This window comes from Phyllostomus hastatus, unplaced genomic scaffold, assembly GCF_019186645.2.
Source record: "Phyllostomus hastatus isolate PE091 unplaced genomic scaffold, TTU_PhHast_1.1 phas_scaffold_21, whole genome shotgun sequence".
Taxonomy (NCBI): Eukaryota; Metazoa; Chordata; class Mammalia; order Chiroptera; family Phyllostomidae; genus Phyllostomus; species Phyllostomus hastatus.
The window spans coordinates 24,466,946-24,588,531 of NW_025334017.1; the positions used below are offsets into that span (position 1 = coordinate 24,466,946).

At 46.7% G+C, this 121,586-nt stretch overlaps 1 protein-coding gene across 1 annotated transcript; it reads left to right on the top strand.

The window, feature by feature from the left end:
* The first annotated feature begins 6,647 nt into the window (after positions 1–6,647).
* Positions 6,648–83,375, top strand: BAALC (BAALC binder of MAP3K1 and KLF4). The gene is made up of 3 exons (XM_045860723.1): positions 6,648–6,926; positions 69,511–69,677; positions 82,026–83,375. Exons 1-3 carry the CDS (start codon positions 6,767–6,769, stop codon positions 82,134–82,136), a joined length of 438 nt encoding a protein of 145 aa, XP_045716679.1. The 5' UTR covers positions 6,648–6,766; the 3' UTR covers positions 82,137–83,375.
* Positions 83,376–121,586: the final 38,211 nt, after the last annotated feature.

Genomic DNA, 121,586 nt, shown 5'->3' on the forward strand with positions numbered 1-121,586 from the left:
CTCTCTGTCTTGCTCTGAGGATGCCAGGACTTCAAGGACATCATGAGGCAGCAAGTAAGGACAGTCATGCAATGTGAAAAGCAGGACAGACATTACACCTGGCTATCCCAGTCAGTCAAGGAATAACAATGACAAGAATAAAACATTTTAAAAGATGAAAATATTAGCATGTTCAGAACTTACCTTGCCCTGCCCTGACTTCCTGACGACTCAGTGAAGCAGGTACCGTGCTCACTGCCATTTCACAGATGAGACCGAGAGACAGAACAGTGCTTATGGCCTCACGGCTGGTGAGCATCAGAGCCAGAATTTGAACACAGGTTTGTGTGAGGGGGAAAAAAACAATGCAAAAAAACATCTCAATCCTTGCTTTAATTACCCCCCTACACAGGCAGCATCAGGTCAACCCTCCACCGGTCAGTGGCCTGGGCGCTCAGAACACGTGGCTGGCACCTGCCTTCCCAGTGTGCTGCGGGGGCCTGGTCTTCCTTTCCCTCCACCCGGAGCTGCCAGCCCCCTCTGGGAGTGGCACTGTCACCAGGTAATTACAAATGAAAGACCTGGTTGTCTGCTCTGCTCATGTTTTTTCCTTCCCCCTATTTACTATAATCAGGACATCATGTTTTTCATTTAGAATAAGGCAATTACTTTTCTGTTGACTGACGACTAGCAGAAAGCAGACTGAGCCTCGTTTCCACAGGAATTTACGGGGACAGGACTGAGAGAGAGTCTGGCTCCCAGCGTCTCCACCCCTCTCCTTATATCTATACCTTACCTGAGGACGGCATCAGTCAAACAGCAACGGCCAAATGGCATCTACTGCGCACATGGCTGTGCTCCTCTCCCCCTTATCTGGAAAACGGTGAATAAAAGTCACCATCAGTTCCTCTGAGCTTCACTGTAGTGTGGCCTAACTCTATACCTATGCACAGTTAACAGCCAGCCCCTCCCTAGGAGCTGTATAATAAACATGAGAATAGCCATGTATTTTTTCCACTTGCCTGGTACTCATTTTTATATGCAAAACAACTCTTTGCAAAAGGAAATTAATAAGATGTATCACATCTCTTTAATGAATGGATGTTCAGGTTAACTGTCGTATAATGAAGCAAACAGCAAATAAAAATGGTCTGAAAGTGCTTTCTTCCCTTTCTGAGAAAGAATTTCAATTACCTGGCCTACTTTGTGCTATGCGAACATTTCTAAGAACCATCAGAAGCCCCAGGAAACAGACTGTCTCCATGCACGCTGTCAGAGGCAAGAACGTTCTGTTCCACAGCTTGAGCTTTGCCTTAGAAACCCAAGCCTGGGCTCCTGGCATTGTAAACTAGCGGTCTTCTGCCAAAAGTGTCAGCCCGAATCTATGCCATCTATTTCAGTTCTTTTTATCAGAATATATTCTTATAGGTGCCTGCTGGTTCTCAAACTACTCTTCAGCTTCATGTGTTGTCAAAATCTTCATGGGTTCAAGGTGAAAGTGTACCCAGAGAAAGCAGATGCAGGGGAATGGGACCATTGGTCATAATATAATAGAAGGCATTATTCAAATCTATAGAAAACCCTCTTCCTCCAAACTTGGGAAGAAGTAACAATCTGCCCTTCCCTTTTTTTCCAAATAGAAGTAAGGCTCCATGCATGCAGAGTAAGAGATCTAGGCTTTAATCATTCTCTCCCTGACATTTAGAGTAACCTTTGGCAAATTTCTCAACCTTTCCTTGTTCCAGGTGAGAAGGAAGTGCAGAGGACTTCACCCAGTGCAAAGACAGAAGACATGCAATGAATGGCTCTGAAGATCTTTAAGAGTATGTAATGCTATGTGGGATGTTTTATCAAAATTTCTCTGGGTTTTCAGAATTTTTTTTGGAATTAGTCCTGTGGGAATACGGCTTTCTGTTCTCACCTCTAATTCAGTCCCCTTTTCTCATGTTACTATCCACAACCTGAAACTGTTCTGTCATTTTAAAAAATTACCCATCCACCTCATCAACACCGGAGACTTTTCTCTCCAGACCCTTTCCGGTAGAACGTGGCTCGTATTCCCTTGTGAGAGACCAAACCAGTTACTCACTACGCCGTGTCAATGAAAGGAACTGTCATGAAGTCAGAAACTTGGAAACAGCAGCAGCTGCTTTGTCCTGGGTCCCATCGGGGGCAGGATGAAGTGCCACAGGACATTAATGCAGGCACCGAGACAAGTTCTGAGGACATTGAAAACACTTGCTGAGTCTCTTTAGAATCAACCCAAAGGAACAGACCTCTCTTCTCAGGAGAATTATTTGGTTGAAGGATTAGTGGAGGGAGAATTTGTAGTGTTTAGTTTCACATTTAAATTTCATTTCCTATGTAAATATTATGTGGTAACGTATCCAATGACTTTTTTATTATAAATTTTCTTTCACCTTTTCTACCTTCTTAAACCAAGTCAAAACCCATTCAACCTGTTTCTATTTTAATATTTCAGTTTCCCTTGTGTACCCCGTCTGCCTGCAACACCTGAATTCCAGGTGCACCATGCGATTCCCCCCCTCAGGGGATGGAGTCTTTCTTCAAAGGCCAGAGATGCATGAACGGACCTGTGTCAAATGACACTTGCTGGCTTTCTTACCCAGGTGTGGGGAGTGGAATCACATTTTATGCTTTAGGGTGCAAACTTCGGGCTCTCATTCTTTACCACAAAAGTACAATTTGTAGATCAACAAGGATGTGCCAGCTAGCCAGGACTGGGGACTGAGGCGGTGGCGGGGTGCTCAGTGGAAACTACATGAGTTATGTGTGTATGTGTGTGGGGGGGTACTTGCAGAGGTGTGGCATTCAGGACTAGAGAGACTTACCTGGGGTCTGCACCTGTTGGCCAGAATTATTGCTGCTGCTGCTTATTTGTATTACTTTTTCACTTGGAAAAATATAGTGAATCTATATTTACTCTTTTTCAGATACTGATCCTGACAGGTTTAGGGTCCTGCGGGGCTTCTGTTTTGTCCTGGACCCCGACTGCCTCACTGAAGGGCTCCTTTCTCAGCTTACCACAGCTGGGCAGAGACACAGAAATAAGACCTGGAGGTGGAATGGCTTCAGGGCCCTAGCCCACTGCTTCGGTTTCCATAGCAATGAGCCAGGGGTGGTACTCACCACAAAGCATCTTAAAGTCACAGATACATAATTTTGGGACTCCTATCAGGTGAGAAATACCACTCAACAATCACTTTGAAAGACATAATCTACTGTATTGCTCTGGTGGCTTTGGCTGAGGCTTTTCAATTCCCTGTTATGACCTTCCCCCCTTTAGAATAATTCCTTTTTTTTGGGTTGCTTTAAAAATTGATGGAAAAAGATGACCAATTCATGCCAGTCGAGATACAGAGTCTGAAGAGATGGTTTAAGATAATTTATTAAATTTATCCCTGAAGTTTTGGGAGAAAATGCAACACTAAAAGTTGTAATTAAAAGAATGCTGAGCCATCAGCCAGAGGCTCCGTGACTTTGGGTGAGTCCACAGGCCTCTCTGAGCTGTGATCTCCTACCTGGTAAAATCAAAGGACTGGGTCAGCTGATCTCTGAGTTTTCTGGGGCTCAAAATTTCACTGAATTTATGGTGTTATCACTGAATTTATGGTGTTATGTGATAGCAAGAAGAGATTCCATGAAAAAAAAAAAAACACCAGAGGGTTGTTCCGTCGATAATGATTATGTAGCAATGGCAGTGAGAAATTTGTTTGCAGAAAGGCTGTCAGTCGTAACATCATAAAGGCAGGAAAAAGGAAGGAGGGAAAAGGAAAAAGACTACCGTTTACCAGATGTCTGCTGTGTGCTAAGCAAATCCACAGACATGCGACAATGCTAAGTTCAGATATTTCTTCCTTAAGAGAGGCAGATGCCGTGGTGGCTCCTTGCTCCAAAAGTGCAGCAACAGCTGATCCTGATGGAGGCTTTCTGTGCGCCAGCCCCTCTTCCAACTCTTTACACATCCTCACACAAATCATTATCCCCATTCACAGACGAGAAAACGGAGGCAGGGGGACCTGGAGGATCCTTCAGAGCTGAGTGTGGACGATACTTCATCCATGGAGTCTTTGGTGTACCCGAAGAAAGTGCTACGCAGTGATTGGAGTATCAAACTGGGAGTTAGACACTGGACAGAGAATAGCTGCCTTTCCTAAGAAAGGGGGCCAGACTGAGGGCAGGAGAGACTGAGCTGGAAATGGGGCACCAGGAATTGGGGAGATTGAGCTCTAGGAGACCAAATAGGAAAGGCCAAGATATTTGCAAAAAGAGATATTTCTTCACATATCTTTCATACGCTGATGCCTCCCAAATGTATTTTTCTAGCTGCGACCTCTCTCTTGAGTTCTGGATTTGGAGCCATGTGATCATGAAAACTAGCCTTTATAAAGCTACTTTTGCTGTGTTCTGGTAACAAAGTTAATTGCTTTACAAATGTAAACTCAGACTTCACAGGCATCTCAAATTCAATCAGAACAGTGTTCCTCATTGCCCTGTCATCGCCAGACCTCTCCATGCTGTTACAATACCGGTTTGCCTCTAGCATTCCTCTCCTCATAATTGGCAACCCCATCAACCCAGCTCCTCGAATCCCCCACCATCATTGCCTTTCTTTCCCAGAACCTGCCCACCCGTTCTGCACCTGCCCCCAATGTGACAGTTTGCTAAAGCAGAGCTGACAGTTGCAGTGTGTGACTTAAAGCCCTCCTGTGTTTCCCACTGCTCTCAGGACAAAGTCCAAACCCCTTGTTATGGTTGTTTCCAGGCAGGGGCTGGCCCAGCCTCCTCTCCCACCTCCTCTCAAGCTCACCTCATTTCCCTTGCTCACCAGCTCCGGGGGCCTTCTTTCACATCCTAGAACTGCCTGGCACCTCCCGACTCAGGCTCTCCTTCTGTCTGGACTACACTGCAGGTGGTGACATCATAAAGTAGCTGGTTATGAAAGGAGCACTTCACCCTAAAACCAAGAGAAGCAGAGGCTCCTCTAGAAATCTTGAGAATGCTCTGTCCCAGACAGCTGGTTCTTCTTAAACCAAAATATTCAGGCAGAAAGAAAAAAAGGCCCAGGACACCTGAATTCCACTGGGCTGGGCAACAAGGACATCCTGGATGACCGCACCGCCACCAGCTCACACAGCCCAGCAGAGGTTAGGACTCTCAGGCTGGGAGTCATCTTCAAAGGAGAGGCAGAGCCTGCTGGGCCTTCGGAGCAGGGTCCCTGAGCCTCGACTCACTTCTGCCGCACGGATACTGATCAGTGCCTGCCAGAGGGACCTCTGACAGCTCTGCCCTAAACGGGATTGGGATCTTCTTTAGCTTAAATGGTAATAATTGAAGTGAACTGAGTCACTACAAAAGATTATTTATTCAGTGGACATTTTTTCAAGGGCCTACTATGTACCAGGCAATGCCCTAGGCGTGGCCTATCTACTGGATGCTACATGCTGAATGTTACAGATGACGTGTTTTAGTCTGAATTCTGTAATTATATAGGATATAATGAATAGTACACCTATATTTTGTGTCTTTTATAAGATGCGTTAAACACGACACACTGCAGTCTATAGACAATGGGTAATGCACACAATATACTATGTGGGTGTTATATCTCCTATCAGTGGTTTGCCATAATAGGTATTTACTAAGTGTTGAATGGGGAAAACATTCAGCACCATGTACTCTGGCAGTGCCTGGCCATTGGGGATTGATTCTTCTAACCCTTCTCCTTTCTTAGCTCTCTCCTTTGGTGCGTGAATGCCTTTGCCCGCCCGAGTCTGGGCCGGTGTGCACCAGGGGACAAGAGGCTGCGAGCCCAGGGGCCCTGTGCCCTGGAAGGACCGACGGCGGCACAGCCAGCTCTGCCTCCCAGCCCCGTCCAGGGAGGGTGTCCGGATGTCACAGATCCCTGGTCCTTTGCTTCCCCGAGAACAGAGTTCGGACCAGGAAGCGGCGGACCTGGAAGGGGCCTTCGTGACAGAGTCTGGTCCAACTCTTTCATTAGTCCTTGGTCCCACTCCCCAGTCCCCAGACCAGCTAAGACAACGGGGGCGCACGCCTGAGTTCTTAGCGGCAATAATTCCCCCCAGTTGTCCCGGAGGGAAACCAGCTCCGGGGGCCTTCTTTCGTTTTCTGGGTACCTCCCGACCCAGGCTCTCTTTCTGTCTGAACTAGGAAATGAGGCGAGCAATAGGCTCTGCTATGGAAACAAGTGGCAGAAAGCTCGGGGTCCCTTCCTAAGTACTTCCACTCACCCCAGGATGGACGAATGGACAAAAGAAGGAAAAAAGGGAGGGAAGGAGGGAGAGCGGATGGGTGGGTGGGTGGGTGGATGGGCAAATGGGCGAATGCGCAAGAGCCTGAGAGACCTAACTCCGGCCCGCGGGTCGAACCCCGGGTGGACTCCCTCACTCACTCGCCCACACCCCACCCCGGGCCGCTGCGTCTCCCCCGCCCCCCCCCCCACCCCAACAGCGCCCCCCCCCCCGCGCCCCCGCTCTGGCGGAGCGAAAGAGGGTGCGGGGAGAGGGGCGTAGGGGTGGGGGGAGCGGCAAGGAGGAGGGGAGGTGGGGAAGGGGAGGGCCTTGGCGGTGGAGGGGAGGGGCGCACGGGGAGAGGGCGCGGCGGGCGCCTGTCTGCGGTGCGGGAGGGCTGGGGACGCGATGCCACCGCCGCCGCTGTCTCTCCAGCCCGGGCTGCGCCGCGGGGGCTGAGCCGCAGCCCCAGCCGCGAGCCCAGCCGCTGCCGGGTGAGCCCGCCGCCCGGGAGGATGGGCTGCGGCGGGAGCAGGGCCGATGCCATTGAGCCCCGCTACTACGAGAGCTGGACACGAGAGACCGAGTCCACCTGGCTCACCTACACCGACTCGGACACGCCGCCCAGCAACGCCGCCCCGGACAGCGGCCCCGAGGCGGGAGGCCTGCACGCGGGTGAGTGAGCCCTGCTCCTGCAGACCCCCGGGCGCCGAGAGGCCGGGGCACCGGCAGGAAGCGGGTAGGGGCCAGGGGAGGAGGGAGACAGACAGACGGACGGACGGACGGACGGACGGACAGAGAGTAAGCGCCCGCACAGGCTGACGGCCCCAGGCCCGGGGAGCAGGGTCAGAGAGGGACCCTTACAGAAGCTGGGAAACCAGCACTTCTCGGCTCCGCCGGGGCAGGCTCCCTGCTGGGGCTGGTTGGGGTGGGAGGACCGCCCCCCTGGCACGCCCAGCTGCCCCTCAGTCCACCCACGCTCCGGCCCACCCGGTTCGCCTCCTCCCGCACTTCGGTCCATGCCCCGTCTGGCCTCCTGCGTGCCCAGCAGGGTCACTTCTCCATGCATTGGCCACCTGGCCCCTCTCTCCCCGGACTTAGAGACGCTGCTCGGACCCAGATTGTCTGGGCTCAGTCCTCCTGGTCGCCTCCCCTTCTCTCCCTGCTGGGACGGTGTCCCCTCGACAGCTTCCGAACCCAGAACCCTAGGTCAGGGCGAAATAAACACCCTCTGGCTCCATCACTTCTGCACTGAGCTCACTTTTCAGGCAGTTGTGTCACCGGGAAGGACTTCCTTCTCTACCCAGGTGCCTCGGCGCCTTGCCCGAGGCAGGGCCGGGACGTGGTGAGGACCGTAAGTTCCATCCTCCTACCTTGGTCCTTCCGCTCGGCCGAGTTCCAAGGGGAGACTGTGCAAAGAGCTTTCTGACCCAGTCACGATATCAGGTTTATTAATTATTATTATTATTATTATTATTATTATTATTATTAATGTCTTGGCAGACACTGATAATTGCAGGATAGAGATGAAAATAGACTGATGTTTCCACAGGCTGGCCTTTGGTGGTGTGAGACCTGTTAGTGATGCGAAAAGGCAAAATCTCATTACTTATTACAGGGATGCTGTCAAAAACCAGATCACCATTTGGATGAAAATGTTTCCAACCCTTTTCTGACTCCTTAATGTTATTGGCATTTTTGAATCATGAAATCTAAAATAGAAAACAAGGTTAATTTGAAGTATACTGTATAGTGTAAGGAGGAAAGAAGTGTGAACTACTCTTGAAAAATCAATACTCCTCAATCAATGCCTCCTAAATGCGAGTTGTCCCTTTAATCTTGAGAATCGGTCTCTCCATCTTTTAGGACCAAAGCTGCTTCCCTTTTGCATGAGCTTTGTGATTCCTTTTTTAAAAAAGCGAGAACCATCAGTGAGAGCGGTTCGAGGCATAACACCATGTTCGTCTCTAATTTTTCTGACTCACAGTAGCAATCAAAGCGGTGATTTTGTGTCGCTGATGCTTTCAGCAACTTTCCAAATGAGGTGTTGCCTGAATTCAGTGTCAGAGTGAAGATAAGACATAAGCCTCTAAAGTGGACCTGGTTAGTGTTGTACGTAACAGCCTCTCCTCTGCAGAGTCAAAGGCCAGAGCTGCACTCAGAGGAAAGAAGGTTAAAAGGATCTAGTGTGAAAAAGAACGGAGTACAGCATCAGGGAGTGGTTGCCTAGGTGACTGGGAGTCTATAGTGTGTGTGTGTGTTGTCTGTGTTCATATTTATGGGTGTGAGAGTTATTATGTGCTGGCTAAATATGTACATATTTATTAATTTCCAAAGCTTATTATTTATTACTCTGCCATCCTGAGTCAGATCCCATCAGCCATATGAGATCTGGTCCCTGCAAACAGGTGGGGCCTGGGACAAGCCCGCTCACTTGTGGTACCCTGCCAGGGTACCAGACGTGGGCAGCCCTGCCAGGCAGGTGCTCCTGAAGATCTGCGTCCCTCACAGGAAGAGCTCCACTCCAGTCCCAGGACAGCGAGTAGCTTTGCAATTGGCAAGACTCTTAGGTGGGCAGGGTCACTTCAATTCCCTAGAAATTTTCGTCAGCCTCAGGGGAGAGCGAGATTTCTGAAATCGAGGTGGGATCAGGCCCCCCTGGAGGGGCACTGGCAGTCCCTTGGCCTTTTGGAAAAGTGGCCTGATTCCCGTGAATATTTCAGACTGGGAACTGGACATCTTTAGTTAGCATGGTCATTGGAGAAAACTACAAATCTCCTGGGTTTCAGCCACCACGGGGGATTAGCCAGGGTTCTTTTTTCCTTTCTTCTTCCCTGTTCCCTTGTCTCACCCACCCCCACCAGCGCCCACCTAGGAACTCAGTCCCAGGCTTCAGGGGGCACCTACCGCCCACAGTGAATGTGCTGAGGTAGGAAGCCGGAATGCCATTTCCCCCGTTTCCATCAACCCTTTTCCGACGGGGGACAAAAAGAAGGGCTGGATTCGGGAGAGTCCAGATGGTAAAAATCACAAACATGGCTTCATCACTAGAGTTCTAAAGCTAGAGAGGGTCTTGGGAGGTTGTCTATTCAAAGTAGACGGGACTCAGTTAAATTGCCCTGGTCTACACATTCTCTCAGCCTGTTCATAGTTCTTACTTATCCCCCAGTTCCCTCTGCCTCCAAAGGTCCTTTCTTTCTGAGCCAGCTGGTCACTCCTTTAGTGTCAAATTGTAGTTACTTTCTGCTGTCCCCCTCCCCAACCTCAGGAGCTATGCAGGAGTGGACTCATCATCTCTGCGTGCTCTGTGCTGGCACCGTGGGGGGCATGTCTTACAGTGGAGGGCGTGTCACCTATAGGTGTTCAGTAAGTATGGGGGGGCATGTTTTCCTGTCAGTCCCACCGAGGAAAGAGCTTCCTGCCTCCTCCTCACTCAAAAAGGGATTCTGAGGTTCCCATTTTCTGGAGATCATTTCCACTAGCCAGCAGAATTCAATTAAGTTTTTAGATTCAGCTATTATGTAGACTGGAATTAAAGACTTAGCTGAAGCCAACAGTATCTGGTATCCATTGCTTCTTCTCCATGTCGCCGAAGCCTGTCTCTCTGTCACAGGAGGAAATTAAATTGGCCTGGCAGGATTTAGTCCTCATAAAGTCAGTTTGCTGGATTGATTTTTGCTTCCGCCGTCTGATGGGGGTCTCCCAAAGAAGAAGGGAGACAGGTCGTCATGCCCCAGACTCGCTCAGCTATTCCATACGTTCAGAGCTTCCCAGCTTCCCTTTGATTTGATCACAAGTCCCCTTAATTACATCCTTAAACATCCCCTTTTGTGCTGCTATTTTTCTGATTTCTCTAGAGAATAAAACATTTCAAATTTCTCTAAAGTGCTTCTACTTTATAGTTTTAAATTGCTATAATAATTGATTTAGTAGATGTGACATAAAAGATTGCAAAATTAGAGACTCACAGCAAAATGATTTCCCTAAATAAATGGAAATGTCAAATAAAATGCAGGCACTCAACATCACCGATAGCTACCACGTGTTGAAGACTTGCCCAGGGCCAGGTGCTGTATCAGCGGCACTTACATAAATCACCAGGGTTCATCCTCCTGGCTGGAATATTCCTATCCCTCTTTTACAAGCGAGGGAATGAGGTTTAGACTGTGCAGTGATCTGCCCCAGTCTAGGACCAGAATCCAAAGCCTATTCTCCTAACCACTGCCTTCCTGACTAATGGGGGATTAACTAGAATTCTTGACTTTACCGGTGATAGGACTCGAACACTAGTCTGATCTCTTAATATTCTAGTTTGGTCTTAGCACAGTTTTTTCCTGCAGCAGGTCTGAGCATGGGACACCTCTCCCTAGGAACCCAGGCTGCCGCATACCTTCGTGGAGCAGTTTCCCTTGTGAGAAACTATTCTTGCTGCCTGGTAATCTCTCCCTGGGGAGCCCTGGGCCCTCGGGATCAAGGATGCACAGACAACTCTCTCAATATTTCAAAATTGCTATTGTGTCTCCTCTCACCGTCGGTCCTCCAGTCAGTTCTCAGACCTACGTGGGCTTCACCATATGTCTCCAAACACTGCTTGGTTTGTCAAAGTCCTCTATACAAGGGCACCCAGGGCCAGCTCCACATTACATACCAAAGACTCACGTGGGATAAGTTAAAGCCCTTAGATCTTTCTTTCCAGTCAAATTTGAGTTCTGTGACATCAGGGACATTGTTTTCACTGCTATACACCCAGCTCCTGGCACAGTGACTGGAATACAGATGGCATTTAATAAGTGTTTGTTGAATGAATTGCCGCCCACCCCTCATGAATCCTGCATTTATACTACTGATTGCAGTAACCCACATTTGGGGTTTTGATATTTATTCTTGTTAAAATTATTTTTGTTGGTTTCAGTTTAATGTTTAAACTTGTTGACCTTGATTCATTTTGATAAAAATGCCATGAAAAAAAAAGTTCCAGGTCTTAATTACCCTGTGTTGACAGACTGAAAATAAAAGACAATTATTTGCTTTTGTCCATTCATTACACACTTGGTGCGAAGACGAGTAAGTTGGTCATACAGGGGAGACACAAAGGCACAGCAGGGGGGCAGGACGCAGGGGCCGTGCAGGGACCCAGCGGTGTGTGTCCTCGGAGTGTGTGTACAGGCCCCCGCAGGCAGCAGCCCGAGGGAGCCACACGGTTCCTGCGGTGCCCCCGAAGAAGCAGAGGAAAGTCATCTGGATCCCCTCCCTGAGATGAGGGTGCCTGCGGAGAACCAGCTGGGGCTCCCTGATGGCAAAGTCTTCTCCTTCTCCCCAGCTCTCCGTACACACCTCTTCCACTTGTGGTTACAGTTCCAGGTAATTATTGACGAATGTCTGCGCCCCCCACCCCAGGAAGGACCAGCCCTGTTAGGTAAGGGGTCTTTCTGCTCACCACTGGATCCCTATCCTGATGCTGTGCCAGTTACAGCAGGATGTCACATGCTGCCTCTCGTGTAAATAAATCTCCTAAAACTTCTGTGCGTGTGTTATTGTCTTCCTGTGGTCCCCAGAGGTGACATTGTCTTTCCTCAGAAGTTCTACTTGTACAGAAGAAGTTCCATTTGCTTCTCCTTTTTGGGTTCTTGTCTGCCCGATGGGCTGCAGGGTGAGAAAACATGCCCGCCTCTCTGCAGCCCGCTTTGTCGAACGCAAGCCTCTTTGTTGGAAGGGTTTTGCAAAACTCACTACAGAAATAGGTGGTAGCAAACCTAGGCTGTTTATAAAGTTCAGGAAGTCTCATGTTCTCATGACCCTTGTCTCCTGGACAGACAAGGGCCACGTCCTGCCGCAGGCTCACTACTGGCTACGTGGTGTTGCTGGGGCTCGTCCATGCCTCTTGCTTTCCAGCCAGTCTGTGAGCCCTGTGGCACTGGGGACACGTACTTGACAGCCACATGCCTGCCATCTACCACACGTTTGTCCAATGGCTGTAAAAATGAAGAAGTGGGTGAATGGCCCAGCTATGCAAATGCAGTTCTCTATGTCTGTCTTGCACCCTCTTTCCCAAGTCTTATCTTAGACCTCAGTCCACTGAACCACTGTTTGTTGGACACCAGATAAAGGTATTCTGACTCTAACCAGGCTGTCAGATGAATTTGGGGTTCCAGGCTTGGTTCCCTCTCAGTCAGCGAGAAGTGTGTTTTCCTGGCTTATCCTGTACTCAGCAATCCATCCAGCTTGGACCCTGGGAGACCGCTCTTTCACCTTTGACCTGTGCACCTACATCCACAGGGCCTTCCTGCGGAGAAGGCTGTGCTGTGAAGTTTGGTGTCTGAACCCGTTGGTCCAGGCCAGTCAGTAGTACCTGGGCTTTTCCATGGCCTCTAGCCACTCTCGGAAGACCATTTGGCTTCTGTTGAAAATCCTATTCCGACGGGATTCCTACAGAGGTTCTCTGGCCAGTCTGAGTGCCATTTTTGCTTCCATCTGTGGAGGAGGCCAGAGGGGAGGGCCCTGAGCCACGTGGTGGTCTAGCTCCGTCTACCTTAGCTACTAACGGAATTCACTTCCTCACATGCTCTCCTGCCACACTCCCCTGCCCAACCCCTCCGTCTCTCTGGAGATAAAACTTTTTAAAATTATTGTTGTGAGATGAACTGTGTCCCCTCCAAATTTATGTGTCGAAGTCCTAACACTCAGTATATCAGAATGAGACCTTATTTGGAGAGAGAGGGTCTTTTCAGAGATAATCAATTCAATGTGGTCATTCGAGCAAGCTGGTGTCCTCATAAAAAAGGAAGTCTGGACACAGACACACAGGGAGAATGCTGCCTGAAGACTAAAGCGGAGACCAGGAGATCGGGATGCGGGATGCTTCTACGAGCCGAGGAAGGCCAGAGGTTGCCACCAGGAGCTGGGAGAGAGGCCTGGGACAGATCCTCCCTCGCAGCTCTCTGAACCCGCTCTGCCGACCCCCTGACCTCTGACTTCTGCCTCCAGAACTGCGGGACAGTACATTGCTGTTGTTCGAGCTCCCCAGTGTCTGGTGGTTTGTTCCAGCAGCCTAGAAAACAAATACAAACACGTTTATGAGCACAAACACCATGAACGCTTGGAAATAATGAGAGGATTTCTGTGGTCACTGCCTCACCCTTTTTTCTGAGACTCGGTCTGTTTATCATTTGAATTCAAACAGCACTTATTGAGCATCTGCTATGGGTGACGGTTCTTTTTTTCTTTTGGACATTAGTTTACATAACTGTAAAATAACCTCAAAAATCATTATTATCACCACATACCAGGTGAAGAAACACGTGCAGTGAGGGGAAGCGCTGGGGCAAGGCCGCTCAGCTGAGCGGTGAAGAGCCTGCCTCAGAATTCAGATCTCTGGTTTCTACACCCCAGGCAGTGTGCACTTACTTTACCGTACCTGCTGAGCACGAGCGTGGTGCCCCCTCCACCCCACCCACCTTACGCTTTCTTGAAAATTTGAGCCACTCGGAGTGGGGGCCTCCGGCCAGCATTTACAAGGCTGAGGACTCAGTCCTCGAGGAGACACCCCTGGGCTCACGCGGCCCCTCCCTGTGCCGGGTGCCTGAGCAGCGCTGCAGGGGGTGCTCGGCACGTCACCTGCGTCCCAGGCACCTGATGGTGGACTTAAAGGTGAACTGCGTTTGAGCAGAGTAATGCTGTGTTCTGGCCTCCAAGGTCATGCATGTTGGTTACAGAAAATTTAGAGTGTGTGAAGAAACACACGGGGGAAAACCACGCCTCTGTGAGCACTTACGTCCTTCCCCTGGGTCCCATCTAGGGTGCGTGTCGCATCTTCACTGGGGGCCCTGTTTAGGTGTGGAGGGGTCTGGGAGACACACTTTAACTGCCTGGAAGTTCAAGGCTAAAGGAGAAAACTTTTTTGTTTCTCTTTGTGTTTAGGAAAATATTTGGAGGCTGTGAAAGCTAAAGTCTGGTTTGAATGGAGGAAGAATGAGGGAAGGGCCATGCGAAGTAAAGGGTTTTTGTCCCTTTCCTCTTTCAGTACTGAACAATTGTTAGTTGGGTGCAAGTAAATTACATACCAGGTAAATGCACGTTGTGGCTCCACTGCATATAATAATTTCCCTGTGACCCCCTCTTACCACCTCCCACCCTCCACAACTGGCTCAGCTGAGTATGCTATTTATTGTATATCCTGCCCAGCTGTTTTCTGGCATTTACAGTCCCTTTATGGATATAGAAACCTGGCCTGTGGTATGTGTGAGTACCTGTGAATGTGTGGTGTGAGTGTGAGTGTTGTATGTGTGTTGGGTGTGAGTGTGTGGTGATGTGACTATAGTGTGAATGTGTATGAGTGTGATGTGTGTAGGGTCGTGTGAGTGTGTGTGAATTGAGTGTGATATCTGTGGTACATGAGTGTGTGTACGGGATGCGAATGTGTGTGGTGTCCGTGTGTCTGTGTATTTGGGGACCAGCTCTCTGTCCGAGTCTCAGCTGCCCTCGAGGTCATGCTGGATGACCGCCCAGTGTTCTCAGCCCCACGTGCTTCCAGCTCTGGGTCTGTGTCACATGGGGTAAGTACAGAGTGTCTGCCTACATCTTGCCATGTGGTTTCTGAGTAATGAGACAAAGTCAGAAGCCTGGGTAGGTTTTTCTTAATCTAGATCCATCTGCTTCACAAGTGGTGCCAGTTTCTCCCAGAATCTGGGACTAGGTTGTCTATTAATAAGTCTTTGTTTTAGGTGATGTTGTGGGTCTTGGTCTTCTGAGTTCATGGGCATTTTAGTGGGCAGCTGGACAAGGCCAAGGCAGTAGCTGCTAGCTGTGGTGGGGGTCTCGGCCTGCAAGGCCCCACAGGCCGCCACAGATGAGAGTAAGTCTACCAAGACCTGATCTGTTTGGGGAAGAAATGTGGCCAGTCTCTCAAAGGAGAAGGGCAAACAGCCTGTTCCTCAATGGGCTTTTATTGGGTTTAATTTGCATAGGAATACAGGGCTTATATGTAAAGCTCATCAATCATTGTCAGGCAGTAATTATCAAACAATAGATAACATTCAAAGAACTCTGAAGGCTTATTCTGTGTCAGGGTCAGATAGCTAAAGGGCCATAAAACTTTGGGGAACAAACTCATTTCATGCTTGGAACCTTATCATTTAAACTGAGGGTATTAGCAAAGCAGGTTTCATAGGATTTTATGCATTCTTTCTTAGGCCTGGTCGCCCCAAGGAACCCACCCTTTCCAGCACAGGGCCACACCGACCTACGGCATTGTTGCAAGTTTAAGTCAGGCAGGGGAAGTAAGGCAGCCAAGAGATTAGGAGACTTCTGGCAGGCAGAATGAGGACTCAGGCTATGTCAAAGCTGAAGGGCAAGGGTCCATCATCCCCTTTTTCTATAGCCCCCAAGTCCTTCCCTGGGGGGCCCCCTTGGTGACTGTGCCTGTCTTAGGTTATCCCTCCTTTGAGCAACCTTACCCATCATTGGCTAATCAGTCATCCACTCAGGGCCAAGCAGGGTGAGGTGAAAGGGGGCAGAGGTGGTGCCCCTACAAGGAAGATAAGCTTTGTCTCCTAAGTGGTTTATGGTCCCAAGGTCTTTTTTACTCAGCCTTAGCCACAGGAGATTACAGCTTCTGAAGCCAGGCAGGGTGGTTCCCAACAGCTAGCCCCAAGCCCTTCAGCCCAGAAGTTCAACTTAGAGCCTTGCAACCTTCTCCAAGCCACTCAGCACCCTGTGGTACAGCCACACTAGGGGGCCACCTGGCCAGATCTGGGCTCTCAGTTCACACCTTCATACACTTCCTACAGCGGGTCAGCTTTGTAACCGTAGAACCAGTTCAAATAGTCCTATGCTGTTTCTAACAAGGTCCAGAACCAAAGTTTATGAATAACACTTGTGACCACCACTCACAAGTAGTACTTGTGGATTCTTAACTGCTCTCCTCCGTGGGACCAAGGGACTGGGATTACAACCAATACCCGGGTGCTGGGATTCTTTCACAAGAGAAGAGTCTATTGTCCTAGATGATCTGGTGCTGAAATCCCTTAAACCTCACCTTGAACCCAGGATTGGGGGGGAGCAGATTTGAGCCTTGACTTCTGTCTCTTTGCTGGGTGACCTCGCAGCAAAACCTTTTTTTCCCCTTTCAAAAGCCAGTGCTGTATTATATTGGCTTCTACGTGCATCAGGCAGTGAGACCTTCCTCAGCAATAGATTTTCACGTGCATCTTGACCTCCAGTCCCTAGGCATTTTCCTGCTCTGTCCAGCATCATCTTCCTTGTTATTTTGCTTGGAGATGGCATAGGTCAGTGGTTAAGGAATTAAACTTTAACAACAGACATGTATGTACCTTCTGTGTGAAAGTGAGCAAGTTTTGTAGCTCTTCTGGGTTTCAGTTGCTGCAGTATAGAATGGCAATCATAGAAGAATTGGTGTATTCACAAATGTGAAGGGTTTCAATGCTGCCCAGCACACACCCAGGACACCGCCCGGCCCCCGACCCCTCAGTCTTGCACTGAGATCGTCATTCCGATCACAAGCCTAGGTCACCTTCGCCCCCTGCTCCTTACATCCTGTTTCTCAGCTGCCTGGCATTGCTGGGGAAAGTCATGATGTCGGTGATCTAGGACCTCAGTGTTCTTACCACCTCTTGGAAATTCTATTAATTCTCATTAATATGCTGTGACAGTCCCCATGTAATAGCTCCCGACACTATCCTGTTCTTTCCCTCTGAATACTAAAAACGTCAAAACATTCACTGTGAATCTGTCCATCTTTTCTTCCAATTACCTTATAATTGTATTTCCTTCCTGCCACCTCAGCATTCTAAGAACACCTCTCTCCATCCCTCTGCACATCAGCCTGTTTGGAGTCTAAGTGCGCTGACCAAGTTGCTCCTTGTCACCCCAGGTGAGGACAACACAGGCAGTTCCATTGGGGGGCTGATCTGCTCTGCATCTCCACTGGCCCGCCTGAGCCCAGGCCACCCTTGTCTTCACGGGGACTTCTGCAGTGGCCTGCCTTCGTTCTTGTCCTGACAAGTCATTTATCATGTCACAGGGGGAATAATTTTTTAAAAACATATATGAGGTCCTGTCACTCTCTTGTTTAATGCTTCTGGTAGCTTTCCATTCTGTTATGCATAGAATAAAATTCCAATCTTAACCCAGTACCTTCCTCCCTCCCTTCCTCGTTTCCTCCCTTCTTCTCTTTCTTTTTCTGTGTCCCAGCCACACTGGCTTCCTCTCTGTTCTTTGAACGCCCCCCCCCCCCCCACCGTCCTGTCACCAGGGTTCTGCATTTGCTGGAATGTTGCTCTCCTTCTTCCCATTCATTACAGCGTTGACTCCACCTCACCCTTCAGCTGTCGGGTCAGATGTCATCTCCTTAGAGAAACCAACCTTCCCCTGTTACTGCCTGGTTATTTCCTTCCTAATACCACAGCCTGTCCTTGTCTTGTTCATTCATTGGTTATCTCCTTATTCAGCACGGTGCCCAGCACTGAGTAAGTACTCAGGGGATATTTGTTGAATGAAGGGAACCCTCCTCACCTGTTGCTTCAGGTAGGAATTGTGTTTGGTGGCAATGGACAGAAAGCAGACATAGGTGGCTTAGCAATCCAGGGTTTATTTTTGCACTTAACGGAAAGTCTGGAGGTAGGCAGCTGCACTGCTCAAGGATGCTCTCAAGGGTCCAGGCTCTTCGAGTGTATTGCTTTCCATCCTTGGTATGTAGATTTCTTCCTCACAGCTGCAAGATGCTGCAGCATCTTTTAACTTTATTTTTAAAATTTATTTATTGATTTGAGAGAGAGAGAGAAACATCGATTTGTTGTTCCACTTATCTATGCATTCATTGATTGCTTCCAGTATACACCTTGACTGGGGATTGAACACGGCCTTGGCCTATCAGGGCAACACTCTAACCAACTAAGCTACCTGGCCAGGGCTGCAGCATCTTATTGTAGATAGGAAGATGAGGAAATGTGGAAAAGAGCAATCTACCTGTCTTTTAATTTTTTTTTAATCTGTAAAACAATAGCTTTCCCAAATTCAGCAAGCTTTGCTTGAGTCTTCTTGGTCAGAACTATGTTATATGGCTGTCTGGCTGCAAGAGTGAAGGACACCGCCACATTAGGGGGACACATACTGGCCTTACACTATTGAGTCCTTTTGGCAGGGGGGAAAAAAGAGATCTCACCTTTAACTGGAACATAATCAACAAAAGAAAAAAAAGCAAACAAAATATAACCAGAGACATTGAAATTAAGAACAATCTAACAATGGCGGGGTGGGGGGCAAGAGGGGGGAGGGTTTTCAGGAACTACTATGAAAGACACAAAGACAAAACCATGGGGGAGGGTGGAAGTAAGGGAGGGAGCTGGGTTTGGCTGGGGTTGGGGGGAGTGATGGGGAGAAAATGCAGACAACTAATTGAACAACAATAAAATAGTTTAAAAAGAGAGACAAAGCAGATATTGGATAAGCTGCCAGCAGGGTGACTGCACCTTTCACCCCAGAGGAAGTAGGTGAGTGAGGAGGGAGAGACGATCTGCCAGAAACCACAGGGACATAATGACTGGTGTTAAGATTTTGCAACATTAATGACAATAACTGTGTTTCTAACATTCCCGTGTGTTAAGTGACTTCATAAAGGTGACTGTTTGCTAGAAAACGCATGTACTAGGATTGAACTCATTTAAGGAATAATGCAGCCATTCCTAAACTTAAATCTTTCAGAATGGCCTGTTGACGTCAGACTCTGACACAAGATACAGGGTACACGTTCCATTGTTTTCTGCTTCATTTTCCCGCATAGTGAACGTCCGTGGGAACGTCAGTGACAGCTGATACACTGTGGCACCAATTTGCAAGTAGTAGGAATATTTATGGGGTTCCCTGTGCAGGGTCGCGCTGATGCTCAGGCCGGCGCCTTTGCTGGAGAAGCAGCAGATAGCCAATCAGCTAATTTAAAGAGTTGACAGTATTTCCCGTGGAAGCTCGAAAATATCACCATGCTATTGTCTCAAGGGCTTATGGACTTTGGGGCATGAGGAATCCTGGAGGGTTTGTTGAACATGCAGGGCCGTTTGGGAAACCGGTCGTCATAACAACAGGGCAGGCAGCCGTTGCAGTGGAAGTGGAGATCGCCCCCGCACCCGAGAGGGACGATTCAGGTTTAAGCACCTCAATAAACAACTGGCGCGTTGGAAATGGAGGCCTCATTAAATCATTATATCCAAAAATAATCACTTTTCAAGGGCAGTCTTCAGAGCAGCCAGGCTCAGATTTGCCCGCTGGGGTGATGAGTGATGTGTGTGCGGATGCAAATGAGCGCAGCCACGGCCTCTGACAGTGGTTCGTTCATTGCATGCCCAGCACGTGCCAGGTATTACAAATTCAGTACCTGATTCTGTTACCCCATTTTAGCTGGGGGAAGTTGGAAAGGTGAGGTGCTTGCCCAAGCGCATGCCAGTTGGAAGTGGCTGAGTGGCGTTCGAAAGGCAGGTCTGGATTATTCTGAGACCCGTGGTCTTTATTCTAAGTGAGCCCCTGAGAATATCATTAGCTCCTGTCCTCACTGCCTTTGCCCTAGTCACTTGCAACAGCTTTCTGATGGGTCCCCTACCTCCGGTCATTGCCACTCCAATCCCTTTCAAACCATTGCCAGGAAGATTCCTGAGGCACAGCTGGTGTCATTATCGTGTTATTCTGCTCAGCACCTTTCATGATTTCCCTTTGCCCACTGAATGCAAATGTCTTAGCCTGGCATTTAAGGCTTTCTCTCTAGCCTTGTCTTCCACCAGCTGCCTGCAAGTCTGCTCCGCTCAGCCTGACTGGGGCTGCCCTTCGTCTGAAGCGCCTTATCCCACTGTCCCACTGCCTGCTCCCCCACCTCTGAGAGTCCTGCAGCTCCTGCACATCCATCTCAGTTACCTGTTCCCCTCCAGTGCTCACCTTCTAGGAAGCTGATTGTGTTTTGAATTTTCTTGTTTATGGCCACAGCTTATCTCTGCCATAACACTCTATACTCCTAAAGGCAGTGTCAGGGAAGACTCTGAGATGGACTGTTATTGGGGAGAGGTTTAGGGGACACCTGTGAGGGGTGAGGGAGGCAGGAGAGGGCAGAGGAAGAAGTTGAATTGCTGCTGCAAAGGGTCTCAGCTGATCACCTGGGGAGCTCTGGAGCTATTGCATTGAGAGGCTTTTTTCCCCAAATCAACCAGGTGTGAGATGCAGGCTGCCTCTGGCCAGGGGAAGTGACTTTGGGTGGGGCCACTCCTTCCAGAGATGGCAATTCCCAGAGTGGTGCCCCCCTCTCCTAGCAACTGGAGGATCTGCTGTCAGCCTTGCAGGGAGATCCCAAGAGGCACCACAGCAACCTTGGCAGGCTGGGCCCTTGCCCCTTATTCATCTGTCAGATGCACTCGGGGAACATAAAGGCCCCTCTCTGGCTCCTCTGATGGTAGTGTGGGGTGAGTCCGAAAAACCTGCCTGTTTAACAGGTCCTTGAGGTCAGAGTGGAATTCCATAGATCTAGGAAAGGGCGCAGGAGTCTGCTCTTCTAATGGGCTCCTAAGGGATGCTGATGCTGCTGGCCCGGAGACCCTAGATCAGAGGCTGGTGAAGCTTTTCTGCAAAGGGCCAGACAGAAGGAGTTCGAGGCTCTGTGGGCCACATGCTCCTTGTTGCAACTGCTTCACTTTGCTGTCGTTTGCTCCAAGGCAGCCACAGGCGATACAGCAATGAATGAGTGTGGTTGTGTGCCAGTGCTTGCTCCTGGCCTCGGCGATTCTACAGGACAGGCAGGTTTAGGAGCCACTGTCTTCAACCGGGACAGAAGTGTAGAGGAGAGGAAAGCCCAGGACGTGCAGTTACTAGTCCCAGCCCTCAAACACACCTGTAAATAGCTCAGCACACAGAGCCCTCAAACAATGTTAAAATATTGAATAACAAATAAATGGGGTTAAGCACATTTCTCATTTTGAAGGCAATCTTTAAGGTTCTTAAAGCATTGCTGACTACATTAGGTCACAAAGGCATTAGATATTTTATTATGCAAATCATGCCCTTGAGCTGAGTGGGATTTGAGAAGAAAGCAGTATCGCAGCACCACCCAGAGTGAGGTGGGGGCTTCCTGGCTTCCTCATTTTGCAAGTCTGCACGAACTGATTAAAGTCAAACCATCTGGGAAAACTGCAAGGCCAGGCAAGGATGGTACTGTGAAGTCTGCACTCAGGTTCTAAGAATTACAGGCATTCCTGGCTTTGCACAGCAGGGCAAGACTGTACTGTGCCAAACACTTTGCAGGATTGGGGTGGAATGCGCGTGGAGTTACAGAAGAGGTAGCTGGCCGTGGAAATGTGGACACTGCCTCTGTTCCAGAAGTGGCTTTGGGTGCACAGCCAGCAGAACTTAGTGAAGGCAAACATATATATATGTAGTTGTAAGTGGTTGTGCTGTGAAGGATGACCGTGTTGCAGAGGAAGTGATGCAGGTGACCAATGTCACGTCAGAGGAACTCTCAGAGATACTTCCTGCCATTGAAAACACAAAGGATACAGGTCGGAAGCTGGTCCACACTTGAAAGGAGTATGATGATTTTCCAGATAGAAAAGGTGCTTACTCCATATGGTAAATTATGTTATGAGAAGAAAGCAGGCACTGTTCAAACTGCTTTTTATATATTTTTATAAAGAAATCACACACTATAATTGTTAATGTTTAAAAGAGAGAGAGAGAGGCAGGACAGAGCCCTGCCTCCCCAAACTGTTATTTCTGCCGCCCCCCCCGCTCAATAATACTTCCTGTGTTGCCAGGGACCTCCTTAAACCAGGGCTTGAACGTGAACATATGTGCAGGTAGGGAGAGGGTGGGGCTTGAGGGCAGGTACCATTTTTTGGAATGGGCCAGGACTCTGGTAAGGAGGTTCTCCCATAGCCAGCATACTGGGGAGAGGGAGTGTGACTTCCCGTCATCCTGGAAGACCTGATTCTGTTTAAAACAAAACAAAACAACAAAACAAATCTCCAGAGTGCTTAAATAAATATGTTTGAGTGTGATTCTGGGCTGTTGAATTTGTTCAAACCCAACGAACACATTAACAATTAATGAGGTGCTTGTGCCTCTTTGAAAGCCTGGTAATAATCCTCTTAAAAGGAAATCTTACCTATTCAATCTTTCTTTGTGTGTAATGCTAAGTACAGCATGGAAACTGGATGTTTACTCCACAATGCCCACAGAGACTTAGCTTGCCAGAGTCACAGGACACATCAGGATGTTTTCAATCTAAATGGACTCTGAAAATATACGTTTCACAGATTATTTCTAATGATTGAGAATCTATCTCTATGAGTAGTAATTGAGGTGAAATGTGATCCTTTTGCCTTTATAAGCCACTTAACTCCACTATTATACCCCAAACAGTGCCATGAGTATTTATGTATTGTGTTACCTAACTTTTAATTTTCCTTAATGCAGGCTTTACTCTTGGGATGACAGAGAAATAGATGTTATTAAAAGGCTTGAGACTGAGAGAAACCAAATGTTAGTCCCCTCCCATTCGGGGGAGTGACCTTACTTTTTACCCTAAACCAGTGATTTTTCAACCTTTTTCATCTCATGGCACACATAAACTAATCAGTAAAATTCTACAGTACACCATATATATATATATTTTGCCAATCTGACAAACAATAGGTATAATTTTGATTTATTCACACCAGATGGCTATGGTGTTGACTGTTGTCATTTTTTAAAGGGAAAGGAGGTCAGTGCCCCTGACTAAATAGTCAAGTATTGGATGTTTTAAAATTTCTTGTGGCACGCTGGTTGAAAATTACTGCCCTAAATGAATGAATGGATTTATTTATTCAATAGTTATTTAGGGAGCACTTACAAAGTGGAAAACATAGTCAAAGACAGCCAATGTGGTTGGAGCATTTTGAGAGCAGAAGTGAAAGGGGGCAGCATTGGGTGGGGGGGGGGGGCAGAGGCTGGATCCCACAGGACCCTACAAGCAATGCTAAGGATCTTTAGACATTATCCTAATGACAAAGGGAGGCCTTGGAAGGTTTTTGAGCAGGAAAGTAACTTGATCCAATTACATTAAAAATATGTAAGTATTTTTCAGTTACACATACACAGACTTTAGAGTCAAATACAAGTATTTTCTAAAAGGCTTCCTATGCAAATCAACAGTCCTCTGTTATGCCTCCTACTTTTTCAGTTCCTTAGAGGTAACTACTTTCAACTCTTCCAGCTGATTCTCCCGGTCTTTATGTCCATGTTTCTAAATAATATGCAACTCTTACTCCCTCTTGATGTTCCAAGTTGAAGGCCTAACCTATTGCTGACTCACATGGAAGGCGGTGATTTGACTCCCAATGTGGTTGCATCATAATTTGGTTAGATCAGTGTTCATGTTTGTATTATGATGACTTTGAAACACTATTCACAGCGGAACCATATGATACACCATTATAACTTTTATCTTTGCTACACTAAGAATTTTTTAAAAATTTGAACTCACTAATTCACATTAAACGATGCTGTGGTTGTGTAATCCTCCTTTCAACATGTTTAAGCACATTAGGCATTGTATCAGTTTTTCTCTTTGAAGAATTGCCCAGGGGCTTTCTGACCCGCTACTGTCCAGGCCAGTCGCCCCCAGGCTGGCTCCACAGCTGTTTGCCACAACATCTGTCTTCACCATCAGCCCGGAGACCCCTTGGCCTCTCTCTCATGTTGAATTGATCCCGTATTTCCTGATTCTTGTGTATTCCACTTGCTTGGTTGTTCCTTTTATTTGGTCAAGAACCAGAAGCCTCCAGTGGCTTCCTGTGTGGGAAGTGACATTTTTTTTGAGTCTTTGACTTTCAAAAATGTCTCTATGCCTTCTCTATTTAATTGATAGTTTGGCTGGATGTAAAAGTCTGGGACGGAAACCACATTGTCTTAGAGTTGTGAAGATATTGCTCTGTGTCTCCTAAATTCCAGTGTTGCTGTCTAGAAAGTTGATGTCATCGTGATTCGTGATCCTTTGTGTGAAATCCACCCCCTTCCACACCCCAACCCCTGCCTCTCACCCTAACTTCCTTCCTCCCTCCCGTGGGCCTTTCTTCATCTGCGACCTAAGAGCCTTCAATTATGCAAACATTTTCTCAAAAGTTTGTTTTTCTCTTAGACTGGTCCTCTATAATTTTGTCTTTTCTCTCCTGATTTCCACCTCTTTGGTTTTTTGCTCTACTTTTTGGGAGGCTTCCTCAACATTACCTTCCAACTTTTCTGCTGGATTTTTTAAATTTCTCCTACCATGTTTTTAATTTCTAAGAACTGTCCTTTGCTTCTCAGAATGTTCCTTTTTATAGCATCATATTCTCATTTTTTTAGATACAGTTCTCCAATGATAATTTTAATTAGGTTGTTTTCCCTGTGTAGCTTTCATTACTTAAAGTTTACTTTTCCCCTGTTCATTTTTCTTCCTGTCTCTCTTTTGGAGGTTTCCCTCAAACGCCTGCTGGCTTTTGGCTGTTTGCTCGTGTAGAAGGAGAGGGAATGAAGATGTTGGTTGGAAGCTCTACACATGAGGTTGAGGGTTAATAGTCTTCACTGTAGAGTATCTGGCTGGGTCATTCCTTTGAACAACTCTTGATGTTTATATTTTTTAGGCCTTTCCTGGGAGGGAGGGGGTGACTACATTCCACTGAACAGATTCTTCCAATTTCCTACTTGGAGGACATTTTTTTTTTCTGAGTAGGGGAAGAAGTCTTGTATCCACACACTCCCTTTTTGGTACAATAGCCATGACCTTCATTGTTCTTAGTGATCCTTAGCCCAGAAACCTGAGCCAGAAAATAAAACTATGCCCTCTTTCAGATCAGAGAGAAGGCGGTCATTCAAATGCAGGGGTGGGCAAATGCAGGTTTACAAGTCGTATGGTTTACTTGGACTGCTAAGTTATATGGAAAAAGACAGGCAGGTTACAATTATTTGAATATTTTTATTAATGTTACAGTGGGACAGTGCACTTAGGTACAGTCTCATAAGTTCCCAAACTGCTGGCCTTCATTGTTTACACATTCTGGGAGGCTACTTGCTACACTCAAGCACACTTTGGCACAGAGTTCTTACCTACTTTTGCTCACCCCTGTATGCTATGTAGGGGAGAGAATCTTGGGTTCTAACTGCTTCTCAGTCTGATTTTCCACAAATCCCTTCTCTTCCACTTGTGAAAGTGTCTGATCCCTGTGTTGTGTGGGGACAGAGATGCATGAACCATGTTGTATCTCAGCTTTCCCCTCTTCTGCCTACGATTCATCTCTCTTGGACTGCTAGGGCAGGAACCTTTCCGGCTTCTGAAAGTTGTAGCATGTCTTCTCTCCCCTTCTCTCTGTCCTTGAGGGTTTGTATCCTTAAAAGATCGCTTACATGTGCTTTGGTGGGATTTGGGAGTAGAACAGAGTTAATTGCAATGACATTATACCATTTTTCATTTAAAAATTGGAATTTAGTTGAGACTGTTTTGGGTTTTGTTTGTGCTTCAAAAAGCACCTTGGTTATGGTGTGGAAAATTGATTTGATGGTTTGGGTGGTTTTAGCGAATGAAGTAGTGGATAGGATTTTGTTCCCCAGCAAGATATGTTCAAGTCCTAATCAGTACCTGTGAGTGTGACCGTATGTGGACAGAGTCTTTGCAGGAGTAAACAAGTTAAGATGAGATTATATGGGGTGGAGATGAGCTCTAATCCAGTTGTTAATGTCCTTATACGAAGAAGGAAATTTGGACACAGGCACAGAGAGGAGGACACCGTGTGAACCCAGAGGCAGAGATTACAGCGATGCATCTACAAGTCAGGGAACGTGAAGGATTGCCGGCAACCACCGGAAGCTAGGAGAGGGGCACTGGGCATGTTTTCTGTCAGGGCCTCCAAAAGAAATCAGCTCTGCCAGCACTTTGATTTCAGGCTTCCCTTCTAGCCTCCAAAATGTGAGGCAGTAAATTTCTCTTGCTTTAAGCCACGCAGTTCACAGTTCTTTATTATAGCAGCTCCAGGAAAGTAATACAGACGGATATCAAATTATGTGATTTAGTGTTCTCAGAAATGGGAAGTGCTTTCAGAAGTTTTCAGTTTCCTTAGAAGTTGAATGTGCTTTGAGAAATGGAAGGTGATTTTCTTCGAAACAGAGATTTTTTCCTCTGTATCATTTATCCAGCAGTTTCACTGAGTATTTGTCTTAAGTTTTCTCAAATACTATAAATTATCATAGTGCAGCACATGTCTGTATGTGTCCTATTTTTCTGGGTAGCTTTTAAAATGCCTGTCTGATATCTTTGGAAAACCATCAAGCCAAACAGAGCTAGCTAAAGTTTAGGAAAACCAATCAGGGAATTTTAAAAAAGAGAAGGAGGGAGAGAGGGGGAGGAGGAGAGGGGAGTAGAGAGGGAGGGGAAGAGAGGAGAAGCGGGGGAGAAGGAAAGAGAGGAGGAGAGAAGGGGAGAGAGTGGGAAAGAGTGAGCCCTGACTCATGTGGCTCAGTGGATTGAGCACTGACCTGTGAACGGGAAGGTCCCGAGTTCAATTCCCAGTCAGAGCACTTGTCTGGGTTGTGGTTGGGGGCATGTGAAAGGCAGCGAACTGATGTTTCTCTCTCACATTGATGTTTCTTTCCCTCTCTTTCACCTTCCCTTCTCCCCCTCCCAAAATAAATAAATAAAATCTTAAAAAAGAGAGAGAGCATCCAAATATATCTTCATTTGTTTAGACCCAAACACTGGAAAATCTTCCAGCAACAATGAAACCAATAGGACTTCCTTCTCTATCTCCCACTGCCTCTTCCTTCTGAGGTTACTGGGAACCCCCCCCACCCCCAGAATACAACCTGAGTCCCCTCAAATCCTCCGATGCAATCCAGATTGTCATCTCCTTGCAGGGATTCTTCTAAGTCCCTTCCTACCTGGCCACCATCACCAGGCTTTTTCAATTGTGCTGGGAACACTAATTCTAAAGGGCACATTAATAAATGCTGGGCGACCATAGGGACCTGAGGAGAGGAGAGGGCCAGGTGAGAAGAGGGGAGCCTTGAGGAAAGATTCACTAGAAGACTTCCCATCTCCCCCATCTCTGTCAGGTCAGAGGGAAAACCTGAGTGGACTCAGGAAGCCCAGGCAAGATGGCTTCCCACTGAACATCGAGACTTACACGAGACCAGAGTTGACTCTCTATTGGCCCAAAGGCAGACTCTCCATATATTGATTTGCTTGTTAGCAAATCTACCACACACACACCAGCTTTGGTGCTGCCTCAACTTTGCTGCAGCTGCTTCCTCTCAGCGTGTGAATCCGGGATTCTCTTAGGTGGGAGTGGCTGGGCTTTCCTTCACGAACACTTCTGCTGTCCTCGCTTTCTCTTTGGACCTCTGCTTTGCTCCCGTCCCGCTCCAGCCCCGGCCCGCCCTGGTCTGCTTCTCCCCATGCGGAGACAGCAGACAGTCGGAGCACACTTTTCTAGACTACCTGGGAGATAACGGTTCAGTAGTGCTTAGGGTGGTGATTGATCATGTGGCTTCCCCTCCACCCCCAGTGAAAAGAGTATTTGACTAATTAGCTTTTGGCAAATTGGTCTTTCAATGAATCGGTTTGGGGTGAATTATTTTTTGACAAAGTGACCCAGAGGCCAGACATCCTATGAAAGAGAGCATCTTTTACTTTAGGAAACCTTTAGAAGGTTGTGAGGATTAGGTACTCTGAATTCTTTTCTGGCTTGCTTCTTATTTGCTGAGGCAAATTTCTGTATCTCCTAAACTCTAGTTTCCCTATAAAAGGGGGCTCTTGCCCTGGCCAGGTGGCTCAGTTGGTTGGAGTGTCATCCTGTACACCAAAATGTTATGGGTTCCTTCCTGGTCAGGGTACGTACCTCGCTTGTGGGTTCAATCCCTGGATGAGGCACAAACGGGAGGCAACCGATCCATGCCTCTCTCGCGCTCTCTCTCTCTCTCTCTCTCATCAATAAATATATCTTCGAGTGAGGATTAAATAAATAAGTAAACAAACAAATAAATAATGAGATGGGGCTATTAGTGCCAACTTCCCAGGTATAAAGGTTCATAGATCCCAGAGATAACTTAAACAGGGTTTGTTTTATATTTTATTTATTTTTATTAAAAAAGATTTTATTTATTTTTAGAGAGAGGGTAAAAGAGAGAGAAGGGGGAGAGAAACATCAATGTGTGGTTGCCTCTCGCGCGCCCCCTACTGGGGACCTGGCCAGCAACCCAGGCATGTGCCCTGACTGGGAATCCAACCGGTTGCCCCTTTGGTTCACAGGCCCATGCTCAATCCACTGAGCTACACCAACCAGGGTGGGTTTGTTTTTTAAATTATAATCTACTTTAAAATGTACACATTAAATTAGATAAGGCTATTTCTTATAGCTCATAAACAGCCATTAAACAAAAAACAATATAAAAGGAGAGACCCACAAACTAGAAAGCCAGTAACATTCTGAACAATAGCACTAATTTGACAGATAATTTTGTAAAAACTGAGTGGCAACCTGTTGGTTTTGTGCTAGTGAGATATGTTTGCTGGTTTTCCATTTCACTTTTGTCCACTTGATGCTTTTGATTTTGGAGCACAGTGGACCGTCATTGGAGTCGTCATCTTCATCGCAGTTATTTTTCATTTTAACTGTGATGCATCTTTTACCCTCCCTGCACTTGCTGCAAGTTGGTCCCCTAAGGATGGGGACTGTGCGCCCATCTGCGTGCAGTGCGGATGCCATCGTCTCCAGCTCAGCACTCCCGCAGTTTCTTGTGCTGGGTGATCGATTATCCAAGTCCCCCACCCTTTTCTCCACTTCAGTAACTCAGAAGTCTTCGTCCATGGTGTCATTTCCCGTTCTCTCACACAGGACAGAGCTCTGGTTTATATACTCCTTTTTCTGACTTTTGAGGGCTGTTAAAAAAGTTGGTGCCAACACAGGCTTCAAAACAACACAGACAGGGGCATCGAATCATGGGATTCTACGAAGCTGATGAGCACGACTCTCCAAATGGAAGCGTGAGAGGGTGTCCTCAGCCCCCCAGGAGTTCGCTGACCCTGCATTCTAGACACATCGATCCCAGTGCAGGCAAGTGCCTGGCATGTAGTAGGCACCTGGTAAAGAGAAGTTTTATGAAATGTATGTCAAAACTATTCACAAAGGCCAGAGATTTCTAACCTGTATATTTAAAGTTAAATGAACTGGGTATCAGTGATCTCATGTTTCAGCATATTAAAAAGGGATTAGGAAAAATATTACTCAGTTTAGAGACCGTGACAAAGTTGCATTTGAATGTAGGTAACTAGGAACAGTGGTGCCAGAAGTGGGGGAACTAACCTGCGGAGTGCAGAGGTAGTTACGGCCCTGGAGCCACGTTCCTGCAGCTTTCGTAGGAACCAAAGGCCCTTGAGAAACTGCTTTCAAAAAGCTATCACACAAGGAAGGAAGTGGCTACGAAAAAGACACTATTCTCACAATGAGTGAGAGTTGTCCTTGCAGAGAGTACTGGTGGCCTTGATCCAGCCACAATCCTGAAAATAAAAATTACGCACCCAGGACACAGCGCTGATTTCGGAGGGTTCAAGCCCCACAAACTGATGGCTCGTTACATGCTGAAAGGCCACTGGGCCCCGCATCCTCTCCCCCAGCCTCCTGCATCAAGATGGACTTCTCTGCAGGAAAGGACAAATACGCAAATTCCAATTTTGTTGTCAGGGAAACCTCTCCAGCATTAAAAAAAAAAAAAAAGAGCCTGTGTGTTCTGGGAATTAAGGAGAAAGTCATTTGTGTTTGGTGAGAACAAACTGCGTCAAGGCTGCAGCTGCCCAGAACGGGCTTTGCCAGGGGCCTGAGGACAAAGCAACTTGGTGCCAAGGCCTGGGGTGGGCTCCCTTCCCACCCCTCACAGCACAGGTGCTGCTCTTCCACGTGCTCGGCTTCTGCTCGGGGCGCCAGCCAGCTCACTTTCCATGTGCCGCAGAGATGCCCTCCCTCCACCCCATGTTCTCCACCCAGCGTAGCTCCAGGACAGAGCCTGTCAGAGAGCCGCAGACTGCCTTACCCTCCTCACTTACTCATGTATCTGCAACCCACCCCCCCAAAAAAACAACCAAACAAACAATAACAACAACAACAACAACAACAAAAAACAGTTGCAAGCCCAGAGACTCCTCTCTCTGCTTTGATTCAGCTCTATTTTCCTCAAGGCGAAGCAGCAGAGACCTCGCCCCGTCCTCACCCTCCCTCTGTCTCCATAACTCCATTTTCCTTATTAACATCACTCTCCAGTTATGTGAACTGGAGTTCACGTGAGGCAAGGCTGTGCTTGAAGAAAAACAAAAAAATATAAAGTTGAAAATGTGTGCAAATCAAATTGCTGTGAAATGCTCCTTGTTTGCTCGCTTACTTACTTATTTTCGTTTCAGGATTGTTGTGTCATCATTTCTGAGGGATGTCCTTTTGGCAATAGCTCCTGGTCTGAATCCTCCCTTCCCTGGTCATGCTGAGGGGAGGAGTCCATTTATCAACTTCTTCATTTATAAGGGTCTTAGAAGTTACCCTCCCGGGCAAATGGAGTTCCGAAATTCGAAAGGAGTGCCTTGAAACCTTTTGGTTTAATCATTCATATTTATAGTAAAGGAACTGAATAGTGAACTGAGATTGACTCCTCTGAGTACCGGGAAACTGCCTTTGGGTGCCCCGGGTCTGGCTCGGCCCCAGCGGTTGGCAGAGTCGCAGGAATAAAGAGTGCGAACCCCAAGGGGGCCTTCGAGACGGGGCCTTGGTGGAGGCTTGCCTGTGCTGCCGCGGTGCTGCGCGCCACTTACTCACAGAACTAGACTCAGTCCTTACTGGGTCTCCGCTTTCTACGAGCCGCTCTCTCAAGTACCAGTCCTGCTCTGTTCGTGAGGAAATTCAGGCTTGCGGATACAAAGGAACTTTCCCGAGATCACACAGCTGGTAGAACCAGACTCAGACCAAGCCTGCCCTACTCCAACACCCTTTCCTGAGGCCACAGAGTCCCAGGCTCTTTAGAATTCATGGGCCAGCAAACTTTAAGAAATATATATTTTATTCATTTATTTTTAGAGACAGGGGAAGGGGAGAGGGAGAGAAACATCGATGTGTGGTTGCCCCTCCCGTGCCCCCTACTGGGGGCCTGACCTGGCCTGCAATCCAGGCATGTGCCCTGACTGGGAATTGAACTGGTGACCCTTTTTTGGTTCACAAGCTGGCGCTCAATCCACTGAGCCACACCAGCCAGAGTGAGCCAGTAAACTTTTTAAAAAATTGTGTAAAATTAAAAAGGAAAAAATGTGTGTGTGCGCAGGCTAATATAGATTTGTTAATTTTAAATTTTGCCATCAGGGCATGAACGAGGCCATTTCATGGGAAAGGATATTGCACACACACGAGAAAAATCACTTCTACATTAATTCAACACGTGTTTATGGAACACCTATTGTACATCCAGGCACTGCAGAATATAATAGTGACAAACTAAACAAAAATCCCTGCCCTCATACTTAAATCCTAACTAAGGCATAATGGATTAATTAAAAATAAATAAAAGGAAAGTACCCGGTGTGTTAGCAACGAGTGCTACAGGAAGCAAGGGCAGGGGAGAGGGATTCGAGTGTGCGGAGGAAGAGGCTGCGGCTGAGAGAGGTGGGAGGGCACACCGATCTTGCTAGGAAAGGACGTGGACCATCTCAGCGCCCAGACATGCCCCAGGACTCACTCGTTTCTCTCACTGCACCAGCCCTGGGGCGCCCACTCCTCTCTGTGGCCCAGCCTTTGGAGACCTCGCCCTGTGAGATCCTAGCTCCACAGACGCTGAGAGGGGAAGGACCGGGGAGGACAGTTCAAGTTCTGTCTCTGGTTGGTTTTATCCCAGCCTTTTCCAGCTGTGAGCTTTCTACTCCTGGGTTGTTGATGGGCTGAAGTTTTATCTTGCCTAAGACACGATCCAGGAAGTTTTTCATTGTGCCTCCACTTGAATTAATATTTTTAAGGAAGAACTATGAGTCAAAAACTTTGGCTTTTTGAGGGTGGAGGCTCTGGGGCCTCCCGGCCTGCCCCTCCACTGTGCTGCTTCCTCTTTGCTAAGTGAGCTGACGAGTCCTGGGTTCTCTTCCCTACGTGTTTCCAGCTTTGGGTGGGAAGAAGATGCAGGCAAAACATTTTTCACTCAATTTACTGAGGTTTTTCCTTTGTATATTTTTGTTGCTGGGTGTGTCGTTCAGAGGGATATTTCTCAAATTCCAGAAATAAGATGGTGGGGGTATTCGGATCTCAGAATTTGTCTCTCTGACAGCTACCTATTCCATGCAAAATCTCCCACCTTCTCAGCAGCCTGGTTCTCTGGTACCTTAGTTTCTGGTTTTTATTGAGTGTAGCTGCCCAGTTTCCTCATAAAGTGAGTAGGAGTCCAGAAGTCACAGAGTCCAGAGCTATAATTCTGACTCTGCCTATTACTAAATCAAGGCTTTGGAAGAGTTACTTGAACTTCCTTAACTTTGGTTTTCTCATCAGTTTTGGGGATAACAAGTGCCCTTACCTCATAGGGTTGTTACAGGTAGTAAATGGGAGAACACACCATACTATTCTAAGTGCTTTCTGTGTTTTTACAACAGATGGCTCCAAACTTAAGGTGGTTTGACTTAGACTTTTTGGACTTTATAATGATACAAAAGTGATACACACAATAACTGGCATAAGAGATTCAACACTTTATTATAAAATAGGCTTTGTATTAAATGACTTTACCTAACTGTGGGCTAATGTAAGCATTCTGATCACATTTAAAGTAGGCTAAGTTATGCTGTCCTGTGGGTTAGGTATGTTAATCACATTTGTAGCTTACAATGGATTTACAAGGACGTAACCTCATTGTAAGTTGAGAAGCATGTGTAGTTGACTTCTCTGTGAACTCCTTGAAATAGGATTTGTTACTCTCTTTATTTTACAGAAGAAGGAATTGAACCACAAAGAAAATGAGAAGCTTTCTGAAGTTCACCCTGTGTTCTGGGCACATAGGGTGATGGTATCACTGAAATAGTCTCTGGTGGAGAAGTTAGGAACCATCTGGTCTACCCTTGTCATCAGAGCACAGCCAGGAGCTGCCACATCATTGGATAACTTCATAAGCCAAACGAATATACCAGTGTATGTGTCTCAAAATATTAAAAACTTAATTCTCATATAAAGAGTCAGCAGGTGCAACTATCTGTTCACTCATTAATGAGGGGTACAGCAGGATGATAAAGCCAGGTCAGAAGAGAATTCGCAGTGTGGTTATTAAAAGGACGGCACCGGGGATCCCAGTGCTGATGGAACTGTTCTGTGTCTTGACTGGTGGTGGATATGTGAACCTCTACATGTGAAGAAATTGTGTAGGACTAACTTCAAATACACAAATGAGTCAAGTAAAACTGGGGAAATCTGAATAAGACAGGTGGATTGTACCAATGTCAACATCCTGGACATGATCTTGTACTATAGTTCTGGGGAAGCTGGGAAAGGGCACGCAGATCTCTTGGTATTATTTCTTACAAGTGTGTGTGTGAATCTTCACGTGATCTCAAAATAAAAAGCTTAATTTAAAAACAAAATAAATAACTCGAGTCAAAAAGAGAATATTAGGAACTTTTTAAAGGAGGCAATAGAAAGAAGGAAGTATGAGATAAGACTGCTAAATTAAATACAAAACTTGTTATATCCTATGAGGGGGGAAAATATCCCATGGTCCTGGGGTTAACTTTTCTATCAGATGGAAGAGAGAGTCATCCCTCACCCGTCCGGAGAACTGTAAAATGTTTGGGCCCTAATCAAAAGCACAAACAAAGCCTCACACTCTGGAGTTTCTCAGCCTTGGCACTGCCAACACTTGTGGCCCAGAAAACCCTGTGTGGAGACTGTCCTGTGCATTACAGGAGGTTCAATGGTACCCTGGCCTCTCCCCACTAGATGCCAATAGCTGTCCCCCAATTGACAACCGAAGTGTCTCCAGATGTCTGCTGGGGTAATGTCATCCTGGCTGAGAACCACGATTCTAGACCGGAGGGGAGGGCCCACAGAGTCAGAAGGCTTTCCGGTGAGCTCGTTAGGAAGCGTTCTGAACATGGCATGAATCATCTTTTGGCATTCCCAAGTTTCGGATAATTGTTCTTTACAAATAAAACTACTATTCACAGGGTCGCTGTGCTGGGCAGAAATGCAATACACCCTAGGAGGAGTCACGGACTCAGCAGTACAGGAGCCATAGAGATTCACTAGACCTGGTCCAAACTCCTCGTTTCACAGCTGAGCGGTGGGAGTGCAGATAGCTTCCCCAAAGGCAAACAACTAGTTCATGGCAGAGCATGTTCAGTTAAACCTTGTCTTATTCCAACACAGATCTGAGGTGGTCATTTTGGAGTCATTAAAACTTCTGGACACCAGTTATGTGCCAGGTGCTGTACTAGGCTCCAGACTTGGAAGATGACTGACACTGAGTTTGTGTCCCGAAAGAACTGGTGGCCTTACTGGAGAGACGAGGCTGCGGGCAGGTCATTGCCGGAGATGCATGCTCAGCAGCGAGTGGAAGCCGTGGGAAGGTGGGTGGCGGAAGGTGGAGGGTCAGCGTGGCCTCAGGGCCTCAGGGCTGAGGGGAGTCTCGTGGCCCAGGGCAGAGCATAAATACATTTTTTACCTGCATGAAAAGAAATTTTTCTTTGTGAATAAGAACAAAACAGTCTTTAGAAAAATGAAACTGTATTAAAACCTTTTCTGTGAACATCTTTCCAAATTAGAACTATAATAATGGATTGAGGAAATAATATGAAAAAAGCAAAAACTCTACATTTCAGGTGTGCCAAGGGTGTTGGCAGATGGATGGGTCCTTGTGTGCATCGCTTTTGAAAAATTTGGCCTTAATTTATAAGTAAATAACAACCTTCACATCCCTTTTCTACCTACTAAAGTTGTCTTTATTAGTCTATATTGTATGGAACTTCGCTCACAAGTATTACTTCTATATTACGGCCAGGTTCTGAGATTCCTGGCAGGCCCAGGAGAGGATGATAAGGGACGGGTCTGCAGAAATGGGGAGCTGTGAAGCCAAGGGAGCAGATGGATAGCCAGGAGAGCAATGCTAGGACAGGAGGGCTAGTGAGAGGAATGTAACTGCAAGACAGAGAAGGGAAGACAGCCGGAGCCCAAGGAAGAAGAAAACGGGTGGGTTAATCCGTGTGGAGTCCAGAGCATGGTGGCGCCAGCGGCGTGTTGGTACCAGTCATTATGGCTCTCCGGGAGCTGACTACACAGGAACCTGACCCAGGGACTTCCAGGCTGGCTGCCCCAGGGCCCCTGTGCTTGGCTCCACGGAGGAAATGGCCTCTGGAACCGAGACTTGGATGCTAACCTCTGAATAAAATCTTGGCAGAGCATGAGTCCAGGCCCCGCTGGCACAGGAGCTGCCTCCCATGCAGAGCATCAACCTCACACACTGGAGCGGCTTAAGGAAGGAGTCTTCCAATTCAGCATCCTTCGAGCCCCGCCCCCCTCCTGGGATTTGTGGCAGGGTCCAGGGAGAGATAATAGGCAGCCATGGACCAATGGGATTTCAGAGAGGATTGGACCAAATAAGGGAGAGAGTGAGGGGCAAGGTGGGGTGCTGCTCGGAAGTTCTTTGGAGTTCAGCAAGCTTTCCTGGGGAATCCCTTTCTGGAAAGGAGAAAAGTAGGCTGAGGTGTAATCTCAAAGATTATATGAAGATAAAGATAATATTAAAAATGAACCAAGACAAAGATGTTCAGATCTTCAGATTTTATTGTCAGCCCAGCTTCTTTAAGACAAGTGACTCTGGATAACCCCAAATCTATGGCTTTTCCGCTCTCCTTTCTTTTCTGGAGAATTAGATTACAACTCTCTAATCTCAGTGAGAGCATCCCTAAAAACAGAGCTTGATAGGGAAAGGGGAAGAGAGGTGGTTTGCCTCCCCCTGGGATAAAAGATGAAGAGAGGAAAACCACCCTGGGGTTTGCCCCTGGGGTTTAGGGCCTTTTGGAAGATTTAAAGGAAGAGAGACATTCTCAGGACAGAGAGTGGAGGTACAGTAGCCACTGGCTTTCCATAAGGGTCCCTGCGTACCACCGCCCTGGTCAAAGGGTGTGGGTGGAAGGGGAGGGCTGGGTTTGTGGGAAGCTGTAATTTTAGAGCATTAGTTTTTGCACAAGTTCCCAGGGGTTGGGCTGTGACTGGAAGCAGCATGAGTGGTTCGAGGTAACTCAATGCCACTAATGAAATTCTTCATGAGCCGTAGCTGAATCACACCGGTCTCCATGTATGCCGATTTCCCCAGGACCTAGGGAGTCCACAGCTGCAGAAGATTTGGACCTAATGGCCCTAACAGAATAGAAGAGAATTTGGTTAATAATAGCTATTACAGACACTAACCCTTCTTAGCACTTTCTATGGGCCAGGCATGCTGCATGGGTTATTTCACTTGCTTCCCACGGCCGTCCTGTGAAGTAGGTGCTGTCCTCTCATTTCACAGACCAGGGAGCACAGGGCTGTGAGCATGAGCAGCTTGCCCAAAGGCCCGCAGGGAAACTGCAGGAGGCGAAATTCAGACTCCGAGGAACCGTGACTTCCCTGCTGCTTGAAGTCACCTCTAGCTTGTGCCCCTGCTGTGCGGTTGCCCACCCCCCCAGGCCAGGATGTGCCTTGCGCTGATGTGGCCCTGTGCTGCACTGGTGGCAGGGCCCATGTTAGCATCAGGTTCAAGTCGTGTCCCATGAACCTGGGACTTTGCAACTAAGCGAAGCTGAGAAACCCCAAAGCTGTCTTATAAAGTAAACCCATGCTGTTCACTGGTGATGGATACATATAACTGGATCTTATATAGCGTATGGATTTTCCAGCGTCCTTCTGGGGCCAGCTCCTGATTTCTTCTCACGAAGATTGTGAGTGGAGCTCTGAGCTGAGAATGAAACAGGACATTCCCTTTCTGCTTTGTCCATGTTGCCTCCTTTCGTCCTCCTTCTGCCTCCTCTGCTGTCCCACGTCCCGCCCTGGTTTGCCATAGAATTAATTAACATCTGAGAACTCTGCACTTCTTTGTCTGCAATTGTGCAACATCAACACTCTAATTACATTTTCTGAGGCTATTGTGTGAGGCTCCAGCCTGCTCCCTTCCCAGCGTGCTGTGGTGTAGGTCCACCCAACATCGGAGTGTTTGAAGGTTACTCACTTTGGAGGTGAACTCTGCAAAGTGCCTCCTTCAGCTGCTGTTATGCCCACGTGGCTTTTCTGGCACTCTATGTCATTCTGTGGTGTGGAGAAGAGGGAGAGAGAAGCTAAGCAGGTGAATATATATGGACTTTCTGGGCTTTTAAGAGAACAAGTTTGCCATCCCAAAATCAGTGTTCTCTCATGAGACTTAACTGTGAGTTGAAAATTAAGCGGCAGGACTCTCAGTCTTTCTCATGACTCTGGAATCGGAGGTGGGAGCAGGTAGGAAGGGTTCCTGTCCTCACAGCATTGCACTATGAGGGCCTGAGGGTAGGGACACCATCTCATCGACTGTGTTGTGCATGTGTCTCCATCAGGAGGAGCTAAGTGGCCAGGAATCCCTGAGGTCTGCACTAATCCCAAAATGCTTATCTGTGAGAGAGCTTTTAGCTGCAAGTAACAGAATCCCCACCAAGGGCTGCTGGACTGTGAGGAATTTGTCATCTCCCCTAGCAAGCAGCTGGGAGTCAGGGCCGCTCCAGCTGGGAGGCAGGGCTGCTCCAGGGTGCATTAACTACCCAGCCCAGCGAGGTCAGCCTTCCGGGTCCCCTTCGCTGTGAGGACAGGTCCTCACTCGTCCTCACACTACTGCGCTCACAGGCAGGGGGTGCAGTCTCCCCCTTTGTCTCCTTCCCAAGAAGTTGCCCAGAAGATGAGCCTTACATCTCATGGGACAGAACAAAATCGTATGCTCGCCCCAGAACAAATCACCAGGAGAGGAGAAGATTTCACCATGATTACCTCAAACCAGAGGTGCTCTGTCCCCTCAGGTTGCTGCTGAGGAGTGGGGAGGGCCAGGGCTGGCATCCCAGCCTCTGCCACAGGAGGTGGGGGTCTCTCAAGACGGAAGGGGATGGCTGCTGGGTGGGCAAAAAGCAAGGAAGCCAAAGATGGTGGGAAGTGGGGGACAAAGGGAATGTCTTATTTCTCTTACACGCTCAGACTGCTTCCATCACCAGATCCCATTGTCCTTACTCCCCTGGTTTTGGACACCAGCCCTTTGCCCTCTTGCCTTTGTACGCACACTGGGACACAACCATCCAAGGGCCCTGCTGGCTCAAGACGTGCTGCTCAGGTAGTACAGCCACACACCACGTGTAGGGAGAGAGGAGAAGGTGGGCAGACTGGATCTGGGGAGGGAGCGCAGACCAGGTGGTTTGGACCCTGGGAGAGCCTCTCTGGCCCGGGTGTCAGGGGGCATGTTTCCCTGCAGCAGGTGGGTATCTCGGCTTCAGTGCAGCCCCACAGAGCTGCTAGCAGGGTCAGTTCTTTTCTAGCAGAGGCTGGGATGAATCGCTGTGCAGCCCCACATCCCTGCTCCATCCTGCCCTACCTACTGTGAGTACTACTGCACAGGATTGCTCAGATTGACCCCAGGCACAGAAGTCTAACTGAATTCCCATGTGTGATCCCAGGAGGCAGGGCAGGAAAACTCCCATCGGGCCAGATGTGTTGGTTTCCTGCAGCTGCTATAACAAATGACCACACACTTAGTGGCTTCAACACTTCATTATCTTCCAGTTCTGCAGGCTAGAAGCTTGACGCCGTGTGGCCCAGCTGAGGTGTCGACAAGGCTGTGCTCCTTTCTGGAGGCTCTAGGGGAGGATCCATTTCCTTGCCCGCCCAGCTTCTCGAGGCCGCCTGCATTCCTTGGTTCACGGCCCCTTCCTCCGCCTTCACAGCCAGCGACACTGCCTCTCTGTGTCACATGGGCTTTAGCAGTCACATTGCCCTTGGGTTCTGGCTCCTATGACTCCCTCTTCCACTCTTAAGGACTCTTGTGATTGCATTGGCCCCCTGTGGATAATCCCGGATTATCTACTTTAAGGTCAGTTTAAAATATCAACCTTAATTGGAATTAGCAGCCTTAATCCATCTGCAACCCTAATTCCCCTTTGCCATGTAACCTAATATATTCACAGGTTCTGGGCATTAAGACTGGCTTTGGGGGGGAGCATTATTCTGCCCACCACACGATGTCTCCCGTAAGAGCTGTGGTCAAAGTGTAGAGAGCTGCAGGGGAAGAGGCCTGCCGTTTATTGAGCACCTACTTTGTATCAGACAGTGAACTAGGTGCTGTATAGAGATGATCTCATCTAATCTCCTCACATTCAATCCCTCGTCTACAAGTGAGAAAGTGCTGCTCAGAGAGGTTTAGTGACTTACCCAAAGTCACACAGCTGGTGGCTGTGGTCCTCCGGTTCATGCTGCCTTCTGTTCCCCTCATAGGCCCGGGGGCTTCAAACCGTCTGTGAGCACCTGTAGGTGGAAGTGGGGGGTGAGGAACGAAAACATAGTGAGAAGCCACCTCCTGAACTTGCAGCTGGGGAGACTCTTCCATCTAAAATAGGTGAGAGCAGCCACCAGAAGTGGTGACTCATCCCAGGAGGACAGCCAACCCGCAGCTGACGACAGAAGGCCGTCAGAGTGCAGACGCAGGAGACCCATCTGGGCTAAACCACAGGCAGCTCTCAGTGACGCAGCCGATTCCCGAGTTGCCTGGTGTAGGCAGGGGCACCGCCGGAGGCTGGTCAAAGCAGAAGCCGAGTAATGAGGTCTCGGTTTTTATCCAGCCCTGCACAGAGGGAGGGCATGAGTGCAGGGACAGGTAGCAGAGCAGTCTCGCTGTCCCCAGTGTCGCCACTCCGAAGCCTGGGTGGAGCAGCCTCAAACCTTCCATTCTCCTTTCTTCTGGTCTGAGTCTATGCTCACTAAGCAACTTTGTGCCTGATTTGATATTTTATATAGAGCTGGTTGGCTGTTCTGCGAAATCATGATTTTAAACCTCGGCCAGGCCCTGGTAACTTCAGGGTGACCATGTAACTCGGTCTGGCTCGGTCTCCTCTCACTGCCTTTCTTCAACCACTCGGAGCCCCCCCGCCCCCCCAGGCCCCTCGCCCGTCACTGGCCCTGTCCCCTCGGAGAGCCCGCTGCCTTCTGCTGAGAAACGGACGCATACATTCTTCAAATTTACCCTTCAAACTTTTCTGGAGGTTTTTTTGTGTGTTTTAATCTTCTTTAGGATTTGTTTCTGGTTTCTGCTATTTTCCCCTATCTATACTAGTTTGGAATTTTTGCATATTCTAGTGGTTACTCTAAAATTTTCACATACATAGTTAATTGATCAAAACCTAAAGTTTCTCAATACCTTTTCTTGTTCCCATGTTACTTTAATTCCTTCCTATAAAAAAGACACTGGTGGTTGCGAGGAACAAGGGGGGCGGGTGAGGGTGGGGGGGCTCTGCCCCAGACCTCAAAGGTAAGTGATTCCCAAGAACCCCTGGGGAGGTGGAGGGACTGGATTGCTAACAGGAGTCTGTGTGATAGCAGGCTTCTCTCCTTCCCCAGACACAGCCATTCTCGCGGGGGGGGGGGGGGGGCGGGGCGGGCGGGGGGGGGGGAAGGATTCGGCCACTGCCCCCCTCTGGTCCCTGCTGCTCCTTTCTCTTTGATCCCTAAGCTGTGAGTTTCCTATGGTTGCTGTAACAAAGTTTCACAGACTGGGTGGCTTAAATCAGCAGAAATGTATTCTCTGCCAGTGCTGGAGGCTACAAGTCCAGACTGATGGTGTAGGCGGGGCTCCTTTCAGAGGTCGTGAGGGAGACTGTTGCACGTTCTCCCCTAGCTCCTGGGGGTTTGCTGGCGAACATCAGGCTTCCTAGGCTTGTAGAACATGGCCTTGATCTCTGCTATCATGTGGCTTCTCCCTACGTGTCTGCATTGAAGTTCAGATTTTTCCTTTTTATAAGGAAACCAGTCTTCTTGGATTAGGGCCCACCCTAATGCCCTCATCTGACCTGATTACATCTGTAACAACCCTGTCTCCAAGTAAGGTCCTATCAAGATCCTGGGGATTAGGCTTCAACATATGAATTTTGGGAGGACACAACCCATTGTGCTAAGTACTACTTTCTAATGCATTAGTGGAAAAAAACCACAGTGTTATCTAAAGGGTACTTTTGAACCTAAGGGTTTAACCCCAGTGCTACTAATACAGCATTATAATGTATCTTCTCTCCAGTTTTATTGAGATATAATTGACATATAATATTGGGTAAGTTTAAGGTGTACCACGTGATGATTTGATATACAAAAATATTGCAAAATGTTAACACAGTTAGGTTAGTTAATACCTCCATCACCTTTCTGTGGTGTGTGTGTGTGTGTGTGTGTGTGTGTGTGTGTGGTGAGAACTTTTACAACCTGCTCTCTCGGTAACTTTCACACACCCACACAGCCGTGCTGACTCCAGTCGCCACGCTGTGCATCTCCAGCATTTATTCGCCTTGTGACTGGAAAGTCGACCCCCTTCCCTTCACCCCCCACCCCTGCAGTTCCTGGCAATCAGCATAATGCTCTGTTTCTGTGAGTTCAGTTTTTTTTATTTCTATTTTTTAAATTTTTTCTCAAAAGGGTAGATGACGATTTTTATTGTTATTACAAAAGCAAATTTTTTAAAACTTCAGTTGTTTAAATAATTGCAAGAGCGGGCTAAGGGCTTAATCCTCAAGTTCAGTTTTGTTTTGTTTTTTTAAGATTTCACATATGAGATCGTACAGTATTTGCCTTTCTCTGTCTGACTTACTGCACTCAGCATAATTCCCCCAACATCTGTGTTGTTGCAAATGGTAGGGTTCCTTGGCTTCTTTCCTTTCTTTTTTTTATATAAGAAAACAGTTCTGAAGCTTTTATTTACAACAGCTTTAAAGACATAATACCCTCTGTTTTGCAAACAATGTTTTGTTTAAAAAGGACCACCCAGTTACAGCCCTGTAACATTAAGGATAAAAAGTGTACGAGGAAAACGAACCAACGTGGCTAACCTCTGGAGACTTGCTAACATCACAGACTGAAGTGTAGGTAACACACAGCGAAGCTTGCAGCCCGTCCTTTCCAGGCAGAGTTAACAGTTACCACAATGTCTTCGTGCACATGTGCTGGTCTGGTCACATATTCTGCATGGCTGAATAGTTTACAGTCTCTCTTGTCAATATATACAAACAGATTGCAAAGACGTACAAAAAATAAACATTACGCTCCTCAGGTAACTTTATTAGCTATATATTAGCCGTACGTGTGTATATACACACACACATGCATATAGCTAACCTATATACATATATATTTGTATTTTGTTGCTGTCCACCAAACCTCTCCATTCTTTATCTTTGTAACAACTATTAAAGCACATTTTTTTTTTCTAACTTAATTTGGTACAAAATATACCTAAAGATTTGCTGTCTTCAGATTATCTTGAAATTGATTGGTGTAATCAACAAATCAAGAGCTCATGTGTATGGCTATAAGTTTTTCAAAAATTAAAATAAGAGTGAACCGTGTTGGAAGGAAAAGAAGCAGATCAGGGAAGTGTGCCACCCTAAAACAACAGCAGCTCCAGCATCTCGGAGACCATTTTCCTGGCCGACAATAAACACCCAATCGCCAACAAGGGGGTTTTCCTGAAGGATGTAAAGCTGGTTGGAAAAAGTCCTTCAGTCACAGAGCAGGCCGCACATGCCGACCAGAAGCTGACAGACACTGGGTGTGCTTGGAAGATTAAACACTGCTGCAGAAACAGCAGTTGTGAAGGTCCTCGGTAGTTATTTTTTTGTGTTTTTTTTTTTCTTCGTAGTCTTGCTGAATCAATCCTTTGCACAATGTATGTGCTATATACTCCATGGGTCAGAAACAAGCACATATAAAGTTGGCAGATGGTCATTTTTCCAGCAAGAAAAACAAATTTTCTGATACAACAGAGGATCTGAGTCAGAATCACTCTCTGAAGTTCACACTGGACGGCCCACAACCTCAAATACCTGGACCTCCTGCAGCATGGAAGGGAGACAGGCAACAGGGAACCGCATTACAGGCAGTGCCAGCTAACTTGGAAAGGGGAAGCACCAACCAAGCGCAAGTTGTTCAAGTTCATGTGATGAAGCTTTCCCATGTGCCTGCTAACCAGTACATTAAGTTAAGGCAAAATTTAACCTGAATGCTTTTCTGTTTAAGCTCTGAGATAGAAATGGTCATATTTAGAACTGAACTACAAACATAAAATGAGCTATGAAAGGGAAAAAAAAGTACCTTCTGTCATTCAAGGGATTCAACCACAGATTAAAAGCTGTATACAAGCGTGTGTGTAGCTCAAATAAAATAAAACTAAAAGGGCTATTTCATGGCATGACAGCTGGTTGGCTTTCTCTTCACGTGCCTTCCCTGTGCCATTCTGTACGTGGGGCGACAGGAACCAAGGCCACACCACAGTACGTGGCATCATCAACATGATCTTCAAAGAACATTTCTCTCATCTTGAAAGAGGCCATTCCTGGGAGCAAGGAATCAGATCCCGCCCGACGTCTGTGGTCCTGTCTGTCCCAGCCCCCGCTGTTCGGGGACTTCCTGCAAGCCACCTGTGGGACTTTTCAGCTCCGCATGAGGCACACGTCAAGTTCTTCTTCAGGCAAGTTAGCACTGGTCAGGATTTTGATCCTGACCAGTTTTTGGAAGTAGCCAAAATCATAATCATTACGAAATGATACTGAATCGACCCCTTCACAGAGGGCCACTCCGGATGTCCTGAGAAGCTCTGCAAAGTACTGGGTCTCAATTCCTTCCTCCTCATGTTTTTTTCAACTGGATACCAGATGGTGTTCGTAGCTCTATAGAATCTTGGGCCTGCATGTCCTCTGTCAAATTAAATATAAAATGAAACTGGGAGTTGAAGTTCCTGGAGGTATTCTTCTTGCTCATTCATAAATGTCGGTCCTGGCTCCACTATCTTGAACTAGTCCGAGTTACACGGCCGTAGCCGGCACCGGCAGCCGGCACTGCTCCTGAGTTTCCCACCGGGTCTTGCAGCCACACCTATAAACCGGCTGTTCACAGTAACGTAATCATATTTTCTAATAATTTGACGAATTTTCTTCATCCCTTCATCCAGGTTGCAAGCCCTGACCTCACAGAGTCCCTGGCTGTGACCTACCACCGCTGCTGGCACAGCGAGGGCACAAGGAGTCTAGCTGCCAAGCATCTACTCGTTGTACTCTGGTGGAGATGTTTCATAAAGTGCTTTGTTCTTCATTTGTGTGCTTGTGTTCCTGAGCTCGCGTGTCTCCTTCTCGCCATAGAGACGGCACCTGGTGGCAGGGGTGGTGGAAGCGGCCGCCCCAGAGACACTCCACATCCACCCAGGGTGGAACCCATGCTGTGCCGCACTGTGCCACACCGTGGCTCCTCTGGTGTCTTTCTTTGCATGGCCGAGTGACATTCCATCGTGGGTGTGTGGCTCACATTTCTTTATCCATTTACTCACTGATGGGCACTTAGGTTGTTTCTACATTTTTGCTGTTACAAATACTGCTGCAGTGAACATGAGGGTGCAGATGTCTCTTCGAGACAGTGACTTCATTTACCCAGAAGTGGGATTGCTGGATCACATGATAGTCCCAGCTTTAATGTTTCGAGGAACCTCCGTACTGTTTTCTGCAGCGGTCTCGCCAATTTACATTCCCACCAACAGACAGTGTGCGAGGGGTCCCTTTGCCCCACCTCTTCCTCAGCACCTGTTATTTGTGGACTTACTGACGACAGCCATTCTGACAGGTGGGAGGTGATATCTCATTGTAGTTTCTATTTGCATTTTCTTGATGAGTAGTGATGCTGAACACATTTTTAGGTACCTGTTGACCATTTGTGTATCTTCTTTGGAAAAATGACTGTTTAGGTCATTTGCCCATTTTTTAATTGGGTTGTTTGGGTTTCTTTGTTGTTATTTGTTTGCTTGCTTATTTGTTTGCTATTGCATTGTATGACTTCCTTCAATATTTGGGATATTAACCCCCTATCAAATATATGATTTGAAAATATATATCTGATTCCCGCATTCTACAGGTTGCCTTTTCATTTTGTTGATGGTTTCCTTTGCTGGCCTTTTTAGTTTGGTATACTCCCACTCATTTATTTTTGCCTTTGTTGCTTATTTATTCATGCTTTTTAGTGTCAAATCCAAAAAATCATCATCAAGACCAATGTCAAAGAGCTTTTTTTCATCTTTTCTTCTAGGAGTTTCACAGTTTCAGGTCTTCCACTGAGATCTTTAACGCATTTTGAGTTTTGTGAGAGGTCCAGTTTCATTCTTTTGCTTGTCAATATCCAGTTTTCCTAAGACCATTATTGAAGAGACTATCTTTACCCCTGAGAAAGCTTTATACCTTAGGCCGAGGTCCCTGCAGCCAGCTGGCCTGCCTCGCTGCCCCACAGGTGGCCTGGGAGAGCAGAGGCCACTGTGTCCTCCACCAGGCGCCAGGTGTGCCCCGCTCACTGCATTTCCATGGAAGGTGCCTTATTTCCGGGGGTAGCTTGTACTGCAGTTCCATAGGTATCTGTGCTCACCCAGAGGCATATTTTATCAGGTACACCTATCTTAAACTTGTGTTTGTTTCTCTCACCTTCCTCTTATACCTGTGGCAAACTGTGTCTTCCTTAGACATGCTTGAATGATGGGGCTTCATACTCCCTGAATTTTCTGGGCCCTAGAAGTGGAATGGGAACCCATCCCTCATCTCTGATGGGAGCAGAGGTGCCCAGGGCAATGGATCAGTCACTGCTCTCCTTGCTCAGTTAGCTAGAAAACCCCTTTCTGTGATTCCAGGAACTCTGTGGGCTGTGAAATCATTTTAATAACAGCTTCTAGGAGGAAAGACACCGAGGAGGTTACGTAGGCACATCAATTTAAAACTATGCTCTAATTCCAGGAACAAAAATGTGATGTTTGAAATTCAAGGCGTACAGCCATGTGCTACTTTAACAATGGGGACACACTCTGAGGAATGTGTCACTAGGCGATTTCGTCGTTGTGCGGACACCACCGAGCGCGCTTGCACAGATCTAGACGGCACGGCCCACGGACACCCGGGCTGTGTGGTAGAGCCCATGGCTCCTGGGCACAAACCTGCACAGCGCGTTCCTGCATGGGACAGTGCAGCCACTGCAACACAACAGTGGGCATTTGTGTGTCTGAACATAGAAAAGGCAGAGTAAAAATTCGGCATAAACGATTATACTGAAGTTCCAGTTTTATGAAATCACCGCCATAAATGCGGTGTGTCTTGGACTGAAATAGCCTTCTGTGGTGCGTGACTGCGCACTCTCCTGGGTGTCTTTTAAGTGCTGTTGCTGAGGGTGTAATGGAGAATAAGTTGGGTGTAGTCCCTGCCCTCACAGGGCTTGCCCTCTGACCCCCGAAAACACATTGACCAAATCGTTAGTGAAATAGTCACAAGTATGCAAAGGGCTTTGAACTTGAGATGCACTGCACAGTGAGAGTGAATATTCGGGAAACTTGGGTTTGCTTCTTTGTCTCCTCAGTTATTTGGTACATGCCTAGAGACCTTCTATTTCTTTTTTGTAGGAGACCTCCTTTTTCTCCTCTACCCATTGTGAGGGAATTGTGTTTGGCTCACCGAGGCCCGCGTGCCGGGTTCTGTACTTGCAGACAATCTAAAGGTTTGCTGGCTGGGATTGACGCACGCATGTCAGGCCCCGTCAGGGCGGGGACCAAGCCTCATCTGTCTGTGATTCCCCCACAGGGTCCATCAGGCAACAGCACAAAATGATCACTGTCCACTCAGCAAATGGCCAGAGCCACCTCTTGCTTCCCTTTGTGGAAGGTCAGCTAGCGTGGTAAGGCACCTACTAAGTGTTAGGCCCGCTCTCGCCGCTTTGTAAGAAGCAGCTTGCCTAATATCTCGTAACAAGGAGGAGAAGGTGAGGGGCTTGGACTCTAGCTCTGCCTGACAGCAAAGCCGGTTCTCATTATATTCTAGCACCTCAGTGTTAGACAGAAGAGGCCAAATTATAAAAAAATGTGGTGACTAAATGAATGTAGTTCCTTGAAAGAATTCCAATGGCTTGCCTCTTGTCACCACGCTCCACTTTCGTTGCCCACAGGAATTCAGTTCTGTCTGTCTCGATGCCTCCTCTCCCTGCCGCCCTGGGGACTGTCGATCACATTTGCCCGGGTGACACTGTCCTGCTTTCTCTGTCCCCCGTGCCCCGGAAATGGAGCCTGGAGTTTACTGCCCTGCAGCCGTTGGTAAATCGACTTGTGACTAAGAGAACAGCAGTGGGTGATCAAGGATCAGGCTACTGAGTGCTGCTCAAGGCTAACGGATTTTCCAAAGTCGGTCCAGGCATTGCCGGGTCTCACTGGCCTCTGGGTACAGAGGGGCTCCCCAGGAAAGTGAAGAGCGTGTTGCATCATTTCTGGCCACAACTGGTCCTCTCGGGACCCAAGCCCTTGGCAGGGTCCCAAAGCGTTCCGTGGGTCCTCAGGGCTCGACTCACAGGTAAGTCCCACTAACGGCTGTTCTGCTACCGTGGGGTCCTGTTTTTACTTTTTGGTTTTTAACTTTCTACTTAAAAAACTGCCCCCTCCCTTGGTAACCCTCCACCCCCTGCACATTCCAGGCACTGGCCTGTGGTCCAGGCACATTTATTTCTGCAGCATGTATTTTGCCCATTTCCAGTGGGCACGGAATGACTGCACTCTTCATTATTGCCACCGCCGCTCCAGAGCAGCAGTTCCTAACCAGACCAGTCTGCCCCCTAGAGGACACTCGGCGAGGTCTGGGAACATTTTGGGTTGTCGTAACTTGGGGGTGCCCGTTATGGCCACCTAGTGAGAAGAGAGGTGAGGGGTTCTGCCACCCATCCTGAGATGCTCAGGACAGCCCCCCACAACGAAGAGTTATCCGTCCCCAGATCTCAATGGTGCTGAGGGCGAGAAGCCCTGCGCTAGAACCAACATGCCCAGAATGAGCAGGGTTGTCTTATAAATAAGGGAGAAGACCTCGCCCCTTTTCATTTTATGTGGTAATTTTAGAGGAGACCTCCAAGTCACATTGCCTATCTCCTATGTCTTAGATAATCTGTGCCCAATAGCTTTCGAGATTTTTGCTTATGGCCCCCTTCTCTCCTTGGGGTCAGGCTGTGGACAGAAGACAGATCTGAGGGACAGATCCTGATTCTCTTTAGAGCTGTTACTCTCCTCCGACCTTGAAGCTTGGCTGTCCTCACCACTGGGCACAGCCTCCTGGGTCCGGCTCCCTTCCCTTAAGACAAGTTATTTTTGGGGAGGCTCCTTCGCTCCCAATGCAAATCCACTGCTGGCACCCACCTGTTCACCCTGACATGTCTGAACTCCAGGCAGATCCCAGCTTAAGCTCCAACGAGAGAGGAAATCTTTTGTGAATCTATGTCCAGGTACTAGAAGGCTTGGATGAGAGCTACTGAAGGTCATAGCTGTGGTTTGCACTGTGTGTCAGCGGGGACTTTCTTGTTAGCAAGTAATGAACTAATCAACAGCCACCTAAACAAAACTGTCAGCCAAAAAGAAGAAGAAGAAGAAGAAGAAGAAGAAGAAGAAGAAGAAGAAGAAGAAGAAGAAGAAGCAGCAGCAGCTGTATTGGCCCAGGGAACAGAAAGGCCAAGGGTAGGGCTGGCTCGGGGTGAGGCAGAGTTCAAGGCTCAGATGCCATCAAGGACCCCCTGACCCCTCTTCATCTCTCAAGCCCCTTTTCCTGTGTGGGTTCCATTATCAGAGAGGCTGTCCCCTCGCGGGGGCCAGAGCACTGCCACAGCCCCACCTCACAGCTGCCAGGCTCAAGTCCAGTGGCAAAGAGGGATGCTCTTTTCCAGGAGCCCCTGAGAGGTCCTGAGATTTGGTGACTCATGTCTGATGAGGCCCCTGAACCAATCACATGGTCCGAGAATGCAGAGTCGGGGCTGGCCCTGCCCTTGGTCCCATGCTCCAACCCAGGCCACTGGGTCTGAAAGTGGGAGGCCGGTTACTGGGCAAAAGACTCTCCAGTGTGGGGAGCGTATGGTTGGAGAATGTTAGGCTGTGTACAGTGGGCTGTGGCATTATTCGACGGGCCAGGAAGGGAGTCTCTAATGAGGAAAATGTTCTTTCAAAATAAGAGAAAGGATGGATAATTGTGCATTTCAGAAAATTGGAACTGCACGGTGTGGGCAGGAGGAGGGCTGGGAAGCGCAGGGGGATCCAAAGGGACCTCTACTAGGAAAACACTGCCTGCGTTCCCCCGGTTACAGTTTCCATGGCCCCCAGAGGCCTGCCCTCTGCTTCCTCAGCCTTTCAGTGTCTGAAACTTATCACATCTTGATTTTTGCTTGACAGTGTGCTGAGATGTATTCGACTGTGATGTGTACTTACGGTATTTTGTATCTCAATGTATTTGTGTATCAGAGTTTTCCTAAAAAGTGCTTGTGAAACCTCACTCTTTAACTGGCAACTTTCTAAAACAACATTTTATTATTTTCTCGGAAAAGTCAAAATATATGGCCACAGAAGTACGTTTAATTTCTGTTAGACTTTAAAATACCTTTCAACTTCATATGCAAGTGCTGTTTCTAAGCATAACTTTTAAATGAAAATCCATTTTCAAGGGGAGAAATGCCTGTGCACCTGCCTCCACCCAGTAGTAAAGCTCAAATAAAACAGAGCAACCGGCCCAGTGCTGGCACGTAGCGGGCTCTCTGTAAATAGAACTCCCTTTGGCTTATTTTTAGGGCCATTAAAACCTCGGATGAAGGACAAAGGGGACCAGGTAGGCCAGCTGCAGGCCCCTGCAGTGACCTGGAGGGGGGTGACCCGGGCCTCTGTGCAGAGCCTCGCTGGAGGGCGAAGAGCCCTTTGGGAAGACGTGGGAAAGGAAGAAGCACAGGGCTTGGGCGTGATTCTAGGGCATGAGGAGCAGGGAAGGGGAATGACAACTCACGAGTGTTTCAGGCCAGAGGCTAGAACATTGTTGGCGAGGTTTGGGAGAGGCAGGATGGGGAACTGGGTCGAGGGGAACGTGATGAGTGTGGACGTATGGAGTCCAGAGTGATGTGAGAGGCCTCGGGTGGAAAAGCGAGTCTGGGGCTGCTTCTGCAGGACTGTCCTCAGCCCCTCCGAAATCCCCGCCTCTCTGCTCCCCGCCCTGGCTCTTGAATCCGTCCTGGTCAACGCGCCGCCCTCCCGCTGTCCGAGCTGCGGTCCTCACGGCCTCCTGCCTTCAGATAGTGAATCATCCTAACCCACTTTCCTTCCCCAGTCTGCTCCTCTTCGATCCACCCCCCGCCATGTCTTCAGACCGTTCCTTGCATTTTCATCATGCCCGTAATTTTGTTTCCCAGATCACTAATTCAATATCTGTCTGGAAATATTACAAAGTGTGGCAGGGGATTACAAGTGGAACGCCCTTTGGTTTTCTCCAGGAAGAGCACCATAAAGGATTTAGACTCCTCTCTGACAATGTATGAGCATTGAACACTGTTTCCTTCAATCTCATGTCACTTCTGAGCCTGGACCACAGGGCTGCCTTGCTCTCTGTTTCTGACTCGCGTAGATGGGATACCTGCAGGGCAAAGACCGTACTCAGTGCCACCATGAGTCACCCGAGCCTGGTGAAGTGTCTGGCGTGTGTTGGGATTCAGCAAATGCTGCCTGAGATGAACTGTTAGGAGCACAGACTTGGGTATCAGCTGCGAGCTCGTGAGTGAAGATGGCTGTGTTCTCTGCAGGAGGGCTACATCAGAACAGAGTGGGGAACAAGGTTTTTCGATTGGCCCTCTTCTCAGCGATGTTTGAGCGCCCTGTCCTGATTTTTCGGGATAGGAACTAGAGAGCCAAGGGCCAGCAGTGTGAGCATCATCTAATCCGTGCGTGACCTTGGGTTCCTGAAGTTTTCCACGGGGTTACCTACCTTCTTGTATGGCCCTAAGGTCTGATCTAGGTATTTAGAATGGGCAACTTGAAGAAAACCACTTCTGCTATTCTTGTACACTGAAGAAAACCTGCCTTGGAGGAAAATCCCCAGAAAGGATATTGACTTTTCTCAGGCTTCCCACCCTCTGGGTCTGTGAAGCCAAGCCCAGCAGAACTGCTTCACGAGGGAACCTGTGCGTGTGGCGTGGGGCCAGGCCTCACGAGCCGGCTATTGACGTTCCGGATCATGTTGTCCAAATTCTTCCATTAGAACAGCCACCTCCTTTCGTAAATATCAAGAACGGTAATATGACTTAGATAAAAGCCAACTGTGCCTACTCCCAGAACCTTGCAGGAACTTGTCAAAGGAGGGAGCTTGAACTTGACTTCTCAGGAAAAAAAAAAAAGAAAAAAGGAAGCCTAAACCTGCTGTTAAAGCTATCCAGCCAAAGCTGCAAAGAGAGGAACTGGGGACGTGAGAGCCAGTTATTGCATTACAGAAACACAAAATCAAATCAGTCCAACTGGAGTTTTTATTTATGTTTCCAGTAGAACCCCCACAGCATCTCTGCCCTACGCAGCTGCCTCAGAAGGGATTTTGGATACCACAGCTACTTAACCATTAGGAGTGAGCTGCATAGTGAGCTTAGTCCCATTCATTCTAGCTGTGTCCTTTTGAAATTGTCACAGAAAACCTTTTAGATTGTGGTTATGGATGATTATCCTAATTTACTATTGTTTTTCTCCCCTCTCCCGCCCTTCTTTCTAAATACTCTGTCGTTGCACTTGCCAGGTGTGTATTTTGGCAAATACCACCTTTCTGAAGTGACATAATCTCCAGTTGCAGTCTTCTGAGTGTGGTTTCCAGTTTGGTGAGTCCAGTTGGGAAGACAGTCATTTCGAAAATGCATGCAGACTGCTGAGGGAGGCTCGATGGAGGCAGGTCCCTGAGGGCAAAGCTCTCTCCTCACTGGATTCCCTGCCTTCAGGTGTGAGCCCTTCAAATGGATCCTCCACACCATTGCAAGGCCGTGATTGCCCACCGGCCACTGTCCAAACCCCTTAACAAAGTGCCTAAGGCCACCCGGGGTTTGGCCTCTGCCTCTCTCTGGCCTGTCTTGTACTCTGCCACCAGCAATACTTCTTGGAGATCTCTCTCCTCCCCATCCCAGGTGTCACTGACAGATGGCAAGGACGGAGTCTCTCTCCTTCACTCCTGCCTCCCCAGCCCTGGAACAGAGCTGGGCACCTCCGAGAGATGAACAGATATTCATGACCGTGTGAACTGTCCCGCCATGGCCGGGTTTTCTCTGGCTCTGTCCGTTTCTCTTCAGCCCAACAAAGGCCCTGGGGCTGGTAAGATCCAGATGATCTGTGCTTCTAGCGAAGGTGAGACGCAGTGAAGGCTCGTGGACACTACGCTTTATCTTTTGTCCCTGACACATGGCAGCCTTCGGGTAACAGGCAATGAGCAGACGCTGGGTAGCAGCGACCTGCTCTGTCATCTGGGGCTCCCGCTTAAGCCCAACCTTCTGACGTCTTCATTGGCCGCCTGGGGCCCCTCAGTGTCTGGGTCTTAGCCCCTTCCAGAGTGGCTGCACCCTGACCACATCTGGGACAGAGTTGTGGGCTTGCCGAAACTGATCTTTGCTGACACTCACTTGCTCCTGTGCCTTTTCTCCTCTTCCTGTCACCCACCTGGTGCCCTCCCCTTGCTGTCATGAAAGGATCTGAAATCAGTCCTTTGCACCTTGCCCTGATTGGCGAGGGACGCTGTGAAATTAACCCTGACTGCATGCCGGGCTCAGAGCCAGGCTCACCTGTTTTCCTTCGGCCGCCCGTCTGCGATGTGGATAGCACGATTCCCATTTTATACCAAAGGGAATCGTAGTGATTCCAAGCAGGGGGCAGTGACAGGGACGGTGGATGGGCACAAGGTGTCTTTGGAGTCGCACAGATCTGGGTTCCGAAGTCCTGGCTCCACCACTGACTGCCTGCTTCTGAGCAAGCCCTTTGGCCTTTTTAAGACACTGTGTCCTGGTCAGTAATCATGGCAGAGAGTTTGACATATGGTAGACTGGGGGGCGGGGGGAGGTAAATGTTATTATTTAGTCACTTGTGAAAGGTCGCGGAGCCTGCAAGGGTTGGAGCTGGAACGGGATCCCAGGCCCGCCTGGCGCCGAGGGCAGCGCCTGCCTCACCGGAGCACCCTCCCGCCAGGCACACAGCACGCCAGCCACCTGTGGTGCTCGTGGAACGAACGTGAGTGCAAATCGTTCGACTCACTGACAGTGAGAGCCCCAAGAGGTTCAGACTCAGCATGGAGTCAGATTCAGAGACAGTGGATGAAAAATCAGAAGTGATTCAAACCCTGCCCTCTCCCAAGGAGGATATCACGAAGGAAGGATTTCACTATTTGGGGGCTTCATCAAGGCCTACGTGACAGACAAAATCATAAGATATTTAAAGTGTACCCTGTGAGTTGATATTTGTGCTCTTTGTGAAAGGATCCCCACCCTCCCAATCCAGTTAACACATCTGCCATCACCACTTGTTGAACGATTTTTGGTGAGAATGTTTACGTTCTACTCTCTTAACAAACTTTCATTACATAATAATGGTGATCAACTACACACAGTCGCCATGTTATTCACGGATCGTCAGACCTGGTGTATGTTACAGCTGGAATGTCTGCCTTTGGCCAGCCTCTCCCTACTCCCCCCACCGTGTCCTGCAACCACTTTTCTAATCTCTTTAGGTCTTCAAGATTCTACGTGTAAATGGTCCCGTGAGGTGTTTGTCTTTATCTGTCTGATTTACTTCACTTTGCCCTCCGGGGTCATCCCTGTTGTCGCAGCCCGCAGGATTTTGGAAGGAGTTTACTTCTGACACCCATGAAACTTCTCTGAAATCCTGCGGCTGAGGCCTCCTCCCAGACCAGGCTGTGACTCCCTCCCCGCCAGTCACTGCTCCTCCTCTTTCTCCTCCTGACACCGCTCTCCTCCTTCCCACCCTTTCTCTACCGAAACCCTCCGAAGTAAATCGTCTTAATGTCTCCCTGTCCTCTGACTTCCTTGCCAGTGGTTAATTACCTGGATTCTTCCACCCAGAAGTAAACTGTGGGGTCATCCTGACAGACAAGAATCCTAACTAAATTTTAACCTTAGTGTGATCATAGTGTAAAGATACTGTTCCCCAGTTAGGAATTTTGAGCATCAGTGGAAAGGAGGGAGCATGTTTGCTCTGTAAACCTCCCAGCCTGGTGTGGAAGGCCCAGGGGTCCGGCTCTCAGCACCTTTCTGGTGCCCTGTGGTCAGCCTCCGCCTCCCATCAGCAGTGCAGCCACCTGTGGAGGGAGGAAAGGAAAGCCCAGTGACTGCCTCTCGCCAAACCCATTTCCAACGGACAGCAAGGCCCAGCACTGTCCCCAGCCCTTTCTGTAGCTGGCTTCAGGGTGACCTTCACTGAGCCCAGGTTGTTGCACTGCTTTTGCCAGAGGGCTGTGATGTTCACGATGAGAAGCCATCCCTCCTTCCTGCGGCACAAATCTCCAAAGGGCCAATGACATCTGGGAAGACCACAGAGCTATGGTCGCATCTGCACTCAACCCTGAGTCCTGGAAATACACCAGCTTTGACTCGGAGCCTTTGGGGGCCGCAGCCACCTGAAGAGGTGTACGGGGCAAGTGGCTGGAGGCACAGGACAGGTCTCTGTTGGGGGCAGACGTCCCTGTTTATGTGAGCTCTTTTCTTCACCCCCTGACACCCCAGAGATCAGGACAGCAAGCTCCTCTCGTGTTCGCGCGGCTGCCCTTGGTGTTCCGGCCCTTTCGTACTTCAAGGGAGAAGACACTTCACACGTAGAGGTCCATGTGCAGCTCTGGCCACTGCTCGATGGTTCAAGGCTTTCTGCAAACATTTCTTGAATGCCTAATACATGCCAGGCACGGTAGTGAACACGACAAGCTCCTTGTCGTCGTGGGGCAGCCAGGCTAGTGGGGTTGGTGGGCATGAGACAAAAAGTTGCAACAGTGATGGGTGACAAGTGCTATAGGAGAGGACCAGGGGACCCAACTCACATGAGGGAGGGGTCTGGGGAGGGCCCCTAAGGAAGTCATGTTTATGTTGAGACAGAGAGTTCGCCAGGCCGAGGGGAGAGCGTTCTGAGTGGAAGGGACTGCATGGTCAACGCGGTGAGGTGCCTCTGCTGCCCAGTGAGACTGGGACATACAGACCAGAGGGGGACCGCAGACCCAGGAAGGAGGAGGCAGAAGGAGAGGTCACGGAGCCTTGCAGTGCACACAGGAGCTGGGATTTTACCCTCAGGGCTTTGAGAAGCTGGTGAGGGCCCGGGCCAGGGTCAGACTCACAGTGCCAGAAGACGGTTCCGGCTGCCCCGGGGAGGCCGGGATTCACATCTGCCTTCCCTTCTCGTCGTACTTTGGCAGCCTCCCTCCATCCCCTGGATTGGGTCCCCAACTGTCTGCACACGCTGGGTTTGTGAGCTCCTCTGGACTTATTTTCCGCCCCAGAGCAGCGGTCGTGATCCTGCCTGGAGCAGAGGCCAGCCGCCGCGCCCCTGGAGCGGGAGCTGTTGGGAGAGCGGGCCTGGCAGCGGCTTCTGAGGGTTAGGGGACAAGCGGTGAGTCTTCACGGGTGACCCGAGGGGCTGAGCACCTGGCAGGAGGACAGTGTGAGGGCACTGAGGAGCCTGAAATGCATCGAGGAAGTTGAATTAAATATGCCCATCTCGCTGTCTGCACTTCACTGCGGCCTCCCTGACCCTCCTGGCGGGTCACTTGGATCCTCAGTTATTCTAAAGACCTGCCCCGCCCTGGGGAGTGGGACCTCTGCGCTGCAGATTGCCTTTAAAACAACAAACAAAAAGTCTTCTATTTGTTTTGATGACTCTCCTCATTATTGCCGAGCCCTGAAAAGGGAGTGTATGCTTTGTGGAAGTTTTTTTTTTTTAATGGTGCAAGTCAACACAAATGCCTGTAAAGGTGAAGGTTTTCGCTTCGGGGACCTGGGTGGGAGCCTAGCTCTGGCGGCAGCTGTAGGATCTCGGGCAGGTGACCCACCCTCTCTGAACCTCAGTTTCCTCTTCCGAAAAATAAGGGGGCGGGGAGCAGGAGGAGGACAGCATCACTTACCTACGAGGTGGCTGGGACGATGCAGTGGAGCAGTTTCTGCAGGAGTCTTCCTTGTGTCCTCACCTCTGAGCTTGGGGCTGGCGCCCAGCAGGAGCCCACACATGTGACCTTCACTTCACTCCTTCTATGGCCTTCACCCCAGCCACCGCCAGACTTCCCTCTGAAGCGCCGCTCAGGAACCCTCTCCCCTGGGAGGACTAGCCCCCCCTGATGTCAGTCATGTCAGGACCCCGGTTCTCACGGACAACTGCAGTGCATCCCATCCCCTGGAGCTCTTGGGCTGTCTCAGTGAACATCACCGGCTGGCGTGCCGAGTCAGGCCTGCATCTCTCGCTTTAAAATGACCGAACTCTCTTTGTAAGACAAGCTCAAAGCCAGGTGTTCATTATTGCATGTTCTTGTTCTTGTATGTCATTATATTGGATGATTAATTTTGATAGCGCACATGATGACTAAATGTGATCCAATAACTAAAACTTGCAGAGACAAACACTCTGGGTGGGGCCAAGGCCTTGACTAATGAGAAAAGGCAGAATGGGACAGCTTTATTTTTAAAAAGCATCTTTGTTTCATAAGTAACATATTTTAAAAGTAGAAAGGTTATAGACAAGGCCCCCTGGGCCCCCCGGGCCCCCCTCCGACCTTGGTCCCCTGCCTTTTCCCCAGAGATGTAGTTGTCAACTTGTCGCATGTATGCACACACACACAAAAACACACACGTATGTATGTATCCATGTGGAAAATGCATAGCCATTATAGCATAGCATGTGACATAGTTTTTCTTTCCTATATAAACGCTGCGGTTTGTACATATTTACCACCTATTTGCTTTTTTCACTCATTATTATACATTGGACATCTATCTATATAAATCTACTTTATACTTTTAGGTCGTTGTATAGTGTTGGGCAGGGGGAAGTCCCCCCTCTGCCCTCCTTGAGTTCTTATGGCTGGACTAATAATAAAATTTACAGAAGACCAAGTCAGCGTGAGGAAACCCAGTTTAGTGCACGCGCACGGGGGATCGTAAATCACGCCCAGAGAAGTGATGAACCAGCCTACCTTGTATCCTTGTCGGACACAGAAACAATAAGTTTGTGAGGAACTGATAGGACTGAGACTCTTGGGCTTGGGCGCTCATTAGTGAGGAATCTAAACAAAGTGTAGGCTTGGGGAGTAAATTAGTAAAGGGGGAACGAGGTTTGTTTATGTCGACTTTCTGGCGCTGGATTCCTCCACTCCAGAAACAAGGGTGACCCCCCGAGGCCCCTGGGGCACGGAGGGCACCTTCACCCGGGAGAGTTATTTCCTGCGTCCAAGGAGACAAGGGAGCGTCAGCCTGCGCTCTCCTACCGGCTGCTTGTCAGGTCACTTGGAATCAAGGTTACCGGGTCCCACTGTGGGATACTCTGGGGGCGCCTGCTCTGGACGCTGGCAATCCGATTTCATAGTGTAGGCAAACCACAGCTTATGTAGTTATCCAGCTGATGAATGGCTGCATCGATTCCATTCTTCACTACTGGTGGGATAAAGCACGCGCTCCACCGGCCTCTGCCAACGGTGAGAGGTTTCCTGCGGAAGACACCGAGGGCCCAAACTGTGGGGCCCTGACGGTGTGCGCAGACGAAGCTCGAACGGAGTCTGCCGGCTGTCCCCCGATAGACAGTTCTCTGTGCGCTCCCGCCAGCAGCAGATGAGAGACCTGCCAACCCGCACCCTTCAAAATGTAATGTTATCAGACTTCTTAACTTTTGCCATTCTGATAGATGAAAAAATACCTTGTTATTGAAATTTTGCAGGGCTCCATTTTCCAGTAATTCTTAAATAATCGGTTAAGTTGCCAATTAAATTACAGAAGCATAAAGAATTTGGATAAGTGTTTTGTATCTTCTAATAACACACAGTGCTAGGCACAGGGTAGATAGAGGATTGATTGATTGATTGATTGATTGATTGGGTTGGTTTGGACGATTTCTTAACTTTCCAGAAATAAGATAATTCAATCCACCTAATTCTCCTAATTCTGACTGACCCAAATATACTTCTTATATCTAACAAAGACATACCAGCTGGTGTCTAGTGTCCACCCAAGAAAATCCAGCGCCAGCTACGGCCATCCGTGGAAAGAGCCTGCTGCAGAAGCTGGTTGTGCTGAACTCAGAAAATGTCAAGGAGTGAAAACAACCAGGATGCCAGCTGCCACTTTCTTAAAGGGCTACCCCTCCCCCCCACCAAAGCGAGTGAAACAAGGAATAAAAGAAGACAGGGAGGAAGATCGCATTGGAAGACTCTTTCCCTATGGAAAAATTTCAGTGACTAAGCAAATGAGTCTAAAGGGCAGGCGTGAAGCCTGGCAGAGGGGCAGGCGCCTTTGGAGCTGTGTGAGGGTGATTTTAAATCCCTGACTGATTAGATCTGACGAGCTCAGGGAAAGCAGCCAGGCCCCAAGAGCAGGATACCTGGTCTGGACACAGAAGGAAGTGGGATAAGAAAAAAGATCAAAGTAAGCCTCCCCATCCGAGCAGAAACGGGGCCGTGGTGGACTGGGCCTTGGACAACGACATGCGAGCCACGGGAGGTGCTGTGTGACCCACAGGGCCCTCTCCCCCCACCTCACTCCTCGCCTCCCGTGCATCACCCTTGGAAAGCGGTCAGTGATAATGGCACGCTTGTCAGAATGCCTGGGACGGCACAGTGAATAGTCCCCTGGAGAGGCAGTGTCTGCCTGAGGAGGAAGGGGGAATCCAAACTGAGTCACGTGAAAGGGGAAGCAGAGCCCTGGCCGGGTCGCTCAGTTGGTTAGAGCGCCGTCCTGATACACTGAGGCAGTGGGTTCAGTCCCCGGTCAGGGCACAGGCAAGAAGGAACCAATGAATGCATAAGTAAGTGGAACAACAAATCGATGTTTCTCTCTCTGTCTCTTTTTCTTTCTCTAAAATCAATAAAAATAAATTTAAAAAAAGAGGAAGGAGAAGTCCAATACATGGGCAGATAAGATATATAATCTTAACATTCTCTGCCTTGCCTCTCTCTCCCTTTCTCAAAGAGCATTCGCTAATGCTCACTCACATTCTTGTCTTCCTTCTCCCTGTGGTGAGAATTCAGTCTTTGCCCTCCCTCTCCCAGCATCCTCTCTGGTGTGATATGGGGGGACCGAGGTAAAGATGGGGACGGTCAGGAAGAAAAAGACGGTGAGTGAAAGCAGAGCCTGCAACCCCAATGCAGTGCCTGGCCCCTCGTAGGTGCTGCATAAATGCTTTTCAGGTGACTGATTGGAAAACAAATGCTAAAAGAAGGAGTACGTGACCTATGCTGAGGAAGAAGAAAGTGAGGGAGGAGTGAAGCCGAGCAGAAATGTGCGTGGATAAAGGGGGAAGCAGAGTAGCATTGTGGTATAACTTCGTTGTTTAGAACCGTGTGTGTCTGTGCATTGGGGAAAGGTTTGGGGGCACCACAGGCAAAGGGTCAGCAAACGGTTTTCCCTCATTGGTGCGATTATGGATCGTTTTCAGTTTTTAATTGTTTTCTTACCAGTACTCAGGTTTCCTGCAGGAAACATCTATTTCTTATAGAAGAAAGACACAAACATGATTTATAAAAGGAAAAACAAGGTGTGGCCTGAGCTACATCCCCCTAACTGGGAGGGGGGGACGTATGCTGAAGCCCTAACCTCCAGTACCTCAGAATGCAGCTGGGTTTGGAGAGGGGCCCTTTGAAGACGCAATGAGGGTAAGATTAGGTCAGATGGGTGAGTCCTACTCCAATGTGACTGGTGTCCTTATAGTAAGAGCTGGTAAGGACACCGGTACCCAGAGGAAAGAAAGGCTGTGTGAAGACAGAGGGAGAAGAAATGGCTTCTACAAGCTGAGGTTGTACCTCAGAAGAAACCAACCTTCCTGACACCTTGGTCTTGAACTTCTAGCCTCCAGAACTGTGAGAAAATACGCTTTTGTTGTTTAAGCCACCTGGTTTGTGGTACTTCTTGTGGCAGACCTACAAACGGATACACAAGCTAAAAACACTGTTAAAGTTTACAGGAAGCGTTCTGAGCAGCGGGGAGGAAGGCTCTGGAAGAGAACAAGGTGCCGTTGTCCCCACAGCAGTGTTGCTGACCCCAGAAACGGTAGACCAGGAGGCATGTCTGATGAGGGAGACAGCTGAATTTTCATCACAGAGTAGGGCACCCCTCAAAAATCAACACGGAGATATGGCCAGTACCTGCCCCGCTCTGTGGTGACCTCGGAGCAGAGGTGGAAACTTCCAGGAGGCAAGGTGCCACTGAGCCCATCAAAGGGAGGAGATAGGGAAGGGTAAGTGAGCCCTCCGAGAACACTGACAGATTCTAGGGGTATCAGTAGGAAAAAGAAAAGTGAGAGTTTGACTCTACCTTTTGGTTGCCTCCCAGGCCATTAGCTTGTTTGTTGCCCCCTGGGTGTCTCTTTGGGGGAAAAAAGGACTTCAGGCCCGATGTCACCAAGGACGGGCAGGACTCTGCGTGCTTCCTCTTGCTGCCCTTTCTGTTCCAGCTGCTGCTCTCAGCAGGCGTCTTTCTTGCTCGCTGCTGAGTACCAGGGGAAACGTTTTCCACCACCAACTCCCAAGGCCAAGTACAGATGTCACAGGCTGGTGACTCATCTCAGCGAGCACAGCCCCCCTCGTTAGGACCCAAGTCCTCTGGGGACAGTTAGGCTAGTGCTGCCGTTGTCCTTACAGACTGTATTGGTCCATTAGCCAGTTTTGCTGCCCAACTATTGTTGTTCAAGTTCAAATGTGCTTTCTGAGTCAATATAACACTCCAAAATGTGTTGCTCACCATTCTTTAAATTGCAGCTTTATCGAGCTATAATTCACATACCATACACCTGATCTATTTAAAGTGTGCAATTAAATGTGCAACCATCCCCACAATCAATTTTAGAACAGTTTCATCACCTTAAAAAGAAATCTCTTTTCCCAGTAGTGGTCACTCCTTATTTTCCTCCCAACAACCTCAGCCCCAGGGAACCACTAATCACCTTTTCTATCTGTAGATTGGCCCATTTCTGGACGTTTTATATAAATGGAATGATACAACACATGGCCTTTGGTAACTGGCTTCTTTCACTTAGTATAATGTTTCAGGGCCTGCCAATGTTGTAGCATGTATCAGAACTTTATTTTGTTTGTTGCCAAATAATACCTCATTGTATTTATATACCATATTTTACTTACGCATCCATTAGTTGATGGATATTCAGGGTGTTTCTACTTTTTGGTGGTTGTGAGTAATGCTGCTATGAACACTCATGTACATACAGGCTTTGCCATTTCTTTTGAGTAGATACCTAGGAGTGGAATCTCTGGGTAATATGGTACCTCTATGTTTAACCTTTGGGAGAGCTGCCAGACTGATTTCTCAACTGGTTGCACCATTTTATATCTCCACCAGCAGTGTATGAGGGTTTCAGATTCCCCACATTTTTGCCCACACTTGTTATTATCTGTCTTTTTATTATCGCCATCCCAGTGGCTGTGAAGCAGTGTCTCACTGTGGCTTTTATTTGTATTTCCCTGACAGCTAAGAATGTTGGACACCTTTTCATGTGCTTATTGGCCGTTTTCATGTCTCTTTGGAAAAATGTTTCCTTAGATCCTTTGCCCATGTTTTAATTTGGCTATTTATATATTTATTATTCAGCTATAAGAGCTCTTTGGGAATAAGAATCCCTTATCAGATATATAACTTGCAAATTATATATCTGTGAATTATCTTTTCACTTTCTTCATGGTGTCCTTGGAAGTACAAAAATTTGAACTTTTGATGATGTTCAATTTATGTATTTTTTATTGTTTGTGCTTTTGAAGTCATTTTTAAAAAACAATTGCCTCACCTAAGGTCATTAATGTTGATGTCCATGTTTTCTGTGAAGTGTATTATAGTTTTAGGTTTTATATTTAGATCTTTGATCCATTTTCAGCAACTTCCGTATATAGTGTGAGGTAGGGGTACAATTTCATTACTTTTCATGTAGATATCTGGTTGTTCCACACTTGTTGAAAAACCAGTTCTTTCCCTGTTGAATCATTTCAATATCTTTGCCCAAAATCAACTGACCATCAACTATAATGGTTATGCACCATTTTTAAAGGATTTTCTTATGCTAGCCATACCAAAAACCACATATCACCATTTTATACAGTGCATGCTCAAAACTTACTCATCAGATTGAAAATGGCAAACACCTTCCCATTCTAGTTCATTTTGAAAAATGAGGAGACAAATTCTCAGCAGTTGGCTGCAGTTGCAGTTTGTTCCATACATACCTCTCAGTTCAGACAAAAGTGTCATCAGCCATTGGTTCGGGGCCTGAGCCTAGAGACTGTTTGATGAGCCAGAGGTTTGTCTGACTTGACTTTAAGAGATTCTTCCCAGACAGATTGCTAATGTCTTGTACTTTGGTTTTCAGTCACTAGGGGAGTGACTTTCAGGTGGTTGCAGTGACTTTGGACAGACTCTGTGATCACCTTCCTTGGAAAAAGCCAGGTGCTAGAGTTAAGGAGGAGTCGCTCCTTGGTCTCCACCTGGTCTCCAGCTGTCATTGTTAATTTCCATTCTCTGCCCCCTCCAAGCTCCACTTCCAAAATAGCAAAAAACTCAGCGTGTTCTGGACACAGCTGTTTCCTATCTTTTAGGAAAATCAGTGGCTTGGCTTGTCTTCTGGATGGAATGAAAATTTTGTGAGGAGTATCAAAGAAAGACATACTCTAGCAGCACACAAATGTCCCTCAGTTTACTGCTGCTGGATTCATGGTGGCAAACAATGTACATGGGCACTTTGCATTCGACCCTCAAAACCTGCCTGAGTGCTGTGGAAGCCTCAAACTGCAGTCCTTAGAATTCCCTGCCTCAGCATCCCAGGGGGTAGAGTGGGGTAGAGGGAACTGGGTAAATGCCTATTCCAGGCCCCTACTGAATCAGAAGTTTTGGGGGTTGGATGAAGCAATCTGCATTTTAATAGAGACCGCAGGTGGGGCTCAGGCACATTAAAATTTGAAAACTACCTACTTGGGAGTTTTTCCTCTAAGGAGCTGTAACCATTTGCTACAACCACCAGCTTTGGAAACATATAGAACCTGGACTGAACATCAGTTTCTTCTCCCTAAATTAAAGGCCACTGTCCCGCCGGCCAGGCGCGAGAGGGGTGGCATAGGGAGGCAGGTGGAGCTCGGCACCTGGTACAGCGTGGCTTTCACTACCATGTCCCCCGAGACGGGTAGCTGGATAAACTGGGACACCTACTTAAACGTGAATTTCAGAAAAACAACTCTAACTTCTGTAGAATAAGCATAGCAGCAATGCTGAGGTCAGTTTGCAGGGTCCAGGGGCAGGGGACCAGGCTCCGTATAGGGACTTGGGACATTGTTCCTTGATAGATGGTCTCCATGCCTCAGTCTCCAGCCCTCCTGGAAAGGCTGTGAGCTTCCCAGATCACTTAAAAGAATTGCTTTTCTGCTTTAATTCACTGGTCTCAATTTCTGTTGCTTACAGCTAAAAACCAGTCAATACAGCATCTGTAACTCCCTACTCAACAACTTGCCATCTGTCCTCTGTTCCCAACACTCCTCAGATCTCTCCCTGAAGCCATCAGGAACCTCCTCATCGCACAGCCTCTCTTGGTTTTGTGCCCTCTTCTGGTGGAGGAGTCTATGGAGAACATAGCACCCATGGCAGCACTACAGGGAGGGAACCAGGGGAATAAAGTGACCTCAGACCGCTACTGCAGACCCCTCCCCTTGATAGCTGGTGATGCCCAGCAAACCCAAGTGGAAGCCAGTGTGCAAGGAGCCCGTGGACAAGGTGCACTCAGGTCAGCGTCCTGAGACACAGAGCAGGGTAGAGAGGAGGGGAGAGGGAGTGTGGAGGTGCAGAAGGAATATTCCAGCAATGTGGGGAATCTGTATACACTGTCTTAGGTGCAGTTCTGTGGAAGCAGAGCCTGAGATGGGCCTTTTATGCAAATGACTCCTGGAGAGAGTCCTGGGAGAACTGTGTGGGGAGGAGGGAGGGGAGCAGGGTGGGCCAGGGGAAGGAAGTGGGCAAAGATGTGGTTTCTGAATTAGTCCAGGCTCAGCCTGATCTCATGGGGCGCTTCGGAGTGGAGGGACAGAAATTGTGCGGCTCAGAGGCAAGGGGGCTGGACCGCTGTGCACATAACCCCTCCACCTTGCCAGTCACACACGAACTTCTAGTCAGTCATTGGCCATGGGCTGCCCCTCAGGGGCTGGGGGATGGGTAAGGGGTCAGGTAAGTGGACCGTGGCAGGCACCGGTAGCATCTGCTGGAAGGACAGGACATACGCCTCCTGGCTAATAGGATATCTCTCTGGGTGATGATGTAAAAACTGTTTTTCCTCGGTGTTTTTCTGTAGTGTACAAGTTTTCTAACGTTGCGTCTACTGATTTTGGAATTAGAAAAAAAGCAAATTCAATTAAATTCATGCAGCAAAATCACCTGGTTTGTCACAGGCAGAATAACAGAGTAAATGACCCCCCATTCCTGACCCTCTGGGGTGACCTCTTGCTGACACCTGACATTGGGCAGATGGCCCCCGCTCACTGTTGGGCAGTGGCACTTGTCATCCTAGCTTCTCTTCTTGTTCATCAGGCTCGGGGTGGGGGGGCCCCTTGTTAGCCCTGAAGCACTGAAGGGACGCTGACCGTGGGACTCATAAATCAGGACTATGGCTGGTGGATGGGGCGCCACGAGGAGACCAGGCAGCTGGTGTTTGGCCATAAACAATAATAAGTATAATGTATGTGCCAGACATGGTCTGGACCTTTACGTGGCATCTTGTTTAATCCCTGCAGCAGCCCATGTGGTAGTCCTGGTTGCTCTTATATGACTGCTGAGGAGGTCCCTGGATTGGGGTTTAGGAGACTAGAGCTCTGGTTTTTGTTCCACCGCCAGTGAAAAACTGAAACCATCGGACCGAGTGAGTGAGTGTTGGTCAAACCGCACCACAGCCCCCTGAGGCTGAGCCGGGAGGTGCAGGCAGGCAGTGCCGCCGAGAGGGGAGGACTGGCCTGGGAATGGGACCACCGCAGCTCTCCTCCACCTCCGTCCTGTGTCAGCCACCTTCCCGGGTCTGCAGCGGGTGCGGCTGCGCAGGGCCTGCCTCCCGGGCTCCAAGGGGCTCCGTGAGTTAACGCTCATAGACACCACCTTGAAATTCTTAGTAACTGAACTCTGAGTTTGTGTTTGGTAAGTGACGTCTGGAGCGTGTGCCTGGGGCTTGCAGCCATGAGTGATGCTCAGTCCCACTTCCTGCTGTCTGTCCGCTCCCTGGGAGGTGTTCTCCGCTCCTGCTCTTGGTCCCTGGTGCCTCCGGCCTCCCCTTCCGGCCTTGCTGGCCTCACCCTGGGTTGGAAACTGGGATGCATTGGTGGGGGGATGGGGAAGGGAGCTCCGATCCCTGTCCTCTAACCCCCACAGGCCTGGCCATGGGCATAGGGAGGGTTGGGGCCAGGTGCGTGTCTTGAAGTGTCTCTGGGTGAAAAGGTAGTGGCTGTCCTCACCCAGGCTGGAAGCACCGTGGGGCACTCACTGGGTGGCTCTCACCCACCCTCGGCCCAGGTTCCAAGTCATGACCCACATAGAAAATGGTAACATTTGCCTCTGACAACCCTGAAGCAATCTGCACATGGGGGTCTGAACTCATTGATTCACTTCAACTATCAAATAAATCTGTAACAGTAAGTTAACATTTTTTTTGTTTGTTTTTTTTTTGTTGTTTTTTAAAGACTTTATTTATTTATTTTTAGAGAGAGAAGGGAGGGAGATAGACAGAGAGAGAGAGAGAGAGAGAGAAACATCAATGTGCGGTTGCTGGGGGCCGTGGCCTGCAACCCAGGCATGTGCCCTGACTGGGAGTCGAACCTGCGACACTTTGGTTTGCAGCCCACGCTCAATCCACTGAGCCACGCCAGCCAGGGCTAAGTTAACATTTTTTTTTAAGGAAAAGGAAAGGGGAACATGCATACAGCACAAGGTAAACGGCCATGGTAGTGTTGGCTAACCCAAGGGCCAAAGGTAGCTGTGCCCTAGACTTGATTAAAGCTGGTCTCTGTGTTAGAAGCCCCTTCTCCATCCCCACCTTGGCACACCCCCCCTTCCCCACAAGACATCTAGGGGCCAAGGGGACACACCCACCAAAGCCCGCAGCCCTCCTTCGGGGCCTGTTGCTTCTCCCTTCCCGTGGTCACAGATGAGCCTGCGGCCGACATGCCTGACTAATGCGTGGCTCACACCACCTGTGACTCACCACAGGCGTTGGACGGTGCTAGCACTGGTCTATCCCTTATTCAGCCTGAGGAGTTCAGCCAAACAAGTTCACCCTTGGACGTTCCAGCAATGTCAAGTTGCCCTAGGAATTTCTGAGCGCTTGCGTTTCTTATTCTTACCCCACAGCAGGCCAGTAACAACTGTGTGGTGCCTGGACCACGCTGAGAAGCTCTGCTCTAGACTCTTATGTGGGCGCCAGGACCCCGGAATCAGCAGCCCAAATGACACCACGCCTACTCCCAGGTTCTCCAGCTTTGCCCACGGCCCGGGGGCCACCGTTCACAGGGAGAAGGGCAGATGAAGATTGAGTGTGTGTGCTGGGGTGTCATACACATGCATTGGAGACCCTTTTGGTGCAGGATGGAGGGGAGGTGGGAAGAAAAGGGGTGCAGGCTCCCAGCTGGTGGAGGAAGGGGGCACAAAGATTTGGGGTCAGCCCAGCTGAAGGAGCCCATTTCTCTGCACATCTGGAACCCATTGACCATGTGCCCACGCACTAGGGCCTGCCAGTCGGGAAACACGGAACCAGGTACTTTCTGTCATGACTTTCAATGTTCTGAACTCTGATTTCTGTCTGTGGCCGCAGGCGGGAGCCTCTCAGCCATCTGCAGAGTAGGTGGGTGGCCTGTGGACACGCCTCCTTTGGCTAGCTGCTCCCTCAGCTGCGCTGGGCCTTGTCCCCCACCCCTCCCGCCCTTAGCACACCAGGTGCACACGGCGCTGCGCCTTGCGCCAATGATTTCCCAACACGCTGGGGAAGGATTTTGTTTGCTTTCCTTAAGTTTGACAAAAAGCGAACCCAGGCAAACACCTCAAAAGGAAAGACAGGCAAACGACTTTGACAATTAAAAAAACACACACAGTCAGCCAACAGGCATGTGAATAAGGTAATATCTCTAGGAAATCAAGAAGCGTAAGTCCAAGCAATGAGATACCTTATTTTGTCTCTTAAACTGGCAAAGATGAGAAACAAAAAAGAAGATATTCAGTGTTTGTGAGGATTGGGGGAATATTGTCCTTTCGTATACTGTTAGCAGAAGGGCAATAGGGTGATAGGAGATTTGCAGGGATAAATTCGGCAATACATTGCAAAAGACCTTACACTGTACACATCCTTGGAAATCTTGAATGCATTGCTTCAGTCTCACGTCCGTTGGCTGTTGATGAGATCTCTGAAGTCAATCTCATTTTCGATTTTTTCCCTTTTTTTGAAGCTTTTCTTGTTATCAATGACATTCTGAAACCTCACTAAGATCTATTTAGGTTTGGCTTTCTTTTTTATTTATCCTGCTCAGCATTTGGGAGGATATTTCAATTTCACATTATCCTTCTGTTCTGAGAAATACTTAAGCCGGATTTGTCTAGAATGCGTCACAGGACTCAGGAGCACTTTCCTTACGTTTATTGTGAAGGACATTACAAAGGACACAGATGAGTAGCCAGAGGAAGAAGTACGTAGGGTGAAGCCCAGAAGAGCTTCTGGTCTCGTGGAGTTGGGGTGCACCACCCTCCTCACACATGGGGTGCTTGTACCAACCTTAATGCTTCCTAAACACTGTTATTTAGGGGGGTTTATGGAGGTTTCACCATGTAGTATGGTCAACCACTAACTCGATCTCTCGCTCCTCTCCCCTCCCCAAAGGTTAGGAGATGAGACTGGAAGACCCAAGCTTCTCACTGAGGCGAAGCCTTCCTGGCAACCAGCCCTCCCCCTGAAGCTGTCTGGGGTGTGGGAAGAGGGGCGCAAAGTGGCCTCATTAGAGCAAAGGGTGCTCCCATCTCTCCTGTCACTCACAAAGTCCTAAGGGGTATAGGAGCTCTGTGTCCCGTACCGTGAGCAAAGACCAAGGTCGTGACAAAAGATGATCCCATCACCCCATCACTCAGGACATTAGAGGGGCTTTAGAAGCTCTGTGCCAGGAACTGGGGATGACGACCAAATATACGGTTCTTATGGTATCATGATATCCCACCCTCACAGGCTGCTCCGTGCCGACGGCCTCCTCTGGTGGAGCAGAGCGGCCGGCGTGCCTGGCTGCCCCGGCCTCCCCGTGGCGGTCGTGCAGCCTCGGCCCACGTCTGGTCTCCTGCTCGGTGCTCACCCTCGTGCTCTTATGCTTCTCTTTCCCGTCAGACACTCTTTGTGCATGAATTCCTCCCGGTAGGCCCCCTCTTGTGTTTCAGTACGGCCACTTAAACCTTATTTTACCATTTCTTGGCGTTTGTTATGGGAGGGACAGAGTCCAACACCTTGAGGTGGAATTCTGATAAAAAACTGTGTAACCTTCAAACCAGCAATCCACTCCACACCAGTAATTAAGAGGAGAGCTTTAACTACAAAGAGTTTCATCACAGTAACATTTATTTTGGAAAAGTGAAAACATATATCCAACCAGAAAGGGTTAGCAAAATAAACGGTGATCCTTCCACACAACAGCGGGCTACGTCTAAAAAATAATATGACAATATTTCATGGCATGGGAAAATGCCACTGAGGTAGTAAGTAAAATTTTCAGGTTGCAAAATTATTTCTTGAATCTCATTTTTGTAAAACAAAACAAAAGAAACACATGTTCTTCTAGAGAAGGGTAACTTGGCAAGGCAGGAATTCTGGCGACTCTTCTTTCTTCCCTTTGGCTATATTTTTTCCAGGCTCTTGGGGACCGTTTGTAGCCATTGCCATGTGCAAGACTCTAGCACCATTCTCTGCTTCCCTCTGCCAGGTGTGCTGGAAGACGGACTGCCTTCCAATGGTGCGCCCCGGCCTACGGCCCCAGGTGGAATGTCCAACCCAGAGAAGAAGACAAGCTGTGGGACCCAGTGCCCGAATCCTCAGAGCCTCAGCTCCGGCACCCAGACCCAGAAACAGAACGGGTTTCGAACCACAGAGGTAGGTCACAGCCACAGAACCAACCTGGGACCGGACAAAGGGAGGGAAGCTGGCTTCAGGGCAGGGCCCCGCTGAGACGGTGCCCAGCAGAGAGGACTCACCTTGCGAAAGGAGATTCTCTGCCTCGCCCATGAGAAAACTGGTGCAAACAGAACAGCAAGACCCAACACTTACCGCCCATGAGAAAACTAGTGCAAACAGAACAGCAAGACCCAACACCTATCACAACCCCTGCCTTGAGGGTTGCTCTGTTTGTTGAATCAGCTGAAGTGGGTCCTTGACATTTGCACTCTGAAGGAAGTGTGTTTGCTTAAACACAGCTTTGTTCAGGTCTAGCCAGCTTGATAATGAGGACTGGGCTGGCGAGAACAACCAGTCTCAGGCCAGACAGCCGGCCAGCCTCAGGGGTTATTGGCAGGGTGGGGAGTGGGCAGGGAAGGAGAGAGAGATGACCCGTGTGGTGGGAGGAAGCCTGGCATTTGACCTCAGACCCCCCAAAGGTGGGCTGTGGGAATCTCCAAGGGGGACTCTCGCTGCAGAACGTGGTGGCCGCCTCACCCCCAGACTGTTGCTGTTAGAAAGGAAGCAGGAACGAGGTGTCATTGGCCTCGTTAGCATCCTTTCTGATCCTTTCTTTGCTCCCAGAGCTGTTGTTGGGAAGTGCTACCCCCGTGGGGATGAACACCCTTAGGAGGCCAGCTCGGGCTCTGCAGGCTCCCCTCTGTCCACTCCATCTCTCCCTCCCTCTTCCTCTTCTTGCCCATGCCCCACCCCCACTCAAAGTCCACTGTTTACCTGATGCTCCAAACCCATTTTTCCCTTCTCCCCTATCAAAACATACTGGTCCTGTCCCCTCAGGCCTATACCACCAGTTTTCTGAGGGTACAACTGGTCATCTAACGATGGAATTCCTGTTCATGTCAGTGAGTTACCACTCAAAGCTTTGGTCAAAAAACCTGTTGCAACTTCAGCTCTAATGCTCATTAACTAAGTAGACTTACAGGAATCATTTAATCTCTCAGAATCTCAAGTTCCTTACCCACACAATGGAAATAATACCAAAATGAGAGAACAGATGGGCCTGCTCTTTGTAAATTGACAAGTGCCATAAGACAGGCAATAAGGCCCTGGCCAGTGTGGTTCAGTCAGCTGGAGCATCGTGTTGTAAGCCGAAAGGTTGCAATTTTGATTCCCAGTCAGGGCACATGCCTAGGTTGTGGGTTCAACCCCCACTGGGGAGCATATAGGGCAACCAATTGATGCTTCTCTATCACATTAATGTGTGTCTCTCTCTCTCTCCCTCCCACCCCACCCCCTGCAAAAAAAAAAAAAAAATCAATAAGCATGCCCTTAGGTGAGGATTAAAAAAAGAAGAAGAAAAAGAAAGGCAGTAAGGATTCACAGGGATGGTTACGCACACCGTGCCATAACTCAATTAAATGAAACACTGATGGATGCTGTAGGAGGTAATGCGTGGGGAGTCGATCAGAAGATTTCAGTGGCCCTCCTGGGATTCTTAATACCCACTTTGCCTGTGCATAAACTGGCCTTCTAGAAGCCTAATTGTTGCTATCTCCCAAGGCAGACTGGGCCCCACAGAACTACCCTCAGAAGCGCTAGCATGGGCCCTGACATTTGTCCTCTAGCCTACTCTCCTCACCTGTGACCTTGCCCTTTGAGCCAGGATGTGCCGTGGTAGGGAGGATGCAGCCTTGCCTGGTGCGTGACATGGTCTGCACCTTTGCTTTCCCACCACCTTACTTCCTGCCCTCGTCATCCGTCACTTTAAAGCTGTGTTCTGCAATTTACGGAGCTTTCCTAGGTCTCCTGGCTCATTAAATCTTCCCAAGAGCACTGGGAAATAAGCATCATCCCCATTTTATAGACAGAGAAACTGAGGCTCATTTAATTGGATGATATGAATGGGCTGTTTAAGTGCTGGATGTGGGTATCAATAACTTTAAAGTGAAACAGGTGACTGTTTCAAAGGGGGAGCATACAGATGGTAAAGTACGTTTTTATAGAAGAATTACGTGTATTAGCTATTGTCATAATAATGCTGGAAAAAACATCAACGTTCACTGACTTAAAACAGCAGTCTTTGTTCCCCCTTCATAATCCGCTGCAACCTGAATGAGCGAGGCCTGACTTCAGGCTCCGGGGTCCGGTTCCAAGTCGAGCAGAACCTTCTTCCCCATGTGTATTATCCTGGGAGTCGGGCCAAAAGGGCAGTGGCACTCTGAAATACCTTCTTCTTATGACTATGACGGCGCTGGGACTCAAGGCGGGCTGCTCCCAAATGTGCCACTTGAGCATATTGATTATTTTGAATTAAAGTTACTTAAGAAACAGCTGGTGCGAAAAGGACACCCTGACTGTTCTCTGTCTCTCTGAAAGCAGAAAATAACTCTCCCGTGTGAGAGATCCCTTTATCTCCCGAGACAGGAAATTTGGGGCTGGGAGGGCCGTGCAAACCAGCTTCGCCGAGATTCCTCACTAATTAAGCACCTAAGCCTCAGTTTCTTAGTCTTGTCAATTCTTCATGAATTTATGGTTTCTTTAAAAAGTATCAAAGCTGCCTGCTTAGGTCATTTCCGTGGGTCTCATATCTGTGAGACCTCAGTAGGTATGAAATTAAACTTGATTTTCTCCTGTTCATCTGGCACACCTCAATTTAATTCTTCAACCAGCCAGAAGAACTCTGGAGGGCATAGAGAAATATTTTTCCTCCCCAACAGCGGAAACCCAAGGGGGCCATAACCTAACTATTCAAGGCACATTTCATGTCTCTGCTCACATCACAACAACCAACCTCCTATTGGCCAAAGCAAGTCACGTGGGCAAGCTCTACATCAGTAGGGCAAGGAAGTATTCTCTGTTCCCCAGTGGAGAGAGAGCTAGGAGCAAACATGCAATCCACCACATATAACATACATTCAGAGAAAGGTACAAGTCCTAAGTTCAATGAATTTTTATAAGTGACACGCCCATGTAACCGTCTTCCATATGAAGACGTAGAACATCATCGCTACCCCAGAAATCCTCCCTGTGTCCCTCCTCAGTCACCACCTGTCACCCACAGTGTCACCACTTTCCTGCATCCAGCACTGCACACCAGTTTTGTTTATTCTCAAGAGTCTTATCCATGGAATCGCACAGCATGTACGTGTGTCTGCCTTCTTTTGCTCAACATTATGCTAGTGAGGCTCATCCACGTTGCTGTGAGGTGCAGAAATTTCCTCATCTTCATGATGCGTATTTCATTCTGCTGGAAGGACATTTGCGTTGTTTTCAGTTTGGGGAGATTGCAAACAATACGGCCATTAACATTTTTTTGGTTGTATGTGTGTTTTTAAAAAATGTTTTTTAATTAAAAAAATTAAATGTATTGGGACAACATTGGTTAATACCGTTATATTTCAGGTGCACAGCTTTGTAACATACCGTCTGTTTATAACATATACATCTGTATACTCCGTTGTGTTCACCACCCGGGTTCTGGTCTCCTCCCGTCACTGTGCATGTGGCCCTCCCTCCACCCTCTCCGCCCGCCCACGTCCCTTCCCCTCTGCTAACCACCGTTCTGCTGTTTGTGTCTAGAGTTTGTTCATTTGTGTTGCTTTCTGTTTTGTATCCCACGTATGAGTGAAATCATTTTGCTCCTGTCTGTTTCCATCCTGCTGACTTCACTTAGTCTGATGCTCCTAAGGTCCATCCATGTTGTCACAAATGTATATCCTTCCTAGGGCTGAGTGGTATTCCATTGTGCGTGTGTGCCGCATCTTCATCCGTCAGAGGGCACTGAGGTTGTTTCCATGTAACACTCCTGTGCAGGCCCGTCTGTGGAAATTCTCTTCTTTGGGGCTGGTATGTAGGAGCGCAGTTGCTGGCTCATAGGATGAGGATGTGTGCCACTCTAATGGATACTGACAGATAGTTTTCCAAAGCGGTTATACCAGTTTACATGCTGACCAGCAGGTGGTGAGTTCTGGTTGTGGAACGTAAGAATTTCAGGCCAGTTAGTTGTGCTTAGTCCTTCTTCCTCAGGCCTGGCCTAGGCATAGTGTGGGGTGCTAAGCACACTGTTCTGTCATCTCATTGAATCCTCCCAATGACTCTGAAGTTGATATTGTTGTCTGCAGTCCACAACTGAAAATGGAGCTAAGGAAGGCACCCCCTCTGTCCACACTCACACATGCTCTGGGGTCTTGGGTGGTAATTAAAGGGGATCCAGACCCCTGACTCCAGCAGCAGTGGAAACTGTTGCAGGGGAGTGAGGACCACACACACCTGACCAACCCAGCACCGCAGGCAGACGGCCTATGTGGATAAGCCATCCCTGCAGCTTTCGTTTTCACGATTCAGTGAACAATGGCTACATTGTAACTGTTTCCAAAATAAGGTCAGGGAGCAGATCACCTACTGAAGCTCATCAGTGGGCTTGCTATGCTGAGACCCCACCAGCCACCAGTTGCCCTGGGTCCCTGAAAGGCTGTGGGGAAGGCTTTCTATCCGAGGTATCGGTTTATAGCACAAGCTTCCCTCTGATGTCAGGTTTGGTCAGCAGAGCCTGCTCACACCCACGCAGCTCTCAGCTGCCTAGACTCTGTCCAAGGAAGTCAGTTTTCTTCCTATTCCCTCCAGGGCTTTGACATACTGCTTCTTCCTAGCTTGTCTCTTATGCTCTGGGCTAAAGCTCCCTGCATTTTCAGTGTCTGGCTCGGGCAGTATCCATTGCCTCTTCCTGTCTTCCTTTGCTCCCCCAGGATGATCTATTAGCGTGGCACAGCATTTCCCTGTATGTCATCAGGCTGCCTGGCTGATGGGTCTTTGGCCCTTTTTTAAAGCTTCCCTTCCCCAGAAGAACTGGTTCACGAAGCATGCATCGTCATGCACATGCCGACTGTGGTATCCGCATTCAGATTTAAAACATTTGTGCATTAAAGCGGACCCTTGCTAGGCCTGGAAACTTCCTCAAGAGTTCCCAGGAGCAGTCTTTGAGGTCATTCACCTACTGTTCACTTATTGAGAACCGTCTAGGTACCAGGCACCAGCCATCCGGGAGTGGAAAAGGCACGTATATCCTTTGCTCTGAAGCAGCTGCCAACACTAATGCGGGCGAGGGTGGGAACCCAGATAATGTGAAAGAAATGATGCTTTGAAAGAAATGGAAGGCCACTGGGAGGTGGTAGCGACCACTCCGTTTCACACGGGCAGAATCGCCCCGCAGTTCGAAGTTCGGGTTGTTGTCTGGAGGGCGCGGAGGGGCGGCGAGGCCGGCAAACAGCAGCCTCCGGTGTTCCCCGTGGGAGGTCTCACTTCTGTTCCACCAGACAAACCGGACCTTCCCTCTCTCAGTTCCCTCTGGCCCTGCCGTTTGCCTGGTGTTAATAGGTGCTAACTGGCAAAAACGATGTGACAAAAGCGATCTCTCACAAATTGGAACTGGCTGTCTTAGCGGGGAGCTCTCTTTCCCTGTAGCACCTTTTCCCTGCTAGTCACCTGGGACCCCTTCGAGGCTGCATCAGGACAAATCGCTGACTCGGCCTGCTCTCCCCAGCTCCTTTCCTGAGCTCAGCAAATGACACAAAAGGAAGCTCTGTAGCAGCTTGTTCCCTCCCCCTACGTAGCCATTTGGGAACTCGGGCTGCCTCCAAACCTCCCCTCTCTGGCCTCCATGTGCCCTTTCCTCAGGCTTGGCACTCGTGTTTTTCTCTCCCCAAACTCCCTCCTCGAGCATTTGGCTAAGGTGGAAATTATACGTGGCTGCAGCTCCGGGAAGTTGAAGCTCCCAGCATGTGGCTGGCCTCCCAGGGAGCTTCATGTCTTCAGAGGCTGCGTCTTTTCGAGGTGCTTTATTATTCTTGGCAAAGTGACCAGACCACGCTCAGGGCATGAGCCAACGCCTGGGCTGACTCTCAGCTCAGCTTCCTCCTTCTATGCTCCCTCCCCGCCATGTCTGACTGTTGGCAAGGCTTGGTCCAGTCCAGGAATGATGGGTGTAGCCTGTCACACAAACGGCCGTGGCCGGAGCGGGACTCCTGACCCAGAAAGGAGGCGAGGGCCCACCCAGAATTTCTCCTGGACGGCAGCCATATGAGGTTTCTGAGAAGAGTTTGCAAAGTAACTATGAAGTTCTCCTCAAAAAATGAAAACATGACATTAAAAGGAGGGGGAGAATAAAACAAACTGCTGGGGAAGACCCAAGAGAGGGAGACCTCTTAGGAGGGTACTGGAGGTACTCCCTAGTTCGATCCTGGCAGGCTAGGGATGTGTGTGCGTGAGCACGTGTAGTCATTCCCACCAAGCATCTGTGTATTGGCTACCACCTTAGGTAGGTGAAGAATGGCAAGACTATTCATCTAAGGGTCTGCAGAAAAGCCAATTCTATCAGAAGACTCTTGGGGCAGAAACTTCCTTCTTCTTTGTATTCTTCCCTTGCTCCCTGAGCTGGCTTCAGGGTTAGGGGCCTCATAAGCACTCACCAGCTACCTGCTGATTGAATGAGACTGGCCTAATACTTCACCAGAAGGAGAAGGGTTTCCCTTCCACCTGCCCCCGCCCCAGCACCACTGTCATATGATGGATGACTACACATGGGAGCCCAGTGCTTTTCCAGAGCAGGTTCTACCGCCTTCCTAGTGTTTGATCTATTTGAGGTTCAAGTTGCAAAGCAACACCTGCTTTTAGCACTTGACACCTGATAGATAAAAGCCCCAGGCTAAGCCCGCCCAAGTGAGTATCTCACGTGGGGCTGGGGGTTGCACGGACTTGCTCCAGGCCTTGGGCATTCTCCAGCTTTGGGTCTGAAGCATGCCCTGATCCCTGCCTTTGGAGGCAGCAACCTGGCCATTGGTGGGCTCGCTGATTAAATTTTTTCCTGACTAACCTTGAATGAATGCCATAAAATGTATGAAGCAGCAGCAAGTAAATCATGGGATTCGGGAACAGCTACAAGTTTGTTATTGTCTGTGTCTCTTTAATGGGATTTGACTGAAAAGAAGAAAAATGTCTTGAGTTACAGTTGACAAGTCCCAGTCTTTAATCTTCTGGGAAGGAAGAGAGGAGGAAACTAGCATTTTCAGAGTGTCTGCTAGGAGCCAGACACACTCTACAAGAGGTAAGAGGTGTCACTCCCCACCTGGGAAAACATGCTTGGAAAGGAGGTGTTCGGCAACATGGCGGCTGGAGTGGAGACTTGGCTGTGTCGGAGTAGAAACCTGGTCTGTCTGCCAAGGACCCCATGATCTTCCTTCCCATGACCTGAACCCAAATGGTGGAGGATTTTGGGTGAGCTGTGACAGTTGTGGAAGGCCGGGTATGGGAACTGGGGCCAGCGTTTTTAGTTCAGCACACCACCTATATTGGCATTGACCTTGGGCAAATTGTATGGCCTGAGTGACCTCAGCTCCCTCTCAGGAAGGAGAGCACAGTAACAGTCCCAGTCACCTCCTAGGGACAGTGCCAGGGACAGTTAGCTAGGAACATAACTGTGAACCCTGTAGGAAAGCTGGGGTTTACACAGGGCAATGGAAACAGGTTCTATCTCCAGAGATATTTTTCCTCTCTCTCTCTCTGAAGATTTATGTTCACACGTGTGTTCTTCAACAGATTATCTGTTATGCGACAGGCACTAAGTTAGACTCTGGGGCTTCGGTGGTGAACACCACAGACTGGGTCCCTACTTTCTTAAAGCTTATAATCTCATGAGAGTGTAGAAAATAAGCAAGTTAGCAAGCAAATAGATCTGTAATCCAGCCACGATCCGAGGCCAGGAAGGAGGTACCTAGTGAGGGGAGAGAGAAGAAGGTAGCCGTCTGCCTGAGCGTGCTCAGGAAGTGCAGCCACGTTCCGTAAGGAATCATTCGCCCGTTACCTCTGGGAGAGGCCCAGGCGCGGCCAGCGCGTGGGAGCCCGTGTTGCTTTCCACTGTGTCCTTCTCTCCTCTGGATTTCTTTGACCGTAATTATGTATTGCACACTCAACATACTAGTTATACAGGAAATCAGCGTCTGAGAAATCCTAATCTCAGCTGTTTTTTCTTTATTATCTGCAAGGAACTGTAAAAAGAACCATCCAACCTTATGTGAGGTATAGATACAATTGTGGAAACATCTGTTTCCATTTGGGGGGGGAGGAGTGAGAAAAGGCCAAGCAGACTGGGCAGTGCTCTTGGGTCCCGGTGCCCCTGGAGCAGCCGGCTGTCCCCACTTCTGCAGGGAATGACCTGCGGCATTGACTTTCAACCCCAAGAGAAACAAGTCCATCTGCATTCGAGGCTGCCAGGAAGTTATCACCCTCCATCTGCTTACCCTTGAGAAATGGCAGCCAATAAATTACTTCTAATTAAAGAGGCAGTGTTAAGAGGATTAAAATCAATGATTCACAGAGTACCAAACCTGCGGAAATTAAAATGAGGCAAGGGGAGAATGGAAAAGCTGTAAAACTGGGTGAGAAACCAGAGGAAGCCCATTAACGAGAGCCAATGGTGATAGGACTCACAAAACAAGAATTTTAGACGTGGGAGGAGGATTGACTCAGCAGGCAGCCAAGAAGAAAACTGAAGGTGCCAAACAGGCTTCTGTCATCGTTGAGTTCAGAACCCTAAGATTTTTTTAAAGCCAGTAATTACAATCAGGATACTTTTTGTTTGTTTATTTTCCCTGCCATTGAATAAAGAGAGTGGGTTAAATAAAAAGGTCTGGCTGGTTGAAAGCTACATCAGAAGGGAAAAACCTGCATATTTTTAAAACATTCATAGGCTCTGAGGAAGAAAATAGTATAATTGCCTTGTGTGTCCACACTGCTCTTTTCTCATTGAAGGGCAAAGCAACTCCTTGGAACTTCTGTAGAAAATAATCTGGCATCGTGGTTCTCCTTCTCGTCTTCTTTCTCCCTCCCATTTGGGCTGGGAACCTGAGGTCTCCAAGTGCTAATTACAGTGCAGTGCCCCTGACCCCTGAGTATGGGAGCTGCTGTAAAAGGGGTGGGATCTTCCCCACGGATGCCTCAGACTTGAAAGCTTCTCTTTTATAAAACACTCCCAAGCAAACACACTGTTATTCCAATCGTTTACTTTTCTAAATGTAATAGCGTTTAATTATTTGAAAATGGATTTGCTTGGGGCAGGAAACCTGTGCCCATCACTGGAAGACAGAACTCCAGTTTGTCCTTTATCCACATGCATGTCTTACCGGGTTATTATTAGTGACGCCGTTTAAAAGAAGTAGCGATAGCTATGGTTTCAGAAGAATTAGAGTTTTCCCTGTAAATTCGGTATGTGGGGCTGACATCATTTTGTGAGTAGAATTAATGTTAACGGCTGTCACTGGGGTGAGCAGCCTTCCTAAGAGGCTCCTAGGATGCAGGACGTTGTTTGAAAACAGGTCATTCTTGGACAAACCGGGACGCAGTTGGTCACCCTATCAACGCTAACTGACACTCTCATTATCTCGGTAAAATTTAAGGAGCAAGCATTATTTCCCCAAACTCAGGGAAGGGGCCTGAGATCCACAAGTCAAAGCAACAGGTCTTGTGCCGGCAAACAGGTGGGTGGCAAAGCCTTGTGCCAACTCTAGGTCTGTCTGGCCCCCAAATGGTTCTTGTGATATACAGCTTTAAGAAATTGCCCCCTTGTGCTTGAGATGCACACCATACACATTCTGTGGCTGTTCTGGGAATGCCTATTTTATAGCCTTTGACGCTTTACTTAGACAGGTTGCAAAATTAAGAATCAACCATCGACTGAATATTTGCTTAAGTTTTTAAGCTTAGAAAAACAGACTGAAATATAGAGCGGCACATTTTCTGTGTATAATCTTTAATAACCGTTTGTGAAAGCTTGCCAATAACTCCAAGGAAAGCATTTAGGCAGCTTGGAAAATTTACATTTCCATTCCGGAAAGCTCTCTCACTCCCCCCTCCCCTCCCCCCTGCCCCAGTGGAGGGGGCCGTCAACCTGGCTCAGTTCAATAAGGCCTCTATGTCTCTCATTCATCCCTGGTCCTTGAGGGTTGTATGCAAAACACCTGGAATCAGATGGAATTAGCTTCACAACTGCCACACTTTCCTTTAGGAAACAAGATTGGTTGTGGGACGTTATGAGTTCTCTGCTTTTAGGGAAAACTAACCCCATCGACATCGCTGCTAGCCCTGGTGCCACTTCGGGCTTGAGAGAGCCAGTGTCAGACCAATGGCTTAGCACTGACTGCAGGTTGTTAAAGCAAGGGGACAAGGACAAACATGGTGTGCTATGCGTTCATTCATCTCTTTACTCAGCCAAAGTTAAACTGAGAGCCTGCTATGTCTCTGACGGTGCTAGGCAGTGGGGGGAACATGAAGAGGAAATTCTATCTCATACAGTCAATGAATAAGGCTAACATTGCATCTATTCAAAATTATTTTAAACATCCCTTAAATTACCCAGAGAGTATTTCCTTAGATCAAGTTCCATAGAGGCAGAACCTGCATCAAGATTCTCATACAAGTGAGCGATTGAAAAAGTCTCAGGTGAAACCCAGGAGGAGTGGGGGAAGCTGGGTGGGGCTGAGGGCCAAGCTGAGCAAACACATCAGCCCAGCTGAACAGCTATAGTAAGGCCTCAGCCTGCTCCCAAGGGAACTCTGCAGCATGAGTGACATCCTAGATTTATACCCCCCTGAGACAAAAGGGCCAGCCTTTCGTGTCCCGTACAATCAGGCATTGGCATTGGGCTGTCTCTAGGAATTAGGATGCAACCTCTTGGGCATCTCTGGCAAAGTCACTCCAATCAGATGAAGACAGCTCTCAGAAGAAGGGTGCTGCTGTGAGCAGTTAGCTACCAAACTCCCAGCAGCTGGGGGATGGAGGCGCCAGCCAAGTAAAGGAAATCTGTGAGGAGGTGTCACCAGCAGCTACTATACAGGGCTTGTGTGACATGGGAAAAGCCTGCATTGTCATCTGTTGATAAAGACAACAGAGCAATTTCTTTTTCTTCATTGGGGTGACAGCCCACCATTTCTTTGGATGCACTACAGAGGAAGCACTTGCCTTATGTTCGGGGTCTGTATTATATTAAAAATCTGCATTTGTCATCAGTAGACTCACAGCCAGCATGGGGAGACACTCATGCCCCAGGAGCTGCTCCTGCAGATCAGAGACTGGGTGTGTTTCCCGGAAGCAGACTCTGAGATCTCACTAGGTGGGGTGTCCACTGAAAGTGCCCTGTCACCCCCTGTGGGAGGGAGGGCTGGAAGCAGGAACCAGCAGATACGGAAGCTGAGCCACAGTCCAGGCCTGACTACAGCCTTGGCTGACCACAGCCCCACGCGGAGCTCTAAAGGTAAATGGCTTGTCAGAGCGGCCTGCTTTAGGCCAAATAACCAGGCTTTGTACCCCTGCATTCACGCCCCCTCACTGGGTCACCCTGGGAAGAAGGTCAAGGCCCTGGGTGAGGTGGCTCTCTGCAGCTGAAGTCACACGGAAGGGACAGCTGGAGGCTCTTTGCTGACTGCTGGTGTGCTGACTGCTGGTGGCACATCTCTGTCCAGCCACAATGGGGACACCTCACAGGGCACACCTCAGGCTCACATGAAGCCTGTGGTCATTGAGTGGAAGGGGCACAGAATCGGCCCTCACTAGTGGAAGCTGTTCCCCCTTGGCGGAGTGTGGGGGAGTTGGGGACATATGACTGAAGATCCCACAGTTTCGTCAATGCTTTAGGATTTAATATGAACCTTGGAATTTTATCGTTGGTGTACCTTCACTTAGGAGTGAATACTCTTTTCCAGTTTTTACTTATGCTTACTAAGTCTTTTTGTTTTCAATTTTATTTTAAAAATGAAATGACAGGGGTTGCACTAAGTACCTTACATGCATTATCTTATTTAATCCTTAAATAATAACATTATGGAAAAAGTACTATTATTATTCACCACTTTACAGAAGAGGAAACTAAAGGTTGGAGAGGTTTGGAAAAATTTGCCCAGTGTTATATGGTCAGTGTTTAAACCAAATCTGTCTGACTCCAAAGATCAAAAACCCTTAACTACTTTACTGAAACCAACTGTGAAACCTTTCACGTTATGCTTTGATGAACCTTAGTTCATTCATTTGAGAAAACTTTACTGAGCATGCCTTATGTCAGGCTGTGTGCGAGGCTTGGTGTTTGGTATTAGAGATTCAACCGAGAAGCCTGTGAGAAGCAGCACAGGTGCGTGTGTTCTTGTGAGTCATTCTTCCTGCGTGCATGTGTGTGTGCGTATGTGTGTCCATCCATATGTGTGTAGCAATCTCAAGAGACTGGTGCAAATGTGAGGACTTTTGAATACCTTCTAGTAACTAATTCGTCATGTTAACTTTGTTTAACAGGCTAAAAGAGACACTAAGCGAATGCCTGCAAAAGAAGTGACCATTAATGTTACGGACAGCATCCGGCAGGCAGACAGAAGTCGAAGAATCACAAAGAACTGCGTCAACTAGCCGAGCATCTAACTAGAAGGGCAGTGGGCGTCTTTGGTGCCCCTCACATACTGGGCCCCACCAAGGAGCCTTGAAGAAGTGTGTGCCGAACGTGAGCGCTGCTGAGTGCCTTGAGAGACTGACTGTCTACCCAGCAGCCAACAGCTGCCCGAGCTGCTGGGACATTCTCAGCCTCTGGTTTTCCACATAAATGTATTGGCACAGTCCTCACATATGGTCATAAACTGAAAAAGAGCAGTTCAGTTTGCCTCTTTGCAACGTCCACAGTTAGGTCTGACTTAGGAGAGCTGAGCTAAAGCCACAGGCCAGTTTATGCAATGCAGAGAAAGCAGCAGTGGTGGGTTCCGGGGGTGAAAGAGTCACGTGTCCGCTCTGTGCTCTCCTGGCCACCGTGGTGTGCGCTGTTTCAGGCCGGCTTGTTCCTCCATCCTTTCTTTTTGAATGCCGCCATCACAAAGTGTGCTGTGTTCGCTTACAACCTGGCTCTCACCCAACTTTAAACCCAGATATGTGAGAAATCAAGAAGCAGGAAAACTCCTGTTATTCTTGTTTCCTGAGCTCAGACTAACCCTGCCAACACCCACGGCACACATGTCTTTGGGAGGTCCGTGGGATGCAGTCACACCCATTCCTCCCCCTCCTATGACCCTACCCCATGCTGGCATCCATGTCGCCCGCTGAGCCATAAAACCACAGTGGTCATGGTCAGTGCATCCAGTCAGGGACGCCCCCAGCAGCTCAGCCAGACATTGCATTCTTTATAGCTGTCCAGTTCCCTTTGCTTGTGTTCTTGAGTATTTTCTCTCTCTGGTCAGGTCATTTGCAACTGTTACTCACAGAGTGGACACTGCTCAGGAGAGGGAGAGAAATTCAGAACATGCTGGCTGGCGGCACACATGGCTTCCCTCACCCTCTCTGTGCGCAGCTCCAGGACGAGCCATTTTGGCATCTGCAAAGGAATCGCTTTGGAAAGCCAGTGCCTGGCAGACGTGCATTCACACTGACATTAGATTGACATGCACTGTGTTGAGAGTCAGGTAGCTGATGCAGCAAAAAAAAACAAAACAAAACAAAAAAAACCCCAACAACCATATGTTTTAGTAGAAATAAATTTTTCTAGCATTTCTTTAAACACGGTAAAGTAGAAGTATTTTCCTCTAAAGTAATGTAGCATGGGCTTGGGAAAGGAGGGACTGAAGTTGTACCAAATGATACCAATAAACTCATGTGTAGCTAAAACAGGCAGCCTGATGGTGTGTGCTTATCCACATAGTCCAGAGAACTGACAGCAGCAGGTCACAGCCCAGACACTCCGTCTCCTCACCTGCCGACTCCGTTATTCCTCAGACACAAGCAGGGAGTGTCCCTCCCTTCCTTCCTCCCTCCCTTCCTTCCTTCTTTCCTTCCTGCCTTCTTTCAGTAGATTGTTTATTTGTTCATAAAACATTAAATGCCGACCCTGTGTCAGGCACCACGCAGATGCTGAGAGATTTGGAGTCCGGCTAGTCGCCACTGTGTGTTCTGAATCTGACAGTGGACTTCGTGATGAGGAGACTGACTACTGCACTGGGCATTGCCCTGCGGCGTAATCTCACTTTTATATTCAGGGCAGGTTTCTGCCTTAACTTCTGGGTTTCCTCCTAATCACTGTACAAGGCTTTTACCATGCACAAAACTACAGTTTTCCCAACCCTCTATCATTTTCTGATTCTTTGAGAAAGGGCTCTTGAGGAACTTTGTCTTGAACTTTTAAATAATAATAAAATAAAGGCAAAACCTATACTCCCATGTCCCCACTGGCATTACTTAGCAGGAGCTCCCAACTGCCAAAGCTTGGCATTGCTCCTGCAAGGTCAAGGGCTCACTCTCCCAGGGCACGTGCAAGTGTTTTTGTGTCGGGCGGTCCCTTCACTGGTCACTGCTGTCAGCCGCAGGCCAAGCCTCGTTTCTCTGTACAGCTTTGTTCTTCATCACTTAGCTGCTGCATGTTGTTCGGAATTTATCGACTTAAAAGGGTATCTCTGTTTTATTGGGTTGGCCAAAAAATCTGTATGGTTTTTTCCATAAAACAAAAGACACTTTTTTCATTTTCACCAATAACTGTGTTGATCTGGATATTTTGAGCATGTTGGCTATCTTCTGGGTGGTATCATGTTAAGTGTTCTCAATGTCTCAATTTGATCACTGTCAACTTCAACTGGTCACCTGACCACAGAGCATCGCTCAGCAAGAAATCTCCAGCACGAAACCTCACAAACTGCTTTTGACTTGATGGATTAGTCACAGTACCTTCTCCATGCCCTGCACAAATCTTTCTTTGCATTTCAATTGCATGTCTACTTTTCTTGAAATAATAAAGCATAACATGCCAAAAATGTTACGTATTTTCTTCCATCTTCAATATTAAAATGGCTACGCAGAAATTAACCAGCTTTGATTTTTTTGTACATGCACACTGATATGGCAGCTGTCATAATACAATCTAACAAAATCGCTTTTGAATGAAATTAAAGACAACTAAGTGCTACTAGAGCCATCTTGGGAAAAACCAAATGACCTTTTTGGCCACCCCAATACACAGAAACAGATTCTCACTTCTGGGGGAGAAGGGAATAAAGGGCATATGTGGTCTGCACCTCTGCAGAACCTGGATTTCACCGAGACAGTGACCAGAAGCTAAGCAATGTTACCGGAAATTTATCTGGCAAATTTTCATGTGTATATGATATAGGACTTAATTCTTACTTTCTTATTAGCATAACACTTTCTATTGCAAAGTTTATGTCAATAAAGTTCTCAATTTCAAACATACAGGCAGTTACAATGAATCTTTACTAGGACCTTAAATTTATATGTAGAGCTGCTTAGATTTTTTTCTCTTTTAAGCAAAGACCTTTCACATAAGTGGTGCTATGCATGCTCCAAAAAGTTTCATCAAATAAGTAAGGAGAACCCTATTAGCATCAAGTTATAGTCATGAAAGTATTATGTTTGTAGTCCATTCAACCCACAAGTGAGGGAACTGCAATTCAAGTGAGACAACTTGGTCTGCAAATCCAGTGCTTTTCCCACCGTGTCACGTGGTACCTTTCCTGGCAAGAAGGCCTAGTATGGCTGGGAGATGCAGCCACTCGGAGGGGGATTGTCCTGGAGCCAGAGACAACACTGTGCCCAAGTCTAAGAAGGTGGTGGCCGTAACTAGAAAGGGCCAGTGAGCTCTTGGGAGGTTTTGGTGTGGCTCATTCCCCCAGAGGGATGACTCTGACCTGTGACAGGGCACCTTTGGTGAAGGTCAGAAAGAAGAGAGACTTCTACACAATTCAGAGGAGATTGAAGTTGCACCCGTCAGAACTGCTGCTAAAGCCTAAAGGCGAGTGGAGCCATGGCAGCCAGGGCCTCCCCATTCTGCCAGTACCCCAAGCACTTCTTGGATGTGCAGGGGAAGGACTATATCCTCACCCTTTTCCTGCTGCCCTCCAACACTCCTACTCCCACCTCCCAGGGTCCCTGAACTGTTTGCCCTTCCTGTCTGAGCCCTGCTGACCTCTACCTGGGTATGATCCTCACTAGCTGCACTCACTGGCTGCCCACGTGCTGTGGAAATGAACGCCATCTAAATTTGCTCTTGCGAGCAGGGTTCACAAAACTCCATTCTGCTAAACCAGATGGCAGACATGCTTTATTTGGCTATAGTGGTGTTAAAACTTGAGAGATTTATAGGAAGAGCTTGCTCTGGTAGAGACTCCTAGTTTAGAGCTCCATTCTCCCCTTCTTCCTTAGCTGAGCACATGCCCACTTAGAATAAAGAGTACACTTCTCAGCTTCCTCTGCAGCTAGGAGTGGCTACATGATTAAGCTCTGACCAGTGAAATGAAATGAGTGAGGCATGAAAGCTTCCAGAAAGTCTCCTTATAAAAGAATGATCAGGTCCTTTCTTTTTTTTTCCCTCTTGCTTCCTGGAATGAGGAGGCAATGGCTGGATCCACAGCAGCCCACTAGGCCATGAGGTGACTTTGGAATGGAAGACATACCACGCTGAGAAACAAATTAGAAGAAGCCTGAGCCCCTGATTCCACTGAGTCCCTACTAGCCCAGGACTGCACACTCCAGGCATTGTTTTGAGAAAGAGAAATACACTTTGACCTCATTTAAACTGCCTCATTACTCATAGCTAAACCTAATTCTAATTGATACATAAACTTTCCATCTTCTTTTCAAAACTTGGAGCACCTTTCATCCCTAGGCCCTGTTGCCACTCACATACAGTCAGCTGGAGCTGATAAAACTGCATCAGCTGAAGCTGGGGGGTCTCCAGGTTGTGAAATCCCTCACCCCTAATCATTGTGGTTTACACGAGGCAGCCTCCCCCTTCCCATTCCCTGCTTGAGCCCTGAGACCTTTGTGCTTGTAAGCCCTGCTCCAGACTGTTCCCAATACATTGTTTTCATGTTCTTCTCAGAAATCTTTCCCCGCTGGTCTAGGAAGTCAGTCTCAGGAGAACCTTCTTAGCTGGCAAATTTCAGGTATAACTTAATATTTCAAACGATGTATTGACACCCTCTTTCATTTACCCCGTGTATGTTTCTCAAGAAGCTTCAGTGTGTCAGCAGTTGGGATAATGGGAGGAATGAAACAGACTTGGTCCCTGCCCTCAGGGAGTTGGCATCCTCTTGGAGGAAACGGAGGGGTGCAACATAGAGACGTAAATTACCACAACAAAGTAGGATGGTGATGCTGAAAACAATGTCAACAGGCCATTGGGCTGGAGGGAGACCATTCAGGAAGCTGCCGCAGTGGCACCGGGGACAGATGTTAGTGACCAGGAACAGGGTTTGTGACCATTGTGAAGATGGGTAGACATGGGCGGATGCTGAGTACAGTTTGGAAATGGAAACATTAACATTTGTCGATAGATCAGGTGTGGAAAATGAAGAGAAGGGAGAACTCAGTGGGGTTTCTACATTTTTGGTTTGATCAAGAGGGTTCTTGGTAAGACAGGGTGAGATGGGGTGAGAGAGGCATTTTTGGTGAGGAGGGCGGTCCACCCGGCTGGGCTGTATATAGTTCCCCATCTCCCTTGCATTGAGCTCCTAAACCATTTCATCAATATTTAGTTCTTCTTAAGTTACTCCATATTGTTTCCAGAGCCTCCTGCACTGCCTCCCCTGCCCCCCAGCCCACACCCCAGTAGAAGAGCATAAAGCCAGAATCAGGAGGAATGTATACGTAACTCTCTTGGGAATATGGAACTATTAGAAGATTCTGACACGATCAGGCAGCAGATCACCCAGCAAAAAGCTAAGTGTGGACACTCATTGCCACAGTGAGCTCTGCAGCTTCAGCAACCTGCTGGGCCTTCTCAGGCAGAACTCCACTTACAAGGGGAAGGGCAATTCTTCTCCTTCTGATCCAAATAGCCCTTTTCAGAACATTGCCATGTGCCAGGGAGATAACCAAAGATTTTTGTTTCCCTTTTTTTATTGTATGTCATCATCCAGAGGATATTTCCTTCTGTTCTTAGGTAAGTCAGCAGTGGGGTGGCCTATGAAACAGGAGGTGGCAGCCAGACAGCCAGGACAAGCGGAGAACACAGGCTTCAGGTGCAGGAGACTAATCCTGACCTGACCTCTAATAGCTGTGTGTCCCGGGGCAAATAGAGGGACCTCTCTGAGCCTCACTTTCTATTGGTGGAAATAACAGCATTTTTTTTTGAGAGGGGGTTGTGAGGATTAAGCGAGATAACAAACGTAGATAACATAGCACCTGCCATCATAACAACAAGGGTCCTGTGGCAGGCACAGTACTGAGTGTTTCACGCATTCTCTCTAATCAGTAAGGCAGTCCTGCCACGTGAGCCTTGTCAGGCCCCCTTCACAGATGAGGAAACTGAGACTTAAAGGCCCAAGGCCACTCAGCTACTAAAGGGCAGAGCTGGGATTTGAGCCCATGTCTGCCTGTTTATAAAAACCCATGCTCTGAGTGTTCAGTAAATGTCCATCGCCTTCCTGCCACAATGGGTAGCAAGTGATTTCACAGCTCTTTTCACAGCATCGTGTCTCAGCACTTCCCAGTCGTCAGCGCTAATCTCAGGGTCGGTGACAGCAGCCTCGATACAAATCTGCCAGAGTTCGCCTTTGTTTCTTCTAACTTTTTTCCCTGAACAACCACAAGGGCAAGAGCTGTCTTTTGAATTGTGTCACAATAGTAAAATCCTTTTGAAGGTAATACTGATAAAATATTGAGTCTTCCTGAAATGTATTACAAACCTAAGTATTATGTAATTTAATAACAGTAATCTAAGTGATTAAGCAGTGATGACCAGAGTGGTCACTCTTTCCTCCGTGTAATAGGAAAATGAAGACCTGGGCTGGCTGGATCCCCAAGGAGGAAGGACATGCCAGTGCAGGGGACAGCACCACGTCTTGCACACCGTGACCTCTCAACCACTGCTCGAAGAAAGGAACAAAATGGAATAGAATTTTTTTCTAGTTAAAAACAATTAGCAGCTGGAGATACTTGTGATTGTTGGGCACTACGGTTTGCAATATGGCCGCACACTGGAATCACCTGGGGAGCTGTCGCAGCTATTCATGCTTGGGGCCGGCCCCAGAGGTGGCAGCTTGATTGGTCTAGGGTGCAGCCTGGACATCAAGATGTTTCAAAACTGTGCAGAGGGTCTAGTGTGCAGCCAGGGTGGAGGACCGCTGGCTTAGCAGGTCACCAGAATTGGTGCTTCTAAAACTCTACGATGGGGTGCTAAATCAGATTCCCTGCGTCTGAATCCCAGTTTTACCACTTATTAGCTTTGTGGCCTTTGAGAGTTCGTTTAACCTCGCCATGCTCCTGTTTGCTGATGACACCTCATGGTGGCGGGAAGGTTTAGTAAGAGCATGCATGTAAAGCACTTAGCACAGTGCCCAGCATGTAACGATACACGTGAGGTTATTTGTTGTTGTTGAACTGTGATCCCGCCCTGAAATTGTCAGGACACAGGCAAGGCCTGGGGAATAAAATTCAGCTCTTTCCAGGTCTCACAGGCTAAGGGTTCAGCCCCACGAGACTGCCCCACCGCACCCCACCCCTACCCCCACTTCAGACACCAATTTCAAGTCCAGGTTGTTACCTGTGTGGTTCTCACTGAAGGTTTATAGATCAGAGGTTCCCATCACGCCCTCTTTGGGTTCCATTCACTGGCTAGAGCAGCTCACAGAGCTCAGGGAAACATTTTGCTTACTAGATTGCTGATTTATCACAAAAGGATGTAACTCAAACATAGTCAGATAGAAGATGTGTAGCGAGCCAGGCATGGGGGGAAGGGCATGGAGCTTGTTATCCTCTCACGGGCACTGCCATCCCCGCACCTCCATGTGCTTGTCAGCATGGAAGCTCTCCGAACCCTACTTTTTATGGAGGCCACAGTGCACAGGCATGATGGATTAAATCACTGCCCATTAGTGATTAAACTCAACCTCCAGTCCCTCCCTCCTCCCAGGAGGTCATTAGGTGGAACCAGAAACTTTTAACCTAATCACAGGGTTGGTTTCCATGGAAACCAGCCCTCAACCTTAGGGTACCTAGGGACTTTCTAAATGTCACCTCATTAGCTTAATATAAAACACTTTTTACACCCGCTGTCATCTCTTAGGAGATTCCAAGGGTTTTAGGAGCTCTGTGCCAAGAATCTGACAAAGGCCAAATGTATATTTCTTATTAGAAGCCTCAATATCACACTGGCAGTATGTGGTATTTAAGTTCATGGAGCTACATGGGCTCGTCTCAGGAGAGGCTGCACAAAGAGTTCTTCCCCTCACTCTAAGGATGAAAAAACTGCTCAGAAAAATCATGTCCCGCGTTTTCACAGCCAATCAGCAGTAGAATCAGGACTAGAATCCAAGTCTAATTCCTGGGGAGGGTGACTGAGGATGGACTGGGGATGTGGCACTTTCGGGGCTAAAACCACGCAACTCCCAGGCAGCCAGGACCAGCTGGTCACCTCATGCCTGGACCTATGGTCTCCTAGTGGCGTCCTCCTTTGGTGAGGGCCTCTGAGACAGAAAGCGATCACGGGCAGTGACTTTGTTTATTCCTGTCTTCGAAGGAAGATAGTTTTCATTCTGTTCCATTATTTTTTCTGTCAATGAAATATAATGTTCATTTCCAAGGAGATATAGCTTTTCCTGAGAGGAAATTGTGGAGCAGCAATTGCCATGTTTTCTTGGCATAATCAGAGCAACAAAGAGGATCATTCTGGTGGTACCGCACATTACCCCTCCTGACAGTATTGAAGCCTAAGTCAGCAGGAGAGAGGCGGGAGAGAATAAATTCCCCAAACACGGCCGCCACTCCCCACCCCCTCAGCTACTCCTCCTGAGCCTTCTGCTGCTCCTGCTGCCCCATCCTTTCTCTCCCACCCAGTGCCTTTATCTCTGCCTTCCTCACACCACCTCTAGCTCGACACGTTTGTTCTCATCTACGTGCCTTGCATCTCACAGTCAAGGGCCCACTCTCCACCAAATGGCTCAACCTGGAGTTGCCTTTGACTATTCTGTCTCCCTCTATGATCAAATCCTGCCTCATACACTGTCCAACTGTCCCTCACATCTGCCTTTTCTGCTCCTGTCTCACAACCACCATCTTCGCTCAGGCTGGATTTCTGCAGAAGTCACCTTACCTCCCCACCTCCCAGTCTGCCTCTACTTCAGACCCCACGATGCTGACAAAACTGCCTTTCTAAAATGCAGATTTGATCGGAGCGTTGCTGGACAGGGACGGGCCCGGAGAGGGTCTGCCTCGGGCCAGCCTGTGGTATGTGGGTTCTTGACTTCGTGTAGGAAAGATTTCACAATGAGAGTCCAGGTCGTTTGGAGAGTTTGTTTATTTTGCTGGGGACAGTGGAGCAAGAAAGGGCCTAGGATAGAAGAAGCAATAGGACGGCCTAGGCTGGGCTGCTTTGGCTCCTTAGAAACATTATGGGAAAGAAGTGAGCCAAGGCAGGCGACTGTCCGCTCAGTGGAAAGTCAGAGAACAGTGGGCCTTGGAGAGGGGCTCAGAGGCTTAGCCCAGGACCAGCTGCCTTTGCCCATTATTGCTCCCCTGGTTGCAAGTCTCATGGGTCCCTTAGAGTTTAGGAGATGCTCACCTGTGGTTTGGGGAAGAAGAGAAGGGAGGGAAAGGTGTAGGCATGCTTCCTGGAGGGAGGCCACACTTGGGTCTTCTGTCTTGAGGGTTTTACAGCCTGGGATTTAGAAGTCTTGGGGGAGGATCTCAATAGAATGCTCATCAGCTTTTGCAGGCTGGGCAAGGGGTCATCAGTAACTGTAGCTGGTTCTGGGTGTCACCCACTTGTTTTTGCTGCTTTTGAGGCCTGGGGCTGAAATACGACCGAGGCCTAGATGTTTTCTAGAGGTCAGGTCAGGGGGTCTAAACCGAATGCCCAGCGATACACCAGTGGAGGAAAGGCACCAGTTTTGCCCATTGCCGGGCACCCCGGGGCTTTCCACCCTGGTGACTTTCTGTATCTGGTTGTAAATTGCCCGGTCAGTTTGTTTAGCTACCTGTCTTGGTTTCCCCATTCCACTAGCCAAGGAATTTTCCTGGCTTCCTTCCCATCCTGCCTCAAGAGCACTCGCCGCCCTCAAAACAGACTCCAGCAAGACTGGCTTGCTACACGTCTGCTCCTCCCATCACTGGCTTGCTACATATCTGGCTCCTCCCATCACCTTTAGTCAGTTTCTCTAGCAGATCAGAAAAGCACTTTTTAATCTTCTCATTGGGAAATGGAAGATAACTTTGTGTTTGAGATTGCCTTATTCGTGGCAGTGATCCACTAGGATTGTTGCCTAATAGTGCCAGGTGTGTCTGGAAGGCTCAGGGGGAGCACTTTGTGAAGTATATGGTTGTCTAACCACTATGCTGCACCCCTAAAACCAATACAAAGTAATACTGAATGTAAACTGTAATTCAAAATAAATAAAATAAATCATATAAAAAAAGAGTTATTGCATAACTTGGGTAAGGCAGAGATTCTTGGCCTGGAGACAGTTAGTAAGACCTAGAGGAATCATTCGACCAGGACAGGTATGATGTTCCAGGTGACAACTCAGGAAAGAAAGACCATTTTGAAGTCTGAACACAAAGTGCCCTCCCTGAAGTCCTGCCTCTTGTGGCCTGTTCCTGGGCTACATTTTTATCCACTAACCCCAGCTTTCATGCAACCATTAGGGAAAGGAAATGCAAGGAAAGTGTAAGCTCAAAATGATGCCATTTGGAGTCTCATTCAGAGGAGCATCATGCTGTGATTTTAAAGAGAAAAAGCAGCAAAACATTCTTAAGATTCCGTGGAAAGATTATGAAGAAGGATTTCTGGGAATAAAATGTAATAATGCCTAAAACAGATGTTTACACCATAAAACAGACAGAAACAAATGATATGATGTGAAAATGTTTTCTCATTTGTGTATAAAAATGTGAGGAGATAAAGAGCAGACTTCGTATTTTTCTGCCTTTACCCAAAGACCTCTAAATTCCACTAAACATGTGTCTTCCCTGTCAGGAGCCGGCGGGGAGCGGCCAGACTAGCTGGACACCATAACGACTATATGCACGGATAGATTCTGAGTTACTGCAGCTGGTATGAAGATCAGTCCACGCACTGAGACATTCAAGAAATGTAATAATTTTTTAATGCAGTTCTAGTTTTGACTACAGTTTAGTCTTCATTCACCCAGGTGAAAGAAATGCAATCTCCGTCAATTCATGTGAGAGAGAGCGGGGGCTCTGGGCTGCATGATTTCTCATTCCAGTCCGCAAGGTCGCGTCTCACCCAGGGTTTCCCCCGCATCCTCCTGGGCGCCCGGGAAGCATTCTGTGGTGTCGAAGCCACGCTGGGCGCAGGAAACTCTGTGCTAAGACCCCGCGTGCTTTGGTGCAGCCTGGGGGCCGTGAGGTGGTTCCATCGCTCTGCGCTAGGCTGGGCTCGGAGGCGTGGGCTCCGCCCTCCAGCCCCGAGGACCTTGCTGCTCCCTCTCCGTCACAGTCCGCCTCCCTCCTGGGCTCACCTGGGGAGAGCCTGTGGTCCCCTTGTCCTCTCACTTCAATCCTACAAATGTGTCCTCAGGTTTTCTTGCGGGGTCCGTCTCAGGATCACCCCTCCAAAACTCCAAAGCCTGACTAAAGGGGTGGGAGGGCGTGGGGTACTGGCAATGACTGCAGGAAAAGACCAGGTAGGTCCCTCCCAGAAATGGACTCACAGTCTTTGTTTCGTCCTTAAGTCTAAATGACCTCCTCTTCTAAAAACAAACAAACAAAAACCAGTGGGCCTTTTCCATGACAAAGATACATTTCAAAGTGTTTGTTTATAGCCCAATTTATTTAGCTTTCATGACCTGTTGTACTTCTGACAGTTACAAATACTAATTTTCTCTTAGGGAAATCAAGATGCTGATGCTTTGAGTCTGGGGCATGTTTTAGGTTGAGATATTGGGAGCGGGGACAACTTACATTTGGAAACACAAACTCAGTTAGGGGAGGCCCGTTTTCCTTGCCCATTAAGACAGGCCGAATGGCTCTAACTCGGCTTGCCCACCTGTGTGTGTGTTCTTCACCCGGAGAAGAGGGAAGACAGCAGCCCCTGGACCTTCTTCTGAAAGCGCCCTGGCTAGCCAAGGAGGCAAAGCAGTTGCCTCACTGAGATTGGAACACAATTAGGAGACCCGCCCTGCTCCTCACTGGCCTGCTGTTGTCTGGCTCTCCCCCTCCTCAGATCACTTCTCTAGTTTAGGAGACCTAAGGTGAAGGGCGTTGTCTTTACTCCATGTGAAGACAAAGCTCTTCCAAATGCTTTTCATCCCTTCTTGGCACCTGCAGAGGGAAGGGCAAGCAGAGAAACTGGGATGCTGGCAGAGTGCTCTCTGCCCCTTCAGAAAGAGTCTTCCTGGCTCTCTTCCCTTCCCCACAGTAATTCCTCTTCCAAGCTCTCACTGCCTGGTGTCTCCATGCTGCAGAGCTGTTGGTAGGTTGCTGACTCCTATATCCTGACACCTTTGGAAGACCTTAGGAAGAGGATGATACGGGAGAAATTTCAAACCTTCCTGCCTCCGAGGATTCACTCATGGCTTGATAGGTTTTCCTGCAACCAGCCTTCAACTCCATGCATCCAAAGTTGGTAGAACTTGTTAGTTCTCTCTTCCTTCTTGGTAAATTGCTGTTACAAGCTGGGGCATCATTTCCTTAGCTTTTATTAAGTCTTTCAGAAACGTGGGTGTTGAAACAGGGTACTGAAGATATTTTCCGCTTGTCCCTGGGAAGCAATTTCTAACTTGCCCCAGTTTTAAGATGCATTCGCCCCTGGTGCTTTGGAGTCAGGCTGCTAGCTCTCAGCGGGCAGTGGGCAGAAGTGGAGGGGCTCTGGGGTTGCACAAAGGGCTGAGAATTCTCTTATTCTCCTGCCAAGTTCTCTGTTTACTACCGAGGCAACCTGGAGAAAACAGTTTGGGTCTTTGTGGTCAGGTTCCTACTCCGAATTCAAGTTGGAAAAAAACTATGCTGTTTGCATTTCTTGCAGCAGCAAATAAAATCGGAAGGCAAGGCTTTTGGGGATAAGTGTCAAAATAACTTCTCCTAACCCACAGGTTGTTACACATTAGTCATACCTACTTTGGGCTCTGGAGTAGTTTGTTCATTCTCCAACTTTGATATTTAACATTAAGTCCAGCAGAGAGCAGAGATTTTTCAGCCTTTGATACACATCAGAATAACTGGGGGAGCTTTAAAAAATACTGTAACCAGGCCCAATCTTAGAGAGTCTCATGAAGTGGGTTAGGGTGGGGCCAAGGTGTCGGTATAGTTCTGGAAGCTCCCCAGGGGACAGTGCTCTGAACCCAGGGTTGAGAACCACTGATAGAGAAGAAAGAACAGGCTTTGGAATTGGACAGACTTTGGCTCAAATCCTGATTCTCCCATTTACTGGTTGTATGCCTTGGGGTGAATTGCCTAAAAGATTTTAGGCCTAAATTTCCTCCTCCATCAAAAGGAAGATGAGGTATTGCTTAATGGCCTTGTATCGAAGTTAAGCAAGGTTAACTGACATGTAAAATGTGAAATTGCCTGGCATAAAATAAGTTCATTACAAATATTTGTGCTCTTCCACTCTTTTATATTAGATCATTTTTTGAACAGATTCAAGTGATACTGCTTTACAAAAAGAAGGGCAAAACTTAGAGACCTTCTGTTTAGAAGGGAAGTGAGTTCTAGCTGGTGTAGCTCAGTGGATTGAATGCCGGCCTGTGAACCAAAGGGTCATTAGTTCAGTTCCCAATCAGGGCACATACCTGGGTTGTGGACAAAGTCCCCAGTATGGGGCATGCAAGAGGCAACTATACATTGATATTTCTCTCCCTCTCTTTCTCCCTCCTTCTCCTCTCTCTCTAAAAAGAAAGAAAGAAAGAAAGCAAAGGCAGATTTGGGACGGTTCTGGAATAATCAGGGCAGAGAAGACCAGAGCAAACCTCAGATTGCTCTGTGGCTTACAAAGTACAACTCTATGATCAGCTCTCAGAATTTTCTGGGCCTTATTATTAAACCTTGTAACACCACACTATAGAATCTGTATTTTAAATTACATATCTAACTTATTCTGAGGTGTTTTTAGATGTCATAAATTACCTGGGTTTTATTCTTTTTGAACTTTTTATTTGCTTGTTCTCCAATGGTAGCTATCAGTGGTGTTGGGGAGGGGGTGAACCCCCCTTCTTTAGTTCTTATGGCCTTTTACTAATAATAAAATGATGAAATTGACACAAAGCTAGATTAACAGGAGGAAAAAATACGGTGTAATACCTGTGCACAGGAGAATCATAGTCCGATACTCGGGTTGTAAAATGAGGCTCAGGTCATAAAACCAGGTATGCTTTTACAGTTTCCAGACAAAGAAGCAGTAACTTTGTGAGAAGTTGATAGGACCAAGAAAGTTGGTCAGGTTTGGGTCGAGGTAGTCAGGAAAGGAGCTACCGGGTTTGTTTACATGGGGGTTTTCTGACTCTGGATTTTATAACTCTTGTGAAACGGTGGCCCTCCCCAGCTGTCAGCAGTGGGGAGGGCACCCTTCACGTGAGACTGATTCCCTGCTTTCCGGGGACAGAGGAGAGTCAGAGAGCTCCTCTTGTTCCTGCTGCTTCTCAGGAGATTTCAGTTTGAAATGACTGTATACCACTATGGGATATCTTGGGGGCAGTTTGCCCTGGGTCCCCCAAAGTAGAAAGTGTATGACTTTAAAGAACTAAATGCCATTTGAAAATACTGAGTCTGACATGACAACTTTCATTCTTTTATTTTGGCAAAAGGTAGTTTAACCCAGATATGGCACCTATTCCTCCAGACTCCTGTAAATCCCCCTAAGGGGACACCGCTTTGAGATTGCTCTCTGAATGTCGTGCAATGAAAGCCGGGAAGCAGATGATGTCACCCGGGGCCGTGGGGAGGCAACAAAAACAAAAGCTCCGCTCGCGAGGACACGACTCACGCTCTACATTAAGTTTTTGAGGGCTCAGTGTGACCTTCTCTGGGAATGAACTTGAGGTGCCAAAACCCCCCTGAACAGGCCGAGGGAGGTAGGAACAAAGCATTCAAAGGGCAGAGGGGTCAGAATGGGTTTGGGGAGAGGAGTGGGAAGAAAGAAAGTGATCCGACGTTGAGATCAATCGGGTGCTGTGGAGTACGGCCCCGCCGATTGTTTTGCTGGAAATCAGTGGAGGAGAGAGTCAAACAGTTCAGTGATTCTGGGTCAGATCTTTTTCCTCTCAGCACCGAAGAATGAGACGCTGGCCTGGCACTGGGAATGACTCATTGTTGCCTCGCTTTCCCTCCCCTTGTTAAAGGAGATAGATATTAGATACCGCAGTGAAAAAAACAACTGTGTAGCCAGAACAGAGCCTGGGCCATTTAGTCCAGACTTCATCTGTCCGTAGAGCAGTGTTCAACTCACTAGAAAGAAATCCCTAATTTATCTTTTTTTTTTAAGAAAAGAGGTTAAAATTTTCTTATAAAGGCTATGTACATACAAGTATATGTTTTATACCATAAAGTGTGATTGAAGGACTTAGTGTCGGGAGGAGGACGGAGTCTGTCCAAATCCCAGCTCCTCAGGGACCAGCCAGGTAGCTCGCACGCTGAGGCTCCATTTCCTCGTCTGTGGAAGGAGAAGGATCACAGTGCAAAGTGACATAGGTTTGATGTCAAGACGAAGTGCTGGTGCTGGACAGGAAAGTGTCACTCTAAGTGAGCTATTGACGTTAAAAATGTGAGGAAGGTGACCCATTTAGAATTGATGGCATATGGTATACAAAACACTCAGAACAGTGTCTGGCACATAGTAGGGGCTGATTAAGCCTCAGCCATCATCATCAATGTCATTGCCATCCTCATCCCCTGGATTTCATTACCCATGATGAAGTTTAGTCCTAAGTCATTTTTGTGATGCTTTTTTCTTTTCTTTCTAATTGCCAATGAATTTCTCCTAATATGTATATTTATTCCAATATTTCCCCCAGACTCAAAAAAGCATTAATCTACATGGCTACAAGACAATATTGTATTTATATAGATGTATTAATATCTTATTAATAAATAATTCATTTATCCCTCTATGGTTCCCAAAATGTTGGAACATGATTTTTAATAAATTATTAATAAATATTTCAAAATGTTATCTCTATACACAGTTATTCATTGTACCCATGGCCTGACCATGGGACAGAACATTTAGAATTGACACTTTTCAAAATCATCGTGTTTATATTTCGTGATATAGAAACCTATTGGATTAGGCCAAGCTTTGTCATCAAAATTGCTTTCTAATCAAAGTCTAGCCTAGAAACCTGACAACATGCCTCCCTACGGGGATGGAAGGAGTGTCTCCCGGGGGAGGGTCCTGCCGGTCTCTCGCTGGTGCAGTCGGACGCCAGCTCTCTAGGAGCAGCTGCTCTCAACTCACATCTCTCTCTCTGCCAGGGCTCCAGAGTCTTAGAAGAATGATGGGTAGTGTAAGTCTGATCTTTTGCTTCTATTAAGCCGCACTGAGAAAAGGGAGATTTAGTGGTCATTGGCTGAAGACTCTTCTTCCCTCTTCTAAGTACTCTAAATGCTTCAGGTGAATCACACTGAGACCAGGCTACCTCTGCATGTTGATAAATGCTATTTATTGAACCTTAGTACCAGTTACTGAGTAAATACTCTACATTCACTATCTCAATTCTCAAAATAATTATTTGAGGGAGAGTCTCACATTATCCCCCTATGGCTGACACTGTGGATTGGCTGCTCAAAAATAATTTACATCCCTTTCCTCCTTTTCCATGATTGAAATGCTGATGTGAATATGAGGGTGTGGCAGCCATTTTGCAACCATGAGTCAGCAAGCATGAAGACAGAGGCCTCCAAAGGATGCCTCCTTTGACAAGGATGTCAAAGCAGAAAGAGAGAGAGAGAGACCCTGGACCCAGGCAACAGTCACAAAGAGCTGCATCAGCCCTGGATGGCTCAACCCTGGACTTCTTATTATATTAGAAAAATAAGGCTCTACCTAACTCTGACAGAACTTTTATTCCTTGTATCACACACATTTCTAATAAATGCACCTCATCTTATGAATGAGGAAATGAAAGCTCAGGGAGTTTGTATAATGCAACTGATAAATGTCATACAGAATTTGTACCCAGAGGTGCCCGACACCAATGCATATGCTTCTAACACACAAGCATCCTCACTGCCCTCTCATTGTCTCTCCCGTCAGTTTACTGCGACGGCTCGCCTTTCCAAACCGTGCCAGAGAGTTCGGGGATGATTCACAAGTGCACCTCAGAAGAAAAACTCTGTGGTAAAATGAGAAACACTGCATCATATAGTCCACGCAGCTCCCTTAATGCACAACAACATATCAACATTTCCAAAACATCCTGAAATAAACATACAAACAGAAAACCTTGGCTTTGACTTAACTCCGTGGTCCCCAAACTGTTTGAACATGATTTTTTCTAAAGCGACATTCGTAGTAATTTCCTTCAAAGCATTGTTCCTTAGAACACCAATTTGAGAGGTCATTCACTGAATTTTGAGGAAGAGTTATTTCCTCAGCTTTGATTTAAAGTAAAAGTGAGTCACAATTTGCTACTTTGTGAATTTCGTTGAGGATTCCCCCCCCCCGTGTAGCTCAGGGCCCCCCTAAAGTCCCAAATGATAAATATCTATGAGAATTTGCTGCCACGTCAAAACACGGGCCTCCTGAGGAAGCTGTCTGCTTCCTTTTTCCTAATAATGAGAATTATGTGACACGGTGCTTTGTCCTCTGCTCTGGCTCTGCGGAAGCTCAGAGACAAATGGGAAACAACAGTTGCTGGCTCGGGGTCCTGGGTTTTGTGTACTTATATTTTATTTTATGTGATCTTGATTTTCCTCCTTATTTTTTGATCCCAATTCTGTGTTTGAATTTTATTGGTATTATTGTGTATATTCTTTTGAGTGATACTAGATTCTTTGTGGGATGAGTGGAACATAAACTTACTAATTCAATGAAAAATTAAAACTATCCCGGAAAAAATAAGTCACATGGCCTCCTTGTCAACATGGTTGTTCCTATGATGTGTAATCAAAGGATCAAATGTATTTACCGCCAAACCTGACACTGTGTCTTGTGAATGTTTAATAAATGAAGGAAATAAATCTTCAAAGGGATAGTATCCTCTCGAAGATGAAACATAAATACCTTCACTTTTATTTGAAGGTATTTGAATGCATTATAATATAAATTGAACTTTTATTGGGATTAATTCTATTTCTCTAGATTTTGGAGTTAATCCACATCTATACCACCAAATTAGGTAAGCCAATGAATCACAGCCTTGCAAGAAAAATAAAATTAAGGTAGACATACATGCCTGGGATATATACCTAGTTCAGAAATGTAATGTAGTGAACCATGGTTAAATAACCCTTACTTCCCTAAGGTGGAAGAATTCGCTCCAGGTGTCCACACAGAGGAGCGGTGAGCTACTCATGAAGTGGATGAGCTGGGCCGTTCATCAAAGGGGCAACCCGACAAGCTCCACATCTATAAGCGAATGTTAACTAAGGGCATAATGTGAAATGCAATAGGAGATGCAAAGGAACATGATACTGATGTTGGCTCCTCAGCTGTTAGGGGGTGAACACTCAGGTATTGAGTAGCGGCTGGGAGAGGTAACTCAGAATACGTGGTTTGCAGCCACTGCTTTCAGACAAACTCCTGGAGGGCTGCTTTTAGATATTGTCAAATTCATTCATAACTTTTCATATCTCCGTAGGGCTTCTCTTAGATCTCCAGTGCTCTGAATTCCAGGCTTTAGTGCAAGGCATGGTGACATTTCTTGTGTAAGGACAACATTTTGAAATGTTAACATTGTTTTTTTTTCCTCTCTACTCTTTCAGGCAGCAAGAAGATGTCCTCCTCATGGTTCTTAGAAAAGGGTTGTTGGAATATAAATGCAAAGAAACAGAAAGAGTCCAGTTTTACCTTTTGGGTTTCAATGTAGACCTTGAAATGCGTGGCAGAAAAAATAGCTTGAGAGAAAAGGGTTTTCAAAAACACTCTTATTAATCTTGTTAATATTGTTAGAGTCAGTAAGGCTTCTTCTAGTAAAATAGAAACAAAAACGCTTACATATAGAAATTTGTTTCTCTTTCTTGTAAAAGAAGTCTGGCAGTGTAGACTTGACCTTGTCCTCAGATACTGAGACTCCATCTGAATTTGTTTCCTCCTGGCACCAGCTTGCAGCTGCCAGATCACCTCCTGGTACAAGACGATTGCTGGAGCAGAAACCATTGCATCCACATCTGAGGCAACAGGAGCCAGGAAAATGCTAAGTGTATCCCTTCCTATTGTACCGGATCATGCAGCCACAACAGAAGTCCCACAAAACACTTATGCTTATATTTCTTTTGCCAGTATTTAGTCATATGGACATGCTTGGCTGCAAGGGAGCCCAGAAAATATAATCTTTGGTTGGGCACACAGCTGACCTACATAAAATCAACACTGTCATTAAAGTGGAAAGGCAGAATGGGTATAGGGGTGCAAACAGCCATCTCTGCCATATCCCTGAAGAACTCAAGGTATAAAGTTGGTATCATAAACATACATTGAGACTAGTCCTTGATTATGTAAGAGCAATTTTTTTTAAATCCCAGATGAGATAAACATCCTTTGGACTGGGCAATGAAGAGAGGACGAGGAAGGAAGTGAGGAGCAAATCGATATTGTGGGTCCCCAAGCAGGTTCCTGTGCCCTAAGATTCATGACCATACAGATCCTCCAGAGAACTCTCAGATAGATTGGGGGATCCGAAAGCAGAGGTTCTGTGCCTTGCCCCTGGTGAAAATCTGGAAGTTGACAGCCTCGTGGACTTTCCCCAGACCAGTGTGGTGAGATATCACTAATACAAATGGCAGCCTGACACAACCCTATGTGGGGGCCTACGACCCTAGAATAGGGTGGGGGAGCATCCAAAATGCATGTTCCCAAGCCCTTCCCGCTGCGTTATGAGGGGCTCAAAAGCAGCCGAGAGAGGCCAGCAGGTCTGAAGATGCTTTGAGCCTGAGATGAGAGGGATGTAGGGTGACCTTCCTGGACCGACTACTAGACACCAGGGGAAAAATCCAGACGTCCTGGAAATTTCCTGTGGGGACGATGCACATCTCCACATGCTGCCCCCTCCTCCAACACTGCAGCTCTGTGAAAGTTCCCTGGAATTCGGACAGAATCCAGGGAATTGGGGTGGGGAATGTGAAAATCCTGAACTGGCTGAAAAAATAATCCTGATTTGAAAAATCAGAAAAGTATGATTTGACTGAGTTTTCTCTAAAATAGCTAGGATTAAGTAATGCTAGCAGGAGACTGGGTACTTGAAATTAAAATTCAGTTATACCAAAGAAAAGTTATTATTATTTTTTGTGTAACTGAATGGATGACTTGGCAAAAATATATCTGCAACATAGGCTTTCTCAGTTTGTCATATCTTCACTTGAAAGTCATTCAGCTCCGAATTTTGCCACCTTCTTTCCTTAATGGTGTATGAAAAATAGTAGCAAGTGAGCATTTTGCTGTTTCAACTAAAGCTATTTGGAGTGAGCAGAGCTTCACTGTCACGTTGCCTTAATGACCCTGTACTTCATATCTGTGACTCACACACGCCCTCCCTGCTCCCTGCTGACAAGCGCCTCCTCGGATGGCCTAGGATGGATTTCCCGAAATTTAGCAGCATCCAAGGGAAATGTATCTGTCCTGTCTTGCCCAGGGGGGAGGGAGGAGCATTACAGCAGGAATTCTTTCAACAATCCTGGGCAAAACAGGAAGGTTGGTCGCCGCTGTTGAACCAGAATCAGCTTGTGAACTTCTACAGCACAGATTCCTGGGCTCCACCCCAGAGTGTCCAGTTCAGTGGGGAGGCCCGAGCCGTGCATTTGTAACACCCCCAGAGACTCTGATGTGGCGGGTCTGTGACCCTGTTGCACTGGCCTAAGGTCACAGTTCAGTACCGCGCCCCCCGCCCCCGCCAGCAGTAACATAAAGCAATTATATCAATCCATATATTTAATCAATGACCAGTTCGTGGCAAAAAGCTTTGACCAAGATCTTAAGTCTCTCTTTTTCTTCTTCTTCTCCTTCTTTTTTTTTTAAACAGCAGTTCCCTGGCCTGGCTGGCCCATGCAGCTGATCTGGAGCTCATTTTGGGGGAGCTCCAGGCATAGCACCTGTCCCTCCAGCTCTTCCAGAAGTTCTTCGAGCCCTCATTGCTTTGTATGAAATCCCTGCCTCCTAAAACCAGTGAAAGAGAGTTCTGTTTTCTGTAACTGAATCTTGACTGATAAGTCACGAGACAATTGAACACAGGTTTGAGAAACAGTAAAGGAAAGGGGAAGGGGTTAGTGTACACTTCAGGGACCGTGGGGAGAAGGAAAAGCAGAGATTTCCCGACTGCAAAAGCCTGTCTAAGCCAGGATGTCCCTGCACCCCCCAGCCCCTCATGAGCAAAGCACTTAGAAACCCAGCTGACCATGTCAATACTGTACATTCCCGAACAATTACTGCAGGCAGCAGGGGAAATGACGTCATCTGTCCTCTCAATCCAAACAATAAGCCTGTCTCTAACTCTGTACACAACAAAAGCGTTTCTCTAACAGAAGGAAATAAACAGGCTTGAGTTCATGGTGAACTTTCTGTTGTCTAACTAGCTTCCCCCAGTCCAGTATCTTACCCTAACAAGGATGTCCAACCTTTTGGCATCTCTGGGCCACACTGGAAGAAGAGTTGTCTTGGGCCACACATTAAATACACAAACACTAATGAAAACTGATGAGCAAAAAAAGAGTTTTAAGTAAATTTATAATTCTGTGTTGGGCCGCATTCATAGCCATCCTGGACCGCATGCAGCCCATGGGCCGCAGGTTGGACACCCCTGCTAAATCTGAATGGTGGACGTGGCAAAGTCCTCTGAGTCCAGTGAAGACTGCTGGAACCAGGGGCCCTGCTCTACCATGCGAAGAGATTTAAACACAATCAGAAGAAAAGAGTCCCCCAAATTCTCACACATCTCCAAAGAAATCAACTATAAAGCCATTCCTTTTGACTTTTTGTTTAGTCCTTTAAAAAGGAATTCATCCTATAAGGTAGAAAGGAAAAAAAGACGGCAGACATACGCTCAACTACAAGGTCACTAATTTGCTAAATCAAGCATGGAAGGGGAAACAGTAAGTGATGAAGTCTTGATGTAGACAGGCCTCGACAGTAACTCAGACAGGCCAGTTAAAGTCTCAGAATTGGACCGCGCATGTCCGAGAACCCAGTGTTAGGTGTGAAAGTTAACGTGTCTCCCGAGGACGCAGCACTTCTGCCGGGGCTTGGTGAGTGGGTCCGCAGTGGCACCGACACACTCAGGCAAGTACTGCACAGTTTTACATTTAACTGAACATTACTTCTTTACTTTACCTTACGTATTTGTTTACTTGAATTTTCCAGCTTTATTGATGTGTAATTGGCAGATAACACTGTGCAAGTTTTGATTTGATATGCATATATACATACATATAGTGAAATTATTATTGCAATCATGTTACTTAAATCCTCTGTCACCTTACACAATTACCATTTTTGTGTGTGTGGCGGGAACACTTAAGATCTCCTCTCTTAGCAGCTTCCAAGTTCTTGATCCAGCATTGCCGGCTGTGGGCAGCTGTGTGTTGGACCCCAGAAACACCACACATTGCTCGGGCCTGACTCTCCTAGGTTGCTGCGGGCACCGTACACCACCATGTTTCACTCATTAAAAACATCCTTTTTTGATCTGCAAAATAATCGAGACAGGCCCTGTTTATGTAAACTTGATCACTATTCTGCCAGATGCGTTCCTTCTAAGACCAGTGAATCAATAGAATCCTTTTCCCCTCTCAAAACTTGACTTCTTATCCCAATAGAGGCTTTTCACCTATAAAGCTATATACGAGGTCACCATATGTTGCAGTTTTTACATTTTTCCTTTTGCTTTTCTCTCCTGCTGCACTTGTGATGAAACTTACGATACTAGTTCCATCCATGTATTGGAAAACACTTTCATACACAGCAACTCTTCAAGTTGTGGGGTAGGAGCGAAAGGGTGCTTGAGAATGTAACGACTCCTTTCTGCCCTCGTCTATCTCTGGTGGTGCCTCCTCAACATAGCAGCAGAGCCTTTGTGTAATTTCAACTCAGTCAAGTTTCTCACTGATTAAAATCCCTGGGTCATTCCCTGCTGTACTCAGAATAAAAACAAACTCCTTTACATGGCCCCAATAACAGGCCTCTGGTCTGGAGTTTCACGTAAGCTAATAAATGTAAAATTCTTAGAACTGTGCCAGCATGTAGCAAGTGCTCAGTAAATCTTAGCCCTCCTCACCCTCTTCTTCCTCCACGCTGTTACATGACAAGGCTCTCTGTGGTCTGTCCCTTGCCTCACCCCTGCTGTCAGTCACTGCCCCGCCCACTTTCAGTATGTTGCATCCACACTGGTCAACTTTATGGTGGTGTGAAAGTGGTACCATTCAATAGAAACCATACTTCATATTTTGACTTTTGATCTTTTCCAAGGTTAGCGATGTATGGTAGGCTTCTCTCCTGTGATACTGGGCAGTGGCAGGGAGCCCCAGTTCCCAATTAGCCACCAATCACATTCAATGACAGATGCTCTACGTAGTGTACTATGCTGCCACCATTTTTTGAATGTGTGTTTTGTGTGTTTTTGCATTCCCTCATATCTACAAAACGTTCATCTATGTCTCCTGCTTCTGATGAGAAGGAGAGAAATGCAATTACTCTTGGGATAGAAATGCAAGGTAATTTCAAACTAGGCTAATGTAAGTGTTCTGGGCATGTTTAAGGTAGAATAAGCTAAGTATAATATTTGGCAAACTAGGTGTATTAAGGGCATTTTCAGTTCATGATATTTTCAACCTATGAAGGGTTTATCAGGATGGAACCCCACTGCAAATCAAGGAGCATCTGTACCATACAAAAGAGACCAAAAGAGAGCTGAAGTGGCTATACTAATATCAGATAAAATAGCCTTTAAAGCAAAAAATGTTATATAAAAATATTATATAATGCTAAAATAGCGAATCCAGCAAAATCTACAACAATAATGAATGTATATGCACCTAATAACAGAGCCCAAATACATGAAACAAAACCTGATGAAATTTGAAGGAAAAGAAAACAATTTAATAATAGTAATTGGAAATTTCAGTACCTCCATTTTTAATAATAGAACAACCAGGCAGAAATCAATAAGTAAATAAAATAATTGAACACTATAAACCAACCAGACTTAACAGGCATGGATGCGTTTTGGAAATACAATGTTAAATGAATGCTAGACACACACGGGCACATAATGTATGATTCCATTTACAGCAATTGTTCCGAACAGACAGAAGACAGAAGACACAGAGACAGAAGGTGGTTTCCCGGTGCTGTGTGGAGGGAGTGAACTGCGGACAGACAGAGGGTTCTTTCAGAGCTCCGGAAGCAGTTTGCAGCAACATTTGCACAACATTCTGGATGTACTAAAATTGATAGAATTGTACACTATAAACAGGTGAATTTTGTGGTACATGAATTTAATCTCAATTAGTAAAATTTATATTGGGTTAAAAATGAATAATTTCATGTCTTAACCCACCTTCAGCTATATTCACTAAAGAATTATCTACAAATGTACCATATATTTGTCAATATGCCCAAAATAGTGCAATTACCAATTTCTTTTTTATTGATTGTGCATCCATATTTTTATTTTTGCATATTCTTGTGTTGTCATAAAAAGGCCTATGAAAAGCTGAGTTTAAATAATTATTCACATGTAACATTACCATTAAATTAATTGCCTATTATGAAAATTATTGCCATCTTTAAGAATTACTTTGCTAAATGAATTAATTAGACCTGATATTTATTTTCTATTTCAGTTCCAAAAATTGATTATATGTGCTAATTAAATTATAAAAATTAGGATATAAATTTCTTTTTTTTATATTAGACATTGTGATGTCCCTGCATCCTTTTAAAATATAGTTTGCTTCAAAGGTAGTTGCCACATGAAGTCTGTTCATGTGACTGAGTTTTCAGACCCCAAACAATGAGCCAAGAATGGGACATCACCTTTTCCCAGCTCTGGTGTTGTTTAGCTGGGCAGGGAGAGAAAAAGGAGACATTCCTGGGATCCTATTATCTAATAACTCTGTGCCCTTCAAAGTGAGTTTTAATCTTTCTAAGCATTTCATTATAATTTTCTAAGTGAAACTAGTATTAATTGCCATCATGCATCACTGGAGTTTTGTCAAGATCTATGACATATCAAGCCGAGCCAAACAAGCCAGGAAGGGCAACAGTGGGGCTCAGGAGGAGTGATGAGGAATGGGCAAGAAGGAGAAGAGAACTGTTGTCTGTTCACCCTCAAAATAATATTTGTCTGGCCCACATCATATGGCCATTGCAAGGATTAAAGAGTGCTTTGTATGCACAGTACGTCATAATTAAAGGAATCATTACTGTTGAATAAGGCAGAGAAGCAGTTTACTAAATTATTAGTAGTCTGAGTTACTATTCAGTTTCATGTGTAAGATCATGCCCACATTTTCCATGGAAACTTTTAGTCTTATTAACTGGCCCAAATTATCCTGCTACTGTGACTAAATAATAGTCAACAAACATCTAAAGTACCTAATAAAACTTTCTCAATACGTTGACAGTGTTTGAGCCAGAATTGAGGCAAAGATATAGGAGTACTTTATTAACTGTGAAATGCTGAATAAATGTTGAATAAATGAACTGAGAAAGTTTTTTTCACTTTAGCTTTTTAAAAAAAGTTCATGTCAAAACCAACCAATTCCCAATTCAGTCCCATGACAGTATTTATTGATGCCATCTGCTGGAAGTTCTGAAAAATTGATGAGGTTAAGATGAATAAAATGATAAGCAGCATACCACATTGTATTTTAAGTACATGTATTTCTTACATATTAAAAATTAATGTAGATAAAGTTTCAGGGATGCATTTCTCATATTAAAGTTTGCTATATAAAACATTTTGATGCTGAATAAATAAATGTGTTTCATGAATTTTAACATTCATTCATTCAACCAATACGGTCTGAGTTCTTGCTGTCTGCCAGGCCTTGTGGTAAGAACCAGGGATGGAAGGAGGTGTAAGTAACTGTCCCTGTTCACAAGAGGTTAGGGTCCTCAATAGTGGGGGTCTCCATGGGGAAAACTGAGGAAGGGAACTTCCCAATCCAGGAGACGGCAGTTTTTCCTGCAAAATATTGAAATCCACCATCTTTACAGGAATGGAGGAGAGAAGGAAGAATTACAGAAGAAAAATCAAACTGGAACTACTTGAAGCCATCAGGCAGGTAGAAGTAGTAATTATTTTTTAAAGGCAAATTTCCTCCCACCCTCTGAAACATCACAGGTATCGAGTAATCTCCATGAACATTGAGTTAGATCTAAATTAATCTAGGCTTTCATACATTAAATGCACCAGGGATTTCAATACAGAGTGTATATACTCTGTAGACCAATATATTCATCATAAAACCCCAGCATAATTTGCCCCACATGGAATGCAGACATAGCGTAAGTGTGACGAGCTTTCATTCTCCTCAGCAGGCTAACCCCAGTGAGTTCAGTTCATCAATCCCACAATTATGCAAACCTGCATTTTACATGACTGACATTTGGGACCCCACATACAGAACTTTAGGGGAATTTACAGGGATAGATAATGAAAATTGCTTTTAGACCAGTGGTTCTCAAACTTCAGAGTGCATCAAAATCACCTGGAAGACTTCTTAAAACACAGATTGGCTGGGTCCCACTCCAGAGTTTCTCACTCAGGATGTCCTGGGTGGGGTCTGGTCATTTGCATTTCCCACAAGATCCCAGGCCATGCTGACGCTGCTGGCCTGGGGACCACTGTTCGAAGACCACTGCTTTAGACAGTGCAAACAAACTTAAAAGTGATGAAAGCCAGCCCTGGCTGGCGTAGCTCAGTGGATTGAGTGCGGGCTGCAAACCAAAATGTCGCAGGTTTGATTCCCAGTTAGGGCACATGCCTGGGTTGCAGGCCATGGCCCCCAAGGCAACCACACATTGATGCTTCCCTCTCTCTCTCTTTCTCCCCGCCCTTCCCTCTCTAAAAATAAATAAATAAAATTAAAAAAAAGGTCTTTAAAAAAAGTGATGAAAGCCAAGCATTCATCAGTTTTTATAAGCACTTAAAAATAACTTATAATAATCTGTTTAAATTTAAAAAGCAATGCAGGGAATATTAGAAAGTGGAAAATGGAGCTCATTGTAAAAATATAAATCACCTAAAAGCTCAACCTCAGAAATAGGCACTATAAACATTTGGTATCTTTCCTTCCATATTTCTTGTGTGTGTGCACATGCACATATAATTGAAATTGTTCTGTATATACAATATTGTATTTTTTCTTGTGACCATTTTCCATAAATTTTAAAATTAGCAAATACAGGGTATATTAGTCATCAGGTTATTGCTGTGAGCAGCTAGGGGTCACATCACCAGCTACACGGCTGTTACGCTGGAGAAAGGGTTCACCGAGCCTCCTGTCCCATGATTTTGGAAGTCCTTCCTCACCCTCCTTTACTTTTTCTTCCCTGACCCAGGGTTGGTGGAGGGAGGAACATGAGTAAGTAGGGAGTGAGTGATCAAATTTCTTCCTGTTTTGAAAAGGTTTTCTGGAGCAAATAAGAGGAGACTTCGCATTCCAGGATCTTCCCCCTTCCTCAGTATATCAAGTCCCTTTAACCGTTAGTGAATAGTGTAACTTCGAATGTGTTTAGTAGAGTATGTATAAGTTGTCATTGTTATTTGGATTGAGATCAACTGATTGATCATAGAATTAGCCTAGTTAATTGTTTTGGCATTCCTAAGAAATCTGGTTTTATGTTGGTAAACAAAAATTGAGGTTAAGAGTAGAGATCTATAACCAGAAATTTTTTAAAATGTTTTTTTGAATTATGTGAGTGATAACGCCTAATCATAGGAAAACAGCTCTCTCTTTTGTTCCCTAATTATTTTGTTTAGGCACTAACTGTAGTTAATATTCACTCTAGTTTTGGTCTAGATAATTATCACTCTGCTTTTGGCTGAATTCTAACTCCTCATTTCCTTTCCACCACCCCTTACTGGTTAAGAGCTTAGACTCATAATCAGAGATGATTCAGAAACACTCCAGGTATTTCAAAAAGGGGCTTTAATGGAGAGGATAGTTACGTAAGTGTGGAAGGGCTGATGGAGCAAAAGGGGGACAGTGGGATAACTGAGAGCTTAGTAACTGCAGGAATTTGCTACCACCCCAAGGTTAGAGAAAAAGAAAAAGGAAAAAGGAAGGTGATGTTACCAGACCTGCCAGGCATTCTGCTCTGTCACCACTGAGACTCACTGTTGTTTCCAGAACCGCTGACATGCCACTTGTGCCCACTGTGGCCACAGCTGCCACCCGCTGTCTAGCAGCAGCCGTGGCCCACGGCCCCATAGTGTTTGTCAAACCCGGTAAGTCTTCTTGCCGCCTACTGTTCTGTTCCCAGGGGGGAATTTCTGATGCAACTCTGATATGCTAGGAAGCTTCGACCGTAACACATTGCACAGTATGTTTTTGCCTGATTCTCCTTATCATATTCTTAAAGATAAGATTTATAAATGTTTAATAAGAATTATAATACATCACAAAGCTCAATTTATTTTGAAATATTTTGTGCACGAACTAGCTCTCTCTCCCACAATTTCTTCTGCTTATTTGGTGGGTTAGGGGAGCAAACTAGCATCTGGATACTTTTTTTTACACCAGAAATGCTGATATGGCCTACATTTTGTCAGCTGCTTGGAGAACAGGATTCCAACTGAGAACGTCAAGTCTGGATTCAAGCCAGAAACAGCGTTAATGAGACACACCTGGGCATGACACAGTTCTAGGGTGGGGGTAAAAAGTTTTTTCTCATGGGTCAGCTACATTGTTACACATGGCCCATTTCTTAGATAACTCACTAGAGGGCCTTTTGAAGAAAGGGTAAATACAAAAGGAATGTGGAGTCCTTAATGGAAGCCAACCCAGCAATGAGTTAACCTGCGTGCAGCTGCAGTGAGCTGCTCTTGGCATTATGTGAGAGCATGACCATGGGCACATCAGGCCCTTCCCCCACGCCAGCCAGAGTCAGGCATTGCTGTGATGTGTTTCCTGCGGATATGCTATCAACACCAGTGAGAGCTCCTTATATTAAGTAAGAAAAAGTGATCACGGTCCCACCGTGGTTCTGCCACCCTCTCCCTTTTATATTAGATCTATCCTTGTGTCTTGGGAGGGTTTTCTTTAAGGCCATCATTTGCCAGGGCTTAGATTAATTTTTGTTAATGCACTCTAAGGTTCTAGAAAAATGGAAGTAAGTAATTTGCTGCAATCTTCTCTTCTACCTTGAACGATATTTAAGCCAGTGACAGGAAATCAGCTCCTGGTCATTAGTGCTGTCTTTTAACTTCCAGTGATTTCACACGGGAGACTGTAAAAGTAGAAAAACCACAAGAAAGCACTTGCAAAGATGCAGATGAAGAGGTAGTCAAACTGTTTTTCTACAGTTTAGAGCACACAGGAAGGGAAATGTAAGAAAAGCAGTCAAACTTGTTACGCATTTCCCTGTAACATTTGACAGCGCTATTACTGCTCTCCAACACAGACTCTACCTAGTTGCTGGTCCCCCGAGTCCCAGCTGCTGTGGCGCCCACATTCTAAGCACCATAGGAAACTCCTGGCAGGATGCCTGGACAAAAGAGGGCAATTTCTCTGTTTGGCTTTCTACCCTATCATCCTTGATTGTCACGAAGAGGGTGGCCTGGCACATTCTTGGGGACCCGAGACTCCCACAATGTGAGACCATTTAATCCTAGGATAACTTTGAAATTCCTTTTCCTGGCACTCTCTGCAGTCACCCAACACTCCTACAGAATTCTAGTACTAGTAATAGGAGTAAGAGAACCACCTGGAGGAAGTGAATCACGGGCTACCGGAGCCCTCCTGGGGACCGCGGAATCCACATCCCCTCCTTAAACACTGAGCGGAGACTGAAGAACTGGAGCGACTTGACCCAAGTTCTCTCTTATCCTTTCCACGACACCATGCTACCCACCGTGAAATGTGTCCCATACACTTCACAGCTTCCATTCGGTTGAGAATGGGCAGCGGAGGGACTTGCTAAACATCAGGCCCCACGCAAAGGGTTTTATTGTAGGTACAGTCTCTCATTTAATCCTCATACCAAACCTAGGAACTATTCTTCTTCTCATTTTGCAGATAGGTAAACTGAGATTTTGAGAGTGTGAGTCACGGAGTCAGTAAGTGGCTGAGCCAGGGTTCAACCCCAGGTGTGTCTGACTGCAAAGGTCCCTCTGCAAACTGCTCCACAACACTGTATTGTCTACGTAGGATGTTGCTTGTTCTAAAGAAGGAAGCGCAGCCAAGACATGAGGAGTAATTCAGCACCCAGGGAGACGGTGAGGTCCCAGGGACCATACCCAGGGCAGCAACCAGTCATTCATAATGTTAGTGATGGCCGTAGCCACCACTAACTGAGTGTCTGCTAAAGGCCAGGCACTTGGTATGTGTTATTTCATGTAATTATCACAACCACCCTGTGAAGTGATTACATACCTATTTTGGTACGGACATATAATGGGGATCATTGTGTACCCATTTTTCAGATGAGGACACTGAGAATTAGAGAAATTACTTTCCCAAGTCACACAGTTGGCAGGTGGTTAAAATAAAACTTAGAGTTAAATCTAAGTGACTTGAAATACCATGTTCTTATTCATCTTAGATGAGAGTCTGGACCATGGAATCTAGTTCATAGATATAGAATAAATGAATAAATGAACAGAAAAATAAATAAATGGGAGCTAGAATGGAGTCTGTGCCTATTATCAAGTAGGCTTTGATTAGATGCTCTTAAAAGCATAATGTTTTGTTTTGCTCCAAAAGGTAGAATTGGGACAAATCACTGGAAATTGCAAGCTTCCTGTGGCTTCCTGTACAGGAATCTGCCTTCAGAAAGTTCACTGCCTGGATCACCTTCATTTCTATGGTTCAACAGTTCTGTGAGGTTCGATGTCATTTAGAGGAATTGTAATAAAGAACACTGCGACAGTGAGAGCTGTCTTGTAAGACAGTGACCTGCCCACCTCTGAAGGTGTTCCAGCCATAGGACCACCTGCTGGGAGTGCTGTAAAAGAAACTATTAAATTGGGTGGTGTAGAAGATTGTTTACAAAAATGGCTGCAGTTGTTCCCTTCCCATATTTTCCCTTTGCAAGATGACCTTGAAGTGCCTTCCATTGAGAGATGGCATCTTCCTGCCCCTTGAATCTGAGTCAGTCTTGTCATTCATGTTATCCAAAATAGTGCAACAGAAGCGATATTATGCCAGTTCTGAGCCTAGGTCTCAGAAGGCCTTGCATAGTTTCACTCTTTCCAGAAACCCTCGTGGAAAAGCCCTGCCAGGTTCTCCTGCTGGCGCATGCCAGACGATATGGAGAAGAGAAGCGCCCAGCCACTAGCCAGGCACCTGGCTGGGCTGTAGCTGACCATGGATGCAGGAGAGAGTATAGCTGAGCCCTGGAAACCACCCAGTTAGCCTGCACACTCAGGGGCAATAGGAAATGGTCGCTGTGTGAACCTCAGAAACACCAACTGAGATGAAGGGAAGATGTCCAGTCGGAATGGGTCATGCCACCATCACCCACCTGCGTTCCAGACGGCCCCCAAGACCCTTCCCAGAGGACTTAGGAGACAATGTGAATTTGGCATCTTAATACTTGCCAGACAATAGTTTTAATGCTTTATGTAAATTAATTCTTAAGCCTCACAACAACCAGTGAGAAATGTATTATTATTATTATTACTATTATCATTATTATTGAACTGATTTGACAGATATAGAAATAATGGTAGAGAACTGAAGGAACTTACCCATGGTACGGAGCTTAGTAAATGTCCAGCCCAGGTTTTGAACCCAGAAAGTCTAAAGCTACAGCCCTTGCTGTTTGCCGCATTGCACCGCCTCTGTTGTCTGACATAACGGGAAGAATGTCTGCAGGGACTACACTTACTGTCACAGAACCTGGTAGTGGTAAGTATTCCCACAATGCCTTTCACCAGGCTCTCTTCACAAAGTCCGAGGTGTCATTGTCCAGGCCTTTCCCACTTCAGAGTACGTTTTCCTACGTCCTGTTGCTAAGGAACTATTATACTTGAAGCTAAAAACCATGATAAAGAGAAATGTTTTAAAAGATTCTTTACCAAAAAGTATGAGAGCAATTACAAAATAACAACTTATTTTCCAAAAGAGAATCAATTTGCCAGTATGAGAGTTTCCATCCTGTCTAGAAAAAGAAATGTGTATAAGTTAGTTTTAGAAAAATATATGAGATGGGCTAATGCAAAAGGGTTAAGTAGAGAATCAAATGCAAGCTAAAGTTGTTTATTTAAAGCAGATCTGATGATCCTGCCTCATGTCTCAGATGGGTTTGTCTCTCTGGTGTCTGATGCAGCTTCCCTGCTGGTTTTCTTGTTGACAACAATGAACTGCCAACACTTCGCCCGGAGTTAAACCAGCCCCACAGGAGAAAAGCCAAGAAGCCCACCCATTCCAGCATTTTCTGCAGTCTGGTCATATGCAGGGTGGGGCAAAGGCAGGTTCACGGTTGTTAGTACATGAAACACAGTTTACTCTTTTGTTATCATTTATTAATTATTGTATTACTTTCCACGTGGACAACTATAAACCTACTTTTGCCCCACCCTGTACAGCTCTCTGTTAAAAGATCTGTTAAATGGGAACTCCAGTTGCCAAACTGAAGGAAACTTGACCAAGACATACACATTTTTCTAGAAATTTCCTCTGCCTAGTCTAATTTCTCCACCAGGGCAGGCAGCATCACTACTCTTATTTCTCTACCATTGTGGGTTTTTTTTTCTGACACCTCTAGCAGCCCAGGTGCGGCACTGCCCACATCACCCCCCACACGGTAGGAATTAGTGGGAATCCCCATTGCCCCACCACTATCCTGCTGCTAGGGATTGGCCACTGACTCTAGGCAGAATAGTATAAATGCCTGTGTATCTGCTTACAGACCTTCCTTTTATTTTGCCTATTTGTGTAATTATTTTAAGCATTCCTGTAATCTCACCTCCTTTTGACCTATAGCTTTTTCAAGTTCCTGATAGGGACCCCTTACTTCCCCCACCTCTTTAAGTCAACCATCAGGCTCTCAAAAGCAAAATGTCAAGTCTTGTTCCGGGAAGTTTCATGGAACTCTTTTTTTTTTTTTTAACGGACTTCATATTTCAAAGCAGCTTTAGGTTCACAGCAAAATCGAGTGGAAGGACCAAGTTCCCATACACATCCCTGCCCTCAGAGACACGCAGCCTCTCCCACTATTACCACCCCAGACGAGCGTGGTATCTTTGTTACAACTGGGGAACCTACACTGACAGCTCACTATCGCCCAGAGTCCATAGTTTACGTTAGGGTTTACTCTTGGTGCACATTCTGTGGATTTTGACGTGTACCAACCATTACCGTATTATGCAGAATAGTTTCACTGCCTTAAAGATCCTCTGTGCTCCACCCATTCATCCCTCTCTCCCCCCAGCCCTGGCAACCACTGATGTTTTTACCGTCTCCATAGAGTTGCCTTTTCCCAGATGTTGTATAGTCAGAATCATACAGCATGTAGCCCTTTCAGAGTGGTTTCTTTCAGTTAGTAATATTCACTTAAGTTTCCTTCATGGTTTTTCATGGCCTGATAGCTCATTTCTTTTTGGTACTGAATGATATTTTTTTTGTTGGATTTCATGCTAGTATATGGTAGGTATGTTTAATTTTGTAAAAAACGGCCACACTGTCTTCCAAAGTGACTGTACCATCCTACTTCACCACCAACACTGCGTAGGAGCCCCTGTGGCTCCGCGCCCTGGCCAGCACCTGGTGTTGCCAGTGTTCTGGAACAGACCTTCCTAACAGGTGTGCGGTTCTATCTCATTGCTGTTTTCAGCCTCGTGTTTTCGTTTCATTTTTGTCCTTTGTTGTTATGCATGTACTACAATGTGAGATTTTTTCTATTCTCTTTCAAAATGTTTTTATAAAAGTAATATATTCTTAATAAGTAAGAGTCCCCTCTGCGTATCACCCTCTGAGGCCTTAGATGCTATTTATTCCCACCAGCCACACAGAAAGTATAATGTCACACTTTCTTATACCTCCTTGGAAATATATATATCTTTTATCTCCCCTCTCCATCTCTGTCCTTCCTACCACATCCTGGTGTCTCACACTCAAACCTAGACCTGCCAACTGTGTTGCCATTTTTAACCCATTAAAATCTATTTAGGAAAACATCCTGTCACTTTCATGTCTGTCTTGCAGCTGTAGAGAGCCCGGAGAGTTGCTGGTCCACTCTCAGCTGCCTATAGCTGCTGAACTGCCCATGCGATGCTCTTATTGTCATTTTTGCTATACTGAATTTCTCTATCCAGTTAAAATCAATGTTTGTTTTTTTTCCAGAGGTTTTACTGAAATGGAAATATTTTACTCATAAAATTCCTATTTAAATCATTTCTCTTTTTGACATAACACTTAAGATTATAATCTATTCCATTTGAACAAAGGTATAGTGATTTAAGCAAAAGACATATCTTAAAGTTAAAAATGAAAGTGATCATCCAAAATCATACTTTAAAAGAGAAAACAGTCGACCCAAGTTTTTATTGTGGTTCTAGCTGTTCATTAGTAGATTTATTTGGAGTCTGAATCCACCTTGAAGGTGAATGCTATTTTCATATGTGGCAGTCGGGTGAGGGGCTGGAAATTCAGGCCATGTGAGAGGATGATGAAGAAAACTTCCTGATGATAGAAAAAAAAAACTCCTCATCATTACTAGAAAAGGTGAAGGGTCAGAGAGAGCAGTGTAGAGACTTTCGTCTTTTCCTGAACTCTCCCATTGGCAGTAAGGGAGAATTGTGGAATTGGAGGGACAAAGGCTGGCAGGGTTTCCCCTGGTGTGAACATTTCTGCAATAAAGACCTTGCAAGCAGTGCATATACTGACCAGCGCTCCACTTACCTTCAAAGAAATAAATAAATGTTCAAGTTTTGTCAAAGCTATACAAAGAAAAGTTAGCCTGTTCTGCAAGATTTGTTGTTGATAAGAACATAGGTCAGCGGCCTCTCCTACCGCCATTCACTCTTTCCTAGAGAAAATCAATTCAATTCTTTTAATAGTTTTTAACTGCCTCAAAATCCACCTGAGTTACTCTGTTTCCCTGGTCTCTATTACACCATTTTGCTCCTTTCGAGAGAAGAATTCTGATTGTGAGGTTCTCAAATCTTATGTAATTTTAGGAATTCTTTTTTAAGAAAAATAATGTAACAGTTCAAAGGTAAAATTACACAGAGCTCTGGACAGGTTCCTGAAGCTTAAACTTCTTTAGCTTCATGATGAATCTACCTCTGTCTTCAGGTGAAAACACACGAGACCCAATGTACTGAGCTATCTCCCTAAACTGCCTCCCAATCCACACACCATGTCTGGAACACCCAGTCTCTCAAAAACTCTACTCCCTCTATAAAGTTTTTTTTACTGAACTGCAAAAATAGTAATATTTCTTTAATTCCACTTCCTCTAAAATTTAATTCCATAGTTTCCTTCACTTTCACCTTACCCTATTTGTTTTTAAGGCAATTTAAACAAATCTCATATAGTCATTAGCAGCCCCTAATGCACAATTAGGTGTCAAGTTGGTTTTGCATGTGAAAAGAAATTAATTTAGTTATTTAAACCAGTAAATTTGAGGCAAAAGCCTTTCTCTAGTTGCTAAAGGCTTTAGGGAAAATACCATTTCTAATATTCAACTTAATATGGCTACTCTGCTAGAAAAAAAGGGTAAGATATTAAATATTAAAGATGACCAGAAAGTAGATTGAAGGCACTAGCAACAAAATCAAGAAAGGTATACTCACAGACCCAAAACATAGCTCAAAGCATTAGCAAAGCTGAAGCTGTTTTTCTTTACAGATTGTGAATCTATTCGCAAATGACAATAGCAGAGCTCCAAAGAGGCAATCTTATACATCAAACTGTCACTAAAATATGTGGCTCTTTCCTGCAGTGTCATGTTACTGAAATTTTTATTTTCCAGTAATACTGGAGGTAGTAATTAGAAGGTGTATTATTTTTGGCCAGCCATAATGGATACAACCACAGCCAAAGGTTAATTGCTATGCTGCAAACAGGGCAGCAATTAGCTTTCAGAGCAGGGAGCGACAGGTAATGTACTTCAAGTGGAAGTTTTTAAGTAGAGGCCATCCTCTATGTTGTGTTCCCAGACTCCCCTAAATTAAGTCAATAAACCATAAAATTCACACATGTCACTTGCAGGAGCTAGAGGCATGGGTAAAGCTTTCAAGGGCTAGACAAAGCAGAGTTTGGGAGAGAAGTTCAGGAGGGAACTTCTGAACTCTTGGCCCATGCAACCAGGTTCCTCTCTTTCCTTTGGTTCTTGTGTGTGCCTCTGGTCAGCTCAGCTTCCCTCCAGCTGTTGGCTCCCCAAGCCACTAACTGATGCCTGGCCATCAGGCCAGTGGTCACAAGCAGGTTGCCTACGTGTGACTGCAGACTTCAGGCCGGAGTATGAAGGAGGACACCATGCCTTATGTCTACTTAGTTAAAAGTCCTAAATCAAGTTGATGAACTGTTAAATAAAATATGTCCTATCCTCCTACCTTTATCCTAAGATGAAATTTTTTTCATGTATAAATCTATATTTTAGTGAGTATGGGCAAACTATCAAAGATGAGTACATTTAAATATTAATATATGGTCACATAGCCTGTTGATAAGCTGGAGATGTTTAGATAAACAACAAAATAAAAACTTACACAATTTAAAAATTATATATTTAGCACTAGCTTGTGGAGGGGCTCCGCCTGCAGAACACCCTTGCCACCATGGATGAGAATAATTCTACCAAGAGTGCTTGGGGAAGAAAGGCTGACCAGTCTCTCAGAGGAGAAAGGTGTCAAGCCTCTCTCTCAATGGGCTTTTATTGAGTTTAGCTTGCATAGGGATGCACATTAAAGAAAGGAGGTATGGTTTACAGATAACATTTCTGGGATCATGGGGGGTCCTTTCGAGTCAGGGTCTGGTAGACAGGATGATGCCAATTGGCTATAAAACCTTGGGAAACAAACTTATTTTGTGCTTGGACTCTTAACATTTAAACTGAGGACATTCTTAGCAAAGCAGGTTTCACAGACTTTATGCATTCTTTCTTAGGCCTGATAACCCATGCCGGGAACTGCCGGTTCTGGCACAGGGCTGCACCCCCCTTCCGCATTGTTTCAGGCCTGAATCAGGGAGGGGAAGCAAGGCAGCCAAGAGATTAGGAGACTTTTTACAGATAGAATGAGGACTCAGGCTATGATAAAGCTGAGGGTGAGGATTTTTTGTCCCTCCTCCACAATCCCCTAAGTCTTTCCCTGATGGCCCTTTTCTGCGACCATGCCTGTCTTAGGTTGTTCCTTTCTTGAGGAATCTTACCTGTCATTGACTATCCAGCCATGCTCCAGGGGCCAAGCAGGGTGAAGTAAAGGGGGTAGAGGCTGCGCCCCTGCCAGGAGGATAAATTTTGTCTCCTTAGCTGCTTATGGTCCCAAGGTCCCCTAGCCATGGGGCCTTTTCACCTGTCAGTGCACTTACAGCTTCTGAAACCAGGCAGGACGGTTTCCAACACTGGTTGGTGTGGCTCAGTGGATTGAGTGCTGGCCTGTGAACCAAAAGGTCACTGGTTCAATTCCCAGTCAGGGCACATGCCTAGGTTGTTGGTCAGGTCCCTGGTGCCGGGGTGGGGTTAGGGGGTGCATGAGAGGCAACCACACATTAATGTTTCTCTCTCTCTTTCTCCATGTTTTCCCTCTCACTAAAAATAAATAAATAAAAATTTTTAAAAAGTTAAAAAAATTATATATGTACTACATAAAATTTATTTTCTTCCTTTTGTTTTAGCAAAATCACTTAATAATATTGTTATAATCAAAGTATTAGTATAATCAGTGTTCTATTAACAATAACGCCAAATTTTAACTTGGAGAAACTTTGTTCTGCTAAGACAAAGCAATTGGAATTGTCAATCAAATTCTTAAAGTAACATTTATTTTAGAAAATGAAGAATTGGAATTTCTGTCCTGACATGTAAAGAACATAGAAGCCATCATTCCATCCTAACAAGTAAAAGGCTGAATAAACCGAAAAGCAAACACTCTCAGATCTGTCAGAGATTTAAGCAGCAATTTGCTGCTCTCAATATTGGAGACATAGAAAAACTTCTGGAACTAATGTGATCATGGCAAGGTTGCAGAATACAAGGTTAACATCCTATATGCCAGTCATGAGCAAGTGGAATTTGGAGTTAAAAATGTAACACCTGGAGGGACAGAGCAGAGAGAGAGAGAGAGAGAAAGAGAGAGAAAGAACTCATGGACAACAGTGTGGTAATTGCCAGGGAGAGGGGGGTAGCGGGGAGAGGTGTAGGAGAATATAGGGGAGATAAATGGTGATGGGTGGAGGAAAAAAACCATAATACCAACTGGGAAAAATATACTCAAAACACCCTCACAGAACCATTTACATAACACCCTCCAAATGGAATACTTAGGTATAAATCTAACAAAATACATTAAGATCTACATGAGGAAAACTACAAAACTCTGTTGAAAGAAATCAAAGGGGATCTAAATAAATGGTGGGATACTCAATTTTCATGGATAGGAAGACTCAATATTGCTAAAATGTCAGTGCTTCCCAACTTGATGTATAGATTCAATGCAATCGCAATCAAAATCCCAGCATGTTATTTTGTGAATATCAACAAATAGAATCTGAAGTTTATACAGAGAAGAAAAAGACCCAGAATAGCAACACAATATTGAAAAACAAAGTTAGAGACTGATGCTACCCAATTTCAAAACTTACTGACTGTAAAGCTATGGTAACCAAGTCACTGTGTTATTGGCAAAAGGATAGACAAATAGATCAGTGGAACAGAATAGAGAGCCCCAAAATAGACCCGTTAAATAAAATCAATTCATCTTTGACAAAGGAGCTAAGGCAATATTTTCTTTTTCAACAAACAGTGCTGGAACAACTGAGCCTCCACATGCAAAAAGTGAATCTGGTTATAAACCTTACACCCTTCATACAAGTTAACTCAAAATTGATGACAGACCTGACTGTAAAATATAAAACTTTAAAACTCCTGGAAAATAAAATAAGAAGAAATCTAAAAGTCCTTGGGTTTGGTGATGACTTTTCAGATGTAATACCTAAGGCACGATCAATGAAAGAAATAATTGGTAAGCTGGACTTCATTAAAATCTAAAACTTCTGCAAAAGATAATGTCAGGAAAATTAGGAGATAAACCGCAGACTGAGAGAAAATATTTTCAAAACATAGATATCTGATAAAAGATTATTATCCAAAATATACAAAGGACTCTTAAAACTCCACCATAAGAAAACAAATAACCTGATTAAAAAATAGTCCAAATACCTTAACAGACCTCTCATCAAAGGAGATATACAGATGCTAAATAAGCACATGAAAGAATGCTCACATCATACGTCATCAGGGAAATGCAAATTAAAACAACAATGAGATACCATTACCCACCTATTAGAATGGCCAAAATCTGGAACATTGACAACATCAAATGCTGACAATGATGTGAAGCAACCAGATCCCTCAAACATTGCTGGTGGGAATGC

Bases quoted from the DNA above. Each gene is read 5' to 3' on its own strand.
- BAALC (XM_045860723.1), top strand. From the start codon at position 6,767: ATGGGCTGCGGCGGGAGCAGGGCCGATGCCATTGAGCCCCGCTACTAC. The intron at 6,927-69,510 runs GTGAGTGAGCCC...TCCCTCTGCCAG, and splicing joins GGCGGGAGGCCTGCACGCGG to GTGTGCTGGAAGACGGACTG. The intron at 69,678-82,025 runs GTAGGTCACAGC...TTTGTTTAACAG, and splicing joins ACGGGTTTCGAACCACAGAG to GCTAAAAGAGACACTAAGCG.